The sequence below is a fragment of the Aythya marila genome, assembly GCF_965140915.1.
Source record: "Aythya marila genome assembly, chromosome: 2".
Classification (NCBI taxonomy): Eukaryota; Metazoa; Chordata; class Aves; order Anseriformes; family Anatidae; genus Aythya; species Aythya marila.
In genome coordinates this window covers 117,753,592-117,897,770 of record NC_139043.1, presented here as the reverse complement: position 1 = coordinate 117,897,770, position 144,179 = coordinate 117,753,592, and the positions used below count along the sequence as shown (strand labels likewise).

General features: G+C 41.2%; 1 protein-coding gene across 7 annotated transcripts; it reads right to left on the bottom strand.

Moving 5' to 3' along the window:
* Positions 1 to 24,533: 24,533 nt before the first annotated feature.
* FAM110B (family with sequence similarity 110 member B) lies at positions 24,534 to 139,315 on the bottom strand. 7 transcript variants are annotated; one of them, XR_014316939.1, is made up of 5 exons: positions 139,234 to 139,313; positions 110,526 to 110,654; positions 47,400 to 47,466; positions 25,316 to 25,531; positions 24,534 to 25,069 (listed from the first exon to the last, which is right to left on the bottom strand). XR_014316939.1 is itself a non-coding variant. In XM_082753624.1 (5 exons), exon 5 carries the CDS (start codon positions 33,716 to 33,718, stop codon positions 32,606 to 32,608), a length of 1,113 nt encoding a protein of 370 aa, XP_082609750.1. In that variant the 5' UTR covers positions 33,719 to 34,023; positions 47,400 to 47,466; positions 49,951 to 50,051; positions 110,526 to 110,654; positions 139,234 to 139,313; the 3' UTR covers positions 32,032 to 32,605. The 7 variants fall into 7 exon arrangements, 6 of the variants coding, with proteins under 6 accessions (XP_082609750.1, XP_082609749.1, XP_082609754.1 ...); XM_082753624.1 differs by lacking the exons at positions 24,534 to 25,069; positions 25,316 to 25,531 and adding exons at positions 32,032 to 34,023; positions 49,951 to 50,051; XM_082753623.1 differs by lacking the exons at positions 24,534 to 25,069; positions 25,316 to 25,531 and adding an exon at positions 32,032 to 34,023.
* Between the last annotated feature and the right edge of the window lie 4,864 nt (positions 139,316 to 144,179).

Below are 144,179 nucleotides of genomic sequence, written 5' to 3'. Positions count from 1 at the left end.
GAGGGCAGAAGGCAGCAGGGAAGGATGTTTGTGGAGACTGAGCCAAATATGAATCATATCTAACTCAGATGTTGTAGCAGGGATCCTGTGATGGCAGCGGGGCTGGAGGCTCCTCAGAAGAGCAGGGAGGGCAAACACACAGCCAGACCTCAAAGGTGATGGAAGAAAGATGTTCTCCCAGGGAGAGACACTAAAGTTTCCTGCAATTAGGAAGCCACAAAGAGTTGTTGGCCTGTGAGTAAGACTGAAGAAAGACCTACCCTGAAGAACAGGGGGCTGGGGATGTGGGGAGGAAAAGTTTTGTTTACATGATTTTTTGTTTTAATCTGTTTCAGATGCAGCTGATTCAGGTTTACTTGGCTGCAACCTTACCCTATTCTGTAGCGAAACAGAGGTGCAGAGACTGAAACAGTTTCCTTGTGCTCACCAGAAGGCCAAAGTGTATGCAGATCTACCTCAAAGCGCTGCCTCACATAGGATCGTGTCACATTAATTCAAGTAGAAGTCCTTTTTTTTTTTTCCTCTCATACCTCATTCAAAGCCCCTCTGCTATGCCCTGTTTGAACAAAGCACATGAAATCCAGCCAGGCTGCTACCACAAAAGCAACCCACTGCTCCAGAAACCAACACCAGTCCTCACACTGTTTGTCTGCTTTCTTGGTGGTTTGTGCGTGCATCTAAGTACCGAAATCACCCTCAGCCCCCTGCTGAGGACCCTCAAAAGAGAACAAGTCACTGCTGAATTCAGACTCCCTTTGGCTATGTTATTTATTCTGATGCAAACACAATTTAGGGTTCTCTAGATGGCCAGTCTTTCAGTGGAAAGGAGAACCCTATACTGCTAGGGATATCATCTACAGGGTTGAGTTTACTTCAGTCCCAATCCAAGTTATTCATTGATTGGTAAACTTTATTTTCCTTAGCCCAGGAGTAGTCATCAGCTCACACAGTCCAGCTAATTGCTGGTTTTCCTTCTTTCTCTTCTCATCTGTCAGGGCTTCAGGGCTCTGCACTTGTTTCCTTTCTATAACTCATACAGCTCAAACTTTCCTCTCTTCTTTTCCCCTGCCTGAGAGAAGCGTCGGTGTGGTTAGGAAAATCCATACTGATGCTTCATGATTTTTCAGTAACAAATGCTAGTGCTGCAGATGCAGTTGGTTCCCTTGGATAGTTTAATAATCATTCTGTAGCAGTAGTTACATTTTATTATAGCACCTCTCCCAACTTTTTGCAAATGTCAGTGCTGCTTCACAATTTCAGCTGTCTTTTTTTACCTGTTCTTCCCTTGATCTGATATTTTGATCCATCTGAGTCTAGTCCAGACTGTGCCTAGGGCCACTGTCTTTAGCCAACTGCAGGCTGGTCCTCAGAGGGATGAAATCCACATTTTAGATCACAACCGTTCTTTGTACACCTTCAAACGCAAGGTTATTAGAGCCATTGATCAAAACACATAATAAATAAAGCCTGGCTCTCCCTGGTGCTAGATGCTGTACTAGATATAGTGTTTTTGTTTGCCACCTTCTACTCTGCCCTCAGCCAGGTCCACGCACCTTTTGATCTCTGCTCTGCGAGCCTCCTTCTGTCCAGGTGGCACGTTACATTGACGCGCTAATGAGCCTGCAGCTCCAACAATGCCACATATGCTGCCGGTATAAATGCTAAACACACACGTTCACATGCAAAATATATTCTGAAAGATGGGCTGATTATCATGAAGAGAATCGGGAATGCGCAGATGGCTGCTCCACGCCTGGGCCTGCTCTCCACGGGGTGACCCCTGCTCCGTTGTGCCATGAGAGCCCATTATCCTGGCAAACAATGCAGATACAGCCAAAGTCGTATCATGCATATGTAGCATTGGAGAGTTTTTTTCTCTGACTGTATCAGTATGCTGGGATCCTCAGTTTCAGAGGTCACTGTTGCTCAGATAACGTGATTTATTTTTTTTTTATTTACAGAACGAAATTTGGTGAATGCTCACATAGCACTGTAATCTCGTTGGGTTTTATGTATTTTCTATGTGCTGTTTCAGAGACTGCCAACACACTGGCATTGGAATGTGGCTGATGCGTGTCCATAGGACACAGTACACTTGAGATCACACAGACTTTTCTCATTAATGCCACTATGCATTTCCAAGACAAGCCAGCGTGTAATTCCCTCTCCAGCATAGCTGAAAAGCAAAGGGCTTGAAACCTCTGATGAAACTTACAAGGAAGAAGTGTGGGATTTTTTTGATTTCCCACATTTCTTCCCCATTCTCTGCAGCTATTTCACCTGCAGCATCCTTGCCTTTTGGGCTCACATTCTGCCCTCCTGCCATAGGTGTGTAATAGTACCAAAAAAAGAGTCCTCTCTCTTTCAGCCCTTCTGACTTAAGTACTATGTGACTGACATCCTTACTTAAGTATGGATCTTTCTCCTCAAGCTTTTAATTAAGCTTTCCTTCCCATCTTGTTCCAGTTTTTCCGCATAATTCTCACCTCTTGTGTCTGTGAGGATGCTAAGTCTGCCTTCTCTCGCTTGCTACACATCATCTTACTTGAGACAGTATCTCAGCTTCCTCTGCCAAAATCCATTTTTCTTCTCATTTTGACAAATATACTGTCTCAGGCTCTGAGCTCTCATTTTCTTCTAAGTCCAGTGTCTCCAGCCAGAGCTGGAAGCAAGAGAGCTGTACCTTCTGCCTCTGTTGTTGCTGCCTCTCTCCAGTCAACAGAAGGACCTAGAAAAATTCCTGTGTTGCATACAAATACCATGAACTTCCAGAGCTGCTCTACTCTCCTCTAGCCTTCTGGTGTCTTCTTTTCATCTTGTCAGATTTGTTATTTGCGCTCTTTACACTCCTGCATCATAACTATTTCCTCTCCTTCTATCTTTAGCATCAAGAGAAAATCTGCATTTCCTTTGCCATTAAGCGTGTGAGTGCCTATAAATCTCAGGATATCCCCACTGTGTATTCCCTTTACAAAGTCCAGGATAGAGCTAGCATCTGTGGTGTTGAAGATCCATCTCTCCACTCAAATACATGTCAGATTTACCTCCCTCTGCACTGCCCATGCTAGCGGTCATAGGCAAAGAACCAGGAGAGTGTGTCAGATTCAATCTAAATTGTGTACACATTCAGCACAATAATGAGATTGCAGGCACAGGCATTCTAACCATTATGTTATATGAAAATTATATTTTCATATTTTCCCAGATGAAATATCATTCATATTCCATCTCTTCTTTCTGCCAGAAAGGTCTGGATGAGAATCATTTTTATAATCTACTTTCAATTACTACAATCACACAACCATAAAAGCCCTACTAAGATTAAAAAAAAAAAAAAAAAAAAAAAAGAAAAAAGAAAAGAAAAAAAGAAAAAAAAATATTATAGAACCTCAGAAATGAACTCTTAAATTGCTGTATTACATTCATTACCTAGCTCAGTAGGCTCTCAATGGTTTATTATCATTTTAAACTCAATAAAAAGTGCACCCCTCAAAGAGCAGAAAATCTTCATGCCATCATGTTATTGTTTATCAAGTTAATGTAAAATCATTTCATAAAGAATACATTTTCAGTTTTCAGAATTTTTCTGTTTTTAGGCTCATTTTCTGGGAAAATAACGGATGGCAAACTGATTATTGCAAAGATAATCAGTTGTTTGGATTGCTGAATATTTTATTCACTAAAAAAAAAGAAAAGAAAAGAAAAAAAACACTGTTTAAACCATCCCTCATCAATTGCATATTTTTATTTGAATGGAATATTTCATAATCTGAAAATTTATTTCACTGAGGAATAAAAAAGAGCTTGATTTTGTGTCACTTGCAAGTGACATTTTGGTATCGTTAGAGAAAACTTGTGGAGGCACTGTGGTCACACTTTCATTTTAATGATACAGATGCAATTCAGGGAGCCTAATGTAAACAGCAAGTACATTTTCATGTATTTGGCACATGTAAAAACAAAATACCAAGTATGACCTCAGTGAAGATCCTACTGATTACAATACAGAGCAGTTCAGAGTCTGGTAACGGCACTGCAAAATTTCCTACCACATTTCTGAATCAATTTAATTTGATATGGGCTGAAATCACTATTTCATGAGAGGGATTATTTGGTCTACGGAAGTGGGTCTGTCTGGTTGTTAGCAGAGGACACACATGCATAGGTGTGGAGGGTCCCCATTTTGTGCAGGTTCAGCAGAGGGAGTCCTGGACTGACTACACAGAGAGAGACGTCTCCTCTTCCACTGGTAGCACCTACAGTTTTCCACCAGGACCAATCTGACCTAGGAGGAAGGGTGCAAATGACGGAGAACCTTTCCACCAATAGAAGGGATTCACCGTTAAACAAAATTCAATAGATAATGTTCTAGGAATACATCAAAAAAAAAAAAAAAGTGTGGGTTAATAGCTGAAAATTATCCTTTGTTGAAATAACTTATGCTCCTATGCCCTGTCCTTGGAGGTGTTCAAGATCAGGTTGGATAGGGCTGTGAGCAACCTGGTCTGGTGGGAGGTGTCCCTGCCCACAGTAGGGGATTGGAACCAGGGGATCTTTAAGGTCCCTCCCAACCCAAACCATTCTGTGATTCTGCGATTCTGTAATTAGCAAGGATGAAGGTCCAAGTAATGTACTTGCTCTGCTTTTGTCCACAACCAGTGCTGTAAGACTGGCAATCCCTCTCTATTCAGGGAAATCTCTGCTGTTCAGTCAGAAGTTTTTGATCCTTAAACACTCACCATGGTGCAAATGACTGCCTGATTTTTGCTAGGAAAGCTACTGAAAACCATTATTCCAGATCCTGAGATATTCTGCAAGCCTGTGTGCTTACATATATGTGATTGTGCAGGTATCTACATGGTGCTGGCAGCAGGGAGGAAGGGATGAGTGAGTTCACTGAAGCCTTGCTGCTGCATGCAAGGTTTCTGATGAAGATGGAACTGGCACCTGCAAAATACCTGTGTTCATTTCACTGATATCCTGTGCTGTGTATTATATTTTATCCACTTGTGGTATCTCTAAAATCTGAACCAATCTTGGTACTGTATGTCTAGAGTGACTGCTGAAGTGGATCTGGAGCCTCATTGCAACCCTTTGCTGCTGGTGTAACAAATGACACTGCAATTCCAGGAGACATACCCTGTGCATTTCCAGGTGTACAACACAGAAGTTCAGAAGGAGACTGCAGAGCCTTTCAGAAGATGGTTCTTCATAGGCAAAATACACAATAATAGAAAAAAAACTTTGTTCAGTCAATCAGCACAAATGTGTATCTGCAAAAACTCACAGCACTTGCTACCTGTGAGTAGCTTTGGAAGCCTACAGAACCATCACATACCTTGTCTATACATTAAAAACAAAAGCAAACAACAACAATAAAAAATCCTTCATTCTTGAAAGTTTGCTTTTCTTGTCTGTAAAAAGGTTTTAGCATACAAAAAAAAATTGGATGAAGTGCACCCTATGAAGGGATGTCATCTTGTGACAGTCACATTAGCCATATGGGAGTTTCTTAGCTGGATCTTGTGGCACGAGCAAGCTGACAGTGCTGCTGGAGGTGCATGGAAGTCACTCCCTTAGCTGCAGGAAGCAAGTCTAAAATCTTTTAAAAGGTTTCCAGCTTTGGGAAGAATTACAGCTCTGCAGCCTTGAAGCTGGAGGTGATGTGCTTGGTGTTCTCTCTGGCTTGGGGGATGCTGAAGTGAGGGGCTGAGAGTCTCCCTGGGAGCACCTCTCTTTGCTGCACAGGGAGAGGCTTTTCTTTGTTTCTTTGTAAACAGAAGAGAATGTGATCAGTAGCTGTGGGTGTGTCTTGGTATTATGTGTTTGCAATGTTATCTGCACGTACACACACACACATAAACTGATAAAATAAACTTCTTAAAGGAAGATATATTTATAAGCCCAAATGCCTTCATTCTTCCTGTCTTGCTGCATATATCTTGACCTTAACCCAGCTTTTGGACTTCTCCTTGTAGCACAGTTATCAGAGAGGAAATAAAATTATCAGTAAATGGTAGTAAGGGAAGTCATTCAGATTCAGATACCTGAGGGGGTTCTGCTTTACTTGACCCCTTATTATTCCACCAGACGATTCTTTACCATTTACAGCTTCATTCTCAAGAATGCCGAGAAGCAATACATTTTGTGGACCACTGAAATGATATCCTGAATTGGTAGGGAAGTTGAATTGTTTTAGGATGTTTACATGTCATATAAAGCAAATAGCATGATTTTCTTTCAAACCAAAAATGTCGAATGCAAAAGGTCAGCACAACCTTAGTAAGAGAAACACTACTGTGGCCCGCACATGCACATGGGATGTGTTGCATATATTCCTCAGATCTTGGCAGCTAAACTGAGAACTGAAAAGTAAAGTAAAGAAAGGCAGGTCAGTGGCCTTAGTGTGCCATGATGCTGTTCCAGTGGCCTCTTGGGAGGATGCCCAGTGTTTCAGCTCAACCTGGGGACAGCTATAACCTGTTACACTTCTTTCAGATAGGTATATCTAGTATTTCTGCAATACCATGCAATTTCTTTCTGCAGTGCTACAAGTTTTCAAAGGGGAGTTCATCAATCTTTCTGCAGCAATTGAAGATTTTAAAGCAGAGAGATCAAATGTATTGTGGAGTACAATCAAGCTTCCATGGACCAGCCGCATAGCTGAATAAAGAAGATATTGTAATAATTAGAAGAATCTTGTGACTGTAATCACAAGATGCTAGCAGATAAGAGATGAATCTGTTCTTGGATGTGATGTCAAATGAAGAACATCTGCTTACGGGGTGTGGAAAGTCTTACACTCCTGGATGGAGCCTTAGTTGGCTCACAAATTGGAATTGAAAAGAAGAGGGAAAAAGTGAGAAGATGAGTGGGTGCTGAGAAGCAAGATGGAAAAGAGAGGTATTGTGTACGAGAGACAGGGTCATTTTCATACAAGATTGCCACTGGAAGAAAGAAATATCTGGTGGGTGGCTTGTGTTATGTTTTAATACACATTTACCATGGTGAAAAGCTCAGTGGGCCTTCTGAATATTGAAGCTGGTAAGACAGTAGATCACTGTAAATCACCAAAAAAATTTTGTAGGGCTGTTAAAGGAGGACCAGCATGCCTGGCCTGTATTTACATGCACACATGAATGTGTGTGTGTGTGTGTAGAAGGACTGGGACAGGCTGTTATCCCAAGTCTTGACTCTAGCCACTGGCAATGCCATAGGCTGAGAGTGGTCTGCAAAAGACAGTTGTCTCTGCATACGTGCAGAGAGTATTACAAACTCCTTAATTCATATGGGATTTGGCTCCCTGTTATCTCTTCTGTAGAGGATAGTGAAGTACAATCTCCCATAAATAGCAATCTTTGTGGCATGACTTGCAAGGGGGTAGGGTATTCAGCTACCCAGTGGTACTCATTACGATATAAGAAGGAGCTCCTCTTTTACCTCTGTGCAGGATCTGTGTGCTTATGCAGGCTGTGTGTTCAGAATCAAGATGCAACACAGACTGCAACAGTTTTCCAGTACTTGGTGATAATACCAAAAGCTGATCTTCCTCTCCTCTTGAGGCATCACAGCATCTACTGGCTTCTTGTACATCTTCACCTGTCCTTTTCCCTCACCGCTGAGGCTGCACCTCGGTGTGTCTGGCAGATTAAGCTTAAAGGCTTTTTTGAAGCGTTAATGAGGTGAGCTGCTTTTCCCACTATGAACGCTTGGTGCGTTTCTATATAAGAACCCTGAACAGCTTCAGCACTTTTACTAAGCTGCACAGTATTATTGATTTCTCCTGCTTCTGCTGCAAGGGGTTTGTGGTGAAAAGCAGTGACTCAGCTGGTGTGCTCAGTGGAGCTGTTTTACATGCTCAGACTGTGCTGCTGCTGCTGCTGAGTGGTTAAAAAAAAAAAAAAAAAATCAAAGGCAAGCCTTTAATTTGTTTGAAGTAAAGTGCAGGCAGCAGCAAGGTTTTCTGGCAACTTTGCAGAGATTATTGTAAAAACTCTTTAAACTCCTGATTCTTGAGGATAACCCTATGTGATTGTGCAGCAAGAAAAGGGGAGAGACCGAGATTGGGGTTCCAACTTCTCTCCTAGAAAGATGCACACTGAAGGTAAGAACCATCCCACCATGCCAGGAGGGCAGCAGCTGCAGTGACTGGAAGTGGAGATACCTGGAAATGCTGGCCCATCTGCTCAAGTAGTGAAACCCTTCCTCTGCCACAATAGCAAGGCTTGTACTAGCAGTTGCATTGCTTGTGCTCTCTGCCTGCGTGTCTTTACTGCCTGCCTGGCTTTTGCAGTGGTTTACTGGCCAAAAGCTAGAACAAAGCTCAGGCCTCTCAGATGTTTTCACAGAGAGGAAAGTCAGTAGGAAGGGGAAAAATACAGCTGTCATGTGAAGAGAACCAAGGGTTCTTTATATTTTTCTGGAAGGTAAATAAGCTGTTTATGTCTCTGATCCTGCTTATTTGTAGAGCAGGACTCTTAGAAGCTTTCAGATCACTTCAGAATCACAGAACTGTTGGTTAGAAAACACCTTCGGAGGTCTCTAGTTCAACCTCCCACTAAAAGTAGGATTATCACCAACACTGCATTAAGTTATTCCTCAGTGTTGCCCAGCCTCCTCTTCTTCAGACCAAAGCCCAATCTTTCTTCACAAGATGCTTCCTCTAAGCCTCTCCTGATAGCTTTCCACTGGATTGGCTCCAATTTGTCCACAAACAACCAACCTGGAAAGCCTGAGAGCCCCACCAGTGGAGTGTCCCATGGATATGGAGCTGAAGCACTCAGGGTACCCAGGGTCCCCACTGCAGACCTAAGACACTATGATGTGAAACTACAGCTCTCATCTCCAATGAGAAATTGGAGACGGGGTTTGGGGCCTGTAGCAGACAGGCAGATGTGCTGGCAGACACTCAGGCAGTTGTCCATAGGAGATGATCTGTGTGCATTGAAGCAGAACTTTTTTTTTTTTTAATAAACTTTACTGTTTTGATACCCTGATCCCTGATGCTCATCCGTCCCAGTAAAACTTCTGAAATACTATGGGTTACTTCAGGTAAAGGGTGCTGGCTGGAGACAGGACTACTTTTGAAGTGCTTAACCCATGCATGCACTCTGAATTGCTCAACAGCTCTGCTCTCTAAAGCAGAAACGGAGAAAAATAGAGAACAGGCTGACCTGAATTCAGAAAGCCTGACAACAAGGCCAGCTGTGGAAAGACCACAACACGGAAAGCTCACAGTGGGATCTCTGAAGTGAGGAGACACGGAAACTTGGGAAATGAGCATGGACATGCTGACTCATTGTCCACAGCAATCTCTCAGGTACTGCCAGGTCCTTTCTGTGTCGGTGGGACCTTGAACTGCCAAATCTTATGAAAAACATTTTCAGTTTTATTTAACAGTTTTGTAATGGCAAGAAAACTCTCACCCTTCTGAGTCCTAAGAGAGCTGCTGTGAGGAAACAGCAGAAATGCTCCTTTTCAAGGTCTGTCCTCTCCTTGGATTTATGCATCTGCTGACCTTGGCAGATGTACAGAAGAAATCCTTTACCATAGCAGTGGGTTGTTTTTAATTTCTTTTAAGATTAGGCACAAACATATTTTTCCTCATCAGATACACAGATTTTGAAATTCCACTTTTTTCCTCCCTCTTCAATAAAAGGATTTTCTGGTGCAGAGAAAAACCACATACTCCAGCTGTTTGGTTTCTTCTGCCCTCCTACAACATCCCAAGATAGTAGATAAAAAGCTGCTGTTTTGAATCCTCTTTTCTGAGTCCAGTATTCAAATTACAATGTGAAGTGACTATCTACATTGGCAATTTTAGCTCTCTGGTGATTGAAACTGATTCTTGTTAGCTATGCATGTAAAGATGTGGTATATTTTCCTTCATCTAAGAGTATATAGGGATGGTATTGAGAGCGAGATGATGGGAATTTGGATGATTCCCAACTTAAACAGAGGATTTGCTATGCTGGATCAAACAGGTTTCCTATCCCACCCCTCCACCCTCCAATCAGGGCTGCTGCATTTGGTAATAACTGATTCATGTATCTGAGGGAAATGAGAAAAGCTACTCATCACTGATGCTTCATGCCAGCAGTGCAATACTGTAGGTGGAGAGAAGGCGATTTTCTTCTGACCTTGGAAAAGAACAGCTTAAAAATGAAGTTGCCTTTATGGAGGCTAACAGATGTTGTAGTTGATTTTTAAAATCCACCCCTTCTTATAGGAAAAAAAAAGGAAGTTATTGCACCTAAAGGCGATAGTATTCTCAAGAAACAACAAACAGTTGCTTGATAATCAACTAGACTTTGTTTAATTAAAATCTGGAAATTTATGTCTTGTAGAAGTTTATATTATAAAACCCAGTTCTTTCTGAATGTTGCTTTAACAACATTCTAGGCTGATGCCTCCACACATTTCTGACTCGGATTATTTCTTTGTGTTGGCAAGCTGCCTGCAAGATGTACCCTTTCAAGCATAATGAGCAATCTCCAGGTACAGTGAGTGAATCTCTCCTTAGTGCCCTCCACCATGGAAGGATAAAAATCTTTGCAGAATTAGCCTGCAGTTATCCCAAAAGAAAAAGCACTGCACAGGTTTTCAAAGGAAGTTATGTAGCTTGCTCTTATCACAATACTAGTGAACGCAAGCAGATTACAAAACCTCTCTTAATTTTGCACGTGCTATTATGGTGGATAGCAATGTAAAGGTATGCTAGACAACTGTATTCATTCAATCCCTTCATCCCACCATTTTTCTTTTGAGTAGATGTAAGCATTACATTTACAATATCAATTATGGGAATACCTGATGAATAACTTTGAATTAGAAGTTAGTTGACTACTAAGTTATCCAGTATTTATTCGTTGTCTTGAAAATGATCTAAGTTTTTCTAGTTAATCCTGAAGTCTAATTACTGCAATATACTGTATGAGCAAGTTCATCAGCTGTAAAACAAAATGTTTACATTATCAATTTTAACAACAGCAAATTTTACTCCTCACCTGTATGTATGGCTCTTTATAGACAGTGACATCTGCAGGCACTCTAAGAAGGTTTGTTCACAGAAACATGTGGCTGATGACAAATATTTGCTCACTTCCAAAAGATTTACTTATGTATCTTTTTGTTAAACAGTGCTAATGTGATTTTCATTAGCCCCTCTTGAAGGGCTAATCAGCACAATTTACCTATGCATGCATCACACTGAGGGACTTGTTAGTAGATGATTAACATAAACGAGGTACCAGAGTTACCATTACACCAGCTTTCCCTTGGAAGGTAGTTCACAGACACCTGTGTATTTATGGTTTCCTCTCTTGTCTGGGCCATAAAGTAAAATAAATACCAGATAGACAGACAGATAGAGAAACAGGTACATATTTTGTCTGTCTGACTTTCACTTTACAAGCCATATATTGGGCTAAGGCAGCTGCTATTAAATTTCACCTCAAAATTCAATTGTAGTCCTCTGATAAGAATCAACCTGTTTAAATCTTGTCTTCTGCAGACATTTTTTTTTTTTTCCTAGGGATAAATAGTCTGTAATGCATTTACACCAGCCAGAGATAGACAATGAGAAAATAGGAGGAAGGCTTCCTCCTGAGCAGACTGAATGACCTACTTAAACCTTGAAGTGTGAGACCTGCTCTTTGGAGCTTGCACAGACACACTGTGGTCCACCTCCTTTTAAAACCCCAACTCAAGGTCTACCCAAAGAAATTCTCTTAGACATTGTGTAGGTATGGAAGGGACTGCACTACATCTTCTAAGCACTGATCCAGTGCTCTGAGCATCCCAGCAAATTAGTTATATCCCCGACTCTTATGAGTGAAAACACGGCTCTCCCCAGTTCAGAAGTGAAGCACAGGAACGATAAGTGACTTTCTAAGTATCAAAATATGTCTGTCACACCTAGCATTTGAACCCAAATCAATGGTGTTCCAGGCAAAATCTCTCCCTGGGCCAGTACAGAGGCTGAGTGAAAGAATGCCTGAGAGCCACATCCTGCACCCGGTGCTGGGTGCGTGCCATTATGCACAGCACATCAGCTGGGCTCCTCACAGGCATGGCAAGGGCTGCTGCAGCAAATGAAAATAATATTCTCCTGGAGCTCAGAAGGGCTGGAGTAAAACCTATTATTCTCTGCACTAGAGTTGTTCCAGAGTAAAGGACCCAGAGGCCAAACCCATTAAAAAAATCAAAAAAACTACCCGGACTAGAAGAATGCCATTTGCATTCATATTAAACATCATCAAGGAGTCTCACATTCCTGGGTTTTGTACATACCAAAGAAACTTCACAGATCTTGCTCTCCCCACCCCTTAGTAGAAATGTAATTTAGAAAAAATATAACTGAGAGATTAAAAAGACCTCACCTTGCTTTTTTTTTTTTTTTTTCATACCTATGTTTGGTGTTGACTAACTGAAACTTTTTCTTAACAAGTATCTCCAGTTTCCCGCAGCTGATCAGAGGCTTTCTGTGAACACGTTTGACCAACTGAGAAATGCAATTTCCTAAAAAAATGAAACTTTTCACAGCAGGAGGCTGGGTTCTGTGCTAAGCCTTTCAGGCAGGTTCACAGCTCTGCCACAGCACCTCTGCTTTGAGAGTTTTATCCCAGATAGACCAGCTGTGTCTTATGGCAATCTGGTAGGTCTGATACCTGCTGACCCCTCCAGGCTTAAACAGGGACCCATGCCTTTTTGAGGTAGCTCTTATGGTTATCTGTAGCCTTCTGGGTGCTGTTTGTCTAGCAATATGGCACTATCTTCCGTGTTTGTCTCTCTCAAATCCCCTTTTGGGAAGGAAGGACTCACCTGTCCTGAGCTTCTTTGGAAACACTGGAAGAGACAAAGTGTTAATGCTGCTGCATTTCAGCTGCCCCCTTTTGTGAGCTCCAGCGACCTGAATGTACCCACTCCCTGTACTCAGACAATAGGTTTCCTGGTGTGCTTCTTTTCCCTTTAGCTCTTTTCCTTCCCAGGAGAGCTCAAAAGTTTTGTTAGGGACAGGTTAGGAGTGAGAAGAGGGCAAGGGAACTGGAAGAGGACAGAACCGTGGTGGCATCATCTTGCGGCAGAGCTTGGCAAGGGGAGCAGGACAGGGCCCTGCAGTGTCTCATGGCATCTTCTACCCTGCTCTCTTTGCAGCAGATCTGAGAAACTTCCCTGGAGGAGGTCAGGAAGTTTCTGTAGGAGAAAGAAATGGAAATATTTAGAAATGTTGCTCCAGTCAGATGTACTTCCTTTCTCTCCCTCTCCCTCTCTTTTCCTAATGGAATCTGTTGCTTCAACATTTCTGTACTTTTGTTTCCAGTACTATTCTGCTCTTACTTGAAGGCAGCAATTTTGCTCAAGAGATTTATAGCAATAGAAAGTAGAAGACAAAAGTCTCATTGATGATTTTAGACAACAAAGGAAGAATGGAACAAGAAGGTAATTAAAGTAAAATCCTGAAAGCACTTCATTCTACAAGGTAAAAAAAGTGTCTCTAAATCCCAATTTAATTTTTCTTGTCATGTTGACTATCCGGTGCAAATGAATAGACAAAATGTTCCAGTGTATCTCCCTTTCTGTACATACTTTCTTTCTTTTTCCTGTACTTCCATTACAAAAGGTTGAGAAGCTGGAACCAGTTTTGTGCACAAAAGAAGTGTATTTGCTCTGCAGTCTGATGCCTATTAGGTTTTAAATCTATTTGAAATAATGAGTTGCAATCTATTGTAATTAAATACAAAACATTAATTAACTGAGTATTATTAACAACACAAACAAAGAACAGTTTGCAAAGTTTATATTTCCTTTTACAGCAATTTCCCTGCATATGAGAACACTGTCTCCTAACATTTAGTCAAAAACTCCAGACCAATCATGAAAGGCATTTTTCAGTTTCAGATGTGAGGACAGCATTCCTTTATGCAATGTAATATTATTGCAAGCGTAGTATTATCGTATGAATAGCTGAAGCAAGAATTCTACCAGTTAAAACCATATTTCCTTCACTGCAGATATTTTTCTACACATCAGTGCCAGCAGAAAGATGCATATGAACAGTATCATTGAATTACTGGAACACACCATATATATCACTTGATAATCTGGGCCTGAAAAACCACTCTAGAATCTATCTATCTCAAACACTGGCACTGGGAAGATTCCTTCTTACAGCAAAACTTCCAGCCAGGAGAAAATAGTTGTATTTCTTAAATGTTGCTCAGATTTTATTTCTTGGGAGTTAGTTGTTTCTGTCCCACATGGCACTTTGAAGGGCTGTTGGTAAAATTTCCTTTGGGCCAGAAAGTGCTTGTCTCTGGGAGACCCTAATGCACTTAAAGTCTTCTTCAGATTGGAGAAGCACATCACTGCCTGGGATGTTTACTGTAGTATATGATTAGCATGGCAAAATAATGTCTTTGGGTGCATGCTATCATGCTCCAGCTGTTCTCTTCTCTGACTGTACCCCCCATTGCATGGAACCTGCTTACTAGCATAGCACTGAGCCCCAGGGTTTGCCTGCCAGGAACCAGAACCCAAGAGTACCAACCTGGGTACAATTTCTCATTCCTATTGCATTTGGACTAATTGCAGCCAGTTTCCCAGTGCCTCAAAGCAAGTATACTAATTCCTTAAAAGTGGTGGGCTTTTGAAAGCAAAAATTTGTGAAGGAAAAGTGTTTTCTTCTAGGCTCTGTGGAGAGAGAAAATGAACAATGGCTCCCCTGTACAATGAGAATTTGCTTTGCAGCAGTATCCAAATGCCAGTACTGTGCCAGCAAGGCAAATACTTTCTGTGTCTTTTGTCAAGCCAGAGATTACTTGTTAAAGTAGGTTTTTATATCAGGACACATGAGAGCACACCCAGCAAAAGTATGTGGACACCGTAGCCTCTACCTTGCTCAGAGAACAGCATTGGTGGTAATGTGTAAAGCTGCAGCCAGAATTATGTCATTTACTACAAAGGAGGGTGTAGCCTCCAAACTTCTCAAGAACCACTGTCAGTAACAGAGAGAGAGATTTGGTTTTACATCTTCAGCTCCCTCTCCTCCTAAGTGGAGGAGTGTTTGCACTGGTTTTGTATAGCTATCCTTACTCAAACCACAGTGTTCAACCTGGTTAATCCCTGTAACTTCTCTGCGTGCACATAATCCAAACAGCCATCTTTCCCAATATTTTACTGTCTTCTTTTCTGTTTGCATAACCCCTGTGAGGTTTACAGGCTGCATCTAGTCCCCTCAGGGAGGTGGCAAAATCACAGCAAATCAGGCTCTTTGCTCTATAATTTCCCAAAGATCAAAGTTTAGTTATCATTAGAATGTAAATGTCACAATATTATGAAACTGGCGCATCAGGACAGAATATATCTCCCACTTTGAAAGTGTTTCTATGTGATGTGACATTTTCATAACATTTGAAGGAGGAGTGTGCTTTTATTTTTATTTTTTTTCTATCTTTAATGATCTTTTGCAGTTTTTTTTTTTGTTGTTTTTTGTTTTTTTGGGGGGCCAGTACAAGTTACACTACTCCCACCTGCTAAAATGACATTTGAAATGAAGTATTTCACAATGTCTTTTTCTTTTTCAAACTGGGTCCAGCATCCACCTTGTTATTTTATGTTAACTGTTTCTCGAGACAAGAAAAAAGATGCTTGAGTTGATGAATTTCAAGAAAGCACAGCTCTTCATCTGTTTATTAATATTCTTAAATTATTAATATACCACAGCAAGAGGTGAGCTGCTGGAATATACAGGAACAGAGGATCCACATGAGAAAAGCAAGAGGATAAAATTCAATTAAACTGTTATTCCTTTGAATAATAAAATGATATATTTTAAACTTGCTCCTGTGAATTCATTATAACTATAGAAATTACAGTCCATAATATATCTCAGCTTGTCCAAGAACACAAACAGCTGGTGATCCTGAAACAGCATAATTTCTTGGGCTTTACTTCTGAAATCAGCCCTAAATTGCATCAGAAGTCACTGTTTTCTAAAGCCCCTCTGTAAACAAATTGCATGCTGTATGCAACATATTAGTAAAACCTGTAACGTCAGGGAACGGCAGCTAGCAACCTGAACTATCATCAAACAAATTTTACCAAAGCTATCACCCCCAGCAAGCATTCTTAATGTCAGAATGTTCCTCAGATTTTCCAGCCCATCAGGGCAATGTCATTCAGCTGTGTTGTTCAGGAGACAACATCAGGCAGTTTTCACCTATTTAAGTACCAAGGTAATTCAGTGGGAATTCTTTCCCAGAAGTGGCTAGAGCAGCAATGGAAATGTTTCTGGGTTCCTAAGGGGTCTCCACTAGCCTACTTCCCTTTTATTGTTGTAATCCACCAAGTGTTTCAAAACCACTAATAAGAAAAATTCCCATCTGAAGTACAGAGTGAGGTGTGTGTGTGTGAATGTCACTTGTCCTCAGCCTGATGCACCCTCACTCATGCATCATAGGAACATAATGCTCCAGGCAGAGGAAAAACCACAAATGTGATGGCCGAAAAAAATAAATAAATAAAACGTACACCACCTCCAGTGTGAGACGTAGTACATGTTATCAGCTCGTGTTTGCCTGTTTCTTCTCCAGCAAGTCAATTAAGCTAACAGGAAGGAGGTTTCTAGTGATGCATTACGTAAAGCAGTGACGGTAGGAACCATGCGGTGATTACATCGGGTAACTCCAGTACATTGCACTGTTACTTAACCCTAGCAGCCCAGAAACACTTGTTCATATACCAGTCTGGTCTCATAAATGATTAATGGAGATAGGCAGTGTGAGATGAGGTAAGAATTTACTTGGGGCCCCAGAGTGGTTTGGCAGTGGGTGCTGGGTAGGGGCTGAGCTGCAGACCAGCATTGAACCTGCTGGCTCCTTTGTGGTGTTGTAAACCAGGTTTATAGGGATTTATAGGTTTATAGGGATTGGTAATAGTTTTTCTTAGATCAACATCAGCATTTAACCTCTTGTTGGGTATTATGTCTTAGAATTTTCTTCTCTCCTCTTGTGTCATCTGATTTAGTAATGTTACTTTCACACTATGTCTTAGAGGGAAGATAAATAACATTAACAATGTAATATGTTATAACATTATAAAATTAGACAATAATAAGAGTTTTCACTGCAGCTGTGTTGACCATATTACTCTCAACAGTTACTTTCTAGACCTGCATGAAGATGCTAGTGTGATCCACAAAAGGCAGAGTCTAAAGACATTTGAAAGACAGAACCTAGGGCAGGGACAAAAGTTACAAAACCTGGTATAAAGCTCAACAAGATTATCAGCAAAGAGCAATGTGCTAGCTGTAAAATCATTGAAAACTCAGAGTTGACAGAGAAATCCCAGCTCCACTGAAATCATTAGCAGAACTTCACTGACTTCAAAGGAGCCAGAATGTACCTTGGGATGAGTAGAAGGCACCCAGCTGAACTCAGGCTGGTCAAGCTGTATTTGACAGAGCCTGCATTACATTATATTTGCTGCCACTTGGAAATATTGCTTACGGTGCAAGCTCCCTACAGCAAGAGCAACAGGCAATGACTTAGAGGGTCACTGGGGTACATTTCTAGGAACTGCATATTGGTAAATTCTATCCTGTTTCAATGCTGATGTTTTTACAAGGAGTGTTAGTAGCAATTAAGGAGAAATTTATTACAGAATAGCTCTTGTATGAAAGAAAACAAGTTATCCACATTTTGGCTTGGACATCTTAAGGAATACTTGTAGTCTTAACTAGCTGAGTGTTTTTTGTTTAGTGCAGCCAGAATTATATCCTGTAAAAACTCCGATAAGACTTGGAAAGGAAACAAAGATTCAACTGCAATTTTAAATTGGCTTGCCTTTTTTTTTTTTTTTTTTTTTTGGGGGGGGGGGGTGGGAGGTGGGAGGGAGGAAGATGTGTTTTTTTTACCTTTTTTCAGATCCTGCTTACACTATTGTATAATTGTCACTGTCTGGCAGGTAACTTAGGTAAAGTCTACTTTTCAGCTCCTGTTGTTATAACTCAAATTCTGTTTTGGTATGACTAATTGGTATAGAGAGGTATGAGTATTACCTATTATTGCAATGCTGCAATATGGTTCTTATTGAAAACCTAAGTGACAAACAGCTTAATTAACTGTGATTTATATTGTTATATATGATCATAAAATCACCAGAGTTTGGAACAACTTAATTTGTTTTTAATAAGTGTTGCCCGAATGACTAGCAATTACAGATGTAAACCAATTACTGAATTAAAGCACAGTAAATTTAAAAACAAAAGTAGTCACATGATGTTTCATTATGAAGTCCAATTCCTAATGCAAAAAAAAAGGCCAAAACAAAGGTTAACTTGTTGTTTGTGGTAACACCTATGACAGGTGAAGTTTCACGACTTTTACAACTCTAAACACACAACATGTTCTTGAGGTTTCCAAAAACATTTATGTTTTTGGCTTAATCACTGTTAGCATGATCCCAAAGCTGTCTCGTTGATTTAGGTGGACAGTGTTAATATTATTCCTGTGCTGTGTTGAGTTGAGAAATCCTGAGCAGACCTAAAATTTCATAGGTCATGGTGAGTTTACAGGTAAGCCTGAAAACATCTGGAAAGCAAGAGTTATTTGGCAAAGCCAGTAGTTATTGACAGATATATGTGCTAGACAGGTAAGAGGCAAAAATAATTAAATAAATAAGTAAATAAAATAATTTTTAAAATCATTTTACAGAGCTCTTTATAGGAGACAATTACTTGAGAGGACCTAATCTCTCCTAAATCCTTGTGCTCTGTGAACCATGACATTAGGGCTCCATTTCTGGAGTAACTGAAGAGAAGAAGGAGCTATAAGGAAAAAGTAACTATTCCACTTGGTGAATGGAGACTGATAAACCCCATAGCTTTCTTTGATGGATCTCTGAAGACAACATTGAGACAACACAGAATGTGGCAGTTCCCACAAACGTTCCACTGAGTTCCCCCACAAAAATTTGGCAAGGACTTATAAAATAACTCATTAAAGGAGAAACTTGTAAAGGGATATTAGCAACAGATGGTCAATCTTAAGAATAGTGATTGCTTAAGAACGTCAAATTATCGTTTGTTTGTGTGTTTTTATTTTTTTACTTCTTTTTTTTTTTTTTTAATGGATAAAAGAATTAACAAAATCTGAAGAGTTTAGAGTAAAATGATTTTGGTTCCTCCAGAACAAGCAATAATCATGATGAATGCCAGACTTTAACACAGGGTGTGTGGGCAGATTGATGTTCAGTGATGTTCACTGTCAACAAATCCAAGGCAATGAGTGTTTAAGGGAGGCCTTGAGTAACATGCAGTTGGGTACTAAGTCAGAAGTGAATACTGGGGAAAAATGGTTTCTAGCAAGGACTGTCGAAAGGACTTTTTTCACAAACAGCCTTGTACACGTGAAGTGAATTTTTGGCTGAGCTGGAACACCATGTCCCAACTGCAGCTGACCCAGTGGAACTGCTCATGTAACCACTTTCTACCCCTGTTCTGTCACCGTCATCTAGGTTAGTCCTAACACTCTCCATAATGTGTTGCTTTTTTATTTTTTTATTTTTATTTATTTATTTTTTTTTTTGACCTGGATCATTGTGACTGAAGTGGGTTAGGGAGAGGTAGCACGTGGTGCTGTGCTGACAGACCTGGTGATGCTGTCCCACAGATGGCAGGAAGGGGCAAGAAGCTGTGGACAGGGTGACTTACTTCAGAGATGGCCTGTAAAGCACTGGCCATGCTACTCAGCTTTGCTAGGACTCCCTGGAGCAGATAAAATAAAAAACTCTTCACATGAGATCTGCTTAGTCTGTCCAAGAAAAAGCTAGGGGCAGGCACAATCATAGTCTGCACCTACACAGAAAACAAAGCTTTGATAATGGGCTCTTCAACCCAGAAAACAAATGTAGCAACATCTCGGGAAGAATGTTTGAAGCTAAACAAATTCAGGCTAAAAAGGAGATTATAATTTTTCTAAGCAGGGGTTATTAACCACTGAAACGATTTAGTAAATGGTGTTCTGGGTTCTCCATCACTGCCTTTGTTTAAATCAAAATAGGATCTTTCAGCTGAAATATTATCTGCAATTCAAAGGAAAATTAATTCGTGACTGGTTATAAGTGGTGTTACGAAGAAAGTTAGACAAAACAATTACAGTGATCTCATCTGGCCTAATAATCAATGAGTCTTTTTAAAAGGAAAAACAAAATAAATTAAAAAAAAAATCACAACAGCATAATAAAACTCACTCAGGAGGAATGAATTTCTTTCTGGAGATCACACTTCACAATGGCATATTACTTTCCACTAATGCAAATTCATATCTGGGATGACAGTGATGAATTTATCAAAAACTCTGTTTAAGGAGTTAAATTGCTTTTTAATGAAAGTTATTATTATAATTCCTGGATTTAAAGACTTCATGCCAGAAAAGACAGGAGTCCCACTTCTGCAGTGGTTCTGAACTTCATCTGTTTTTCCCTGCTTTCACAGCCATAAGCGTGGCTCAAACTGCAGTACTTTACAGAAAGATAGAGGGGATTTTCTGCTCTGCAAGTTGTGGTATTTCCTTTGGAAATGAAAAAACCCAGTGTACTCTGGCTGAGTGGTTGGCTTTGATCTGATGATATCTTGAAATCAGGGATTAGATGAACAGAGAATTTTTGCTGATAATTTTCAGCTACAGAGGTTTGGAGTTACAACAGTGTGACATCCTCAGCAATAATGATGTGGTGTTTTTTTTTTTATAGCCTGTCATTGAGAAGGACTCAAAATCAAAGTAAAAATACGGAGTACATGGAACGAATCACTGCCACCAGAAACTTAACTACTGATGTAGTTATGGACAACAAAGGAATAAAATGAGATTTTAATACACTGAGGATAATAGATTAAGCGAAAGAGACAATGGATGAGCTTTCCAAAACAATGAAATGACAACAACCCTCTTTATAGCAAAGTTATATTTTTTTTTCACTGTGCAGTAGTGGTCACAAAAATATTGGGACCTCAGCAACACAAACCCACATTGCTGCACTTTGACACTTCAGTGTGCAAGCTGAATTGTTGGAGACATCTCACTCGGTGTCCAAGTATCCTAAAAAAGCCTCCTGTTCAAACCCTGACCAGGGCTGACTGCCGTGTTGAAATGCAGCATTTAGATGCTCACATTCATGTTTCAAGGTGGCACTTCATTTGAGAAAGCAGTCAATCCAATCCCACCCCTCAGCAGCTGCTGACATGCAACTTCAGAAGTCAGCGGCCCTGCGACCCGAAAACTGATCTGTAAAAAGAAAATTCACTAGTCTCCCTTTATTTAGAGTTTTCAGTGTTTTTCATGAAACAGAAATGCACATATTTTACAAATTTTCGTAGAAGCAGAGGCATATTTTCAGTAATGTGAGCTTTCCTGTGAAGCCAAAGAAGAGGAGGGGGCAAATAGATACTTGTCCTGATTGTTTTCATTTTCTATCCTACATTTTACTATGGAGAACACTTCACTAGTTTTGTAGATTTTCCTTGGGAAGGACGGAAAAAAGGAGGAGTTGTAACTGCTGTAAATTCCCGCTCGACTTTACAGATTAGCCTGAAACAACAGCTGGCAGCTGTGCTGACAAAACCAACCCTGTGTCAGGAAGCAGTTCTCCCCAGAAAGATTGAGATCTCAAAATACAGTTCTTAAAGAATTTTGAAAGCTCCCACGGAGTAGGAAATGCCAGTGTTTGGGGTGGAGGGAAGTCTTAATAGCTGCCACAGAACTGTGGGCCTCAGGGACCCAAAAGGGAGCGGGTCCTTAGCCTCCATGTGCAGCATCGCACAGGTGTGTCATGAGGGGAGCTGAAGCTCCTGAGATGCCCAGCTCTCCATCAGCTGAGCTTACTGACAGCTGATGAGCAGGGTCTGAGAGCACAGTGTTTTCCACGGGACACACTGATTTTGGTGACCATGAATTCTCCAGGCTCCAAACACCCACCCAGTTCAGGCACAAGGTGCCTCTTCCACGGTTGATCAAGGACGACCAGCTGCTTCTTCATCCATCGTCGTCTGAGACACCATACAGTGGAAAAATACCTTCACTCTTTGTGGTGCTTACTCTTACAGACCACATAAGCTATTTGTGGTGGAGCAGGAGTTGCCAAGGCACAGTACCAGGAGAGACAACTCCATAATGGCTGCCGTTGTGAACACTCTCTGAAGGAGGCTCATCTTCGTGAAGCAGGCCAAAGAGGATGGCTGCTGCTTCACCAAGTCCTAAAGGCAAAATACACCCTTATTTTAAAGACAGAGCTCATGCTGCTTCTGAGCAGCAACCTCTGGTGTGGTGGGCCATGATAGCAGGGGGTGGGCTGCAGAAGGCAGCAAGGCCTTAGGAACCACAAATTGCCGTATTTACTGCTATTTCACAACTCTTCTCAGTCAAAGCCTTTGCTAGAAATAAAACAGAAGTGTTTCAACTGAATTATTTCATTTGGGTTTCTTCTAACTTGAAAGTGGCTTTTTTTTTTTTTTTTTTTCTTTTTTTCCCCTGTTCCACAGAAAATTTTCTCAACGTCAGTTCTATTATACGCTTCTGAAAAATAAACAGGGCTCAGAATTAGTTATTTCTTATGGGAAAATGGTCTGTTGGGAACACATTACACATTCCATTTCCTAATCAGAATCTTGTGATAATTTTTACTGTGCATTGCAAATACAAGCAGCCTGCATTACATCTGCAGTGCTCAGATAGACTGGAACTGCTCCAAACTGCTTCTCAAACATTCACTTCTAAAATTTCCCATATATTTACCATTCTTTTATTCTGGTCACTAATGCATATTTATCCAGTGGACTATGTGGATATTGATAGTTTAGTAGAGTTACATGTGCCATATTGTTAACAGATAATAGACCGCCTTTCAAAGTACATAGAAACAGTTGCCTAAAAAAATAAGTGCTTCAGCCTGAGGAAACTTGAAGACTAAAAATTTCAAGGAGGAAAGATAAATGGTCTCAGCTTAAAGGACCAGAAACAAGAAGAAAACTCAAATTTTAGTGATATGTTTTGTTAAAGAGCTTCATGTGGCTGGTCAATAAATAAAGCGGAGACGCAGGCTGTTGTCAGACAGATTTCAAGGACAAGCCAAACTGGGAGGCAGCTGCAGCTCTAATTTCTGCCTTCACCACTCATCAGCAGAATGATGAGGGCCAGGAGAGAGGATCTTCGCCTCCTGCAGAGCAGACATGAAAACATGGGTCCAGGAAAGAGATACCAATGATGAAGCACAGAGCAAATATAAAGTGAAAAGCATGGCTCTGCAGACACGTACCTTCCTGCGGTGTGGTGGGAAGGGACACATGAGGACACGGCTCAGCCACTGAGGTCCTGAATGTGACATTTCCCTCCATACCCACTACATGGATGTAAAAATGCTGCTGCTTTGTGGCAGCAATCACATTTGAGGTACCACGCAGGGCAGTGCTGAAGAAGAGTGACAATTTTTTTCACCAAAAGCCCCTAGGGAGCCTGCAATTAGCTCCTCTTTTAAAGAGGCCAGTAATTCCTTTCCAAAAGGAGGCAGTTTAAAGGTTGCAGCTCCCACCTCCGCTGTTGCACATCAGTGCTTCCCCCAGCGGGGGTGGTTTCTGGAGGGAGCTAACAAGATAACTTCCTGGACTCCTGGACCTTTTGCATCGTTCTCATCCCTGCTGTGTTTCACTGCTGCAAGTACAAAGCCCTTCAGTATTCTTATCTTGGCATCCCCCATTTAGGGCAATGAGGGAATCATCACAAATGAGTCTTTAGGGATGTATCTGGAGAGAGGCAATAAAAACTAAAAAGCCGGCACTGGGGGCCAAGGGCAGTCAGATCTTTTGGGAGCACTGAGCAGTGAAACTGTTCCGCATTGCTGCTCGGGAAAGCCTGTTCGCTTAAACACAGCAACCAGCTCTGCTTCTGGGGAAGACCTCATGGCCGGGCTATCACAGCCATTGCTGTTTTCAGATCCCATTTCTCCTTCCCCTTCTGTTCTTCCATGCTGTCCCCCCACAGCAGGCAGGACTTGAGCAGGACATGCTAACATCTAAGGTTGTTCTGAAAATTCATGGTCTCTCTCCTGCTTCTGTGTTTTGATGGTTTTATAGACAGCAAGCCTAGCACTTATTTCTGGAGCCTAAACACTTTGTTTTAGCTGTTGGAAGAGACACACATGCAATAGTCAGCATCTGTCAGGAAAAGCTTCTGTATGTGTTGTTTCAAATCAGATTTTTTTCAGAAGAGGTTTGATTTTTCCATAGCCCACTGATCTAGTGAATTAAAACACCTGCAATGCCATTTTCTATTCAGCAAAATGTGCATTCAGAAAAAAACATTTCCATAGACCTTCAACACATTCCACACTTTCATGGCATTGCACATGCAAACCCAGCATCTCCCCGAGCATCAGCTCTCTGTGTACTTGCATGGGAATGAGCCCATTAGGAAAATCTCTAATGCCACACCACAAGTGCCTCTGTATATGGACTCATACACATCCCCAAGTCCTGGCAGCACCAGAGTGCCCTGCTGGTGGTGGTGGAGCTGCCAGGATGGTCTCCTGCCCCTCCTCCATGGCAGATCTGGATGGAGCACAGTCACGGATAAGGGAACACCTTTGAACGGTGAGCTCCAAGGAGCAGGGTCCACCCTGAACATTTCAGAAATGAGCCTAAATAGCCTCCAAGAAGATTTCTGATATCACAGCTGACTACTTTCCAGTTTATTAGTTAAATGTGGTTCTCGGTAGGGTCAGTTTGTTTGAAAATAGCATGTGGCTACTGAAACACCTCATTGGTGCTCAGAAATGAGCAAAAGGAACACCCCTGAGGCTTGATATGAATACTGATGATGGCTCATTAGTCCCCAGTTTTTCCATGAGTTGTCCATTAGCAGTCCAGTAAAAATTCAGAGAACAATTTCTTTGCTACCTTTGTGCAAGGAGGGACATTGTGTGCTGGGCAGGTAGGTCCTGACCTGCTCCTGGTACCAGCACTAGCATCTTGCTGAGTTGCACTTTGCCTCTTCTTCACCTCACCTCACAGATCTACATCCTGTAGAAAAAATAACTTCTCATTAAGATAGCTCAGTGCAGAACATGATATATATATATATATATTTTTTTTTTTTTCTGTGAGTAAATACAAATTGCAAAATCAATGATAGTCTGGGTACAACACATGCAGCTACAAAGAGCTTGTTTATTTTATTTTATTTTATTTTATTTTATTTTATTTTATTTTATTTTATTTTATTTTATTTTATTTTGATCAAAAGCTCATGGCTACCACATGACATACCTGCAAGCCAGGAAGATGAATGAGGTCAAAGACAACACTGGATTTTCACTTCCTAGACTGAGTCAGGCCCCACTGTGAGCCAGGCTGCAAACAGCGGGTGCAAAGCAGTGCTCTGTGGGTCTGTCTGAAAGCAGGGGGGGTGTCTGAACACCTGTGCAAGATGTCACCATTCCCATGGCTCCTACTTGTGGTGCCTGGAGGGATGTTTTCATAGTGCTGGTGGAGGAGACAGAAGAACGGGTGAGGAAGCAGGAGAAAAACAACGCATGAGATTCACAACAAGGAAAAAAAATACAAAATAGGGTAAAATATTAAGCTCTGACAGCGGGTGAAGTCCTGCTCGTCCCAATTACAATCAGCAGCAAAATTCCCATTGACTTCAGTGGGACCAGAATTTTGAGATCAGTTTTTTCATGGTTTTCTCAGCACCCGGGCATATTTTAACGTTTCCTCATGTCACCGTAGGGAAAACCTGCAAAATGTTATTAGCTTTGTTGTCTCTTTTTTTACTCCACAGCATTTGTAAAAACAACAACAAACCTGCAATATCATGAGGAAGCAGCAACAGGAAATAAATAAATACATACATAAATAAATGCATAATTTAATGGTTTGACTTCTCTCTACCTCCAGACTTCGGTACTGGAGCACATACCGAATTAAAACTCCTATTTTCACTCAGTCTATAATGCAGGGCTTGAGAGGCCTCATTTGTTGAACGTGTTAGAAACAAAACCATGGGAAGTATAAAGCCTTATGACAGCTCTTTGTTCGGAGTCCTTCAACACAAAAGAAAATTCAGCAGATGGACTCGAATCCTTAAGCTCACAGATCATTTTCAGGGGGCTGAGTTAATTTTGTGCTGGATATGTGTAAGCTGATACCTTCCAAGATATGCAAAGCACAAATAAAGAAATCAAGCTTTTGCCAAACCTATTCATTTTTGTGCATTCAGACACCTTAACTAAACCAGCCCTCCCAAGTGTTATTTGGGGGTCAACATTAATAAATAAGATTATGTTAATTTTTTGTCCTCCCCCCCCCCAAAAAAAAACAACAAACAAACCAACAAACCTATAAAGAACAAAACCAATATCCCCCCAAACTTCTTTATAAGGTTCACGTTCTGCGAAAGCCCACTTTTATCCCACTGCTTAAGCCACTCTAAATCACTGTCAGTGTATTTCTAAATGCTCTGAGCTGAGAGTAGCAAAGCTTTTACAGTTCAGAATGGCAAGACTGACTTCATAAAAGATTAATATCCTTGAAAAGCAGGTCAGTTATTAAAAGATCTTTTAAAAGCTTCATTTCTTAAAAAGCAAAACTATCTACCCACTCCCCCATCTCTTCTGAAAGCATTTGCACACTAGCTATTCCCTAAATTTCAATTTATTTATTTTTAAACTTTTTCCCCCTTCCTCTTCATTTCTAAGCTACGAATAGCAGGCATTTATTGACACACTGGCATGCTCCACCAGGTGCCTTCTGCTTCCAGGCACCGATGTGACCTGTGCCCAGGTGACACACTCATCCTCCTGTTCTGTACACACGGATGGGGCATTGGAGTATCAGCCCCAGGGCTGCATCATGCTACAGCCTGGGGATTTTGGCTTGCAAACCTGCTCTTACCACCGCTGGAAGTCTGTAGCAGCTGGGCAAAGGACAGATTTCTCTCCCTGATCTTCCATGGTCCCTTCACGTTATGACAGCCTTCTTAGGCAGCACTCTTTAGGTGGCAGCCGAGGAACCAAGCAGGCACCGCAAGTGGTCTAGATGCCACAGGTGTAAAACACATCGGTACCGTATTAGCAGATGGCAGAAGATAAAACAGCAACTGTTGCTCAGACAGAGGGCTCTTGTCATTCTTTTCACTGGACGTTGTGTCACCTTTGCACACCCTGATCCTCAAGCCAGCATTTTGTATGGAGCTAAAGAGGTAGCGAGAATTTTCGGTGAGATATAAGGGAGAAATACAGCTGACTTTTGGCCAAGAAGCTGGTATTTCAACAGATGTTTTTCATGAGTGTTTTCAGTGACTGTTTACTCCTGAAGAGCCACATCTTCCTGTTAATCTTGCCTGCAAATATCATGGCACATAGTGGGAAAAATATCCATTAAATACATCACTACCTGCTTAGGATGTGGCAGCTCAATTGCATCTTAGAAACACAGGCTGTCATGGCTTTGGGGCTGTAAAAGACAGGGCAGGTTGTGGGAAGCTTGCTATGGGATTCAGGAGTATTAACCGAGCAATGATGCTGCTTAAAAAAAGAGGCTGAGCGGGGAGGTGACCTTGGTCACAAACTTCAGAAAACAGAAGGAAAAGCCAGACAAGACAACAAAAGGATGAGCAGAAAGGAAGAACAGGAGCTGGGAAAACTCTAAAAAGGCAAGACACCAAGAAGGTGGAGAAGACTTGCAGTGCCAAAGCAGAAACATTAATAGCACAGATACTAGCACTCTTTTACTCTTGTCATAAGACCATCATGAAAATTACTTTAAATTTAGAAGAATGACATTTAAGAGAGTACAGTTTTTGTTATATAAATGATTGTTTTTCGTGGAAAAGAAAAAAAAGAGTCACCACTGATCATTGCTAAGTTTTGACGGGCAGCCACGACCAAATTCTTAAGCAATCAAATATAAACTGTGCTCGAAGGCTGCTCATGCTTACCGGGGCAGGACAGATGGTGTGGCATGTAGGTGTCTCCACTTTGGATTGCTCTGCCCCCCCGATGGACATCGTCTGAGAGTGCAGCAGCCATCTACTGACTGTAACAGACACCAGGACAAAGGTATTGATCACACTTGGGCTCCCAGGGAGAAAAATTAAAGGTGTTCATGGGCTAATACTTCGGACTGAGGTTTGCTTATTTAGAGCTTCACTTAACAGATGCCATCATCAGGAGATGAAAGTCCTTGCTCTGAACAGACAATTTAAGTGGCTTTTCCCATTAAGCTATGGGTGATATATTTCAAAGGGCAGATTATTGGAGCCTTTCTGCTGACAGCAAGGAATGTCAGATGAACTCACAATACCGGTGAACATCTAAGACTCGGTTAAAAAAAAAAAAAAAAAGAGTAAAATTACAATTCAGGGCAAGACACCTTGACCAATTTATTCTCCATACAGCACAAAGGGACCTTACAATATATCTGCATTTATATTCATTGCCAAAATAGGCAACGGACCCTTACTGTTCAGGGGAACAAAGCTCCAGATGCTCTTATATTCTCAGCCTAATGCGCTCAGCTACTGGTGTGGCACCATTAATCACATAAAATATGAGTTTTATAGCCTCGGAAAACTGGCACCTCCCAAATGTATTCATTTGACTGCTCTGCCGAATACAAAAGCTTCTCATGAACAAGCAAGCTGTGAATCCAACACATGAAACATTACCACCCCATAATCAATAGGTATCGGAAGGGTGCGCTGAGGTTTAGCTCCTCTCTGGTTCTCTGGCAGACAGCAATCACTCAGCTCTGTGCTGCAGAGCTCCATTAGGCACTTTGTTTTGCATTGAATGACTTGACTCAAACGTGTACGGCCTCCACGGATGGATAAACTGCTGTAAAAAGAGATAAGTCAGCAACACTGATTGGCCCCATTGCCTGAGCGTGTCTTCTGATTTTGGGGTTTCTGCCAAAAGCATCATCATCATTCGGGGTTTACCCTTCAAGAACTCTTGGTCACTCGGATGCTGCACGCACTTGCAGCTCAGCGTTCTCCCCAGCAGAAACCAAATTCATCAAAAAGGAAATTTCCAAACTCAAATTTATCAAGAGTAAATTTGTAGCACAGATCCCGTGTACCTAATCTTTCCCGTTGTTATGAAACGAAGTAGTTCAAAGACCAATTCAAAGACTGTGCTGCCTACCTTTCGCTCAGAGGAAGGTTTATCTTTGTGTACAACTGCAGAGATTTGAGGGCACACCTTGTTGCAGCATTTTCCTTTTTCTCTCATTGCAAATCAAAGTAACAGAACCACTGTAAGCTTCGGTTTTGTTGTTGTTTTGGGTACGTATGTATGCTTTTCATCATCATTTCTGGGGCCAGGGCTGTCAGTACTGGGCTCAGTCCTGGCTGTCGCAGGATTCCACAGCCCTACATCTCCCTCAAGAGCTGCTCATGCAGCAAAAGCTGCTATTTAACCAGGGATGCTTGCCGTGCATTTTGTACCTGGGTAAATGCCTGCTGAAGGCAACAGGAACAAGACCAGAATGCATCCCAGGCGAGGCGTTCGAGTTGGTTACAGCCATCTGCAAATTCAGTGTTTGGCACTTGGGAATCTCCTAAAACAGTCACAAAACGAGGGATGCTCTAGAAATGATTGGATTACCTGCCTGCAAAGGCAAAGTGGTAACTCCTGTTTGAAAACAAAACCAGCTCAGACACCAAAGATGTGGCTTTTATACAGACACACAGGTAAGACTATAAATAAATAAATCCTGTCTGCACAAACGCTAATAAAGTGATAAATGAAGGCAATTGTTATCTGCTTGTTCAAAGCCTTGTGGACTTTCTGCAATAGATCTTTTCTTGCGATTTCTATTGCTGCAGCGTCATCAGAGTTGCAAGGACGGCTGACTGTGGAAGCCTGACTCCTGTAAAATCTTATTCACGTGCCTATCCTGAAGAAGCAGGGACTGCGGGGTTGGACTCTCATTGACCTGTGTCAGAGGTGCCTCTTAAGAGCCTGGGTGAGGAAATGTTCTCTTACAGGCAGCTTACAAGCCTAAACCCTTGTGGCATTAGAAGGAAATGAATTTGGCTTCTCAGAGACCGGGGCTTCAGAGCAAACCTCGGGAAACAAGTCCAGAGTACCAGCATATGCGCTAATCCATTTTTCTCCTGACAAAGGCTTCTTTATTAATGTCTCTGGCTGACAACAGTTGAGATAAGTGTTTTAAGAATGATGATAAACATGCTAAGAGAGAACAATGTGAGTGCATTTTTATTTCAGTATTCACTTCTTTATTTCACTGCTGTACAGCTGCATTACACTTGGCTTTAATCCCTCCAGCATTATTTTCCTTGGCAAAATAGTCACTGAACTGAGTAGAACCTACTATTGGAAAAATATGCTTGAAAAACCAGCGTGATGTCAATGCCAACTGAAAGCTATGGAGCTTAAAATGTCACAAGTGTGCCCGTAGCTGAAATGCCTATCTCCTCATTTTTATTTTTTTTGACCAAACTGGGAATGTTGTAGTCTTAGGTTGTGAAGCCAACTGTACAAAGCACAGAGTAGCCTACCGAAAATGAATATATGTGTTTTTTTTTCCCCCACCCATGAAAAATCATTTGGAAAGCAATTTTATACAAGGATGTAGGGATAGTTTCATAGGCAACAAATGACTGTTCGCTCTTTTAGTCTTGCCTGTGTTAATCGTGGCTATCAGTAAGAAGCTGAGCTACAGACTTCTTAAAGAAAGGATATAACCCAACTTTGTAAAGCATCTTTAATAGTCAAATAAGCACTACTGAGGAATAACTCAGAAGACCGTGGTGATTCATTATGAGCAGATGCTATAAACAGGAGCAGTAAAACTGCTAGGTAAAGAAGCAGCAAGCTATTTTAGGAGTCCTGAAAAATCTCTTCTAGTTCTTCAGACGGATCATGCTGCTACAGTTGCTTTATTAAAAAAAAAAAAAAAAAAAAAAAAAAACTGTATTCTGAAAAGCACTTTTAGGAAGAAACCTAACTGGGACTATTTTACTGGAACTATTATTTCACCAAGATCTTCTATAGCACTAAAACACACTGCAATTGAGTTCCCGATACAGTTTGAGAATGGGAGGGGTCAAAAAATGAACAAAAAACCCACCATACCTGCACCAGGAGCTATTTATTAGCATAACACTCTTCCTTTTAAAGATTTCATAACAACTGAAGTATATACAAAGTCTTACAGCATTTACACAATAAAAAAAGTTTCCTATTAGCTGATGAAGTATAAGGTAGTGCTGCAATTTACTTTGAAGCATGTATACAATAATAATGAAGCAGACCACTGTACTTTCAACTTCTCCGCTACCACACCACAACTGTCGGTTGAAATGACAGTTAATTAAACCACTGGGAAGACACAGATTGTCAAAAGATTTGTAACAGGTTGACTTGCAGCACTAACCATCATAAGGAGGAGAAAAAAAAAAAAAAAAGAAAGCTACATACTGTCATGTTTCTACACTTTTTCTAGAGCTGTAACAAACTTTCACAGCCTTAGATATAACATATGCAAGACAACATAATCACAAATTTTCAGATATAGTTCAGCTACTGAGTGTATTTACTTCTGAATAGGAGGCGTTATATTGATATGGCTGTGTGTTTCCATTTTTGATCATTAACTGTTCAAATAGGTCTACAAAAAAAAAATTAAAAGACAGCATGGAGTTTGTAGTCATGATGTGTTTGACTAATAAAGGCATTCAATATCAGCTATAGGATCTAATCATTCCTGTCAAAAGTTTAAGACCAGGAATCTTAGAGTTAAAACCAAACCCACAAAATCCCCCACCTTCAACGTTTTTGTTTGTTGACTCTTCAAACTTTTCCAACAGGGTAATACAAAATCGTTACAATGCTTACACCGAACCAAATGTAAGACTCATTTCGTTTATGAAAGGTCAAGCAGATTCATGAGACCGCTTCAGTTGTAAAACTGAGGGTGCTTTATCTAGAAACGGAAACCTTTACTTAACAGTCCCTCACCACAGGTAGGGATACACATTTTAGCAAAGAACAGAGCATCCTTTGCTCTTCAGAGACAGTTTTACTGGTGCCAATAAGCCACTTTCTGCAAGAGATAAGGCTGCTTTGCCTATTGTTGTATGTCTAAACCTCTTATTTTGTCCAAATTTGCCCCACCCCCCGAAGGGATTCTAACTTCAGCTTTGAAGCCAGTAACGTCAGTTGACAATATCCGTATTAAGACAGAAAGTGACATATAAAATCCACAAGGAACCACATAAATACCAAAGAAGTCATATAACCTTTCCATGTAAACACTTTGATTATACTGAAGCCCTAATTAGATTCTTGTCTTAAACTTTTGGCAGATAATGTGTATGCTCAGCCAGGCTTTGCAGTTGGTTATTGTTCAAGTGGAAGCCAGGTCAGTTCACATGTTGACAGGCATGCAACTTGGAAACATTGCACAACAAGCAACACAAAGAGATTTGAGAAGTGTACAAGACTTCAAGTAGACTTCACAACCCTTCACAACTGAATATTCACAGACAAAGATACAGTCCTTGCTTTTTCTACTGTGGATTTTCTCTCACACATGGGACACTTTCTGTGACTCTCTAGCTTGCTTGATGCTATACAACCACTTGATGATTCTGGCATTCCTTTCAATTGCAGAAATACCATATGGCACACGGTCATTGGCACTGTCATCGTTTCTAAGGTCACTGTTGCTGTCCTGAGACTGTTCACAGTCTGAGCTAATCATGCTTGCGCTGCGAAAGTTGAGGGATATAATATCAGAGTTAGCCCTTGCAAAGTTTTCCATCCCGAGGTTTTCAAGCTCTTCAGGATCCAGTCCGCAGTAGTTAAAGAATCGTTCAACGTCTGCGTCGACACGAAAGTATCTGTCGCTTAAGTCTGATTTTGACCGCTGCAGGGAGGGTCTTCTACTAACTCCACATCCAGACTCGACTGCCTCGATCTCTGGGGACTTCAGGGTGGCAATGGCAGCGATTTTGGGTTTTGGCGGCAGAGGTGGGGCTGAACTACTGCAGGGTATTGCTTTTAAGGGCTTTGCGCTAGTTACTTTCCTAATGTCTGAGGAGCTGTGAGAGACGTGCAAGAAAGTCTCTGCCGACTGATCTAGGAGCCTTCTGCTGACGTTGGAGCTGCTCTCCTGCGGGCTGCTGCGGCCCTGCGTGGGGTAAACCTTCAGAGACTCGGCGAACGAGTGTCGGTTCAGTTCCGTCGAATCTGCTCTGTGGGGCGGCCAGTTTCGGGGACCGTGCTTGTGCCCCGAACCTGAGCTGGAGCCTTCGGAGCTGTTGATGATGTTCTTCAAAATCTCCAGCTTCAGGTTCTCTCTCTGGACGCCGCTCTCGGTCTTGGCGTTGTTGCTGAAGACTTTCAAGGTGGGGCTCCCCAGCGCTCGCTTGGCCGCGGGACAGACCGGCGGCTTCGCCAGCACTGCCGGCTTCACGGGCTCCTGCTTGGCGTTGATGACCTCCTGGCTCTTGACATACTTGGCCTTGTCGGCTTCCAGCCTCTCCACCGCGCTCAGTCTTTTGGGGTTGGGCTCCGCCTGCCTGCGAAAGTAATCTGGTCCTTTGTTCAGGATGCGGAGAGGGACGGCGGACGTGAAAGTCACGGCAGGGCTGACCGGCTTCACCATGCTACCTGTCGGTAGTGTTTCTGTAGGCATGTTTGGTGGTCTTTCCCCCGCAGCCGTTTTGGATTCTTCTCTGGGATCTCCTAAATGCACGGTGTAGAAACATGTACATTAAGCACAATGAATAGCCGATGAATCCCGGGATCTGAGCGTTAGCAGCAGCGCCTCCTCATCTCACAGCTCATTAAATAACGCTGCGCTTCTCTTTTAAAGGCAGCCTTTGTACCGCCAGGCCACCAGACGCAAGCCTGCGTTAGTCTGCTCCGCTGCCTCCTTTCTTCTCGCTGAAAGACGTGGGAGTCTCGCCGCTCCCTTTGTGCTCCGCTACAGGCAGCGATCTGAAAGGCAGAAGGACCAACCACACGTTAGCGGGAGTGCCTGACATCAGAGCGATAGCAACAGCCGACCCGGCCCTCCTCTCCTCTCCTGGCCCTCCTCTCCCAGCCGGGCCGCAAGGAGCACGGGGAGGCGGCACTGGGTGGGTGCCCTGGTGCCAGCACCCAAGGGCCCAGCAGGGGGAACGCTCCCTCAGCACCCCCAGCACGGTCCCAGCGTCTGCGTTGCAGAAGGAAGGGGAAGGAAACCCCAGCCCCGTCGCCACCCGCTTCTGCAGGCAGACAGGGGAAGGGGATTCAAAGTGTGGGGTTAGAGGGTTTCACCCATCCGCCACCCGAAGGTGGGTGAAAGAGCACTGCCGAACTGCTGGCCGTGGCTTTGACCGGTTGATTTCTCTACCTATTTTCTCTCAAGCTCCTGATCAGTAATATACTCCATATACCCCACAACTTCAGTTTTTTTTTTGTTTTTTTTTTGTTAAAAGCTCCATAAAATGAGCTGGTCTAAAAAGCAGCAACCCCGTGGACATGCGAGTTTTCAACTGCAAGGTACCTGCTTCATCATTAAGCTACCAAGAAACCAGCAACCATAAAGCAGAAATCATAGAACCATTAAGGTTGGAAGAAACCTGAAAGATCTCGCTAAAGCCCCATATTGCAGCTTGAAGCCTGCTTGAACATTGGTCCCCAAGCATAGGTGCTCCAGCAAGGAAGCAATGATTTCCAGCTTTTGATCATTAACTTACAGGCTAAACAGAGGGAAAAATACAAATAAAATTAAAAAAATAGTAAAATTAAAATTAAAAATAGCTTTGTTCTAAGAAAGATTTTGGAGCACGTAAAACATTCTGACTGGGCTTGAAAGAGAACTTGTGTTGACGCTTGGATACAATTGTTCAAGCTTTCTATGAAGCACGGATTCCAAGCAAATTTTACCTCAATTTAAATCCTTTTAAGTTGCTATCACTGGATTGTCAAAACAATCTGAAATGCAACAGCATGGATGACAGGACAAGTGCTGTAACAATTTTTCCCACATGAGGCACTGAAGGGCACTTATCAAGGAATCTACTTTTCAAGCAGTGATTTAGCTAACGGGCCTCATTTGTTTTATTACTGCCCCATTAATCTATGCTGTCCTTTCTAACATCCCATTTCTGCTACTATCGCGTTCTTCAGGGAGAGAAGGAAAAACTACTGCTGCCTCTCCACTCATCCTGAGGTGCTCGAAGCAGCAGCCTTCCTGGTGATGACCTGCTTTCATGTATACTGCCATGCTCCCTGTGCTCATCCAGCAGCATCCAACTTACTTAATTCGGGTGTGCCATCAGTATCCTGTTTGGACCAACAAGAAACCACCCCCACATCCCACAAAAGAACCCTTTCATTCCAGCTAAAGGTACATTAGGAGTAAAAGAAAGCAGCCTCAAGTACTTATTCCCAGAAATACGTGATATATACATCGAATATTCCCTCTAAATCACTCAAGGTCAAGGCAAGGAAATCAAATATATAAATGCTATAATGAGATTACAGAAAAAAAAGCTGAGCTTTCTCCCGAAGGCTCACTGTCACAAGCATTCTTCAAATACAAACTAACATATTTAGGTGGGTGATAAACCAGACATGTATTCGGTGCAATTGAAAGGGTAGTGAAATGTTAATTAAGCTTCCCTTTCAATGTTGTTTTATAAATCCTAGTGCTAACTCCTCAGCAGTTTGACTTCCTGAATTTTAACTAAGTCTTTCTGAAAAAGAAAAAGCTCTCTTTCCTCATTTGAATCAACACATTTATTGGTACTATTTTGAAATTAAGCATCAAATCTCCAAATGCACTGAAGGCAATTCCAGCACGCATCTGCTCATACACATTTCCATTCCATACACACAAATCAAATCTTTCCACGTCGCCAGCTCAGAGCTTGATGGCTAAGTGCTTGTAAAAATACCCGATCGGTGTGTGCACTTGATGCTCATGTGCAGAAATCTAATATATGAGAGAACATAGGCCTTGTCAGGAAAAAAAAAAAAAAAAAAAAAAAAGACCCAGACCCCCAATTCCACGTACTATAACAGCAATGTTACCCATCTGAGTTAATACAACTTGAGTAAGAGAGACAACTCTGCATTTCTTCCTAGGACATTGCCATCGTCCTCACTCAGGACAGCCCTGGATGATGCCAGCCAGCATTGCTCAGAAGGCTAAGCATCCACCAACACCACACTTAAAAGGAAAATAGAAGAAGAAGAAAAATCCCACTGTGCATGCATGTTCACCTGAGGGAACCAGAGTGCTTTTTCGTAAGCACTTATAGGGCCAAGTGCCCCAAAGTCACTGGAAGTATGTCATGACTGGCAATGAGCTTCAGGCACCCTACAAAGAAAAGCAAAGGGCTCTGGGGGAGCCAGGGCAGAGATGCTCACCAGAGCCGGTAACAGCCAGGTGGTTACGTGGCCATCCACAGAGGTTTTGTACCTGTGGGGCCACTGGTAAAAAATAAGGTAGGTACAGCTACAAAGGAAGGATTAAAGTGTGTTGTATTAAAGTGTGTTGTTTAAGTTTTCCTGAGCTACTGCATTGAAATATCACAGTAAAGTTTATTCAGTATCCGCTAGATATTATTAACCAGACACCATTAGAAAAGCAAGTGGGATGAAAGAGGGGTGGGGATGGATACAAGTGTGAATGAAACAACCTCTCCTGCCTGTGCTGTGATGGCTGCAGCCTAATTCTGCTGCTATTCGGCCATGCTAGTGCAATGCCTATCAGCCCCTCTGCTGTACACTGGCACCTGAAACACAGCAGCGACACTACAAGAGCCTTGTTACTTATAAACTTCATCACTAATGAAAAATGCTGAGCAGCAGCAGCAGTACAGTGTAGTCCTAGGAAGACTAAATTGTGCCACTTAAGTTTCCAGTTGTGAAAACCATCATTGCAGCAACGGGGGTGAAAGTGGCTTTCTGTTGGCTTAAACTCCAGAGAAACTCATCGCTTAGCCATCTGAATTGCCTGTTGTGGACAGAGAAACAGTACCAGCTTTGCACTACAGAAATTCAATGGCAAATTTTCAGTCCCAGAAAACGCGTGAGATATACTTAGGGACCTAAGTAATGTTCCTTTTATTCTATATTGTTTACATCCAGATGTCTATTTTGTCAGTGCAATTCTTCCTGCAGACTGGGTTGTGTTTTTCAGGATTTGCTCCAGATTTCCATTATTGCTCTTCTGTATAAGAATCACTATATTTAAGAGATCATTTAAAAAAAATATGAAAACTTATGCACCCTTTCATGGCTCATTTTAATACTATGCATGCACAGATAAAGGCTTAAAGTTCATACTAACTGAGCTCTTCTAACATCAGCTACTCTTGCACAACTGCTCAGCAGAATACAAAACATACAAAGGGGTTGAGGGTTTTTGTGTTTTTTTTTAAAGCTACATTTTCAGCCAGGCACTTTGATTCAGGATTCCTTTGTGGCAGAGGCAGAGATCCAAAGCACTTACTCATTCTAGGCATCATGCTCTAATCACTCTTAGGTCTGCAATATGTTTGTCAGGTATTCACATTTAAGTAACAGGCTCACTATCTGCATGATTTAGGGGAAAACAATACAGTCAAGAGAAGCAATAGCTACACGACTAACAGTAACTACAAACAAGTTCTCTATAAAATATCCCTCCCTTGATTTAAAGTCAACATAGTAGTAGGAGAAAAACTATATAAAAACTTAGGAATTACAGCTCCATGTATTTTAAATAAACTTTTTTTTTTTTTTTTTAATGTAAAAGAAATTTATGAAGTGGTCACACTGACAAGCATTTATTTCTAGATCTATTAACTTACTAATGTATAATAATCAAGTTTATTTTCTCTCATACCTAAAACTGCATTCTAAACAGAACTCGAATGATGCTACCTGACAGCAAACACTGCACTTCAGTCCCTGCTCCCGTTTTGCCTTGTAGCTCCTATACCTTTCAACCAGCCTTTGCCTAAAAGTCTACTCTGAAAACCACCACATATTGTAGCAATATTCAAGTTGCAGCACAGTACCAAAAAAACAACAGTGAAAGTATGGCCTAAATGACATCAGTGGAATTTTTGCTCTTGACTTCAGTGAGGACAGCTTCATCCGACAATGCCGTGCTGAAGCTGATGCTCTTAATTCATCCCTCTGGGACAGTGGATGAGGGGAGGATTGTATAGGAGGTAGGATGAAGCACAGTGAATAAATATAACAAAGGTTGACAGCCTTTCCTCTGCTTTCCTTGATATTTAAAGGCCTGTGTCAATTTTCTTTTCCAGATGGTAAAATATAACTACCGCAGCCCCAAGATGCACCAAAAACATCACAAATTCAAGCGTAAGCAATCAACAAGTGATCTCAATAGGGCTCAAAGAAATCACAAAACAAAATTTGCAAAGGAACATAGTACACAGATGAAAAATAACAGGCTCTGTTAATGACTAGGTGCACTTTAGAGCTGAAGGTCCCATTACGGAGATGCTGCTTTGTTAATAGTCCCTATAAAGCCTGTAGGACTTCACTGAGAATAACTTGCTACAGTTTTATGCACTAGGATATACTAATATGTATGCCTAAAATGAATTTAAATTATTCTGTGGATGATTGTCGCTATAGACCTCACATATTTAGTTTATGTTACTAAGTTTAAAAATAGAAGCTAAGTCTAAATAAACTAGGCTTACAGTGAAATAAAATAATCCACATGAAGAATGGCAGCAGTTATTACATTTTTAAAATCAATTTTAGATAAACATGTGCATGGGTGTAGACTTGACCTCAGTTAACATTAGCTGTCAAGATAAAGCATGAGGAGATTAAAACATCTTTGAGATCTACCATGACCCAAAATACTAATCAATGTGCCCCTCTTTGGGAACATGAAACAGAGAACAAGTGAAGAGCAGTATCTTTTCAAGGAGATAAAGCCTTGGAAAGGTCACAAATATGGTATACACTGGCCTAAAAGTGGGAGTGGCACAGTTCTATAGAAGTGGGAATCATAGAATTATTAAGGTTGGAAAAGACCTCCAAGATCATCTGGTCCAACCATCACCCTGCCACCAATGTCACCCACTAAGCCATGTCCCCAAGCACCATGTCCAACCTTTCCTTGAACACCCCCAGGGAGGGTGACACCACTACCTCTCTGGGCAACCCGTTCCAGGGCCTGACTGCTCTTTCTGAGAAGAAATGCCTCCTCATTTCCAACCTAAACCTCCCCTGGAGCAACCTGAGGCCATTCCCTGTAGTCCTATCACTAGTTACCTGTGAGAAGAGGCTGACCCCCAGCTCCCCACACCTTCCTTTCAGGCATTTGTAGAGAGCAATAAGGTCTCCCCTGAGCCTCCTCTTCTCCAGACTAAACAACCCCAGTTCCCTCAGCTGTTCCTCATAGTTCCAGAAATTGGTGGAAGTTTCCACCAACTGGAAACGTAAGAACTTTGGCAAAGGCTACCACTTTGCACCAATGATATATTACATACAATCAAAAAAACCTTTTGACAACTGCAACTATCATAAATTTTCTACTACTTTGCACAGGTGGACTGTACAACAGCTTGATATTTACACTAATTCAGCTTTGCTCTTGCATTACATTCAATGACACCCATTAATGCTGCATGCTAAACATCACTGTGAAGTGTTACCAGGTTGTAAGCTTGTATGAGAAAAAATTTCTGTAACATAAAACTCTCCATAGACAATACTACAATCACTTGACACACTTTCTATTATAGCGTGCAGTTAAAACTATGAGGTTTAAAACAGGATGTTGACATAACGAGAAATGCTAACTTTGTTATGGGGAAATCCATAGAGATGTAAATGCCTGTAAAAGCACCTTGGTGGCTTTACTTGCATTCTGCCTCTGTGAAGTATGCTCAGTGCTCACTGGGAGCTGGATAGAGTTTCCTCTTTGAGATAAAAGTCATCAGAAAATATTTTGCTGCTTTTCAGTTCTGAAATATAGTTCTGTTTTTTTTTTTTTTTTTTTTTTTTTTTTTTTTTTTTTTTTTTTTTTTTTAAACCCAGTAGCTACAATTCACTGTCAGTGATACTTACTTCTGGGTAAATTCTGCCCAAACATGAAAACTCTAATTTCTTTAAACAGGTGCAGACAGCTGCATGAATACACAAGAAAATTCAGGAATGAAATTTCCCTTTCTTCCAAACTAGATTGTACAAAAAATGCAGCTTGTCTTATTATTTAGAGAGATACTACATGCTGTGTTTGTAGAAGCAGGAAAGGAAATCAATTCTGTTTTCTCTGGAACCCTGTGCTGCTTAACAACATACCAGACTCTCAAATAATTTCAGCCCCTAATTTAAAAATACTTCAGGAGAGGGCCTAAAAAGTATAAGGAACGTGATGTAACTTATTACATTTGTAGCTCTGGCTTTTTGTGGATACTTCTACTTTAGTGCATATTTTATCACAATATTTCTGTAAAACACCTTGCAAAGCTTTAGGTGACACCAGCCAGTTCACCAGCCAGTCTCAATGGCCCAAGTCCAAAGCACTTTTATCCTCTTAATTCTGCACCTCTCCAGAACTACTGCATTTAAACTTATGCCCTCCTCCCTACAACAACCTCACAGCCCTCTGTTTTGGTCTCCTGGCCCCCATACAATTTGCCCAGGATCATCTCTGTACTTTTAGAAATGAACACAACCACCTTTGTTAAAGGACGCTTGGCTCCAGTGCCTCGTAGCGTTTCAGAGTTCATCAGATGCCAAGACAGGTCCCAGCGGTTTGGTCCTTCTTCTCTGAGAGAAGCAGAGTGAACTCTTATTTTCTCTCCTTCTTCCTCACCTCTTCACACGATTTCCCCCTTTCAACATCCCATTTTTACAAGGTGCAGTAACTCCCAACAGCAGTGCTATCTACTATTCTCCTTTCTTCTCCTCAGTCAGTAGAAACACCCAGCACCTCAGGTCTCCTTGCCCCTGGGCAGCTGACCTTCACAGCCACGCTTGGATTTGGTATCCCGGAAAGCCTTTTATTTTTCTAGCAGTAACATTTCAGATGTGTAACACAAATAATTAATTGGCCAGCTTTGTGTGTCATCGCTGCACACTGGGAGAAAACAGAGGGAGGCCGAACAACAAAACATTTTTAATTAAGAAGCTGAAGAAAAATGTTTTAAACGGAACACTTCATATTAATTCACATCTCAGATCTGTGGTAATTCCTAACAAGTCCATTTTAAGAGTGAGCAGTATTTTAAGCTACCCAAACTTCTGAGGTTTCCGTACATAATAGGTTCAGCATAAATCAGGTGCAAGTGCAAATTCAGTATAAATCAAAGGCAACTGAAGAAGGAAAATCAGCATCTTCTATCTGCAAAAATGTGAAAATACAGCAAAAAAAGCACCCTTGTTCCAGCATTACCACATGGGTACAGTGCCTCGCTAGCAGGGCTGGCAGGCTCCGTTCATCAGTCACCTGTGGAAGCAGTAATCAGGTAGTCGGGAAACAGCTCGGTATCTTCTAAAGAGTGCCTCACCAAAAAAATGATTATCATTAACTCAGGATGGAATATGTATTTTGCTAGCAATATTTCCAACTTGTAGTCTCATTTTTCAACATTTAAGTGGCAGCAGTATCCATAAAATCTTGGCTAGCTGATGCTTAGACTCGAGGCACCTGCTCCTCTGACAGAAATTTTTTGCTTAAGCCAAAAATGAGAATTCACTTCTGAGCTCTTCCGACCCCACCAATATCCTAACACCAAACGGGGACAAAACCTGGACACTGTCCCTATCTCCCACACTGAACTTCCACAGAAAGGGGCTGTGAGAAGGCTGGAAGCAATAAGCACATACAGGCCCAGAGGGATGCTCAGGACACAGGCCCGTGGGCATGCCCTGCTCCCACCAGCCACTCAGCGTGGGTGCAGCCCTATTATTTACATTAACGGGCATGCACACAGCTAACTAAGCCTGATGGATAATTCCCAAGCTGTAGAGGAACCAGGGATTTCCTTGTCCCCTCCTTGACTGTTCATACTACTTCACCCAGCAGGTAACTTCTGAGCATGCTGCAGGCCCCAAAAATGCAGCTGGGGATAAGCAGGATGACACAAAAAAGCTTTCTTCTTCTGCTTCATTTGGAGTGCAGACTGGAAGCCAACCTCCACAGCAAATGAATAAACTAGTATAAAATGCATGTAGAGACAGCACTTCTCCAGCACTTCTGTTCAAAGTTTTCCACTAAAAAAAATATTTGCAAGCTTTAAGTTACAGAAAGAATGACAAAGTACAGGGTACTTGGTGAGGTGACCGGGTTAGTGACCCTACTCTAAGCACAATTTAAGAATTTCTAGGAAGTAGGACAACTCCATCTGAAATAGAAAGAGCCACCCAAGAGTGCCCCAGTAGTCTGCCAAGTGGGTTCTTCCTCAGCAGGTGGAAGAGGACTGGAAGCTGGACTTGCCCCAGTTTGGGGACTGGGGAATTGATCCAGTCTCCCATTTCTCAGAAGTGTACAGTAACCAGTGATCTCATGGGCAGAAATGGCCAGCAGCTGCTACTGCCAAGTCATTTTTGTGGGAAAAAAAAAAAAAAAGTTTACCAGACTTTGTCATAAAAGGCCTCAAACCCTGAAATCTCTAGTTGCCATGTTTAGACTTTACTGAGAAAGTTTTCCTAACAGTTCACAATGAGAAATATACTGAAGGAACATAATATCGTAACTATAAACATGTTTTATTTAAAAACAATAAAGCCACAATGAAAATAGCTGCAGTTAAGCATTCTCTTGCAGTTACTAACCCTGCAAAACTCCAGAAATGTTACAGTACATGAAGATCCAGAGTAAACAAATACAGCCCAGAAGAGAAACAATCCTAACAATTTATGCTGTGAAAAAGGATACCACAAAGAGCTCTTATAAATGGAAAAAATATGTCAGACTTGAAATTTTATTTCCTTTAGTAGTCAGAAATTTAATTAGTAAGAACTTTTAAAAATACTTAAAAACTTTCAAAACAAATTGAATAGTTTCTTTCTGAAGTTTCTTACTGTTTATGAAAACATATTTGAAAGAAACAGTGCATGGGTGTATGGAGAATTTCTTATAATACTTAGAATTTTTTACAAGTAAGAAACCAGAAAGTCACACAGATTATGCATAGTTATATATTTTCTTTCTAAGTTTAACAGCTTGTTGTTACCTTACTATACAGAAAATTCCTTTTAGTAAACTCCATACACAAATACAACCATTTCACCCTTTAAAATATAGAAAATGAGTATCTTCTATTACAAATCTAGGAGACAACCTTTAATAAAGTAGCTGGGGGCCTGGAGTTAGATAAACTTTAAGCTCCTGTCCAAGCAGAGCCATTCTGTGATTCTACATAATACACTAGGCACGGTTAAGAATTGGGCATGCTGAAAAAAATACCATTAGAAAAATGACAATGTTCACCCAGAGGAGTACAACAGAGTGGCCCAGTTCTGACAACTGAGGACTTTCAGTCACTTTGCTGATTAGCTGTGGGGTGTTGTTTGTCAAGCCTTTGTACTAAACATCCTTCCTATAACATGACATATCACTGCAGTAAGGTCAGCATGGCTATTTAAAGATAATTTCTATGCCATAATTGTCCTGGGCTAACCATTTATAAGCATTCAAACTTTAAATACATGAAATATAATAAACGGACTCTAAAAGTTTTGACTAAGTAAAAACAAATCTCTTTTATTTTTATTTTTTTTTAGCATGTGTTGTTGTTTTACTAAGCACCCAATTTACAGCAGTGTTCCAGGGCACTGCAACCTTCAGAGTGACTCAGTGAATGATATCTTTTATTTTTGACTGGTACAGCTATGTTTTTCTCTAGATAAGAGGACATTTTCCCATACCACAGGATAGTTCATTCCTTTTTCCTCCAGCCTCAATTCTAAACATACATGGCACTGGAAGACAAGAAAGAAAATCAAAGGAGTGCATAGCTCTACATCTGCATATTTAAGATTTGTTTACGCACACGGTTAAACATACCAATTTTGGCTCCGGAACAAAATGCAATTTAGGTCTTCAGTGTTATTCAAAGATGTTGCAATCAATATGATATAGCTGTATAACCCTACACAAGTATTGTATTGCACACGAATGGCATGATTGCACATTTGTGTGTGTAACTCCTTAGACTATACCAGATGCATTTACTGTAGCTGCTAGAATACACTGATTGTATTTCCTATTATCGACATGTAATGTAATGAGTCTTCATTAAAATGGTGCACTTAAAAAGCTGCATTTATTAAGTCAGACACGCCCAGGGTCTTCTTACTAAATGGTTTTCAGCATATCGGAGGACCCTGATGAAGTTACAGTTATGACACAAATTCTTCCTGGACACATCTTCTGAGACACCATAAAAATCACACTGCCTTACAGAAAATAAAGTGTGTGTTGAGTCATCATGACCAGGGCACCAGGGCATTTAATAAAGTGGAGAAGGAGGCAGCAGAGGGAGGGTTGAGGCATCCCAGCTCCAATTAAAAAACATAACAAAACAAACACACAAAAAAATTGGAATTGTGAGTGTGGGGAAAGGCACAAGAAGCAGGAAATGGTAAGACAAAAGTCAGAGGAGAAATGCAGTTACTAGGAGAAGAGCAGAGAATAGGTGATGGGCATAGAGATGGGGGCACCAAAAGAGTGAGGTGGGAAGAAAATGTTTGTAAGGACAGCAAGGGATTAAAGGAAAAAAGGAAGAGACTTCAAGTGCTCTTCCTCATCACCCCTGGCTCAACTCCTATGTTCCACATGGGGAACAGAGATGTGTAAGGGTGCAGGGGAGAAGTGCAGACCACGCTGGGGCTACAGCCAGGAGACACATCCCTCTCCTGCAACCTCTGTGCCTGGGACAGGTCGCCGATTGTGCCTGATGGGTTGGCAAGGAGGAACTGGCAGCAGGAAGGTGAGCAGAAGGAGGTGACAGAAGGAGACCAGCCTTTGAGCCCTGTGTATTTGCAAGAGGAAAAACAGCGGAGGAAATCCAATCAACCAGAAACACCTGCCAGACAATAAAAGAGTGCAGAGGTTTGCTGTAGGTTCCCTAGCAATGCCAGTTCTTCCTTTTGGCGTAGCTTCAGCTGTTTTTCATGTGCTGTCGGCTGCTGCAGAGCCAATACAAGCAACAGACTTGCCCTTGGCAAGTCCTGAAGCTAGGATCACTGTTGACCCTCTCTACAGAAGTGCCTTGGACCACAGCTTACACAGACTGACTTGTTATTTTTCTACTCGTATCACCCAGATTAGTTATTTCTCTACTCATATCCCCCCAGATTACTTCACCGTTGCCTACATATCCATCCTTCTCTCGTAGCTGTGATACACAGCCATGTTAATAGTTCCCCTCTCTCCAGTAAGCAAAACAAATTCTCCGAACAGGACTGAATATGATTGCCCAAAGTAACAGAGGAAATTTGATTCCAGCCTAGAAATTGGATACAAGTCTCCTGAGTTCAAAGCTAATGCTTTACCCTGATAAATCGGTATGTCTTTAGAGGTAAATAGCACTGAACTTTTTTTTTTTTTTTTTTTTTTTTGAGTAGGTGGATCTAGAGAAACCAAACTTCAAAATCAGAATGCCAAGCCCTCTAAGACTAAAGAATTACAGGATGCTGCAATCAAGGCTCTGAGCCTCAGGTGAGGAGATGCAGTGTCAGCTGTTTCACCTGCCTGTCTTTGCCACGTAAAGGTAACCATTCCCAGCCAGACCACCATCCCTGTCACTTCCAGGGAGCCAGCAGAGGCAACACCCCTCACTCACTAGCACCAACATCACTAATCTGGGCACCCTGCTCTGGGTGGCCCTGCTTGAACAGGGGGCTGGACCAGATGGCCTCCAGAGGTCCCTTCCAGTCCTAGCCATTCTGTGATTCTGACCTGCAGTGGTCTCCACACATCCACTAAAAGCAAAACAAAATCAGGAGGGCTGGCTGTGTCACTGCATTCAGGACCAAATGCTGTCATTATCATAAATCACGGATTCCATCTTTTACACTTCAGAATGTGTGTTATATCTCCCACACCATTACAGATCTCCAAGAGCATCTGTATGAACACCAAACATTGAGTCCATTCTGTAAGACGGTGGAAATAAATTCCACACAGCATGGCGTCATGAAGGTAAGAACATGAAATGTGATGACGAATTAGTACAGGTTAGCTTCTAACTACAAACAAAACGAAACGGAACAATTACAAAGCTTTGAATGTTCCTCGCATCTGTCCTTGCAGCAGCTACAACAGCTTTGCAGTCTTTAATTTCAGACCACAACAGATCTGGAATTTCACATTCTGAATTTTCTCAGCTGACAGAAATCGTTTTTGGGATGATTTCAACATTCTGGGAACTGAATTTTACCCTTATATTAAGCCATGCGTTTTCTCAGACTTAGCATTTTAATCTAAAATAAAAACAGCAGCGATAATTGTTAATTTAAGACCCCACACGATGCAAATTTCTATTCTGGAGCCATATACGGTGATTGGAAACAGATGAACACAAAATGCCTTCTACTGAGTGGAGTTAAAACTAAGTATTAGTGAAGCGTGTTGCTAATTTGATGCATCAGAAATTGTTTACTGATTTTTTCTTCGCCACAAAGAAATGCTGAAAGTGCTCTACTAGCCTTTAGAGAATTGCATGATCACGGGTACCAAGTGCCACGCTCATATAACTGCTGTCTCCCTGAGTTTTAGCTGTTTTCCTTGTACTAACTGAGCACAGAGCTACTCAATATACAATATGCTTTCCATTATTTCCGATATTGGATATTCCGCCTTTTGTTTAGCAGTTCTTAAGATTAAGTTAAAGATTTTAAGATTTAATACTCATCTCCTCCCCCAACCTCAAAATCAGGCTTAGCGTGTTGTGGACAGACTTAGGGATGTTTAAGCTTTCTTCTGGTTTTGAGCATGTATGTAGTTACCAGATAAATTGCAGAAAGCTCTGGAGCACTAAGGTTACAAGTGATTGCTTATGCTGAAAGTCTCTGTTATGAAACAGGGTCTACTGAACTGGAAAAGCACAGGTTGGGAATAAAGAAGGAAAAAACACTGGGAGCTACTTGATTATTTTGAGAGAGGATTCTGCCATGTTGAAATGTCCTTCGCTCTGTGAGGCTAATAAAAGCAAACCATGATCTTTCTTCAACAGTACTAATGAATCCACCAACTCAATCAATTACTAAAGGTCAAGAATGAGAGATTTATTACCAGAACACACCTTCCAGGACAGCAGAGAAGGAAAGTGCCTCTGGAGCTGCCCTCCTTCTATTAACCCCCGGATAACAATATATATATTAATTCAAAAGGGTACCTGTAGAAGTGCAAGGCCAAGCTCTTGTCCAGGCTCTGAATGGTAGGCTGTAATGCTCCAGGGGGCTCTGGAAAATAAGAAAAAAGAAAACAACTATGAAAAAAGCAGTCTAAAAACAAACAAACAAAAAGAAATATGGCAGCTGCATACAGATCAACTGGAGGATGTGGAAATGAAGCACCAATGGCTGGTCCATGTCACTAGAAGGGAAGGAAAGCAACCTGCCACAAGAGCAACTAAAACTATTCACATGAAATACGTGATGAGATCAACATGGTTGCACACTGGAAAAGCTCAAAGTTGTGTAATTATAACTAATTAAAGAGACATTTGGGAAGCCTCAGATCATAAGGTCACATATGCCACAGTATCTCAGGTGCAAGACTGAGATGTAGCCATACTGTGAATAAATGCATAAATGCGAACAGGGCCAAATTTCAAAACAGAATTTAGTATTCACAGATGAAGAGCAACATAAAATTGCACATTTTAAGTTCTTGTTATAGATTAACAAACACTTTTTTTAAAAAAAAACAAAACAAAAAAACATTGCCCGATGAAAAGGGGAAGAAATAATGGTAACAAACAAACAACAAAGCAATTTCTATGAAATAGCTTTAGCAGGGTGTGGAATCAGTGTCAGCTACTGTGGTGATAGTGGTCTGAGGAAAACTATCAATACTTAAATGTACTTTGCAGAAGCTGATAGTTCATTTTGACATGGAAATAGACTCCACAAATTTGTTTTTAAGTGACCTCCAATATTTACAGTCAAGTTCAAAGAGTTTCACTTCATATTGAGTATCTTCTTTTTCTCTCCAGCATTATTAAGTAGTATTTTGAATTTAGATGAGCTATTACAATGCATGCAAAAAGAAACCATAACCTTTGTATTTTGTGTCATCTGCTAAACATTTGTAAATATCTCCATGATATATTGGGCTGACGTAAAACCAAGTAATTTAATATTTTGAGATTATATTCCTGTAATTAAGTATTTGCATACACAAAAGTCAAGAGAAAAAATAAATCCATGTATTAATTTTGACAGAAGAACAGTTCTGCAAAAGAACACAGCCTTCCTCCCAAGCAGAAGTGTGTTGGTTTGAGTTCAGTTGGGTTCACAGAAATTTGCTAGTCCTGAACGTGCAAAAACACACACATGCTGTAAGGGCAAGCACCAAAGAGTATCCTTATTATCAATATATACACTTTTTTTATTGATAGAAAGCTATATGGCTTACTCTAATACTAGTATTTGAAATGGACTTGAAAACTATTAGAGATAGTAGCTATACACAAAAATAAAGCCCTTCAAAATACTGGCAAGACTAGAACATTTTCTATCATTTCTGCAAAAAATGTAACGCTTATTTTAGACCATTATTTCGAATAGCAACAGGGATCAACACATTTATGATGTGACTGTCCGTGTGAGCTATACAGCTGAGTATGCTCTGATTTAGTGAACAGCAGCGTATACTGTTTCAAAGATATGTGGCCTACTGAACCTCCTAAGTGCTAGAAAAGAGGTCATGATAATAAAAGTGCAAGTATTAATACTGGAGAAGCTCTCATTCAGTGGATTGTCATAATTCTCTGGTTCCACAGTAAACATCCTCCTCCACGTCTCAAGGGTTTCTTGAGAGGATATGCATTAAACTGTGAAATTACTAGGAAGGGACACGCCACATGGGCTTCACTGAACTTGGATCTGGACCCAGGATAGCAATGAAAGAGAAAGATACACAAACAAAACCCACACAGATTAACGTTCTGTGGAGCTTTTAAGCACATTACTGGTTTCAACGTTCATGATATGGAACGAAACACCAACGGCTCCATTTAGCAGCCACAAAAAAGATGTATAGTGACAAAACTGTTAATAGATGGAATAATATGGAGTCATTCAGCTCACGAAATACAGATAAAAGGCACAAAATTCAATTAAGAAGTTTATACAAAGCATGTTTCTAATGGCTTATACACACACATTATCTGCATTATAAACATTCAACCATGTAAACTATTGTACTACATTGCCACAAGGGCTCTTTGTACCATTCCCAGTCAGAAAGCACATTTCCAAATAGAAACCTAAATATTATGCAAGTTCTTCAATCATCACGACAGCGCAGTGCTCCCCAATCTACAAGGGCCACCCACAAATGGGACCAACCATGAAGATCGACCATGCGCAACCATCTAGGGGGGCCTGGGTGCCTCCACCAGCCAGGTGTGGGAGCAGGCAGGAGAGCACATCCTCTGGCAGGTGGCAATGGATTTTGTAGGTGCAGGAATGAACAGTCCAAGGCAGAACTATGTATTAAATTCACTGCTTGAAGTGGATGTATTGTTTTGGTAACAAGTCTCCTCCAGCACTCTATCAGTCCAACACGGTGCCCTTCAGTGACACACTTCACAAAAACTTCTTTATCTACCCAGCATCCTTAACACGACTGAGAGGGACCAGGTACAATATTTTATACGTTTATAAACATTTGAAAATTTGTAGCTGCAGTAAAAATATTGAGAAAACTCAGCACACAACCTAAATCTCAGCAGAAAACATGAACGAGGATTGTTCAGCATATTTGGCAGGACAGAAAGTTCAGAAAGTTCTCCTTTCTCAGTTTATCCTCTTTGTTATTTCTTAAAAAAAAAAAAAAAAAAAAAAAAAAAAAGTAAATTTTATTCAGTTCTATTTACCCAGGTAGATATAATTCTACTGTATTTAGAAAACCTAATCTCTTCTGATCCTTCTCACAAACTTTTGGTTTCCCTACCTATATCTGTAGCCCAGCCACAGCACAGAGCAACACAGGAAGTCCACCAAATAACCAACACTTTTCTTCTCACTGAGGCAGAAGGAAGGCCATGAAGATGTTCCACACCTTCTGGGGAATTAGCAGCACAACATGCAGCCAGCCTTGGCTCAGAAGCACTCACGTACTTGTGACTGAAGCAGTAGCAGTAACTGGCCTCTAAGAAGGCAACAGAGCTTATTACTGCTGACAACCAACATCACTGATTCTTTGGTTGCTTTTAATCCTTGCTTGGATTTCATCCTGGACCCGAAGGTCCAGGATTCCATTTCCTTTGCAGATGTATGATACAGATGAAAATACAGCTAGGCTTGCTGCCATACAGTTTTTACATAGGACACACAATACAATGTGAAAACATTTGCTAGCATGTACAAATGCTAGCAGTGCTTCTTTCTGGCGATGCCCAGATCTGCTCCCTGCAGACAGGGTGCAGCAGGCACCCGCCTCAGCATAAGTGCAACGGTATGCACTGCCAGTTTTGCAAAGTTACTACTCCACTTATTGCTCATTTCTTCTCTTTCTTAGATTTTTTCCCTTTAATCAATCTAACAGGACCAGTGATAGCAGATTTCATATCACCTCAATGAGAAAGACTGGTCTCCAAAATTCTTCCTTTTAGAAACAGCAAGTGGTCTGACAGCACTCCTCTTAAAAATCAGTAATAATTATGCTGATGTAGTGCCAAAGACATGGTAGCTGATATCTGTGCAAAGAAATGATTGATCATGAGCTCCTGCTAGATGGGTGCATGGGATGTAGTTTAACTCTGGCCTCAAGGCAAATCATTAAAGCAAGTATCTTCATCTTTCCAATTCTCTTGTTCTAAAGAGTGAGGAAAAAAAAAAAAAAGATTTTAAGATATATCAGATCTAAAACAGCACAAGGAAAGTCATGTCAGACTTCTAAAAAATCACAGAAATCCATTAAACTAAACGGTGTACACAAGCCAGTTTACCTCCCAAGCTTTAGCTGAAAGATTTAGCATCATTTATAAGGGCAGAAGATATATAAAACCTAGACAGTAGGCAACAAGATAAAAAAAAAAAAAAAACTGGACTGGAATGAGACTAAGAAATGATAATTTCTTCAATATATTTCTCATCAACAATTCATACAGATTTGAACTAGCATCTTCTCTGAACTGGTGTTTATCTATCGCTTTGTTTTCTAAAAAAATCCCACAGCCTCATTCAAATTTCTCTCAAAAAATCATTTTTGAATGCCTATAAAAACACTCCATAATGGCCAGGCAGCTGGCATACTGCAATTGCTTGTTATCCTAATTTTAACAGTCTCTCTCATCTGCTGGAAAATCAAGGTCAAGTGAAAAACATTAACAACCACTATAAGGAGATCTGGGATCTTAAAATTATGTTTGTAGCTAAATACATTCTGAACGTTTCTACTATTTTCTTCCCCCCCCCCCCCCTTTTTTTTTTTTTTTTTTTTTTTTTTTTTTAAGCAAAAGGAAATCAAAAGGATGTATGAACTGTTAAGGAAGGATGTTCCTTTTTGAGCCTGACTGACTTCAAGAAATCCACACCCAAGCTGGATGCTGGCAGGGCTGAGGTTCTCCTTCCACTTGTAGGGCTGGGACAGTCTACTAACGTGCTACATTTAGAAGAGTTATTAAATAATACATATCTTTATAACGAGGTTGAGATCTTTAGGACTAAGAATCATTGAAATACAGAGGTAATAAAATGAAAATAAAGATTTCCTTCTGTTTCTGGCTAGCTTCCCTACTTCTTCCTGTGGGTCAGCATTATCCCCTAAAGGTACCTGATCCTCCTGAGGTCAAAGATGTACTTTCAATTAGTGGAGGCATAAAATTTCACTTTGTGAAGGGACTAAGTGGTCCCTTTAGTCATCTTCTTGTTAGTTTAGCATCCTTACAATGGACACTCTACACTATGTGCAAAAACACCAAGGGGCACAGATTGTTTCAAAATCTGAAAGGAATGGCCAACTCGTCTGTCATGCAAGCAAGATCCCACAGAGGATTTTTAAAGAAGAGAGACTAATATCTGGATTCCTTACTTGAGACACATCTGAAGAAGAGTCATCTGGCCCTGGATACTATGAGCAGAGGGACATAGTTCATAACCAATTCTCACAGACCCTGCCAAGGATGTGTCTTCTTCAGCAGCTCTTAACTAAGGAGCATGGTGAGCCCCATGCCTGCACTAAGCATACAAGGCATCATGGACACGATTCAAGGAATTCCCATTTTTACTTGCTGGAAACCAGAATGCTTGGTTGCTGAGCCAGAACCTGGCTTTTCCTTAGATATTCACAACCTGAGAATTACCAAAACCTATCTTAAAGAAAACAATGAAAAAAAGGGGAGCTTCCTCTCGTTAAAGAAAAATGAAGAAGAAACAGAAGAAAGTTATTGTAAAATAAATTTTGAGTATTTTCTTGGGAAACATTATGTCACTGTTTGTAGCCTCCCTTCTTTATGCAAAACTAAAATATTTACATCAAAGTATGCTTTCCGTAGTTGTTCTACTCTTTGCCTTCTTCAATGTTTAGTGTCTTGACCCTGAACAGCAAAACCACAGAACTGCCACAACAGGAAGAGTGAAAACTGCACGTGCAACTTTATTTGAACAACCTGGATGGCAGAAAATCTGAATCGGGACACTAATGAGTAACACGTGCAGACACAGAGAGAGGGGAATACCATGTACCCAAGTTGACCAAGGTGGAAACGAACAGAGAAGGAACCCAAAGCTGCTGCCCATGCTCCACGGAGGAGCACCCCTTGCTTTGACTACAGCAGGTGGTTGGAAAGTGCTGGCACAAGTTAGGTGACAGGTAACAGCTTACAACATGAGTCTTCCATGATTGAAAACAAAAAGTGGAAATTGTGTGTTAAACACCTCACAACCATCTTGCTATGTCAAAATATTTTTCTCACTAATTTTTTTCTTTTTCGTGCAAAAATATCGTAATTGGGAAAACCAAACAAACCGAGAAAACAACCAACAAAACAAACAAAAAAAGAAAACCCACACAAGGACAGTCACAGAACCACAGAAGTTAAATGGAAATTTTTAGTATTTTTAGCAGAATGAACTTCAAGTCATCAGTGACCTTTGCCTGCATGACTCAAGGGAAAATTTGTCCAGCTTTGGTAACGCCAGCAAAGATGCCCTAAAGTACTTGATGGTTTATGTGAAATACTCGCAATACTCGCAGGTGTGCTGGTGTTTTTCATGATCAAATTCTGCATTCCTCTACTTGCATTGTTAGAAAAATGTCTTGCAAAAATTATGATTAGCAAACAACTGCCGGTAGTTTTTCGTTCTGAGTTAACACCGAACAGATGTTCTAGCACAACTAACAGTACTCAGTTTTGCTTAATCTACTACAAAAGAAAACCAATTTTTGAAATGAATAAATATAGCTCAAACAGGGTGGTTGGCGCACATCTGAAGTACATTCCCTTCCCCAACAGTTACCACATATAATAGATATAAAACATTTCTATAAATATTTTTAACAATATTTTAAAACATTTCTATATATATTTTTGCATAATTTTTGCAAAATGTGAACTCAGGTACTGAAAAGGTGGGCTTGTGTTTTTCACAGAAACGCTTAATTAAGCCTAAATTCAGAGACTTTGTGTGTCCTTTCAAGACGTACTTAACATCCACAGGTTGAAGTGTGATTGCAGAGCAGAAGGAGCTTGGTGTCTCTGAAAAAAATCAAACGTAGCAGTTCAAACTAAGTACAAAGTTAAAGGCTACCACTAGAAAAATGAGACCCCATGTCCCTTTGCTACACGAAGAAAGGCACTGTGCACGATGTAACGAACACATTCCTCCTAATCCCTGGTCCATCATCCTTGGCAGCAGATCATACACATCTGTTACTAACACCTCTTGGTGAAGAGGTGGAGATGAAAATAGGACTCAGCTACATTTGAACTCTAGTACCAAAAGGGGATTCTTGCTTCCTCTCTGAAAAAAAAAAAAAAAAAGACTTTGATTTTAATGCAGTTACCTAATTAAACTTCACTGTGCATTTTTTCTGATGTCTAGCTGTTTTATGTTCAGCCCAAAATCAAAAGAGCACACTTCCTCTTCATTAAAGGCAACCAAACCAAAAATTAAGACAAGGTTTTATCATATGTAAAAATATCCCCTGCTCTACTTCAGTTGTTTCCTCAGTTCAACCAGGGAAAAGAGATCATCCACATAACTCCTAACTAGGTCACAAGTGCCACCTTTCTAATGCTTTATTCATGTGCCTTGTAAAGGAGCGCACGTGATGCCAAGTGCCAAAAGGAGCACCAAGCTCATGCTATGAGCCACAGGAACGGATCAATACTGTGCTGGTATTACTGTGTTTTAGAGAGGGAGAGACACATCCAGTATCTGCAGTCAGCGAGAAATAACAGCATCAAGTCAGGTTGTCAATTCCTTGACATACTCTTTGTTTTAATCTATGGTCAATAGTGCCTTGACGAGTCTTGGGATTATTCCAGAGGAGTTCTCAAGAATACCTATTAGAAGAAAATGTAATTGTCCACGGTCTGAAATTCTTCGTATAGAATTCATACATACGTTAGACAACAACATATAATGGTCAGCACACCAAAAAAAAACCACAAAAAACAACCTACTGCTTCACATGATGCCCACTGAAAACAGTAATACTTTTAGAATTATATGCACAGAATAATTGCATATGAATTTCCAGCTGGAAGACGATGGATATCTTACAAAATCCAATTTGAATTCATCAGGTGCCCTAGCTCTCGGGTCATTACCCTGGATGTTCACCATATGCCTGATCCTCAGGGTTCCTTAGGAACCTTTAGGGACTGATACCTTCCTTCAGATCCGTACTCATCACAGGTGATTCATTAAGATTTAAAAAAAGTCTATCTTGATTTTGTTTTTATTTTTATTTTTCTCTCCCCTGGTTTGAAAGTTTTGGCTATTCCCCCACCCACACCATGCTCAGCACTGCTGAGAAAGAGAAGGGCCTTTGCAGAGGTTAAAAGCAGACTCTGGGCACGGAGCCAGTCTCCGACTGTGCTTTGCCCTGCTAAACTGTGTTTGGATTTGCTGCAAGAGCATACAATATCTGCATAAAAGCTCTTGAAATACCAGGGGCAATCTAATCTGAACAAAATCTGGAAGCAGCAGACACCATTAAAGTGCCATTTTTCCACTTCAGTCATTAAGGGCATAAGATTTACACCCAAACCCTGGACCTGTAGTAGCATCCACCTGTCTTTCTGTTGGATGTTTGCTTTGGCTGATGCAGCGTTTTTAATTTCATACAAGCCAGCATGTGTTAAGTTCTTCAAGAAAAGAAACCAGGGTCAAGGCTTGCTGAATGAGGACAGTTGTAAGAATGGACACTATGAGAGAAAAAAACAGAACTGAGCTCAGAAATAATAGCACGTGGTGCCGGAGCATACTGTGTACAGCGGTCTGACAGGTTTCCAGGTCTTCTCATACTGCTTGCTTTTTTGGAGATGCTATCCAAAAAGGTAGAAAAAGGGAAAAGATTAAGACCAGTTGAGATGAAAAAGGGAGCCAGCCTCTGGAACACATCTCGGGCACTGCAGAGAAAAAGGAGAGCCTGTCCCTTGGGCACGCTGCTTGGAACGATGCCGGCTGCCCGGCGCCAGCGCGATACCGACCCACCGGGGTGAGTTATGGGGTTGGAGCACATGCCATGGGAGGCTGAGAGCACTGTTTGTTCTGCCCTGGAAAGAGAGGGCTGAAGAGGGACCTAATTGTGGTCTGCAAGTGCCTAACGGGATGGGACACAGACCCTTCCCCAAGGTGCATGGGAAATTGCAGCTCTTTACAAGAAAAAAAAAATCTCTTCATTGCGAGGGAGGTCAAACCCTGGAACAGGAACCCACAGAGGCTATGGGATCTTTGGAGATCCTCAAAACTGTCGTAGATATAGCCCTGAGCAACCTGATCCAGCAGGACCTGACTTGGCAGCAGGTACCTTCTGGAAGCACTTTCCAACCTACACAGTTACTCTCATCTCATCTTGCTACCCCTGTTTCCAGTGATAACAAAATCAGTGACTCTTTGCCTCACCCTATCCTCAACAATAAGTGACCCAAAAGGGGGAGAAATGGTAATAAATATCACTCTGTACATGTTAAAATTCATCACCATAGGTAGGCATTGCATAGTCGGGACTTCTTTGCATTCAGCATTTAGGAACGAGTTCAGGAAAGGGCTGAGAAGGACAGGAGGCTGCTGATACTGATGTTAAACTTTCAGTGGAGGCTGAAAGAAGAGCTACTGTGCTGTGCCATTCTGTGCTAGCCTCTGCTGGCACACTGTAATATTCAATGTACTACAAGAACCCCAAATATACTGTACTGGTGATACAGCTATGCAGGGACATGGGAGGATATATAGGATATGCTGGGACAAAACTATGCGTTGGGTATAAAATCCTGCTATTCAAAAACTGTCTAATCAAGAGAGATTTTCTGATGCCACCAAACACGTGCCGGGGGGGAACTCACTGAGCATCCTGTGCGAAGTTCTGCAGTACGTATCACATCTACTGCATTAACTGATCAGATGGCAATGATGCAATCATTGAGTAGATCTTATGAGGGATCATATTTAGGCAGAAACATGCAATGATTTTGTTGGAAGGCAAAATGCAGATATGCAAACAATCTTTAGCTAGGCAGTTTGGCTTTCCCCCAGTGTTTCTGCCCACAGTGCAGTAAGGAACATACAAATATTTGTAGCAATACAACTCTGAAGCAGTATTCCTAGCAGACTTTGAGCAACAGAGATCACCAAACTCTTTTTTTTCTATTTAGTGGAAAGAAATAATAGCATTATTAAAAACTGACAGAGAACAAACAAACAAAAGCAAAAAAAGCAAACCCACACAGAAACTGGCTAATTAAATAAATTCCATTTTTCACAGCACAGATGCCTGGAATTTCAAGACTGCGAAACATGCAACTCTTCCCCCAACCCATTTTCCTTAACTCAGCTCTTTTCCTTCAGCATCCCAACCAAAAGCATACTACCATTTTAAAAACATCCATCTTAAGAGATGAGCACAGCTTAATAATGAAGCTGCTGAAATCAAACTGCAAGCCTTGTTACTTGTTGCTCCTGCTGAACACCGCAGGCTGTCCTTAAAGAAGCAGGTTTTGCTCAGTGGCTGCATATCTCAGAGATGTTCAGTGCCAGACCCCAGAGTCTGGTCTCGGAGTTATCTTCCCTGCTAATTACTGACGTATATGAAGCAAAGTTTGCGATGATAATATTAACGTGCTCATTAACAAGCCTCCAAATAGCTTTATGCTGTGGATGCTGTCCAGACCGTACGTAAGCCATGCTATTTCAAACACTGCTTAAGGTTGCTGAGGTTTTCATGCAGCATCTCTGCGCTACCAAGAGTATCTTCTTCAGTGTATTTTCTCATCAACTTGTCTATTGTGAAACTACCCAACATGATTATTACAACAGTATACTAGGAATCCACCAGAAAGGCGTATTTTTAGGGTGGAACTCTTCTACTTCAGTATTTCCTGGGAAAGAATAATTGCATGCGGCTCACAACACCGCATCTTTGTTGTCAGGTTCCAAGTGGTATCACCAAGCCTCTTGATAAGGAAGTTATTATTTATGTTTGCACAACAAGAGCTGATGCTAAGGATTAATAACATATATGCAACATTTATTCATTTTGTACTGACAACTTATGTGCACTTACAAGCTACACCCCGGTTACAAAGGCAGCATAGCTGTTCTCTGCTAGTAGACAGAATAGATGATCCCTCACCAAATCTCATAGGAAAGATAAAGCAGCCCAAATGCAAAACTCTTCACTTCTGAATCGCTGTTTTAGAAGTTACAGAAACAGTAGAGCACCTGCAATGTATTAATTGCAAGCCGTGACGAGAGCAGCTTTGGGTAGGATCACCCCAGGACAGGGCTGTGTACCACAGCTCTCGGTGCAGCTGAGCACTGGCTTTGCAAACGGGTTCACCCTGTGCTGAAAGCTGGGTCGGCTGCGAGAGCAGAGGGAGGCAGCCAAAGCGAAGGGTGCTGCTCATGCTGCAGGTCAGCTCCTGTTCCTGCTCCTGACGATGGCAGATCTCTTGGTCACGTCACTGTTCCGGGAACAGAGTATCGGCGGGTGAAATTATACCGCTGTTTTAATGCTACCATTATTAGCATTGTCTTCAGACAATGAAGTGTTCCGCTGTAGTCGTCGTGGGATGACAGCAGTGAATACACACTGAGTCACCCCGCATTAATTTAAATAGCACAACTGTGTGAACACATGTTCTTCGGTTAAATCCACACACACAAGTAAAAATAATCAAATCTCCAAGGAAGAACTCACTTTTGACACAATGCAGCTCCAATCCTTGCTTCTGTACTTCTACTCCCTGAACAAACAAGAGGCAGAGGGCTTAGTAAGACTACTACTGTTTTCCAATCTGGTAGTAGACAGGTACACAAAACCACCCCTAGGGAGTTATGTCATTATAAACGTACGTGCCTAAACCTGGCTTTATTTGGTGACCTTCACAGCAGAAGAGGTGCCACCACAACGCTGGTATTGTGAAGCTTTGGGTTTCCCTCCTCCCCCTTCAAATCAGGGCCACATCTTTCAAAAGCGACAACAACAACAACAAAAAAAAGAAAATAAATTACACAGATGTTTTCTCACCCTAGGTAATAACGTACCCGAGCTAGTGCATCGCATTCAGAGCGGGAGATATCCAGAAGGTTTCCAGATGGGGCACAGAGGCATGTCTGCTGCCCAGACATTTGCCCTTATCACAGGACTTGCTGTCCTGCCAACTCACCACATCGTGCTGATACCAATGCACATTAAAAAAAAAAAAAAGCAAAGCCAACAACTGCTCTGTGTCTAGGCTTGTCCATGTTTGTGCCCCATAACTAAACAGCCACCAGGAATAGAAACTGGACAAAGCACATCATAAATGAAAATAAAGAGGAGTTAAAGTGAGCACACTTTTCTTCATATTAATGCCTGTCAAACTACCCTCAAGTCATCCTCACCCCAAAGCTGCAAGGCTGCCTCAAGTGGCATAAAAACTTCCTAAAATAAAACCTCCTACATCTAATGCTCTTAACACACAACTGCATTTACTCAAACTGGGTGCTGTCACTATAAAACGATTTTGTTATCACGCATGCTCCCAATACTGGGCACCCCAACAAATGCCTGCCTGATACAGGATGACTGCAGTACCATAAGGATTCAAAGCACATGAATTGAGGCCAACAGAGCATTCATACTCCCAAACTCAAGATACCTCCACTAGATTTTGCTAGAAGGAGAGGATTTTCTTGCCTAATAGCAAGGCGTGGTTTCTTAAATACCCAAAACATAGTCAACACCTACTGCTATTGCCTATGCAGAACAACATTACACAGACACCCAGTGCACCTTAAGCCCCATGTACAGCAGTGTAGGAGCTGGACCCTGTGACTCAAGTGAGGGTCCACATGGCAAGAGTATCATGGAGAAAAGTTGTAGGTCCTTCTGTCAAAGTCTCTCCTGCCCTTCGGTTTATCATGCCTAAACTCATTTCCTTCCCCAAGGGAGGCCATTCAAGCCCTGGCTGCAAGTCACAGGCAGGCTGGCTGTCAGCTTGGATGTGGCATCCCCGTCCTTTTCAGATTAGACAACTGAGCCAGAAAGTGCTCCTCTAGCACAGAACAAAACCAGTGTAAATTACAAAGGGAAGCAGTACGGGAACAGAGCATGATCATAATCTCGTATTCGGGAGCCAAACTTTTTAATTGGTCCCGTATCACCACCACAAATTGCAGGGTACACAGCTTCTGAGAAGGCTAGTTACAACAGCCCTTCACATTTTTGCATCAAAATCAATTAAATGACACAGCACTGCACAGTGACTAATAGCTAACTTGTAGTATTACTCACAGCTGCTTATGTGTAATATGGATGTGTATTTCTGATCATGATTCCTAACTGTTACCATTTTCATTTTAATGCTCCCAAGCAGATGAATACTTCAAATGACACTATGCAAAAGTGATGTCAAACCTCAACATTTCAGGTCAGTCAATGAAGTTTTTCCTCTCCTACTTCACCGGAGACTTTTTAAACATGGAAAGACTTGCGATGCAGAGAAGCAGCCTTCCAGAAAAGATAACTTTCAATGACTTTTACAGTTTATCCTCTGTAGCTGACGGGAAGGCTTGTGCTCCATCTCTGTGAAAAAGTTATTAGGTACGATATGTTTCATGGTAAACATTTACATCCTTTTCTCCAGTGCCAGTAACTCATGCTGATGTTTTAAATTGGAGTGTGCAGACATGAGTCTTGTATTTCTGGTTTGTGTCATGTGCCACCCCACAGACACCAAAATAAGCTTTAAGATTTATTCAAAAAGAAACAAGAACAATGAAGTTTTGCAGGAAAAAACTTCTAAGAGAAAAAAAAAAAAAAGCCTGAGGCATTAAAACACATTAAAAATATATTTTTCATTTCACAAATTCAAACCTTGAATAATTTTTACTAGCCCCCAGAACATTAAAGCCTTGTAAAGTCAGACTGACTTCAGAAAATGAACCAGGCCCAGCTATAGCCTATGAAGTAGTGTTATAATACAAACTTCAGTTTGTATTTTAGAAGTGCCAAAATCCAGTGAATTATGAATCTCACCACTTCCTCCATTTTTCTTTTAGCTTAAGCTTTCTTTTAGTTATTTACAGCTGTTACTGTGGTATTAGAAGTAAAAAACATTGATTAAATCATTAATTTTGTGAAACTTTCTTAAAAGCTAGAATATCAGTATGGGCAGGTCTAGACTCAAATATGTAGGTAAAAGCAGAAGGGACAAAATGAACAAGGAATGAATAGGTGTATCAAAAAGTCAGGTTTAAGTTTCGTATTTTGAAACACGTGAAAGGCAAAAAAGATAGAATGAGAAATCTGACAATAAAACATTTAGGCAGTAACGATATGAAACTTGCAGATTCTATTTACTTCTTTTATGCAACTGTTTTATTTTCTTTTTTGTATTCCTTCTTTCTAGTTTCTCTTAGATCTCTGTTTTTGCCAGAGGATTTCAGCAAAAACACAGTATTCTGGTTTGAGTAAATCTGTTCATTTTCTTCTCTGTAGATCAAAATGAAAACTAACAAGTACGGATTTCTACCTATTTTCCACAGTGCACGAAGGTCAACAGCTATACATTATTTCAGAAGAAATTCAAGTATGGAAGTGTGCTTTACCCAAAGAAATATGTGCATTTCATATACAGAAGCAAATTAATGGGGGGTTGGCAACTTCTAAATAGATCTGCATGTGCTGTGTTTTCACTTTGAAGGGCCAAATTTGCACCTGCACTGAAGGATAAACACGTAACAGCCTATGAGTGAAAAGTTACTGATTTTTTTCAGTAATATCTTACTAGTTCTTATCAAACAGGTTTTTTTTGCACTTGGATTAATTTATCATTTTCATTCATCATCAGGAACTATAGTAGAAAATTAGTAACAGATGCCAAATGTTGCCATTAACTTCAGTATTGTATGAAAAAAAAAAAAAAAAAACAATTTAAAACTTGGAAGGAGATCATAGGAAACAAACTTATTTATTTTTACATTACTTATATATACACACACACCCTTATAAATGTATTTATGATATTTATGTATTTTACACTGAACACCAGAAAAGTCACTGCTCAGCATACCGGTCCCCAGTATACCTTCTATCTTCTGCAAAAGAGATCCTAAGTAAAACATCATTGCTTATGATGCAGAATACTGTACAGAGAGTAAACACAATTCACCCGATAGCAGGGGAAGATAAGAGTATACGAGAAATGTCTGAAATACTGCCAGAGACGGAGAGCAAACCCAAGTCGTTAAAGAATGCAGTTACTTAGCTTCTCAGTTAAGATACCAAAGAATAAAACTAACAGAGAATTGACACCCCCACCGATTGCTAGGATTTGGAGAGAGCAAAACAAAGAATGCCTAAAATTAGAGGATACTGAATTTAACCATCAAATTTTGTGAAACTTTTATGTGTTTCCTCTGGGATGTCAATCTTCCCCTTCCAACCACCTTGTCTTCTCTTTCAGGGCCATTTCCAGATGGTCTCCAGTGGAAGACAGCAGCACAGTGAGCTATAGCAACAAATCATATTTACTAAATTCCCTGCAAGACTAGATGCCTATGGAAAAGAAATCTATTCCCAAACAGACAGCCGTATGTTTTGCCATCTCTAATACAAAAACGTGTGTCAGCAGAACACAGGATAAATTCTTGTAAGCCCCTGCGAGAATGCTGCTGTTTTCCTCTGAACTGTTCAACCAGCACAACCACCAAGGAACTTCTGATAATCAAGGAAGAATACATAAACAAATACCCACCCCAAATCCTCGCCTTCTGTTGGTTCAACGTACCAGAACGACCAAAACATATATTTTTTTTTTAATTGGTTAGATGGATCTCATAAAAAAAATATTCCCTGGCCACCACCACTGATCCTTGGTTTGTCCCTTATTCAACAGAAAATTAAAACATCCCTTTTGTGGGATACCAGTGACATCACTGGGGCAGAAAAAGAGGAAGTTGGCAGCATTTCATGGCCTGGAAGTAAAGCAAAACAAACAACCCTGCCTATAGGTCAAATCTGCTTTTTATCAGCAAAAGTAAAACAAGGCATGCTTCTACAAGCTGCATCTTACTATGCCTTAAGAAAACCTGCCTGGCTCTTTCTGCTCTGTGTTTTTCTGTTAGCAGGCACCACGATCGGCATGCGTGGGGGCTGTTGCCAAGTGCTCCTAAAACTTGCCCTCCTACACCTTGCACGTGTCTGCCCGTGCTCACCATGCACAAAAAAGCAATGTCAAACTGTGGTAACCGCAGCGTGGAGGAAGCACTTAGCACTGCCGACCCCATGCTGAATCGATTTAACGCAGACTGCCAAGGTGCTCTCCAGCAGCAGTGTGCCACAGCAAAGCACACATGATAAATAAAAAGGAGCTCCTTCTAAAAAAGAAACAAACAAACATAAAAATTAGAAATATTTTGCCCTTAGGCAACTTCTTGTTTTGCCTCCCACCTAGAAAAGCTTTTTTGTTGTTGTTGTTTGTTTGTTTTTGTTTTTGGCAACCCATTGCTATTGTCCATATACACAAATCTGGTGATTTCACGCCTGATCTAGAAGTGAACAAATGGAACTGCTGAAACACACTCCTGTGTATGAACAAAACACAAGCTATTGTGTTCTGTGCAGGCTTCTAGAAGTACAACATTTTCTACATTTCTTTCTCTTGCCTTCTCCATTTCCCTCCATTTTGTTTTATGTTCCTGATTGACAAATTTTAGTTAGATTCAGGTGATGGAGACCTGCTCCTGAATTAAGGCATTTCTCGCTCTGCAGCTGCAGGGCACAGCCAGCAGCCCAGAGATGCTGGGTCAGCCGTGATGAGCACAGTGCTGCAAATTTAGGTCACTCTTGTCAGTGTCATCCCAGTGAATGGTGACTGCACTTATTTTTTTTCTTGAACACTTGGCTGTTTTCCTGCCAACCAGCCTATCAAATGAGACTGTCTAAAGAACAAGATCAACACAGGAGATGTTTACTGAAGGGCTGAGAAGACCATGAAGAATTAGCTTTCCCAAACTTCGCTGCTACTGTTGGAGGCAGAGGGTTGCGTTCACCAGAGGCCGAGCAAACGCAAACTGCAGGAACACACATCCGTCGACTGGGATGCTGCTTATATGACTGGGACATGGAGGGACAGACAGACAGCAGGCAGGAACCATCACTGCATGAGGAAGAGATGAGCAGCTCTGCTGGAGGTCGCTTGAGGCCTCACTTGCACCACAGCCTAGCCCTGACAGACCTGGGGGCGGTCAGCACTGGGGCTGGGCCCAACTAGTGATAAACACAGTGCTCGAACTGGCCACTTACTCCCATCTCTACAGCAGAACCACACACGAAGCAGGGAAATGCAGCCCCTGGCATGGCCCAAGGCCTCCCATTCAAGCACTCAACACCCAGCCTCACCAGGCTGGTGATGCCATCCCAGGCGATACAGCGGCTCCTCCACATCTGCACCTACTTCAACCGCCTTCTAGGTGTTGTCCTAACCTTTGTTTTTCCCCCACTGTGGTTCTTCTTTAAAACAAACATAACTAGCATTATATTCTGAGAAACATAACAGCTAGCATGTTTTTACAGAGTAAGAGTTACTACACACCTGTGGTGTTCAACCACACGGTAATTCAGAGGGGAAAACCTTAATGGAGAGTGTTCCAGGGTATTTTAGTATGCCCCATAATTCTTGCTTGCCCAAGACAAACAGAAGGATCACCAGAGAAGGTGTACCTACTGACAGTTTGCTACAAGCACAGCAGCCCAGCTTGTCAAAGGGCATTGCAAATGACTTACAACAGAGAAAAACAGTGTGGAGAGGTCACACCATGATGAGGAACTTTGTTTTGAGCAGTTCTGGATAAATCCACAGATGAATAAATATTTTGTCCAGAGGATGATTTTTCAGTTTTAGAAAAGAAAGAAAGGAGATGTATTAGAATAGATACAACTTAATGAAATAAATAATAATAATAATAATAAAGTCAAGGAAAATAACTTTATGGAAATAAATATATATTTTTTTTCTTGATGAAAAATTTGCAGAATCAGTGAGACAAGTAGTCTTATTATAACTTTCAGACACATAAAAGGCCAAGCAACTAGGAATTACAGACATCAAGAGCTGATCCCTTCCCCAGTCCATTACCCTGCCAGCTGAAGATGATTTTCTGCCTTCTCTTAGCTAATGACTTGTTGGATCTGCTTACAGGCCCCAAGTTCTAGAACCTTTTCCCAATTTGGGAGATCATTCCCCGAATTTATGCACCTGCAAGATGAGTATTAAAGAATCTGTGTTTATACTTTTCTCTGTTACTGCCTGAATCTTGTTTATATCACCTATGCTGATAATTTCTTTTGCCCTCTGTTTTGCCCTCAATTTTATTTCTTGCACTTGTGTTTCTCTTTCCTGAAATCCTTCCAATATTGTTGATCTCTTCCAAGGGACAAAGCATCTGCAACTAACTGCAAATTGGAGGTATCAACACAAGAATTTGTTGCAAAGCCAACCAACATCAGCAGGGATCCTTCAACACCTTCAGTGTTGTCAACACCAGGCCTTTAGATCCACTCCTCGCAACAATCAACTGTGCATCTTTATACAATGTCTGTAAAACTCCCCCCACATCACATATTTCAGACCCTCGCTAGTATTATTTATTTATTTATTTATTTATTTTTGGCATTACCCTTTCCGAAGTCTCTCTGTTGCATGCAGTAATTTCTTTTGGGGGGGGGGGATTATCTTTTGAAAAGTTAAATTACAGTTAGATGTGCTTTTCATTTTATGTTTTTACCTCTTTATATTCTTCTGAATTTTAAGCATTTATCCAGACTTGTATTTTTGGTTCTTGCTTATTTGAATCTGTGTAGTACAGGAACTGAATCCTCTTCATATCATTAGCTTAGTTTAGAAAAGACAAAACTAAAATCTTTCAGACTGGTAAAGCAGGACTACGCTGAGACGCAAAATGAAATCCTGTTTTTATCACACTACTATCATGCTATCGGATCACTATTGTCAAAGCAATTTTAACTTCAGGTCCTAAAATACCAGTACGAATGAAATATAATCTCTCGTGGGGAAAAAAAAAAAGACTGACTTCTTTACTAACACAATAGGAAACAGCAAACTGCGGAGAAACAAGAGAAAACATCAGTAACAGATCTGTGGATCAGAGCTTATACCAGCTACATTTAAGAAAAATAAACACCAACCTACTGGGAATACTCAATAAGACTGCTGCTTTGAAATATAAGAAGTAGTAGAAAATAATTCTTCAGAAAGAATTGTGGTTAGGTTAACTTCAGCACCTGAAAAATTAGTTTTTTTTTATTTGCTAGTTTTAAGACAAACAGTGCCTCTGCATACAATATGCAGGAACCTGGAGAAGAAAACAAAGAAACAATTTGTGCTGAAGACTTGAGCTTGAAAATAAGGGCTGTTTCTGATGATTTTTTCCACAGTAAACAATCATACAAGACAAAGGTGATGTAGACACCATATGGTATGTTAATTCCAGCTCTGACAACAGCTCTGTTTTCTGTCTATTCCTTTGCCAGACTGTGAGAAAACATGCAACTTGTGTCACTGACATCAACAGCAAAACTCATGGGACTGAAGTCTTCTGCCCGGCCTCATCAAGCATAACGAGTATTATCACGTAGGTGAATAAAAGCATGGGACACCGAGAACAAAATTTCTGAATGAGCATTGCTGCAAGATGTCTCTCCTGATTAGGAGCATCGCTGGTGGATAAGGTACCACAGAACTTACTCACACATGGTGAGGGAAGTAAGGATAAACCAGCCACAGATATACTCAGGCACAAAGAGGATGCACGTTGCCCTTGCAGAACAATGTATGACAACAAAAATATCAAAATAACATGCTTTGAAAAGAAGCCTGGGACATTTTTATAAAAATCCAACCACTCCAGACAGCACTGGTGCTCAAAATAATCAAGCTTTCAGCACCCAACCAGACAACACCCTAAGGCCCTAGGTAAGGGCACTGGCACAACCCCACCACCACAGTGACCACGCTGAGCTGTCCCCACAGAGCACAGCAAGAGCTGGTGCCTCTATCAGATGCCTCGAGTTAGGTTGGACGAGAAAGTTGGAGCTCTCCAACTGAGTTTGGGGATGGGACTGGGTGAGCATGATAAACCACAGAGATATTTGGAGCATTTTTACATTTCTTGGGGTTCTATGCACTCATCTTCTAGGACACACCTAGAAGTTGATGCCATTGCTTCTGTGCAATGGAAACTTTGTGCTCCAGCAACAGGCTTTGATGCAGCTTGACTCTTCCTTCCAAACTGCTTGCGTGGTACCATCATGAAGTGGTCTGGCTGTGTAACAACAACTAGAAGAGTAAAAACCAGCATCAGCTTGCTGGAAAAAAAAAAAAAAAAAAAGGCAGGACTTCTGAGAGGAAGGTAGTGAGGGGGCAGTTTGTTCAGTCAGCTGTGATGCTTCACATATACCACAACACCTTTAATGGGAAAACATACATATGAACAAGTGCAATTGAAGAGCAGAGAACTGAGCACCAAAACTTTTTTGCCAGGTGATGGGATGGGGAGAGGCCAGGGCAAAGCTGCCCCTGCCTGCACTTCACAGCCTGGCCCAGAAATAGCTGGAGGCAGAAGGGCTGCAGGAGGCCGCATCTTGGCTTGGGGTCTGGAAAGAACAAAACCAGCCTCTGCTTTCATGTGCTACATCACAGCACAGGCGGCACTTCTCTCAGAGGCAGGCTTCGGTGTTTTTTTTTTACGCCTTTATATCAGAATACATTTTAAGTTGGTTAAAAAAGACAGTTTCTTAGCTCTAGATAATGACAAAATGCCAGCGCTGCTGTTACTGAGTTGTAAGGACCACAGCATGTGGAAATTTGTTTTTTTTTTTTTTTTCTTGCTAAATAAAGTAATTCATATTTTCAATATTCATTTACTTTTGCAGGGGGGAGGGAGTGGTGGGTGGCAGGAGGGATCAGCTGAAGCATAGCTGGAATAACTCAGCAGCGTGTGTCAGAAACGCAGTCCCCCCACCACAAGATCCTGTGCAACCACAGGCAGGACAAGGAAGGGAAACATCATTGTGACCTGGCTCAATTCTGGGCACATTTTACTTGGTGAAACTTGCTTTTTTTCCTCTAGGTTTGGTTAAAGTGACAAATCCAGTTGTGCACATATACAGTGACATGTAAGACAAAAACAAGTGTCATTTTCTACCCTGAGTGAACAAACATTGCCAAAAAAATTATGTGACATCTGGTGGAAAGGGACATAACTGCCCAACACCCTGCACGTGCCTGGCCAGTCCCATGCAGCCACAGTTCTCACCAGTTTGAGCAAGAATCATAAAATGGCTCAGGTTGGAAGGGACCTTAAAGATCATGTAACTGCGACCCAGACCTGGACACAGCACTCCAGGTGGGGCCTCACAAGGGCAGAGCAGAGGGGCACAGTCCCCTCCCTCACCCTGCTGCTACTCTTCTGGTGATGCAGCCCACGATGCCTTCTGGGCTGCAGGCACACACTGCTGGCTCGTGTCAAGCTTTTCATCCACCAGAACCCCCAAGTCCTTCTCTGTAGGGCTGCTCTCAGTGAGTTCTTCTCCCAGTCTGTGCTCATGCCTGGGATTGCCCCATCCCAAGTGCAGCACCTTGCACTTGGACTTGTTGAACCTCACATAGTTCATATGGGCCCACTTCTCCAGCCTGCCCAGGTCCTTCTGGATGGCATCCCTTCCTTCTTTGGTAGCAACCGCACCACTCATCTTGGTGTCATCTGCAAACTTGCTGAGGGTGCACTCAATCCCATCGTCTACGTCATTGATGATGGCATTGAAAAGCACCGGTGCCAAGACTGACCCCTGAGGGACACCATTTGTCACCAGCCTCCACCTGGACATAGAACCATTGACCACTGCTCTCTGGGTATAGTCAAACTATCCTTATCCACCCTTCAAATCCACATCTTTCCAATTTAGAGATTAGGATGGTGCGTGGGACCATGTCAAACGCCTTACAGAAGTCCCGGTACATGACACTGGTTGGTCTTCCCTTGCTGATAGATGCAGTCGCTCCATCACAGATGGCCACCAGATTGGTCAGGCACAATTTGCCCTTGGTGAAGCCATCCTGACTGTCTTGGATCACCTCCTTGTCTTGTTTGTGCCTTAACATTACCTCTAGTAGGCTCCGTTCCATGACCCTGCCAAGCACAGAGGTGAGGCTCACTCATCTGTAGTTCCTTGGGTCCTCCTTTCTACCCTTTATAAAAATGGGAATCACAGAATCACACACAGAATTTCTAGGTTGGAAGAGACCTCAAGATCATCGAGTCCAACCTCTGACCTAACGCTAGCAGTCCCCACTAAACCATATCCCTAAGCTCTACATCTAAACGTCTTTTGAAGACTTCCAGGGATGGTGACTCCACCACTTCCCTGGGCAGCCCGTTCCAATGCCTCACAACCCTTTCGGTAAAGAAGTTCTTCCAAATATCCAACCTAAAACTCCCCTGGCACAACTTTAGCCCATTCCCCCTCGTCCTGTCACCAGGCAGGTGGGAGAACAGGCCAACCCCCACCTCGCTACAGCCTCCTTTAAGGTACTTGTCCCTTTTTCCAGTCACTGGGGACTTTGCCTGATTGCCATGATTTTTGAAATATGCTGAAGAGTGGAAGGAAGAAACCAAGACTTACCACAGCCTCACAGGGTGTTATGGGAATAGGTTCAAATAGTTTAGCCACTGTATAGGAAATTACCCAATGGCAGGAAGTCTAACAGGTCATTTTTTGTGGTGAGAGAGTGGAAATGATAAATATAGGAAGAAATAGTGACACAGACACCACGCATTTGTCCTCCTACTGTACATTACCATTTCGTCCTCTATACCATTTGCAATTAGCTACATAGTATGTCAATAGGACATTTGAATCACCAGTTGTTGTTTGTTTTTTTAACCAAATACACAGAAATGATAGTAAAACTCAGCCCCAATATAAGCACAGCTGAAATAAATCAGTATCATTGGAAAGAATCTGTGATCAGATGCTAATAAGACCATGCAGAATTTGTTAATATCCAGCACTCAGAAAATGCTATATGGTCATTTGCAACCAAAATACATAACCATTTTCATAGAAGTCCCAGAATGAGTGAAATTGCCCTGGGAGTGCACAGCCTGCGTATCGAGAGTAGGAAGCACATATCTGTAATAACAGCTTCACAATGGAAGCCCAAAGGTCCGCCTCCAAGAAGGAAATAAAACAAATTAATAAGAAAAACACTGCAGCCATTAAGATAAATGAATATAAATTGCTTTCTGGTCACAATTTTTTATTTTTTATAATATTAGCAATATGACTCCTTGGCAAACTAATAAGAAATTGAGGGTAAAAAAAAACCACATGTATCTTACATGGCTCATCCTAAACATTTAGCAGTTACTTTGACAGTAAGTCTTTTCATGTTTTGGTATACTAGTGCAATGTTAGCATTCTCAACACTAGCCTGAAGGGTTTCTAAATTAGTAAGTCTATGTTACCATGGTAACATAATGTACTACCAAAATGGACCACTTTTTACATCCACTATAATCAAGTTAGTGACCAAGGAAGTTACAAAAATTCTTGCCTTTTCCGTTTTTGGGGTTTGTTCTTTTTAATTATTATTATTCTTAAAATACACAGAATGTTTTGTTTCTTACACAGAAAGAGGTCCAGGAAAAAAAAAATCACCACCACCAGCAACAAAAAGTAGTTCTTCAGACTCACTCTTAGGTCTTTTTAGCTCCAGTTCCCAGACATAGGAAGTTTTAACACCCCGTGTCTGGTTTTACTTTTGCAGACTGTGATGAGCAGATGATGACCTTTCTTTAACACAATAATGTTTAAAACACAGTGACACCTCACTCAGAAATTTTTACGTTCCAGGATCCTGCCTACCGTGCTGTCTCGGATACCCTGGGGCATGTTAAATGGCACTAGATACCCTAAAAGTCAACCTGCCATCCTTGATCAGACAATCTTCAAACTGAGAATATGCAAGTTAAAAACATTCTCATATAAAGTTCAATGTTCAAAAGACATCATCTTCACGGTCATCGCATCCACACAGACCAGAGGATCTGTCCTACATTCATACAGATGAAATAAAATATGACTTCCTTTATATCTCAAAAAAATAATCACCCTGGCAGGAAACACACTCGCTACATCCAACCCTCACCAACCAGCCACACCACACAGCACAAGGACTACCACAGGATCCCAGGAGGCCAAGGAACTTTGTCCATACAAGCAAGTTTTCACACAATGGGCCTTACTCAAATGACATCAGGTATTTGCAGTCAAAATCTTGGAGACTTATATTAGGATATTTTCTTTTAAGAGATATCATCTCATTGCATATAAATATTTTTTTGTCATAAACCTGTTGTAACAACCTCCTCAGGGTATTCCTGTGGTCTCACTGTTCATGGAAGTCTTTTAAAGTAATTGAGGCTATAAACATGAACTTTTTCTGACTTCTCCCTTTGAATTTCATTGCAGCAAAAAAGTCACCAGTTTATGGTTGTGTCAGTAAGAGCTAGACCTATTGGTTTATCATAACACTTGCCAATAGCACTAACATTCTAAGTCTGCTACCGAGTTCAATGATTTGTGAAATCAGAGATATTTTAACGGAAATTAAAAAGAATTTTATTCACTTTTATTAGTGGAAGAATATGTCAAATATTCCACTTCTCAAATTTTGACCCAGCTGGCTGGTTTTTATTCTTTTAGATGATGCTATCATTTACAGTTGGGAGTTAATGCCAGAGCATTTTAGATTAATTTGCTGAAATAATTTGCTATAATTTATATTTCCTTCAGAAAACTACGGGGGGGAAGAAGAAACAGTGTCCAAAGACACTACGAAAATCACTCTCAAAAGACTCACATGAACACAGTATTGATCCTTGCTTTCCTTCACTACACAGCATTGCAGTGAAGCAGAACCAGGGACTATTGCTTCTCTCTACCCCCAGCTCTCCAAAAGTAACATCCAGAAAATATAAAGAAGAAGTTGGTCTCCTGTTCAAAGGATCTTCCTCCTGGGAAAGCATATCAGTTAAATTACACTATACATACACAAGTTATGCAACTGTAGTTTAACTTGTGTGATTTCCAATCTGGACACACTTGTTTGAATGACTTTTTGCTGCACTCTTTTTGTCAATCTGCTGGAAATGCAATGCCTATCTGTGTGAATAATTGGGGGTGAGTAGAGTTCATCGTCATCATCAAAACAACCACATGCATGAATGGGACGCCAAAGTAAAATTACATGTAAAGATCAAGTCTAGCAATAACCATCTACAGACTGGTTGACTTCCTGACTTTAAATGGCTGTTTTAGCAATATTTTTTGTCTGTGTTGCTTTCTCTCCTTATTGCTATTTCTCAACTTCAATTAAAAAAAAAAAAAAAAAAAGGTAAAAAAGGTGGCTAAGGGATTTTCAGCTGAACATCTGGCTGAGCAAAAAAGTTAAAAATCTCATAAACTTATATGTCCAATTACAAGTTTACAAGTAAAAAGTAGTCCTGCATCTGTGAGCGCTCAAAATGTCACAGGAAAACTAAGTTCAACAGTATTATGCATTATCAAATATACATTCCCCAAGTATATGAAAAAGATGCATTATGGAAAAATCCTTTATAACAGTCTTCTCTGAATTGTTAATTTAATGCAACCTACATGAGAAGAGAAAGACCAGATCATTTTACATGTATTGTCAGAAAAAAAAAAATAATCACATTCTGGGTACTTCTATCTATAGTTTGAGGTATCACAACCAGATCTTTACCTGGCTGGTTTCAATCCTTACTTCAGGACTATTTCAGTTATACCATTAGGTAAACTAATTGCCACCTTCCAAAACTCCTACTAGCTACAGCTTAATTGTAAGGAAGAACTGGTAAGGAAGACAAGCAACAGTTGTTGATGCAAACTAATCTCTGGATCGTAAAGCCCCATGTAGCTGCATTCCTGTCATGCAATACCTGAGTTGTAAAACTAAGGTGCTTGAAAATAAATCAAACACCAAAAAGAAATTCCTGCAAGCAAGGACATTGCATTTCAATGATAAAAATGCATGTGACACCAGCCAATTTCAAGCTGCAATAAACTGAACATAATCCTCATATGTAAATCATAATTTATGGGAAATGATTTGAAATACTGATGGCAGAATTTATATCTTAATAGCTGGCATGCTGACTGCTAAAACAGTTCACACATCTGGCAGTTTTTATACTATGCAGACTGCCGGGGTGGTACAGAAATAAAGTTATTTCCATGTGATGTGCACCCCAGGAGTGTCTCTCCTCTAACAAGGGCTGGGAAGTGGTCAGCAGTAGGAAAGTTCTCATTTCAAGAGCCTTTGCTGCATATTGGATTGCCTGTCCTAAGATACGGAAGTTTTACTGTAGTATTTCACAATCTGTCAGAGGAATGCTTAAAATACAGTGTCCTCTCTTGTCAAGGATAATATTTATGGGCATTAAAACAACAGAATTGCTGTGACACTGTAAAAGAGTTATGAATTTACAGTGGTAGCTCACAGCAAGAAAGTTGGGACTCCTCTCCATCACCTTGGAAGTGACACTTGGAAAGATAGCTGCTGCCAGGCTGAAACTCCACACAGTCCTGACCCCCCATCACCTCCCCCTGCCCCAAGGACAGTCCCAGGGTAAGAAAGAAAATGTTATTTTGGAGTGTTTTGCAGTTCCTTGGCAACTGCTAGGAGAACCCCAAAGATTTCCATCGACATACTGGCACGAACCGAGAGGTGTCACTTCTCTGTTGGACACACAGTCATGGAAGCATAGAGTGGTTTGGGTTGGAAGGGACCTTAAATATCATCTAATTCCACTCCCTGGCCATGGGTGGTTGGATGGGGCTATGAACAACCTGGACTAGTGGGAGGTGTCCCTACCCATGGCAGGGAGTTGAAATTAGATGGTCCTCAAATTCGTTTCCAAACCCTATCCACCAATGCTGTAACCTCATTGTAGAGGGCCATGGGATTTGTCAGGCATGACCTGCCTTTAGTGAAGCCACGTTGGCTGTCCTCAATTACCTCCTTATTTTCTGTGTGCCTTAGCAGAGTTTCTAGGAGGATCTGCTCCATGACCTTGCCAAGCACAGAGGTGAGATTCACTGGCCTCTAGTTCCCGGGATCTTCCTTTTTCCCCTTTTTCAAAAGGGGTTATTCTTCCCCTCTTCCAGTCTATGGGAGCCTCACCAGTTTGCCACGACTTCTCAAATACGATGGACAGTGGCTTACCACCTCAGCCTGACTCTCCACCTCCCCAACCCCAACATTGGCACGCATCTCCTTGTTCATCTACTTCGAAACTCCCAGAGCCACAGGGAGACAAAGCCAAGTGCGCTGCTAACAAGATTATTCTTAATTGCGAAGAGGCCAGCTCCACCCTTCCCTTGGTCACCATACCCCTAATAAAGCACCACTGTTTTAAAAAGCAATCCAGATTCAGAAGTTGCCCCCGGAGTAGCCCTTCTGTGGTAGATACTGGGTTTCTAAAGACATGCAAAGCCACTTATCCTTCCAAGCCATGCAACATACAGCAGAGACCAGCACATGTAATTTTCACCCTGTTATCAGTTTCAGTGGCAAGCGATGGCAAAATTGCACAATTCTTTTGGACTCCATGATCACATGGCATCTTCCTAGCTGGAGTTTCCAGATTTTCAAAACCATGTATCCATGTGTACACATATATGCAGATTTTGGAAGATTTTGGAAGAGCTGTAGAAGAATCTCTGTTCCTCATCATAAACCACCTCTATGTTCACAATTTATATGAATTTCAAGAGATGATAGAAGGAAGCTGTTCAAAAATAAATCTTTTCTCCTTTACAAGCTTCACCCCACAAAAGGAGGGGGAAAAAAACACTCTGTAATGCTTTAAATTATACATCCACACTACAGGAGAGAGACATGGCCAGAACTAGAAATTGGCTCATCCCCTGATTTTGTGCATTTATTGTGTCTGTTCCAGCACTCATGCATTTCTCTCACATGCTACATTTACAGTAATATAAGAACAACAAAAAAAAACTGTACCCTTTGCAAACCCAGAAGAAATATGCCACTTTTTTTTTTTTTTAAGAAACGTATCAAAGTTGTATCTGATATGTTATGTTTATGTTTTAAAGTGCATCTCATTTCCTGTGCTTACTTCAATCCTTAAAATGGGAATTCCCTTAGTTTCAGTCTTCCCCTCTCCCCATAAATTACTACCCGGTACCTTTCAGAACAAGTTTCCTGCTCCAGGTCATCACTACTGAGCTGTACTTATAGCAGTGCTCACACCTCTGTGACAATGTCTCAGAAACATCTCACTCAGGACCTCCATGGGGTCTTGGGGTCTATTAAATTCTTAATTTACCAAAAAGAAATAAAAATTCTAAGAGTAAGAAAGGCACTGTTTGCTGAGAAGTCTTCTGATTAGCACCGCCCAATTATTTTAACAGCCATATCCTCCGAAGTGTTTTTATGGGAACACTGAAGATATAGTTAAAGATTCGGGTATCTTAATAAATAAGATGATTATTGTATTTATTTCTCATAACTGCAGTGACCAAACTGTAGCATTGCCAACTACCTTCTCTGGGAACTGGTGAATGTAGCACTGTTTTAAATAATCTGGCAGACAAGACTGGACTTAAGACTTTCAGGCATCCATTAAAAATAAAACAAAGGCACCAAGGACAACAACAAAAAAACCCTTGGCTTTCCAGAATGGTATTGAACAGTTACTTAATGCTTGGAACCGCACTGTGGGTTGGACCAGTGTCATTCCCATTTTGGACATGGAGAAAAGCACTTGGTCAGTGGAACAGAAGTGCAATTATTATTCCAGTATTTGGCTCCTGAAGCAAGGCAGCTTCCCCTCTTATTAGGCCACAAAGCAATGCTTCAAGTCTGCCAAAACAGCATGGCTACCTTTGTTCCCACAGTACCTGCACAAACTGCTTTGTGACCGACAGAAAATGCATACCCAGTTTGTTTTGGATCTTCAATACCAAGCAGAACCATAAAAAAGTTGTACTTTATTCAATCATTCTTGAATCTGTACCTTGTCTGCTATGAACTTTATCTTCCTTCACAGGACAATTTACTTTTCTAACTGATGATAGTTCTCATGGCATGCAAATCTACTCATCTCGAAACGCCACTGGACCAGACTTGTTCTCTCTAATCAGCGAAGACACTTGAGCAAGTTTCTGTTGTGTTACAAGCTTTTGCATAACATCTGCACAGAGAAGTCTTCCCGGCAGATACCATTCTCCAGATGTGCTGCTACAAGTACAAATCCAGGGCTTCCTGAAAAGACTTCTTTTCTAGGTCTTAATCGAAGAGTTAGTCATACTCATTTTGCGAGACTGCTTCGTGAAACAAGGTAAATTAAATACCACCATGACACAGTGAAGCATACTGAATCGATTTAACACTGTTAGCTCTTTCCAAGTGGAAAGGATGTAAAACAAAGCAGCACCACAACTGTTCAAAAGCATAAGGGCAAAGTGACATTAAGGAGACAAAAAAACAACATTTTGATAAAAAGTGAGAGATGATAGATAATGCTAGGGTATCATATCGGAATTTCAGTATTGGCTATGACAGAGAAGGAACTAACAAGAAGATGTAAAGAGGGATGATACGATCAAAGCCACAGGCTTGGGAAATGCACTTTCATGCAATATTCAGAATTGATTTAAATGGGACAAGACTGCTTTCATCCAGGCTAGAAAAGTGATGGCGAGGTGCTTTAGGAGTAAGATGAGACATGCGGATGGAAGATTTCACAGCGTGGGCAGACAGGGAAGGCTACACCTTGGACACGCAACACCAGGAGAACAAAATACAGGCTGCACTGGGTTACAAATACCTTGATGGAATTAAAGCAAGGGTAGGAAACACTGAGCAGCTTTTACTCCACTAACGGTGTATTCGTATAATATGGTATACTAGTACTGTACACTGTATAACTGCTTTTTTGTGCATTCATTTTTCATTACTATTTTAAAAGATTAATAGGTTTAAGGGAAGAATAGAAATATTTTCTGATTCAAGTGGATTGCAGAATTTTTACCTTGGGGAGAAATTTAGGAAGCTGGTAATAAGAGCTACTTTGTCTGCAAAGTTCATCATAAAGGCTTCTTAAGACATGAGGCTCTCAGTAGGTTAACTTAATAGCCACTGCACCAGCTACGTAAGAAAGTGACCTTTATTGGTAAGAAATATTAGGACACTTCAGGGGTTTAAAAGACCCCAAAAAGAAATTCAAGATATCAGCTGAGCAGAGGACACCTTGGAACAGACTCTTAAATTTTAACTCTGTTTTTATCTACTTACAGCTTTTACAGGCAAAAATCACATATATTCAGAAACAAAGATTGTAAATTACCCATATCGGAGGCAACTCAACCATTCAAAACTTATGCAAACTATTTAAGGATTTAGTTTCAAGGGAGAGCACATTTAAAGGAATACAAACCACCTCAGGTGACAGCTCATGTGAAATAGGGATGCTAAGGAAATCTCTCTGGACTCTAAAATTATGCTAAAATCATGCTAGATACAATGTGGACTGAAACAGAATTACACCTAGCACGGTTTTGCTCTTTGTGAGGGAAAAATTCAATTATTTGTTTTGAGGCTGCATCAGTTCTGCATTTGTAACTGAGCCAGATGATTTCTTCCACAAGTACAAGAAGTTAAAATGAACCAATAGCAAAAATAAACCTCATCAGCCTGTTTTCTCAGTATCAGACATTATTTTCTTAACACAATAAACACAGCTCTGTTTTGAAGACGAAATGCAAGTGAGGCTGCCGTAAGGATCATGGTCCCTGGATGTCTGTCCTCAGATAAACAGCCTGAACTGCCAAACCTTTCCAAAAAAAAAAAAAAAAAAAAAAAAAAAAGCCCCAATACCATGGTGCAAGGTGATGAGCTGTGCTTTGGCCAGTATTTCTGGCTGAAAACAACCAAGCACTGCAAGGATCTCAAGCTGCTGTCATGACTTCATGAAGTCACACCTCTGTCCAAACACCCCTTCCAAGAGCATCTGGTGTGGATCTGCCTTTGTACAGCATCCGATGATTGCTCTAAACAACCCCGTGCCTCTAACTGGCAGATTTCAGCAAGAAAACATCCTAACAAAAGGAGCTGATACAGCACCCTTGTGCTTAATGAAAACTCGCTTCCAGCTGTGAGGAAAAGAAGACAGCCTGCACCCTGGTGCACTTTACTACCAGAAGCAGCAAATTGCTAAAAACCATTGTGAAGAGCTGGGAATCGAGTCCCCAGAACTAATAAATCCTTCCTTGCTATTTACATGGCACTCCCTAAGTAGCCAAAGGGAAAACCCTTCTGCCACTTCACTCACCTCTTCCCTGCAGAGTTTGGAAGGGCAGAACCAAGCGTGAAGGCGACAGTCACAGTGGTGACTGCCTAGTGCTCACTGCTGGCAGCACCGAGCCATCTCTAGCTCTCAGGGCAGCTTGATTTAAGGGCAGGTCCCACTTCCAATGAAGAATTTCACATCAAACATTTCCAACATATCTAGCTGGATCACATTAAGGAACTGAGAAGCAAGTCTTACACTTGTAAACATGGAACTGGATTTCTTCTTCTTGCTCCAGACGCTAAACAGTCCCTGCAGCTGAAATTCAGAGCACACGTGAACACTACAGATTTGGGAAGAGAGGGAGCTGGAATACAAGCCAGCGACGGGATGGTTTTAAAACACATTTGCAGGAAGGGAAAAGGAGAGCAGGGAAGAGAGACTTAGCCCACCAGTACAAACCCATCTCCTTTTCAAGTGTTTGTGATGTCCGACAAGAAAAGACTTCACTATTACAGATTACCTCGAAAGGATTTTTGAAAGACAGTTATATGGACCAAAGAAAATAATCTAATCAAGTGTAAAAGGCCTAACTGCTAAACTAAAATGAAACAAGCAGGGAAAAAAAATGCCCCATTCATAAGGATTAAAGGATTTATCTGATTAATTTTTCAAAATTCAATAAAAAAAAGAATTTCAAAACTTCTTACTGGCTGTGATTGAAGCTGAAGCAAGGAACTAAGCAAGCTCTCAAACAGAAATTGGTTTCTTTCATCTTCAAAACAGATTTTTTTTCCAAATGCCTTCACTGCAAGAAATGTCTATGTACCATTTCTAAGATGTTATGTCAGAACCTGTAAACAAGCAGGAAAAAATAAATCCCTCACCATATTTGAACACAGAGGATCAGAACAGAAAATATGGCATTGTCATGTATTTAAACAGTAAAATCCAAATGCTTGCCAGAACAAAGATGTTTCTGCTATTTCAAATATAAAACCTCAGGCCTGCACTCTTTGCCACTTGTCTTGGCCAAGATGTAAACAAAGACGACCTCTTCAGCTCCAAACAATGTAATATTAATGATGGTGATCATTTAAACAAGGAGAAAATTACTTTAATTGGGGCTGAAAAGGAGAAAGAAATCTTGTTAATATTATAAGGCAGGAGTCACGGCTTTGAAGGGATGGGATGAAGAGCTTTGCCCTTCTCCCACAGAGTTACTCAAAGCATACTAGAAAGGATGCCCATGGACAGCTTCCTCCAACACTACCCTGAGGGTCATCTGGTGCTCCGTTTGTACGTACCCAAAGACCAAATTTAGTTTTTGTAGTCAGCCTTGTCCATCTTTCCAGTTTTCAGCAATGATGTCAGACCAACACAAAGGCTGCAGAAACAGGGCTAAAACAAGCAGAACGGTAATTACGTGTGTTTAGGGCTCCAAAAAGTATTTGCATAAATACAAAGTGTCTGTACAGTGTTCTCAGCTCTCCGTGTTTGCTATTGGATTTGGAGCTACGTTTTGTTGGGAGGGGAGTCCTGCTGGGGGTGCACCTCCCTCTTCAGGCCCAGAACCTTTTATCCTCCTCTTTCTCTCATGCAGATTTCCTTCTGTGCACTTTCTGCCCACTTAAGCTTAACGCAGTCCCTCACAAAGATGTAATTCTGTGTAAGTGGTGCCCAACTGAAACCATCTAAGAAGAATAAAGCTTTCTGCAAAGCAATTTTATATAGCGCTTTTGACTATACAGACTTAACATATTATTGCGGGAGGGAAAATATGTAAGAAAGATTTACAATGGCTGCATAAAGCATACAAAATAAGTGTGGCCTGTATGAAATGGAAGTTTTATATGTAAGAAAATATATAGAATAATCTCCTTAAGCAACCCTTTCTCATCTCACTTTCTCCAGTTTGTCCCAGACTCCAGTTATGTTTATACAGCAGCTAGAAATGGGTAGATGTATGCTTATCATATGCACACGTGCACACTCACACATCAGGATAGGTATAAGTGAAGTAATTTCAGATAGCAGGACTAATACAGAAAAAAACTTGCCTAGAGGTGAGAAGCCTTACTTGGTCAGCTGTTTGGAGATCTCTGATCACAGAACTGCAGAACAGCTGAGCCTGGAAGGCACCTCTCTCTCTAGGTCATCTGGTCCACCCTGTTGCTGAAAGCAGGGCCACCTACAGCCTGTTGGCCAGGATCACGTCCAGATGGCTTTTGGGGATCTCCAAGGAGGGAGACTCCATCATCTCTCTGGGTAACCTGTGCCAGCCTTTGTCCATTCTCACAGTGTAAAAAAATTAAAAAAATAAAATATTATGGTTATATGGAATGTCCTGCATCTCAGTTTGTGCCCATTGCCTCTTGTCCTGTCATGAAATACCTCTGAGAAGAGCCTGCCCCCATCTTCTTTACTCCTCCCCAAGAGTTATTTATATACGTTGATAATTCCATACTTGATTTTGGCAAGAAGCAGGAAAAAAAAGCTCTGTGTAGGATCCTACTGCCTCCACTAGTATGTTCCACAAAGTCAGAAGAGCTGCTATAAATGGCAGATGTACGTATTTCTTGGAGATGAGGGAAGCATCAATCCTGTTTCAGCATGCTTGCAAAAAAAAAAAAAAATCAATAGTAATTCAACACCAGATGGATTCAGTATTTGTAGATGTCTTCTAAGAATGGATTTAAGACTTAGTTGCAAACACGCTTTTGATGCAAGTTTAGGCTTCAGAGTCATGCTGAAGTAAAATAAGAAAGTGTAAGTTGCTTTGTAGCATAAGGAAAGAGAAAATACTTGCAGAAACTCTGGCTCTTTAGAGAGCTAAAAACCACAGTCAACAGTAAAGAAGCATCACATTTTTTCAACATGTACCATAGGAAAAAATCCCTTATCTAGCCACACTACAGACAACGAACCCAAACCCTATATACTTCAGCCAAAATATTTGCTTGGCTGTTGCTCTGCAAGGACTTGATGTAAGCACAAACAGAACCTCCTCCCAGAGCAGAATCAGAGCTGTTGGCCTCCAGCGGGACCCTTTAGGCAGCAAATTCGCCAAGTAGCCAGCAAAGAAGAGCAAAATCGACATGACACTAAGCCAGAATGCACCCACGCAGTTTGTAGCCCTGTAGGCAGCAGTGAAGCTGTGAAGATTCAGGTCAGTGCTGTGCCGCTGCTGCCTGAGACACCTACAAGAGGAGTAGGAGCAGCTCCTCAGGTCACCACCTTATAGAGGCCCCAAGGATGTGGGGTACCTGCATGGAGCCGTGATCGAAGGACACGGGCCCTGTTTTCAGAAAACACTCATTAATCACTTTAGAAAGCCCTCATGCAGAGATGACGGGGATGACAGGAAGATGAAAAGGGACACTTGCTTTCAAGCAAAGAGGTAAGAGAAGAAAAGCTGAGATGCCAGACTTGGAAAGGTCAGGGGTAAGATTTGTGCTTCTCAAAATAAGCTTTCCATGCAGGATTCAAGGACATCTTCCATCAGTAAGCACATAATATCAAAACAAGAAAAAAAAAACAAAAAAAAAAAAACAGGCCTTTTTTGGTAAGAGAACTTGAATTCTTCACCTGCATGCCCTTCTTGGCCACCTCCACCTACGAGGTATTTTTGGATATTCCCCACTGAATAGGGAGTGGTGATTGTGAAGATGTCAAAGAGCAAAGGGCTGAGTGGCAGATAGAAGCTGAAAGGCAGAGAGAGCTTGATTGGAGAGAGTGAATAGAAAAGAGAAGATGGATTTGAATGGGAAAATGGGGCAGACAAATTTAGAAAGGAGACAGGGAAGAAAAAGAACTGTGAACGTTTAAGGACAATGAGGCCATCTACTACTTCAAGGTCCTGTTCTGTTGCACCCACCACAATACCTGCCTTCCACATTAAATTACCAGCAAGCACACTGCCTCCACTGAGCTTCACTGAGTCCCTGGGGACTTGGAGGCCAAAGCAGCAACCTGCATTCCACAATATGCCAAAGGAAAATGGGGGGGCAGAGGGAAGGCACATGGATTTCAATAGTGTTGATGTAACAGTAATGAAAGAGAAAGGGATGCAGTTTATCGAGTCCCTTATACATCTTCTGATTAGACTGCTGTTGTAAGATCACAGTAGAAATACAAAGCTGCACACTCATTTCTGGATGACTGCAATGCCCAAAATACCCAGTGCCAATTATGACACTGAGACAGAAGGATATCATCCTTATCCTGGCAAGTTTGTACTGTCAGTGCTTACACAGGCACGAGTGGTTATACTGATCTTTTTTCACCCTTTTAAAAGACATTTGCAGTGATGGTTTATGACCCTAAAGCACAGACTGTTCAGCCTACCTTGCAAGCCCACAGCCTGTGGTCACATAAAAGATGCTTCGATCTTCGTATCTGTTTTTTCTCTTCCTCTCTTGCCTTTTTCTGCCTAGATAATGCAGGCAGAGAATGCTTTGGGACAGAGGCTGTATCATATTGTGTGTCTGCATTATCAGCCATCTCATCATATTAATCTCTCTCCTTTATTATCGTTACTTTATTATCACTACCTACTAGAATAGTACCCAGATTTTAAAAGAGCTGATTATAACCATAGACTGCAAACAGATACAGGAGCCAAATGTTCCCAAACTTCTGAAAATATACGTACCCATGCAAACCTGCATGTCCAAATTTCTCTCCATTTAAGTGGCACCCATATAAGTTATACCACACATTGCATGACTTGGATACTGAAAGCATTCATACTGACTTTCTAACTAGGAAACAGAATAGCCTGATCGTTGGGCTAGTCTACCAAGTCCCCAAATGCTAAGGTCCTCTAAAGGAAAGGCAATAATTTAACATCCTTCCTTTTTGTCATTGAGATTTTGTCATATGCACGTTTTCATTAGGAATGGATGCAGTAAAAACCATTCCACAAAGCCCAAGAGATATACAGCCAATAAAATAGACGGTCATATAATCATCAGCAGTATAAATAACATACTGCTTCAATTAATAAACCAACATACCACAGACGTATCAGGCACAACAAGCAATGTCAGTTACAGAAGGGAATAGATGATTCACGTTTAAAAATGACATGTTTACAAATTGAGGGTCTGGGTTGAAAACTTCAGCTGCTCTGTGGAAACACTGCAGCGAGCAGCGGTGCCTACAGGTGGCTGAGAGACATCCACGAAAGACAATGAGAAATGAGACAGGAATCTTGTTGCCAGGCTTACCCAGACAACAGCAACCAGGATTACGGTTTGCCAGTTGCATTCTACATTAAATCTATCAAGCCATGTTCAATACCTCAGGTAATACATTTCCGAACAATTAAATTGTTACAGGAGATTAAACGTAGGAAAAAAATAAAGATATAGATCTGTTTTGTTTTCAATCCCCCCCCCCCAAGATGTATACAACTGAGGGAAAACACTGCAGTTGCGAGAACCACAGTGAGAAAATATTGCTGCTTGCATTCCCCTGATCAATAAAACACAATCTTCCTTTATATATTGAGAACTTTTGACACAGGTGCCTAGAGGTATGCATGTTTCACCCTCTATGTCTCCAGCTCCACACAGTTAGCCCGTGGAATGAATTGCAGCAGGCAAACGAGAGGCCCACAGGAGAGGAAGCGCGGCCCCACTGGAGCTACTTCCCCATTAACTGCCCGCACTACCAGCAAGGAGGGGGAGCTTTTTTCCTGCTGCCCCTCTTTGCCCAGCCATCTCCACATGGGGACATGGTCACATTTCGGATCCCGTTCATTAGTGCTGCTGGAGAGGTGCTGGAGGAGTGTGGGGGTAGCAAGGCTTCCCCTACTTACCACACACCTCACAGAGGACATCCCTCACCTCCTCATCCAGGCCCCTCCTGCTCACTCCTACCCCAAAGTTATGAGATTTACAAGAAGAAAGAGACCTTCACCCAACAAAACACAGGGAACAAACAGGCTATTGATCTCGCACAGACTTTCAGTGTGCTATAAGCAGCGCTTACAGATATCCTATTGAATGTGTCAACCACTTAAGCAGACCGACATTTCATCAGCAGAGTAATAATTGGAGTCTGTTCCAAAAACAGAGGAAAAGGATAAAGGTGCTTTAGGGCACTGTTCTCATTTTAACGTAAACCTTTACACAGATCACTTACTGCTACTCAACTTTAAAAACAACACAGCATATAAGTGCAAATCTGGCAAAATAAACACGTTGGTAATATCTTAAATCCGTATCGTGACCATTCTTCTGGAGTCTCTCATTGCTAACAAACTGCAAAAAAATGTGTTAACCTTAAGCATCACCCTTCTCTTTTAGGTTTGGTGTAGTTTTAACTGATGCAAAATTCACTTATACATGTAATGCTAAAAAGACATAATGTCTTAATAAACCAGAGATGCTGTATAGCTGTTTATTACTGGTACTCAGCTTACTGCATACATGTATATCCATCTTCAGCTAGCAGCTGAAACCAACACTTCTGAAAACACCCCTCTTCAAGGAATATGATGATTTCCATTGGGTTATAATGAGATTACCAGTATGACACTGAAAGTGTTAACAGCATACTCGTTTCTACACAAACACATCTCAGTGACAGATGACTGAAGTGACTCTATGCCAGTTATATACATACACATATGATGAAACATTCCAGCAGCTGAGACATTCATTTCTGTTACATACTTCTCTGCTCTTACCATACACACGCACACTACACGCCGCATTTTGGGTTGGAAAGAAGAGTTTCCCTTTCACATAACAAATGACTTATAGATTTAATTACAGAGCAACACATCAGAAATAAGGGCGGTTTGCAGAGCCATGCAGCTAACATGTACTGCACACAGCTCCCCACAAAGAGCAGTTAAAAACTTAAACTTGCTGGCAAAACGGTAATATAAAATCTCAAAGAATAATCTGAAGTGTGCTAGATTTCCTGTAGCAATAAGCTGGTTATTGTTAAAATACGTTTATAGCAAAAAAGATGGCAACTTTCTTGTTGTTGTTTATAGAGAGCAATCCATATGAACTGTTGCTTCAATTTCTTTGTTTACCAAGAAGAAAAAAAGAGGTTATTATTAAAAAAAAAAACAATAACAGCAATAAGCGTAGCTTATTCCTTGCTGTTAAAGCACTGCAAGTTTCAATTATAGTGTCACCAGCTCTAGTTTCATGACTGTCATTTTTTCTGGTGACGCTTGTACAGATCATCACAGCTCCTTTTGGAAGTAAAGAGGTCCACACCTTAATAGCTACTGGTGCAGTATTCGAGTTCCATCAGGTGGTGGTGGTAGCTGTATCCACCACCACAAATACGCTAACTTTTATAGCATTTTGTCCAGCTGTGCCTTATGTTACTTACAAATTGTGATAGCTCAACACATGAAGCAGAAAATAAAATGCAAGCTACATCAGCCTCTCTTAAAAATAAGCTGTCTGGATATGGTAAATAGGTAATTCAGCTGGGAATTTTGCTTTCTATATTTATTTAACTAACCATTACTTATTCCTTCATGGGATGCTGTAACAAAGGTCATGAAGATATATACTTCATAAAAGCCTCTTAAAAAGGTAGAAGGCATAAATTAGCTTTAAACCTCTTAAAGAAGCTTCTGGTTACTAATTTGGAAGCAATGATGGAATACATGACACCCCGAGAACAACATGTCTTCACAACCTGGGACCTCCCTGCCTGAGCATAACAGCTATTTTCCAAGTCTGCATAAAAGAAGCAACACTGGAAATAAAACCCATGTGAATACATACAATAAGGTAACTATTCTAGTCAGTAGCAAAAATTCAAAGAAACTGTTAGGTGCCAGCTGTGATTTAAACATCCCAAACATTTTCTTTTTGAACACACTGTCACAAATACAAAACATGCGTAACTGCTGTACCCACAGCCATATAAAGTTAAGAAGTGAACATTTATCTATTTGCTAAGGGCATCTATTCAGGAGGCACAGTAGTTTCACACCACATGGTTTAGGAGCAAACGACTTGATTTTGCTTTGGTCTATGCAGGAGGGAGAAGAACATCCTCACTGAGAGGTGCGGAGGGAAGAGTGAAGGCTAATACCAAAATAGCTCCCGTTCCTGACACCTTTCTGACACTGGCTGAGACAAGCGACTCGTACCTCAGACGCATGGTGGCAGCCAGCCAGCCGGATGACTGGTGACTTAATACACAAGTTTATGTGGGCTCTGGAGTCTGACACAGACAAGGGCATCAACTTCCAAGTCTCAACAGTCAGCCTCAGTATTCAAACACCATCAAATGAAGCACGGCTATATTAAGACTTGATATATATATAAACTCCATGCGTGCTTCCCTCTGTTCTGAGCAGCTTTCACTGTAAAAAGTGCTCATTAAATATACATGCTTTTTTATTGGAAAAGTTGTGATCAATTGATGTGTAGGTCAAGAATGAGAAGAACTTAAATGAGTATATGACGCTGGTAAATACTGTATTAGTCTCAGAATCACAGAAGAAAAGACTGGCATATGCATCTTGTTTCATTCTACTGCTGAAGGCAGTTCTGACAATAAACAAGGCTTTGGGCCAGAATTCAGCCTTTGAGAACAATACAGGCATTTACATCTATAAGTGTGCGTGTACAAGCAAAGGATATACTCAATCTACCAGGCAGGGTGGCTTTAGTTTCATTTCGAAAGCCACTGAATATAAAATCCTGTGGATGAAACAAAGAATCCACCCAGACATGAAGGCTACAGCATCTTTGTTGAAAGAACAATAGAATATTACTCCTCATCCCTCTATCTTTCTGCTAGAGCAGCATCAAGATAGTTATTGCTCTGATCGAATTAAAGAACGCTTCACAGAATTAGTCTTTAAACTAATCACTGTTTAGAGATTTCTCTTCATGTACCAATAGTCATAAATGCTCTAATTCAATTGCTTTGCAGAACACATCTAAATAAAAGAAATATTTCTATTAGCATTACAAAAGGCAACCAGTAAAATTACTCAAATGCACATGCTCAAAATTTCACATGAAAGCAATATTCCCGCACAAATACGCTCTATTTTTGTACTAAATCCACTCTAATGACATTTTGTAATCTGACGGCTCTCCCACTGGAGTACACACAATATTAATGAAGGCGAGATCAAATTAAACAGATGACATGATTAACAGTATTCATTTCATGCATGACTGTGTTTTACCGGAGAGATAAAGACCTGAAAGTAATTACCACGAAGTAAAACTCCTCCACCGACCTCTCCGCTCGCGGCTAGCAGTCCTTAAGCACTGATGTTTTATAACAAAGACCAATGCCTTTCATCTGCGGGCTTGCTTTTACGCTACGAGCCGAGCACCTCTACCGTTGCGTGCACACAGTACCTCTGTATCTATGTCTGTAATGCAGCACGAAGATGACTGGGGAAACCTATCAAACCGGCAGGCAGCAGCCTCGCCCGCCAATAAGAGCCAGGCACATGCAGGATCCAGCACATGCTCGCTGCAGCTTCCACCCAGCCAGCCCAGCGCTGCTTAGCAGGCTGCTCAGCTAATTATAGCTGCCTGCCCTAGCGCCGAGCTGCTCAGCCACCCCGCGCCGGGACCTGCGGCGTGGGCAAGTTGCACCTGCCAGCCAAAAGCACTGGGATTTGGGGCTGCTATTCAGCCAGGTGCAGGAAAATAGTAGCAACAACAATTTCTGTGTTTTGCTGTTTTGGCTTTTCGCCCCTACCCCAAAAATGATTTGCCTCTGAGGGGGTTGTACCAGTCTCTGAAAAAGGGATATATTTAGGAGTGTGCTTTCGGAGCTGACCACTCGTGGTTTGGTGTATCTATCAGAGTGAGACAACAGGACATAAGCAGTTGACTGTCAGTAGGGATTCTCGTTTTGAATGCACACATTACCAGCGTGATACCCACAGTAGGTCTCAGACTGATTTATTTACTATAGTTCACAATCTACAAGGCAGACCTTTTACCAGCAAGGTACTAAATGCACACTTTCAGTGCACAGTAGCCCTACAGAAGTCAACAGGACCACCTCTGTCCTTACCATTTACACATGGGCAGATATTCAGATGACCTGAGGGCTTCTGTGTGCACTGGCACAGGAAGTCCTAACTAAGCTTTCATGAGGCTTTGGTGGAAACGCCAGGGAAATTTTTGCCATTATGCAAAACAACTGAACTCATTTGGAAAATACTTTCAGTGAGCCAACACTCCTTAGAAGTATGGGGAACTTATTCAAGTAAACCTTACGTGCATCTTATAAATATGCAAGTCCACAAAAGTAAGGAAAGTTTTGATCTAAGAGAGCATCGCATATTAGAAAGATGCCAACAGTTCCTACAGTTATTCAGGATACAGAGTATTGGGTAAATAATAACGAAAAGAAGATACGAGCAGTGCAATTTAGTATTCCTGAGCAGTATATTACGATAAATCTTCTTTCTGATCAGCACAACAGAATTCTGAAGTCTCTTGTTCCTCTATGGTTCATATATTCACTTGTTCTATAGTGGCCAAATGGTTTCTAAATTTCACTGTCAGGATGGAAATACACAGTTGGTTTTTCTGAAGCGCCAGGTAGCTAAGCTGCCTCGCATGAGACACAGTAGATTTTTCAGGACTGATATTGCCATAGTATCATCATAGTACAGAATTAGGTGTATATAATTTTAACACACATTGTTAAGAGATGTTCCACTACATTACACATAAAACATATCCATAAACGTTACACTTACAAGACCCAATTCAATAATGAGTTTCTATGTGCCCACGTTGGCATTTTTTCCAATTCTTTATCAGCACCATACAGTATCAGGTACAGTCCAAGTACACGATAAAGGTTGTTCATAAACATTTATCACATTTTTACTTCAGTACAAAAATTATGTTTGCTACTGCATAAAATGTTACCGATGGAACAAGACTTCCATGTGGTAACAGTGCAAGGCCGTATTTATTGATAATATGCAAATAGCTGTGTCACAGCTTTCTTAATCTGCCACAGAAAATTGCTCATAAAAAGAGTCATTCTGTGCTAGGAGCAGACTTCATTTCTATAAGAAAAATATTCTCAAAGCTATATATTGCGAGAAATAAAAATGAAATGCAAGAAGAGTGACATTTTGCCCCTTGAGTCAACTTTCAGTCAACATTAAGTTTTGTGTTGCAATAAACTAAGGAGTTTATTTTATTAAGTCTTCCTTTTCGGATTACATCATCTAAGGAGCTCATCAATTTTTATAAACCGTGCTTTTTAAAACTCTGTGGAATATTCCAAGTTTCTCAGCAGCATGGCTTGAATCCAGAAAACTATATATTTCATGAATAACAGCAGGGGGCTGTTACACACAGGTTAAAAACTTAATTTAAAGAGAGTTCAGGAGATGTGAATCCCAGTGAAGAAGATTGACAGTTCTTTGCCGATCGGATCTACAATGACTTTTCTAACAACATTTTACCAAAGGTAGCAACAGGGGAACGAGCCTGAGAGTCTTGACCCTAGTCCTCTGATCCAGCTGCTGGGGCTACTCCTGTATGGTAAGCAAAGACAGACACACACAGGAGGCTCTAAAGGCATTCCTTTAATTTAATCCACATCCACAGACCACCAGGCCACCTTATGACAGGTGACAAAAAGACCCAGAGTCCTTTAAAGATTAATTAATTAAGTTTCAGCTGCATGTCCCCTGCTGGCCCAGCAGCTCCCCAGGCCCTCACAGACCCCTCCTGCACAAGCCCAGCCTCCTGCCTCCTTCCCATGAGCTGCTGGTTCTGAAAGAAAATACAGAGAGTATTCTTTTTTAAGCTGTAGTTGGAGGTCAGCCCTACCACATCCAACGTGACATGGCGGCTCAGGTCCTCCAATACAAAGCTTCCTGGTTGACAATTGCAAATCTGGTATTTCAAGAGACATTTTCTGCAGCACAATGAGCACTCACGAAACCTCTGTGGTTAGCTTAACAGGCCAGCTATAACAGCCTGAATTTCTGTATCTATTCTGTCAGTCACTTCTACCTCCTCAGACAATCTGCTGGGAAAGGGAGGTGCAGGGAACAGCACCTCGGGTCTGATGTTTGGAGCCTGCAGTTCATGAGGGCAAAGGCGGTCAGCGAAAACCCCTGCTGAGCACAAGGCAGAGCTCTGCCAGCATCCTTGCTGCCCGTGGTGACCGCACACAAGTGCCTGGATCACACATAGGACCTGTGACAGGATACAGCCACGAGTATGCATGCCAGCTAGGGAGGCTGGGAGAGGTTTCCTGAGGACACAGTAACAAGAGGCTTCACAGCCCCATAAATCTCTGTTGGAAGTGAGCAAGTTGTGAAAGGTAGGCGAGTTGGCCAATATTCGGCAGGCTTTCATAGAAAGCAAAAGCCTGTCCCTGGCACAAAAGATCCATCTGGGCTAAACTTCGAGTTTCCTGCTCCTCCGCATGGAAGCAGAAGGGCTCTACAATACTTTTAGAAATGAAAAGCAAGGTGGGCTTTTTCCAGCCCTGTTCTTGACAGAACAGTTTCAATCAACATTTTCCAAAACCATATGGTCCAATGCAGATGCCCATCAGGGAGGGGAGAAGAGAGGAAAACCTATGGATATGATGAATTGATATGACACCAAAACTGGATCTTAAAACTGAAAATTGCCTAGCTTGCATATTAATAAATTTTACACGTCATTTAGGCACTTTTAAGTGAGTTAACAGATGCATGTCTATTTTCGTAACAAAACTTTTTCTGTGCTATGAGAGCTTTTTTAAGTACTTAAACATACAATGGTTTCAATTCAGAAATATTTTAAAATTATACGAAAAAAATCTGATGTGCCTTATGACTGAACAGGTTTCACTCCGGATAACAGTTAACTTTTGACTTAAAAAATACCAAATATTGCTTGGAAACTGCTATGGCATTTACTTAAATGGCTTTTGCAAAAATATAGTAAGCATATGGAATGAAAATGAGTTGAGTAAAAACGTTGTTGAATCAACATACTGCATTTCTAAAGGCAACAGTGTGTGTATTTCCAAGCTGTAGCCTTGAGAGGATGAACTGAACCAATTACTCTAATGAATATTTTACTTGGCTTGGTGCATTCATTAGACTTTTAGAAGAAATCAAGCTAAACCATCCCATGGTTATGTATAAATAACAAACAACAACAACAAAATGTTAAGATTAATGTATATTGTTTTTTGTTTTTTTTTTTTTTTTTTTTTTTTTGCATTTAGATTACATGATGTAGGGTTATTTTTTTCTTTCACAAGTTTTTCTGTATTTCAGTTTTGATTGTCACAAAGATTTATCTAGCATTATTTTCTTTCTCTTGTGGAAACTACCTTTCATTTCACAGTAGTTACTTGGTGTGTTCTCTCCCTTCTCAACAAGTACTTTAAGTTTAGGCAGATTGGTGGTAAATGCACCACGAACCCCATCATCATTCATGGAGGGAAATAAAACACAAGCCTAGTGTTTGCCAAGTAAACTTTTCTCAGGAAGTCAAAAATATTAGGCTTCAAGTTTGTCACTTGGTGTAGAAAAGCCTATCTTCATTTTAAGGAGCACGGGGACATTTTGTGAATTGATCCTAATCTAAATCTGCTAAGAAAGCAGTTATCTGTACAGGTATGCATACACATACATAGAAATAGTACTGATCAAGTTTCAGAATTAGTAAGTTAACATCCACATTTTGAGCTCTCTTTTCAAATATGCTAATTATATCCGTAAGTGTCCTAGACTGCTGCTTTAGGTGCTTAAGAACAGGTAGCGAAGTCCCAATAATCAAACCCACGATTCCCTGCAGGACACCACTAAGACTGATTTAAAACCAACTTTTTTTTTTTATTATTATTATTTATAGCATTCATTTTTCCCCACAGCATCTCAAAAAAGAAAAATTGAACCCTCCTCCCCCACCCCCAGACACACTCTGAAGACCACCACCATCCCTTACCTCTGCAGACATACACATTGGCAGTATCTTCACTGAAAACCCGGCTGACCAAAATGAAGACATCAATCTGCCACTACCACCTCTGAGAACCACGGGAGGAACAGTCAAGCTGTCAGTAAGGTGTGTTTCATCCTGCCCCTGATGGATGCCTCCAGTACACACAATAAAGAAGGATCTGAAGTGAAGCCTGTTGGAAGTTTACTACTCTCAGCACTTAGACTTTGCCCATACATCCAGACATGGGAGAATGCAGTATTGTTCTGGTCGCACCCTAAGAACACAGAAATCCCAAATTCAAATGATAAACCACTTAAAGGCTCTATGTCATCATCCTGAAATAAATTTCCTGTCACACACCACTCCAACATCTCCATGTCAGTATTAAGCTTCCATTTCTCCCCAAGATCCTTCTTCACTGTAATGTTTTCTTCCACCTCTATACCATATTTCTGCAATCACATCAAACTACACAAACATCCTTCATGTCCTTTTCTCTTTCTACTCCACTTACTTTTCTCTACTTTTCCTCACAGCTGGGTCCATTAATTCCCCTTTCTCTGATCTGAGATGCAGTATGAGCTGTTAATTTTGAAGTACTACACATTTGTGAGCACAACCAAGACTTTTAGAAGACTAACCTGTGCCTCTTAGCACTTCACAACTTCTGTCTATGGCTAGATGGCCATGAAGCTGGTGAACCAGAGAAACGGACCACACTGCTCATCGATAATACAATAAGCATAAAAATAGTCCTAAATAGTGGATCCATATAGCATACACTTGACTTCCATAAAAACAACGATCATGACCTCAGTGAGCCAAAAGCTGTAAAATACATTACAGAAATAGCCTCTGCCTTCAACAGTCAAGTGAAAGAGATGCATTAGCAGAAAATATCAAACAGGTTAAAAATAAACAAATTGTGACTTATGTAAGATTCTGAAGTCATAACATGAAGTATAATGGTAGCAAAAGTCAATTGCTTAAAAAGACATGGGAGGTTAAAACTACATTGGAACAGGCCACAAGGGGGCTTCATAAGTGGGGATACATTTTTGTACTCACAGTGGAAAACAGGGATCCCAAGAATATCATTTAAGCCAGAAAGCTGACAGACAAGTACAGACCTGTTCCTGGATTTTCCTCAGTGGTAGCACAGGAGGAGAACAAACAAACATGCATTGTAGTAAGTGCACTCCAGTAACTCCACAGTATTAATCTTCATCACCACTGCAGGCACTTTCTTCTCCTTTTCTATTTAGTATCTTCTTCACTATGACCGGCTTACTGCAATCCGTGACACAATCCGATCTAACCAAGACATCTATAGATTGGCCCAGGAAAACTTTAAATGCAAGTCTTCCATCAGAGGACAGGTGTAATTTTTCAGAAATGCTATGTTACAAACAGCAAAAATAGCTGAAGAACGAGGTGCAGCATTCCCTCCTTTGAAGGAAAAATTGTCAGACTTGCTCACTTCTGTAATTAAGGATGTTATTTCCAATTCTGGGTAGAAAGTGCAACTCTGTGGCTTTCTTTGATCTTCTGTGATGACAATGAAGACCTATCAAGCTCTCTAGAGCCCATTGTTTTGTTTTTTGTTTTTTTTTTTTTATTCTTCAAAGACTGTTTTCCGCTCTCTTACATCTCCCTACCCAAGAAGATGTTTATGTTGAGCTGCAAGACACAACTAGAAAGCAAGTCAAGGTGCGACTGTCAGAACATGAAGTGGTTCTTCGCCGACGCTAGCGCATGCAGGCACCCACTCGAAAACCATCCCACTGCCAGCGAGCTCGCTGGGAGCTCAGAGACGGCAAACCTTAGAGACTTCAAGTCTCAGGTCCACACCCATAATCCAGAGTTTCAGAGCAACTCTCAGATCCCAGAACTGTACGCAAGAGCTGAATATATTCAGCACAATGAATCCCAGATGAAAACTAGCTTTGTATGGCACTGGTTATCATTTCAAGGCTAACGAGTCTGAAGACAGCCTACTAAACTTCAAGCCTTTTTAGTACAGTGTAAAATAAATTTAGATCTCAATGTTAGAAAGACTGTAAATTTAATGACTAGAAATTGTATCCATATAAAACCAACAAGTGTGACACTCTGTACAGAACCCAGTCTCACAGTCTTCATACAAGAAACCAGAAGCATTTTGCCGGCACAGATGAAAAAGCCTCTCCAGGAAGAGAGGCTTAATTATTTAATGGAGCGAGGCAAAAAGCCCTTGTACGAATAACTCTTCAGGACTTATTCCATACAACGTTCCTGAACATGAGTGCACTTATACCTTGGGCAGCCTATAGACCCAGCAGCTGCAAGTTTGTGGGGCAGATAAGATCCCAGACCCTGCTTCCAAGTCTGCTTGTGGCTTTTAGCCAGTGCTCTAATGTAAAACGTGCAAAGAATTCACATAACTAGGGTTATGAAAAATTAGTATAAATGAAGACAGATGAATGCCCGACCCTAAAGCCTGGAGACTCACACCCCTTGTTTTCTCCCCCTCCCTGACCATTTGAACAGATGCTCCCTTTCCAGCACAGTTCTCCACCTAAAATGAGGGGACAGTGCTGATCCTGTCACAACCAGCACAGGAGCTGCCAGCAGGGAGTGCTCTTAAAAAGATGGCAAATGCACATCAGGGGAACTCAGCAACATCCTGGGGACAAATCACTTACCGGTCTGCCTTCTCAAACCCTTCCTGGCCAGAACAGCAACCATTTTCTTCACCTTCCCCTCCTAGGCCTGCAGGCAAAAAATGCTGCTCCATGTCCTTGAAGCACATGTCAGCATGGCATAGGAACCTCATTCAAGTCACCAGCTGTAACACCATTGCCATCAATGCTATTCAGGTGGCCATCCAGAGGCTCATCCTCGGCTGGGGAGTCCCAGACCAGATGGTGCCTTTTAGCCCTTCATCCCAGCTGCAAATCCCCAGTGCTTCCAGGATAAGTTTCTAAAAACACGGGCATCGTGATCTTCAGTCTTACATTTAAAAAAACGAAAAACAAAAACCAAACAAAAAACACTACCACCACCACCACCACAAAGCCCTTTGACATCCTGGCACTGTAATTTATCATTGCTGACTACACATCACTTTAGTGGGCATTTATTTTTTTTTGGCATGAATTTATGTCAACATAAGATTAGGCATAATGCAGGCTGATGGTTACAGGTCTGAACCTAGTCTTCATGCAGCAGGTATGCAGCGTCTTTTCTAATACTGTACACTGTAAAGGACAGCAAATTTTTTTTAGATCATTTGTTTCCTGCTTCCTCAAGCGGATGATGTCTCAGTGGTGAGTCTGAAAATCCCAAACATGCCAGAGGTGGAAAGGGAAGTCAATAACACTGTAATAACATAACATTATTATTATTATTATTTTTTTTTGTCTCTGTAGAAATTAGGTACAAAACCATGGGAAAATAAAACCAAAAGGCAAGTGGTCAAAATTAAACGAAGTCAGAACTGGAGCTTTCAGTCACTCTCAAACATGCATTTTCTGCATGCTCTGTAATAATGTAGTATTTAGCCAAACAAGAAAATCCCTCCATTCTCCCCAAATGTCCCCTTTAACCAGGGTCTAAAAAAGAAATTGTTTCAAAGCTAATCGGCAAATAAAACAGGCATTGATATTTTCAAAGCAAATTCCAGCTGGCTGTAGTCAAAACATAAGCAGCATAACCACAGTAAAAGGACTGCTGGAGAAGGGAAACATGAGGAAATTTCTAAGTTGCATAAGTGTTTAACATTTACTTCACCGTACGTAGCATTCATATTTATAACAAATTTATGTATGACAAAAAAACATTATTTCTGTACTCAGCTGCACCACCACATACAATCCCACCAGATCCCACCCGCTAACATAAATATCCTTTCTTGGAAGGACCAAAGGGAAGCAATATAAATAACCCTATACACAGGACAGTTTTCATACTGACCCATCCAGCACATAAGTTATAGTGTACGCATGCCTAACCTGCAAAATCTAATCATTTGTCTCATTTAAAGTATTCAAGTTACTCTGAATACTTACAACCACACCATTTATATAATTCTGTATCTGTTTCATTAAAAACAAATTGAAATAGCTCTGAAATACTGATGCTCAGAAGACTTTAGAAAGCTCATTTTCTCTTTAGGCACTTACAATATAATCATTTCTTGTGAAAAATTAATACAGTACTTCAGGAAACAGTAGCTTCTACTATTGCTTTGTGTCTCAGCAATAAAATGAGACAATCATATTAAACCTATGAACACTTTTTTTTTTTTAATCCAACTTTATAAGTTAGTGTAAAAATTGACTAGATTCAGAAGTCCCTACTCATTCAGCATGTCGGATTTAAATTAATGTTCACAGATCTGAGCATGCATGAAGATGTCCAAAAATTATCTTTCACCTTTTGCAGTAATTACAATTTTTTTTGGCCTCTGTATACATACTTCAACAGAAGAGAGCAGCTGGATTAAGTTCAGAGACTCCAAGTCTTCCGTTGTGTACTACAGTATCTCACATCAAGTAAATAAAAATACAAGAGGAAGAAGTATCAAACCGTGCTAACTGGGAATACATAAAATGGACCGGTGATTTAAACAAAAAATATCTATCTGTAGAAGCTGCTGGTGGTGGAAGAGATGCATAGATACACTTGAGAAGTTTGTTATGTCTAAAAAGCCCAGAACAACAAAAGCAAGAGGAAAATGAAAAAAGCACATGTCCAAAAGACAGGAGGGCAACTAAATCCACACCTAAGAAATATCAGGAGGCAGAGAACTCCAGAAAACAAAGCATGCCTGCCAGCTGGCAGTACCTCTTCACTCACCTCATCAACTTGCAAAGCCTGCTGGAGGCAAATCTACAAAACTTGTGACGAAAACCAAAAAAAAGTTACTGTTGCATATATTACTTGTATCTTGCTACTACAACTCTCAGGGGAACGTGCCTGTAACTACTTACAAACAAAATTATCCATACTAGATCCTTCCCAGCAACAAACACAAGCAGCAGTTCAGATTTGCTAGCTGTACTTCTAGCAGTGTGGATGTACATTTTTTTTTTCCCCCCTTTCTTCTCTTTACACAGATAAACAGTCTTAATTCTCATAGTCTTCAAGGCAGCCAGATGGAAAAACAGTATTGATTTCTTGCCTGAACCTCTGGAAGTCAGCACTTGGATCTTGTGAGCTAAAAAGGCAGACATCCCGACCCATGGTTAAGTACTGCCGTCTGTAGCACATTGCATTTCCTCAATGGAGGAGGAAAGTAGTTAAGGCTGGGGTCTGGAAATCTCTGATCTATCTTTTACAAACTAAAACTATGTACTTAAATTAATTGGTTCCCATTTTCTCTAGGAGTTTCACTTGCATCACTTCATTGTGCATTTCTTCGAGTGAAGACAGCCTGAATCAAACCCCTCTGGGACCATCATCTTGGCAATGACGAACCAGCAGAATGAAGGTACCACTGGAGCTGGCCCATATCAGGGACACCACAACCAGGGCAGAGCCCACAGCAAGTAGCAGAAGGAAGGCACCTCTTTTTAATAAAAATATCACCTCCAACTTAAAAGAGTTACCTGCTGGCAGGTATGGTTAAGTATCTTGTGTTTAAAGGTACTGTGAAAGAAGCTAGAGGACCTGTTCTCCACATCCCCTGACCATCAGCGGAAAGAGCCTTTGAAGAGCCTCTCTCATGAGAATACTTGGGAACGCTTCCCAGGTTGTTTGGGGTTTTTGATTTTCTAAACATTGGCGAAACTGACTGTAGCTTCCAACTGAGAAAATTAAGATAGAAACAAGGATAAGAAGCTAGAACAAAGCTAAATATAGGTATAGTTACCTGATGCTTTAGATAACTGGTGAGTCATTCGAGTACTTGCACTAGAATTAAAGCATTTGAAAATTAAAGGGTGCTGGTGCTCAATCTATAGAAGAATGGAAAGCTATATTACATGCATATCCAGGCTTCACCTTACAGACCTTAGTGCTTCTCAAGATTACCCACATTTTATGCTACAAGACAAATCCATTTTGTTCTTTACACAAAGTTCTTTAACAGAAGGAGTACCATTAATTTGAAGAGACTCAAAATATTAAGCTAAGGAGATATGAAGTAATCATCATCCAGGACTCTATATAAACACTTTCTTCTGCTTCCCTTAACATTGAAATTTAAAACCTTGCCTGTGACTAAAGTGGGTGAGTAAGAGCACTAACTTGGCAAAGATCATAAGCAATCATTCAAGAAAAATGTGATCTAATACTTGTAATTTGAAATTATCTTGCAATCTGACTTACAAAATAAAGAAAACAAAAATATCATTCGGATGAGTCAACATTTTCATTACAGGCTGCCTATTATAGTGAAAACTCAAGTGAACAAGCATTGCAAAAGAACGTGTTCTTATAGAAATGGGTTATCAAGATGTAACTTGAAACAGTCACAAATTAAGCATGGGGTATATAGGTTTATCCATTCCTTTGAACCTACCTGTTCTTATTAGTAGAACACCAAGGTGAAATACAACGTAAATATTAGAAAGCCCAACGGAGGACAAAACCCCTGCAGGAATAATCCACAGGTAACAGAAAACTTCATCTAGAATTGATGTGAATATATCAAGCTTGGATATGAGAATAATTAAGTTTTAATGCCAAGCAATTCTAGGCAGAGATAACTTAAATCACACTGAAGTGACTGAATAGCTTTTGGCTGAGGTCACTTATCTAAGGCTTGCTCTCTGCTTGAATAGTTCACCACAGAGCGCTTCTTATCACATACTGTTTGTGTGACACATGAGAAAATACTTTCACTCCTCTGGAGGCTTACAGCACCTAATCTAATATAAGTTACAAATTGTGGCTGCAGCAGGCAGAAGCACTAAGAGAGAGTGAGTCTTTTTTTTTTTTTTTTAATTTTTTTAAACACTATTAAACAGATCTATGCATAAACACGTCTCTTCCTTGAAAACACCTTATAGATCAGAAAATTATTTTGAAGATGTTGGCATGTCCAAACCAGGGAAGGTTGATATAGGTGGCAGATTATGCATTTATCTAGCATAAGCATTTATGCTTATTAAGTCCATTAAGAACCCTGTTATTAAGGAGTTTATTAACTGCTAGGATAACAAGCTCTTCTAATGCAACTGCAGGAGGACTCAGGAACAATGTTGAAAAATGAAGTCAACTACCAATGAGCTCAACGAAAAAATGATTTTCTATTCTTTGCATGCTTACAGAATTCATACAAATCAGAGAGCCTGGTACTAGGTTCTTGGGAAAAAAATAAACAGGGTTTATTTTCATTCACCACACCATCTAAGAAACTCCAAAAAAATCAAAACAATTAAAAATAAACTGAGATGAAGCAAACTATTTCAACAGGCCTGAGTAGAAACATTTTGTCTTATCACACAGCAGGTAATTCTGGATGACTTACCATGATAAGCACCATGACATCAGCATCCCTACGGAGGAATAAGGCCTATCTTGAAAAGCTACATTCAGTGGTGGAACAATGCTACTTCTGGCAAGTTGGGCAACAGCCCCAGAAATGGCAACCATGGTTGTAAAATTGCAGGAAGCCCATTTAAGACTCCCTGTTTAACATGTATGGAGAGCTTTCCTCCTCCATGAGGAGCTCCTTCCAGAGCAGAGAATGAGGAACCCCAGCTTTCTGAGCAGCTCAATGCCCCATACTGATACAGGTCAGCACTAACCAAGGCTAAGTAAAAAATCCACGGCAGGCCGGCAGGCATTTAATGCTTGAGATTAACAGACAATTGCTCAACGTGACCTACTGGCCCCATTTTTGTTTGTTTGTGTTTTTTTGGTTTTTACATCAAGTCCATTACGCGACTAAGTCTGGCAGATGCAATAGTAGGGTTATGCCATCTAATGCCTTAAATCCATAAACTTTCCCACTCTGGCATAGCCCCCAAAAGTTTTTGGTTTTAAAAAAGTATTTGATTCGCCACAGAGATTAAATTCCTTTACAACGGAGCTAACATTCATTGTGTTCAAAAAAAGAAAGGGAGGAGAAGTTAATTAGTTCTCCTTTTAAAATTCTCACTAACTCCAAAACTTTATTTTGTTTATTGCTCTTCCAGCGAAGTAATAAAATCATATACCTAGTATTTTAATAGTGTGCTTCTGCAATCATTGTAACTGACAACTTTCATCATCTCTGAAAATGTACCCACTAAGGAAACAACATGAACTTCTGGTTAGCTTGTTCATTTACTAGGGGAGTGCCATGGGTGGAAGATTTGTGCATCTCTTATGACAATAAATACTACAGTAGTCAAGTTGAAGAGAAAAGCTTCAGAAAAATAGAGCTTATAACTCATCCTGAGTCATTTATGCATATCAACAGTGACTAGTAGTCGTGTGCTTATCAAACCGCTGAATTTTTTAAAAAGTTCAGTTTAGGAAAAACAATCATACAAAAGAAGCAATCCACACCCCTCTCCCCCCAAAGTAATTTCCTCTAGAAAAAAAAAACTAACTGCAGGAATTCAGGTCTCTATGAGAAGGTGCACAAGCTACAGGTCTGCTTTACATGGGACGTGCTCCAGCAGCAAGAACCCTGAGCCACCTGGGGGACGAGGCAAAGCTCCAGACAGGGACCCCCACACGAGTGCTCCAAGTCCTACCCGTCACTATTTTCTTCACTACCTTGATTTGGAGAAAACTAAAGAAGTGTAGGATATGCCTTTTTTTTTTTTTTTTTTTTTTGGGGGGGGGGGGGGGGGGGCAGGCTTTTTCCTCCTATGTACCTCCTTAATTAGGTCAGAGCTCCAACACAACCAGGTGGAAAAGGCGAAGACCACAAGGTGATCCTCCTAGCACTGTGGGGCATCTTAAGATTTGAAGGCCATGCACAATGCAGGAGAAACCCAGCTGGGAAGTAGAGTTTGTTTTTTCTTTCTGCATTTGATGACCTTCACATGACAACTCCGAGAAAATAAGAAGTACTGAACCCAGGAACTCCAGCAAGGGCCTAACTAAAGCCCATAAATATCTCAAAGAAGTGGATTGATGTTGACAAAAGCTTATGCAATCCAAATAGCAGACAGACTTTGACTGTGCAGAGCTCCTTGGATATGACTTCACAGCAAAGAGGCTTTCTTGTAGTTTTAGGACTCTGATTATATAACAGATATATAGAGATATGTTTTCATACTATTCATTGACCTTTCTCCGTATCACAGTGAGCTTTACACTCTTCTTTTTCCATCACCAACCTCAGGCCACATTATAGTTGACCCACAGCACAATAATATGGCTGGGTCTGAAATCCTTCAAGGGTAAATAGGCAGACACCAAACAAAAAAGCTGAAGGAAATCATTCTAGCAGGGAAAGAAAGATACATCTTATTAGATCTTGTCCCTTCCTTCTCTCTGCTTCTTGCAACTTTCCCTGTCTTTGTATGCTGGCCCACCTGCTGCCAAAAAGGACAGCCCATTTGGGCTCATTCTTCACCTGTCAGAAATGCCCTGCTGGGCTCTCTTATAAACCCTCCACAGCCCTATACCCATCCTCTTTTCTGGTGTTTCTGCAACACTAACCATGCTGCAATGACAGCAATTCAGTGAACCCCATCTCTTTCAACTGTTCTACCTCCACAGGCTGTCCAAGCCCAGCTCACTCTCTAGCTCCATTTCTCCACCAACCTCGCCGCAATGCTCTGTCCTGATAACTCTCGTGTGTCCCTCCTTCCTTGCTGTCATCCACTCACTCCCTTCTTACCCAAAGCCTGGTTTTCCTCCTCTAAGGCCTTCCCCACACTCTGAGGCACCAACCAACCTGCGTTCCCCAGTCTACCCCTCACTAACTTGCCTTTACCAAGCAATCTCAGCCTCACTGTCAGCTACTTTCTACCATCACCTCCCCTCTTTCATGCAAGATGTTTTTCTTCTACTGCTCCTGTCAACATCACCTCCCTCAATGCACAACTGCTTTGCTCCTGAGGGCCACCATATAGGTATTTTTGATACTAATGCATGCCCCCCTTATCCCCACCTCATGTATAACGTTTTAGAACAATTTTGACAGCAAAAATAACTAAGGGTACATGAAAAACTGGAAAGATAAACTGCAACATATACTTGTAAAACATATATTGGGCTTTACCAGACCAGAACCCTTCCTTAGCACCGATTTTTCTAGATAACGTCAGTGCAGTATGTTTCTCTATACTAATAGAACATTTCACATGATGCCACATAGGAAATTATCAGTTCAGGTGAAGACGATTAATACAACAGTGGGAGAAGAGCTGAAGCAATTTATAAGTGTGACCAAAATAGTTACTACAAAGAAAAGACAAGAAATTATTTTGAACAGAAAAAGTTCCTACATCAACAAAATGATGCTGGTCCCAGTCTTTTTTCCTATTTTCTTAAAATGCCTTGCTGTAAGTTAAAAGTGTGTACTGATGAGACTTTCTGACGACACAAAGCTGCGAGGAATCATCAAGACGGAGGAAGACTGAAGTACCTACTGCACTAGAAAAAACACGTAATCTCATGAGTTAGAGTAGCAAAAATGGAAGGAATCGCAGTAGCATAAAGTGCAAGGTCAGGCACTTTCACAAAACTCTGCTAAAAACCAGCATTCATCTGCTGGAAATATGAAAGGAATGAAGATCATGTGCATGTCAGTCTCAGATGAGTGTAAGCTGCTGTTATGATGCAGTCTGTGATGGAGGTCTTGGGTAAAGGTTATCCCAGGAAGAGAACAGCACAATACGTGCTCAACTTTCAGTAAGCTGGAGATAGGCAATCTTTTTCTCAGAGAAACAGAGTTAAAATAACAGCAAGACATTTAAACCAGGAACAGTTGAAAAACAGAAAACCAACAAAATTTTAAAGCCACTTCACCAACTACTCTGCTACAATCGGTGGAAATACTTCAGCAGACAACCAAGAGGAGAGCTTGCACCCTTCAGAGGTGCACAGCAAATGAAAACCACGTTGCCAAGAAAACATGATTCAACATTTCTCCTTTCAATCAGCAGGGATACAACTGTTTGAAATGCAGACTGGAGGGAACAGACATCCATTTTGAGGAACAAGACTTTTACTGCTCACAGAAAACAGAGCCTGGTCACACATGTAATGCATAATATAACGTGTTGCCTGCAGTATAATCAATAAAATGAGTAAAACACAGTGAACTGATGCCTCAATATTCTCTCTCATAGGAGCACAGTCATATTTTTGTATCATGTAGCATAGCTGCAACAGAGTGCAAGAAAAGCTCAAGCCAGCAGAGGGAGGCAGCTGCTCTCCAGGACACGCATCCTTCACATTCCCCGATGCACAGTAGGAAGCCAACGAGTTTGTTTTTGTGGAAGTGAACTCACCCCTCAGCCATTGTGTAAATGTGGCTTTAAATCAAGCTGTAATTAGATTTTGCTGTATTTAACAAAACCCCTCTTGTTGCTCCTCTTTTCCAACTCTAGACAGGAAATAAATGCATTCGTGAAAGAAAAAAAGGAAAAAAAAAAGTTTATGCCTCTTCCCTGAGCATGTTCTGGCACGCATGCAAAAGTAAGTACAAAACATAAAACAATAAACTCAACAGGACACTCGGTTTTCGCATTACACAGGAACACAAAGACCTCTTGCGTTGGTCCACTCTTAAACTTCAGCTTCTTTTTATCAGTGTTCTCCTTCACCACATTAACCTTGTTAAAAGATACTAACAGTCAAACGGTTGGAGTCAAGCTTTTCTTCATAAATTTAATTAACTTGGCAGAAAGCACAAGTGGAAATCTTCTGCTAAAAGCTCAGGCAAAGTAAGACTGCCACGTATTCATTTTAGGATGGATCTTTTCTTTCCCTCTTATTTTAACTATTTTGGTCACAGCACTCCTGTTTTTAACCAAACAGCTTTATTTCCATCACAATCGTTGTACAGGCTGATACCCCTAAAATTTAACAATGTTAAATCAAATCCACATTACTACAATACACATTGCACAAGCTGGTTTTGTTTTGTTGGTTGGAGTTCTTTATGGTCTAAACTGTGTATTTCCACTGCAGTTTACATTGCCATAGAATAAGTGCATAGCAAATGAAGTTGAGATTACTCAGAATAATGAACAGTTTCGATGTTTTTTTTGTTTTGTTTTGACTCCAAAGCTCTCAAACTAGTTTATGGTGGCATTGCAGCAGTGGATACAATGGCAAACTGGTGCAAGCAAGTCAAGAGGACATGCCGAAGGCCATGTGGCAAGTTAGCTGTTAATCAAAGAACAAAAAGTTTCTGCTCTTAATCTAGACCCAAGAAAGCTTCTTCCCCGTGAGTCAAAACCTACTGATAACTATCTGGTCTTTGAAAAGTTTTAGATTCCTTAGAAGAAAGAAAAGAAGACCAAATGCTAATTACTCACATGCATACAAATGTTGCTTAGGATTTATTTACAGAAGTTACTCATTTTTAGGACAGCTGGAAAAGCATGCCTCTTCAAAACAAACTGATTTCAAGAACGTGCTGTAATGCCCTAACTCTCTACAAATCTTCTATTATGCTGCAAGTTTGAAGAAAGCTAAAGCAGGTTTAGAGACCTCAAACAATAACTTCATTCTGAAACCAGAAATTCTCTTCATGCATCTAATTTTGAAAAACACCAGGGGTAGGGAGTTTGTTAAGTGTCAAAATAATTTTCCTTTCTAAACAAAATGAGGCTTGGAGAGAGCAAGGCATTCAGAAATTCATATTATATGCACAGAAATTCTGCTTCTGAAACTGTAAACGAGCTGAGGAAAAGATCACAAGAATTTAGGATTCTAACCTTTACTGTATCTCTACTTATATAAAACATGTTAAAATGGAACATCCCACATCACAGAAATGTAAGTTTGCCATTGCCAAACAGACTAGGTGGACACGTATTTTCACCTTCTTTGACCCACAAAAAGCAACAGTATTTTTTTTTCCCTCCTGGAAGTCTGTAAATTGGCACAGAAGGGCAATAATCCACAACTGCATGAAACACTATTAATATTAATGTCTTCCAAGCCAACATTTCCAAAAAAAAATCTGGGGAGAAATCCAATAAGGCACATCGCCAATGGTATGGGGCCATAACAAGGAAAGGGAAGTTTCTATACTAGCTCCTACAGTGGAAGCATACAATAGGATTAGCCTTATCTTATTTAAGTTTCTTAACAACAGGTCTGCATCCTCTAGACAGTTTTCTGTTTGCAGGAGGACTCAGGTTCTGAGTAGGAGTCACTCTTACAATGAAGCAGCAATAGCTGTGCTTGGCAGAGCTGGAAGCACGAGGACAACATCAACAGCAAGAACAGTGATTCACGTTTGACTTCAGAGAAAAAAACAAAATTTCAGGCTGGATAAAAATTCTTTCTTCCATACTCAAAGCAGCTTAAAGACTACCATTTTTATAGGTCATGCCCTGTACTTTTTGCCTGCTTTTCGATTCATATGTAGGATGGTAAGATTATAAAGTGGCTTCCACTATGGCATTTCAATTCAGATTATTCTCCACATAATAATTACTGCCTTTCTTCTCATCACTTACATACTGTTTTGCTAGTCTGAGAATGTTTTGTATTTATTAATTTCTGAAAAGGTTTTTTAATCCCTTCAAAGTACCAGAGTCCTAAGCGGAGCTAATCTCATGCTCCATGAACTTTAGTGCAAATGCTATAAGCATTTTTTATTTTTTTTTCCCCTTAACAACTTCATTTTATATGGGAATACAGCGCTACTACTGTAACCAAGCAAAGCAAATATGCTGCAGTAAATGTAAACTTTATTCAAAGCGTAGCTTTAAAAGTGTTATGGCATATTTCAGCCTGGACTGCCAGCGTTAGTACAGGGGAAAAGGCAAAACGAGAACGAAATGACAGACCTTTCATGTCAACAAGAGTTTTAGAACAGTTAAACCGGAAACCTATGGACTAAACATACTGCCAAAATGTGTCAACCTCCTTGTTGAAGCCAACTGCATTTCAGTTGCAAATGGATAGTTTAAGTAGAATTCGTTGAAAATACTGGGAAAAAAGAAAAGGATTGTTTGCAAAGGTGGGGGGAACTATGCCTCCTTCTCAAGATTCACGTGTTGCTCCTTATAACACTATTTTAAAGGGTTTTGGTGGGCAATATCCCTGGTAATTTGATATTCTGTAACACAAGACAAAATTTGCAGAAAAGCAGCCAGGGAGAAATTTATGACTGAACAAACACTGAAGACCCAGCTTTGTCACAGTGATTAAGTAAGGCCAATACTGAGGCATTTTGTCGGTCTTCAGGAAGCTTTTCAGAAAATAATTTAGGCTGTTCAAAAGTTCTTGGTAATATCTGATATCCAGAAGTCTCTTTATTATGTCTAAGCAAGCAGATACTGGATATAAGCTGTCCTGATGTTTATACAAAACATAACAATCACACTGTCTCTGTACGCTCCTCCATACTACTTTCAAAAAACTATTTCATAGCAAAAGATGCATTCAATACATCTTGAAAATTCAGTATTTATACTAGAACTGTGTTGTTTTTCAAAAATTTACATGACTGTTTAAAACTGTACTGAAATTCAGGCCCGTATATCTGAAGTTTTCACTGTTTCCTCTAAATAAGCATAATCCAATTGATAAATTTTAAGGATTTATGTACTTCTAAGTCTCACGTGGTAGTCTTTTCAAAGAAAAAAACAACTATCAGCAACACTGCTGTCCATCTTAATTGCATTCATTATCACATTCTCCATCCTCTCAAGAAAAATATAAATAAATTCCAAGAAACTCAGCCCAAGGCTCTTGTACAATTCCAATCCCCATCTTCCTCTTCACTACCATGCACCCTGAGCCAGACGGCAAGCCTACCTGTCATCTTTAGCTGCTCTAGGGAAGGTCTACATAAATCACCTGGTTCAATTCCTCTACAGCATCGCCTCTTGCTATTTACTCACCATGAGACTGGTAAGTATATGGGAGAGAAAAATGATGAGAGAATTGAAGCCTGCTTCAATTACTAGCCAGTTGCTAGAGAAATGGAATTAGCAACAAGCAAACGAACAAAAAGTACGTAGGAAACAAGTATCTAGTCATGATTCTCCTTCTGGTAGTTATCACGACCACAGGGACCACCAGTAAGGGCCTTCCATATGTAATGCACACACCACTAGGGGAAAAAAGCACTGTCAGGGATCCTCTCCTAAAGGCTATTTTAGAAGAGAATTTCTGCCTGAAGTAAAATGCTTAAACAAGACTGAAACCCCACTGGGGAAGAAAATGAGGGAAAACATCAACTACCTCTTATAGGACAGAGTTTATTTAAAGTCCAAGCAGAATCAGTGAGGGCAGAGGGGAACAGAAAAGAAAATAAAGGCATAAAAGTTGTTTACTATGAAAATCTGCACTGCTTGTTTCACTTCTTCGGGGAAAAAAAAAGTCTATTGTAAGAACATTTTTGGACTGAGCCAAAACAACAGTGTTGCATTTTGCCTCCTCTGGCAGAAAAAAAAAAATGCATTTAATGATCAGAGCTTCTTCTGTACTAAGTGGAAAATTATGCTACCCCTTAACACTTCATTTGAATGAAGGTCTGCTTTTTGGTTTTGCCTTTTTTGTGTGGAAAAAGGCCCCACAGACAGGCACACATTGGCACACATTGCATATATACAGAGCTGTACTTTGATTCAGGAAATGCAAAAAATAACCAAACAACTCAAAAAAAAATCATAAGCAGACTGAATTTGCTATTTTGAAATTCCAATCTAGCGTTAATGGCAGTAAATCAGAGAAAAAGCTACGAATAAAATCCAACGCCGTAATATCTCAGAGATACAGCGATGCCTGAATAAATCAAAATCATCAGTTTTGGTTTGCGGTACAGAAGTTTACATTCAAATGCAGCTGGATTGCAGTCAACTAGCCAGCTCCCATAACAGCACCTTCAAGCTGTATTGATTTCTACAGAAGGAAAGGCACCATAAATCTGCTGGAACAGCATTGCGTCATCCTCTTGGTTGGCTTTAAGAAGTAAATTAAATGTTTTCCATTAGTATGGTAAAGAAGCTATACAATTTTGTTTTTATTTCGGATACGGTCTCAAGTTACGGAACACTTGAGCTAGCTCTGCGGCAAGGACTACATGTTTCACGTTTGTAAAGCCAGCAATTCATGCTTATGTGAAACCAGATGTGTATGCTGCACGGTTCCCAGGGCCGTGGATTATTTTAAAATATGTTGTTGTCGATTAAAAAGGAGAATCCGCTTCCCAGTAAATCATGGAGCACGCTGAAAGAAAAACAACATGTTCTTGCAGAGAAGAGAGGAGAGGGGGGAGAACAAAGGGGTGGGAGCAGAGGAAAACTTGGAGGAAAAAACAGCAGTGCTGTAGTGTAACAAAGGGTAACACAGTTCTGAAAAGAAATAAGCATAATATTACTTGAGGTAACAAGAACTCCTTGATCAATTATTCATATAATTTACACCAACAGCTGCATCAATGAAAAAAAACAGGGGAAAAAGAAAATCTTCCCAGCTAGAAAGTGCCCTTGATTTTCACCAGAACATTTGGCTATCTCCTATCATGTGTTTCTGGTTAGCAACACACCCCTCCAACAAAAGGAAACAAGAGAGACAGAAAGAACAAACTGATTCGCTGGAGGTAGTAACAGCCTTCAAGGCTGCATTTCAATCCATAAGCTGTGCATCACCAGGAGCTTACGGCACTTTACACTTCTGTGCATGAATCATCACCACCACCACCCCGCTTAAGTACACTCATGCACCCATACCATTATGCAAGTACCTTCCGTGAGTCCTTACGCTCTCCAATGTGCAAAAATGCACTTTTTACATAACATTCAGAAGAAACACTGCCTTTCTCTTTTAGTTTATGGTTATCTCTGCTTTTATTGTTTCATGTAGTCCTACAGTAAATGTAACAAAGGGAAACATTAAGGAGATAAATATTTCAGGTTTGATTTCAAATGGGAGGGCAAAAAAAACAACAATGTATAGTTATCATTGTTTTTTCTCTTTTCTGTCAAGGTTTCAATACAATATCCTCAGTTGTAGAAAATGACCTTGCTGGTAGACTGAAGAAACTCAGTGAAATTGAACTCAACACCGTGAGAAGCAGTGAGAAATGGAATGGCTTAAGGAAGGGCTCAGCTGGCCTCACCAAGCTTGGTGGTCTTACTGCCAGGCATGTACAACGTATCTCATGAGGGAAGGTTATGGGGTGAAATGCTGGTTGTACCAATGGGAAAACTCACGCTGAGTTTGGTTTTATTCCATTAATGTTAGGATGATGAACTTTGGTCTAGTTCAGAGCCCTAACTCAGAAAAAGATCAATAAAGGATTAACAAGAGAAATCTGCAATTCTTCTCAAATGAATCAAGGAATACTCATTTATGGAACCTTCCAACTATGAAGTTAACACCTTGCATAACCTATTTTAAAACTGCAGAAGTTGGAAGACCTTTAGAAAGACCTACGTTTAATTTTGAGGAATTCTGTGATAATGTTCCTACTGCCTTTTTTTTTTTTTTCCCCAAACAATCTTCTACATAGAGTTCAATTCATCTCATCAGTATAAAGAAAAGACTATGCATGTATCTCCCCCACATTCAAGATCCTGGCTATTTAACAGAACCATAACTTAGTAAAATGCCCTAAAGTGCCTGTATCTCTACTACTGTCTGTAGGTTCAACCAAGTTCTTGGGGTCACATTTTGTCTTTGCCCATAAGCATTTTGCCCTTTACAAGCAAGAATGCGTTCTAGATGACCAAATGAAGAAATAAGTATAGTGCTTTTAAACAGAAATTCATCACATGCAAACCTCGTTCTTCTGCTGTTGCTGGAGACATCTGAAAGTGCTTCCATATTTTTGTGGCCACTCAAAGTTAAGTTCCAAATGGAGCAATTAAAGAGGGATACATTTCTAAAAACTGAGCACACTGTAGAGCTCTGGAAGTCTGTTCCTTTGTCAACATCAAACCACAGATACATCTTTCTACTAATATTACAAGGAATTATTTCTGTTTCTAACCTACAGCGTACTATATTGTTGTTTCCACCACCCCACAGCATTTGCTATGACAACATATGTACCAAGTAGCAAGCAGCAATCCACACAGGAAGGAAAATGCTCAGAGATGCATTGGTGTGCTTATTTAGTAAGGACGGGGGGGGGGGGGGAAATACCATTTCTTGCAAATATCAGCCATTTCAGTTTGCTTGAAAAATGAATCTCTTTACCTTGATGCGAAATTTCTGAGCTCCTGCTAAATCTGCCTGGTCTGCTTGGAGGTCTTCACCTTTAGCAGGTCTCCCAGGGGAGGCAGGTTTCTTCACCCTGGAGCTCCCGGCGGCTCCTTGCAGCAGTGCCTGGCGACACAGCAACAGGGAAGGAAGGCTTTTAGCATCATCATCATCATCATGTCACCAAAACCAGTTTTAGGGCAGCCAATGAGCCTCCTATTAGGTTCAATCTACTGGCTTAAACAACAAAGGCATAAACTCTGGAAATTAGAAGTAAACAATTTGTTTTTTGTTTTTTGTTTTTTTTTTTTTTTTTTTTCTTTCCTTTTTTTGGGGAGCCTGGGGGTAGGGAGAAGGCTGCAAAGAGGTGGCTAGGGATACTGGATGGGCATGCAGCCAGCTGCAGATGTTCTCTCTCATTTCTAAGTCCCAGCAGCAGAATCTCCAAGCCCTGCAATTGTAACAGACAACCTACGGGCAGGTATAAATTCTCAGCGTCTCATGCCATGATTTTCCCACACTGGAACTGCTCAGAGACATGCTTCAGGAGTGGTTCAGAGCAATGAGCACAAGTGGTGAGACATCTTCTCGGGGGAATCGCTGAGTGCTGTGCAGCTGCAGGCAAGAAATCCAGCCTGCCCACCACCTTACCTCCTTGCCCACGACTTCCACCCAGCTGAGGGAGCAGCCCTTGTTAAATACATACTCCCACACATTTTATTTCACTCAGAAAAAAAACCAAAAAAAACCACACAAAGTCCTCCATCTCCATCATCACACAAGAATAACAGACTGCCTTCCTCAAATGAATGTTTATTAAAAGCTGTTTCTTATATGCAAAACAGACATACAAAATTTAAAAGGTACAGGATATGACCTAAATCTCTGTTTAGGTTTATGTTCTTTTTCCTCAACATGCCACTTGAGGTAAGACCAGCTCAAACTGTAACACACTTTAAAAAGAAGCACTGAAGCACCTGAGTTTTCTGGAGTTTGGCTTTATTTCACAGTTATGTGCTCAAGCACCTTTACTGGCACAGCAGATGGCACAGCAGCTTCTTTTAATCAAGTATCTCAGAGCTTCTCCAAATGACGTTAATTTTCCAAGCACTGGTATTCACAGCAACAGGCCTGCAATCAGGCTGCAGTTACGATGAAGCAACGAATTCCTTTCCTAAAAATGTCAGAAATATTTGTAGAAACTATTTAAGCACAAATCCAAAGAAACAGTTGTCTCACAGTCAACACTCAAAAGAAGCAGCAGTATTTGCTAGTCAATTACTTCATGTTTCCCAACCCCCGTATTTGGGAAATCTGCCTGAGTTTGGGTCTTGATATTCATACACCAAAGAAAAGGGGTTCATTTGCTTGCAAGCATCTCTGTTGGGCAGGTGGATGGGACCTAGCACAATTTGCCTTGAAGATTTGCTGCCATCGAAACAGCACTACAATAGAACTGAGCGAAAACAAAGGGAATTCAGGGACAGATGGGTACCTTCTGGAAGTGCTCATAAATTAGAAGAAATAACAAGACAAACATGAAGGCATGAGCATCATTATGGATACTCAGTTATTGTGGGGCTGCTGTAGGATTGTTATTCTAGTATTTGGTAAAAGAAGAAAAAATAAATGCATTTTAAGATCTTAAAAGAGATGGTGTGTGTGTGGGGGGAGTTTCCCAACCTTGTCTAGTCCAACAAATCCAAAATAAATATTATTAAAAACACACTCCTATTTTATTATTACAAATTATTCTGATAGTTCAAGCTACCGTATTTCAAGCAATAGTTCTGAACTGACACTGTACAGTCCCCAAACTGAAGCAACTTCGCAGGGAAAAGGACAGAGCAACTCATAGTCAATTATCCATATAAGTTCATACTTGACTTATGGTGAAGAAAGAGGGGAAGAAAAAAAGGGAGCACAGCCTTACTTTCACAGGTAGTGAATCTGTTCCAGCCGTGTGTCCTGACTTCTTGACCAACGACTCCAGCAAGTTCATGTACACTTGCTCTTACCTCCAAGTCAAGTGACAGCTATTACACCTACCAAGTGGTCTTGGCAGGACAGAAGACACCTCCAAAATCCCTAGGAGACACTGCTTAAAAGAAAACCCTGACAAAATTTTACAGAAAAAAAATGTTTGTATTGTTGTGTAGAGAAATAGCTTCACAGATCAATTCCCCCATTTCTGCCCTGCTGAAGGCAGAGCTCCTTGCTTTCTGCTTCTCTGGCAAGTGATGGTCTCTGTGTTAGAGTCTGCAACGAATATGGGTTGCAGCTCCCAGTTTACATCTGTTGCTGGTAATGTTAGCCTCCTGCAGGAAATACACATCTTGGAGTTTAATATATATATATATATTTTTTTTTTTTTTTTTTAAGAATGAGGTATGCTATGAGTGCATGCACTGATAAATTTGCAAAGTATCTCCACAGTTATCAGTCAACAGCTTCTGAGATCCTCAGAACTGCACTATGGAATATTTTTATGAAATTTGTTTTGTATTTATAGACTACATCTCAAGTTTCAGCCTTCAGCCAACAAGCTGGAGCCTTTCATGACACATGCTGTTTCCTGCTTCACTGTCCAATATCAACAAGTTTTTGGACTTCCTTTCTAAAAAGAATTTTCAACCTCATTTGCTATGTTCCTCTCTTCTTTCATTCTCTCGCTAAGTATGAAATCAAAGTTTTAGTACTTACAAAAATACACGTCTCAAGAAGAGAAGCCAAACCTAATTCAGAAGGATCTGTGAATGAATGAATGGACTTCTTATTCGAACAATCCCAAAGGCACCTACTTAAACCTTCAAACCTCACTCGAGTCTACCCTGAGGTTTCCATAATCCAAACTAAAGGCTTTAAAAAATGTAGGATTTCTTAACAAAAGAATAAGTTGATACAGGAACTCAGCAGCAGGCGATTAAGCATTTGATAACTTGATGCTTTGATGAGGCGTTACCTTAATCACTGTCACTGGGGAGAAAGTGAAGTCGGGAAACTGAAACGAGGCAGCTAGAAGTATCCAGCTACTCAGATGAATCAGATACACTTCCTATGCCAAAAGAGGTATCAATGCTTTCTGCACCCAAACAGAACACAGATCCTTAGGAGAATATCATTATTTAACAATGCAGATGAAGTAAAGGAGACCTCAGCCATACCTATAACTAGAAACAAGGAAACATTTGCCAGCGGGTTTTATGCCAGAAAGATTCAGTCTGTTTAACATATATTCTAAGTTTTCACAGGCAGGAGTGCTGAGTCACTACTCTCTACATCTCTAAAGGTTTTGGATAAAAAGCTCAGATCAAACATAAATCAGAAGGTGTAGTCAATTTACTGAACATAATTTTCAGAAACCTTAATTAGCAGAGCTTAGTTAGGAAGGGGCCACATCCACTAATTCTGGCAATTTCTGTTCCTGGAGACAGGCACATTTTCATGAAAAAAAATAACATCACAAAACTGTGATATGCTCACCTATATATAGCATTAAACCACCAAAAAGATGGAGGAATCAAACTGAAGAAATCCAGAGGAATGAGAAGTCAGGCTTTCCGTAAGTGATGCTAACTTGTTTGTACTTCCCACAGTAACATGGTATTGCTCTAGACTACCTATGCTGGCAAATACACGCAGAAACATCTTGGACGCAGGAGGTTTCACATCTGAGCTGGGAAACTTGCCTTTCGTATTTTCTGTCTTTATACACAGCTGGAAAAATTCACCTCATTGATGGTAAGGATGGTAAATTTCATCCCAAAGTAAGACACACACAATCCAAAAGCTTTACTCTCCTCTCCATAGAAAATCTGACCCAAAATACTGCTGATTTTCTGGAGCAAGAGTTGCATCAACTGGAAGGTAGAAACTTCTTCACAGGTCTAACAGTTTCACGACCACTATGCTTGTAGCTGCAAGCATCTCACTAGAAGGCTAGATCAGCACAGCCACTATGTACTGTCAGGGGAAGTTAGAGTGCACTCACAGAAACAGGAGGTCCATTAATCTCCTAAATGTTAATTATACTGTCAGGAAGCTTCAGTGAGAAGCAGATTACCAAGTCCAGCACACTAATTTTTCATTTGCTGGTGTGTATGTATGCACATTTGAAAAATAGATATAAGCAAAGGCCAGACAAAAAGCAGAATTTAGTTTAACTTACGTTCGTTTCCTACCCACATTCTCAGATACTCCCTTTTCTAGTCTTACAACAGGGTTTCATTCAGGATTTACAGTTACGGATTAAGCATCCCATGTGTGTGGAAATGCATGCGTCGGGTATAGACAAGCTGTCATTTTACAATCAGCATGTCCAGTTGCACCATTTATCAGTAAAACAAAACAGAACAGAGGCCTTAATGCAGTCATATGTTTGCTAACAAAACTCAGCGCTTCTGACCTTCCAGCCTTCCTCCCTGGACTTCTTTTAAAGTTAATTTCTTATGAAGTTAAAGGATAAAATACACATTTATTCTAAGAACTTTTTAATGAGAAGTCTAGCATTTTCCTGGAATGACTCATGAACAGTCATGAAAATTTAATAGAAGAAAAAAAGCACACAGAAAAACAGGTTTTCTGGCCAGGGTGTTACCTGGTCCTGCAGGGTGTTTTCTCCTCCTAGAATTAAAAAATGAATGAAAATAAGTATAGCCTTTATAATAGAAGTAATCAAGGTTCTTAGGCATTAGTGGGCTGCCCAGCAAAACCCAACTCCAAATGAGTAAGAAGAGATGTAGTGTCTCTTGAGGAAGAAATTGCCTTGGATAGCAATGGAAAAACGTGGCAGAGCACATTACTTGCAGGGAGGTTACAACACTGGAGCAAAGCATCCATGCAGGGCTGGATGGAACTGGAGGGTTTCCATCCTGTGACTCAAACTGAGCAAATCAACAAGAAAAAAATACGAGCAGGCTTGGGTCTGGTAAAACAAGCAGCTAGGGCAGGCAAGTACCAAAGAGGGTGGACACAACTGTCCTGGTGAATCATTCCTCCAAGAAACTTCACTGATAAGCAGCAGCTGGTTGAAAATACTCCTCCCAAGCCAAACACACAAACAATTCAAGAGGCACGAAATAAAAACACACAACTGTGAATATATGAACTGAGCTTATATGCCAATGTACAGTCTCCTACTGTTTCCAGCCTCTGAATATTCACCTCTAGCCAAGAGTCTCAAGAAGAAAGCCTGCATGCTTATGAATGGTCTTGGTTTGGTGACTATGGGCAAGCAAAGAATTCAAAGGAAGGAGGTGAAATACAATACAAATCTGAAGTTGAAATTAAGGCAAAAGAAGAGATCCTTCCCAAGAGTTTCTGTTGACTTCTACAGTAATTAAAAAAAAAAAACACTCCTAAATTGCACTCCTACAAAGGATAATACAGCTGCAACATTAAAGTAATTAGAGTTACTCTTTCAGAGATACTAATATGTATGCCAATGAGATTCATGACTTCAGGGGTCTTGAAAATGGTTTGAGACTTGGACACAGCCCCGGCAATTTCTGCCTATAAAAAACAGCACACCCTCTTGAGTCTTTATCGATCATTCTGGGACCATACACTACCTTAAGGAGTTATGGCCAAAACATAAAGGTTTCTTAATAATAGTCTGGGTCTAAAACCTGAAATAAACCAAATTCTGAACTATCTTCAATTTTACGTAAATAGAAGAATGGGAGGGGTGATCTATATTTCACTGACTGTGCTGGATGTCCAACAGCACATGGCATACACTGCTTTAGGAAACACTTTTTTTTTTTTTTTTTTCCAAGTTTTCAATTTAGCTTTATTCATTTTTCATAGTCCCTATGAAAGCAAAACTACTTTTTAGCTCATAAGATGCAAGCTAAGTAATTTGCTTGACTTTAGGACAGACTTTGCAGGCAACCATATGCCATCACCATCTTTGCCTGTTATTTGAGTGATATCTTAAGACAAGACAGTCATGAAAAAATACATGGGGAATAATTATAGGCAGCTGAAGTGGGAATCAGATACACTACACTACCCTGTTTGCATTCTCACACGCACACAAAAAAAAAGCTTTTCAAAAATTAGTAGCACTTACTGGGTAAAGTTAGAACTCTAATAAGCATAAGAAAAAGCATGAAACTAAAAGCATAAACTAAGAACAAGAAAGGTTTTTAGACCTGATAATTGTAACATCTCTCTCTGATTTTCAACAGTGACACCATTATAATTTTAAGACAGACACTCTGGAAGGCATGGACACTTTCAGAAGTCTTTACAACATCAAAGTTAGGCAAACATCATTCAGTGCCTTCAACAGATTTGGACTCACGATAATTCTTGTTGCAAATCCAGCCGTGTTTGGGGAAGTAGGGTTTTTATGCAAACTTAAAACAAATTGGCTGTGGCCTCTCATATTCCCCATCTTGCTATATCCACATAAGACAAGCTGTGCAGGTGACATCGAAGCCCCAGGCCTTGTATCCCGGTACTGAACCAGTCAAGATGCATTAGTTCTCCCTTGTGTATCACCAAGGGATAATGACCCATATTCAGAACAGTAACAGTGACACCCAACACCATTAAATGATCAGATCAATACAGCTCTCAGGTTTTGAGGTCAGAGTTAGATGCTGTAGTAAAACTTGCCCTAACAATTTTGCCAGGGAACGATGCCAGCAAGCTGCCAGGGTGGCTTTCCAGTATACCTGAACGACCAGAAGCAGCACAGCACTTCTGTCAAAACTACGGGAAGGCAGTAAGTATCCAAGTGTAGGAAAGTTACTAAACAGTGAGCCATGCACACATTGTGCAGCAGTTTCACACCTTTGCTTGCACAAAAATTGGATTCACTATAGTTCTCAAGTTTGCATTGTAAGTACAAATAATTAATGAGACATTTACAAACACAGAGGTCCAAAAAAAAGGAAAAAACAAAAAACAATTACGCACTTCAGAAGAAAAATGAAACAATTGGCAAAGGGAATCACCTGAGGGAAGCAGTCATCAATTCATCTGTTCATTAAGCACAAATGAAATATAGACGAACTTTATAGCCTGGAAAGGCAAATTTTCCTCTGGCCTGACAGTCTCTCAAGCCCACACATCTAACACACACATTTCCAGTTAAGAAATTTTCATCAGTAAGTTATTAAAACTCAAAAATGGCAAGAACTTAGTTTGATTTATATGCCCTTGAGGACAGCCACTTGCTTACCATGCATTACACCGAAACCATGCATCTCCCTTGCAGTGCATCACAACCAGTACAACCTGAATAAGCTGGTTCCTGGTTATTCAACTGTAATTGTTTCTCTTTGGATGTTTTACAGCTGGAGGAGGAAAGGATACAGATGGGTTAACTCGGTTTTGGACTTCACGTCAGTCAACAGATTAAGTGTTAGTACTAGACATCATGAAACAGATATACTGACCATGACAAGAAAATACTAATGCTAGGCTTCAAAAAGGGCACAGTCCATCCTGCTAGAAATAAGAACATATGCAACATTTCAACTTTGGGTCAGGCCACAGGGTTAAACATGCAAATGCTTGGCTACAAAGGCAGTGTAATGCCTCTCTTCATAACCATTTCAATACTTCACCACCATCACCAACAGGAACAATAAAACGGTATCACAACTTGAAGGAAAAAAGGGTACTGGATATAGGTTTCTGGTGATCCTATTTTAACTGGGTAGCAGAAGGAATCCTTGCACCACCCCCAGCAACCCATGGACACAGGATATTTTAACCAAAAGCCTTTCTTCCTGCACCTCAGCAGTGCAGCCCACCCTTAGGCAGTGGGGTCCATCCTTGGGACAACCTTGTTGATGTTCACGTAGGCAGGAATTACATACAAGTTGTCAGCTCTGCAGAGTCAAACTTCGTTAGAGGCATTTAATGATAATCTTTTTATGCTGCATGCCACAGTTTTGAAAAGCAGAGAAGGAACCGACTTCTAATGTGGATTGAATTCTAGCTTAGAAACAGACCACTGGAAGCACTGCTGTTTACACAAGTAAAAACATTTAAGATACCACGATTGTTTTCCTTTGTTTAAAACCAGCCATCAAACTCCAGTTATTGGTTATAAGGTTTAGATGACAATACAAGTTACTGCACTGAAATTTTGGGTAGCAGTGCTACAGCACTTCCATATCGAAGAGCGAACAGATCCAGGCAACTGCTGCGCTTGAAGTAACGGGAAGCTGGCAAATGCAGGCAAGGGGCAAGCAGCCAAACCTGCTAACGCTCGGAGAGGTATAAATCAGTATTCGGAATCAGGTTCCTTTCTGAGGACTTCAGCCCTCACTGCTTCTTTTTTAAAACATTTATCAGCCATCTATCAGGTCGCTACAGAAAGGCATAGAAGAGGCAATAGTGGCACAATGCCTCCATCATCAGCAGCTTGACCTTGCTTTAGACCACTTTTTTTTTTGTTGAGTGTCAAATCAGGAGTGAAGCTTAAAAGGCTTGTATTCTCACTCAGTTTGGTAACTCATTAGTTTAAGCTTCAGACGATACGATATTTTTATTTGGACAGAGCATATAACGTTTATAAAAAGCTTTTAGAATAGAACAAAGTTCATAAAGTAGACAGACTTCATCACTAATAAGTAGAACAAAGTAGATGCAGTAGTTCACAAGACCTCTACTCCGATATTTCACAACAGAAGACAGAGGGGAACAAGACAGACATGAGGGAAGATGCCGTGCCATGGCCCATAAGGCAAGGTCTCTCTTTCACCCCAAAGCCAGAGGGTAACTGAGAGCTCATCCTGCACTGTCACTCATTCTTCAATTACCTAGCAACTCCTTTTTAAATAGTAAAGATGGATCAAGAAGGCCCCCTCCACTGACAGCTGTACTGGTTTATCTCATTTCAGATGATCTCGCGGCTGAGAAAATAATGCTGATCATCTGAGATATAAACATCTTCAAAAATACACACATTTTCGTACATCAAAATATGTATTTTTCACTGGAGGCAATTACATCTCCTAACAATGGGAGCAGTTGGAGGTTGATTATTTTAAGCTGACAACACCTATTTTGATGATTCCACCAGACTAAAAAAATGTCATTATGGCCTCATCCCCGTAAAACTCAGTAACATTTATTACACCAGATACACTGATGTTCCTGCAGAAAATTCTGTATAAATTGAACTACAAAGACAGGCACCCAAACAAGTATTAAACCCTAAACATTGAATTTGAACATTCACAAGCTTCTTATATAAGAAGCTTCTAAGGAGTTTGCATACAATACAAAATTGTCAAAAGCACTGAAGACAAAAGGAACAATCTTTTTTTGAAAAATTACATCATCTAAGGTGAGTTCTACCTTGATCTTTATGGCAGCGTTACCATTTCTACTGCTACATTTTCACACTGTACAAATGATGCATTTCAGTTTCAATTTACGTTTGCGTGCTAGTTAAAAAAAGGATGAGTTAGGAGGATATAGGCCTGCTTAGATCCTACTACAGGGTTTCACATGATGTAATCAAGACAGATCTTCCCATGAAATAAGGGATGATTATTTTATTAAATTTCTTTAAATAAAAAGTAGTAAGCTAAAAGTCACCATTTGGTCACTAACTATAGACGTCACTGTAAAATATATGACATATGAACAGAATTTGATATATACTTAAAATACATTTGACATTTTTCTCTCCCATGCTCCCAGTTTTAATAATCTCAAAGTTTGCTCACTCTACATGCAAATGTAACTATGCAAATTCACTTTTAACCCGGGAAGTTTCAAGTGATATTCAACATAAGAGGGACTGTTGGGAACAAGCTTTCTTTGTATTGACGCTACTTTAGCACTTACACTGCACAGCAATTTATTCGGGATGTTATAATTTAATCCTGTGTGGGTGTCAACTGACTCGCTTCAAAGTTTGCCTCACATCTACAGCAGTTATTCAAGAAGATGCAATTATATTAGTCATACAGGCTGACTATTACGTGTAAGGCTTCTGCACTTCTCATTTTGGGAAAGTTTGGACCTGCAACTCCACACGTTTGAAGATCTGAAAATCCCCTGAAAGTGGTAAATATTACATCTTGGCTTTTGTCAGCGCAAAACCAAGTTTTTGGGGTAGATACATATTGTTGACAGTTTCTGCAGTAGCAGATGCGCAGGCACAGTGCCCTCCTCCCACATCCACACTATCTTGGGCAAGAAAAGTAGAAAAGGACAATGCAATAGGAGTCTTGAACACAAACTTGTTAACTTAGTGACCTTTCCTCTCTCAGAATTGTACTCCTTTATACCATGCTGCATATGGAAATACAGACTAGCTCTCCAAACCTTGACATCTGAAGTCTGACTCCAGAAACAACTTCAAGAGGCCAACACAGATGGCATCTAACTTAATTCTTTTGTCAAGCACAGCAGCCACAGCTTATAAACAGTGCATTTTAGAGAAGCCTCTTATCTTGATTTACAGAACTTGCAAATTGGCAGAAAATTCATTACATCCCCTTCGTAAGCTGTCCCATGATTAATTACCCTAATTTAACTACCTTTCCTTTTGGTTCTAAGGCGAACCAGAAGCTTTAAGGAAAATGGAGGGCTTCAGAACAACTGTTTTCCCTGAGATCTTTTTTACATCCCTAATACAGAAGACTGCCTGGAGGCAGGACAGCATGGTGAGGGGCTTTTGGAGGAGCCCCAAGGCTGATGACAACTCATGACAACCCAGAAAAGTGACACCAGGCACAGGCACCACAGAGCACAAGGAGCAGGACTATGGGACAAGCCCCAGCTGAACTAACAGGTCACCAACTGGCAAGCCAGAGGGGCTGGAAAGCCAGACACGGCCACAGAGGAGATTTAGTGTTTTACAACTCCCAGTTTAATTCATGGCAAGATATTAAGTTGGCAAGCTTTCTCATTTACTTATTTTGCTGACGTGAATGTTTTCACCGAAAAAAAATACTCAGGCCCATGGCCAGAGTTTATTTTAGCAACATAACGAGATTTGTTTTGGGGGGGAATTTGCTTAATTTGATTACCTGCACATTTTGGCCAGCACGGCCATGGACAAAAGGCAATTTTACATCTGCTTCCAGACTGAAAAGTTTTATTAAAAATATTATAATTATAATAAAGGGCAGACCCCAGAGTTTGCTGAGGTAAGACCAGACCGCTGCCGCCATGTCAGGTGGCCAGAGGTGAAGCTGCTGATGGCTGCCTGTGGGGCACTGGTCTTCTCCAGTGGCTAGGAGGTGGTCAGGAGGTGGCCATAGGGCAGGGCCTACAGGAGGAGAGGATGGTTCCTCATATGGTGGTGGTGGGGAAACACCAAGGGTCCCCAGCTCCCTGATGCACACCACAATGGAAGGGTTTACCTGCGTTTCTCAGCCCAACATCAGCGCTAGAGCAGAAGGGAAAAGCATGCCCCCGTGAGCTTTCAGGGTTGTTATCAGAAAATGTATGAAAGGAAGATCAATGTTTTAAAACTGATAGAAATTAAAAGCTCCTGTTGATGTTTTGGTGCAGCAGTTCCTCCCCCACCACTGCTTCTCAAATCAGGAAGCTTCCTAGCCATGGAGGAAGATTTTTGTTGAATAAAGCCTTGACTTATTAATAAGAATGAAATCTCTTGACCTAGATTTTCTACTAGCTTAAAAAAAAAATCTGTATACACAAACACACAACTGTCCTCCTCTACAAACACTAACATTATACCCGTATTATAGCAAAAGCACTTCAAAACAGATACTTCACAATGAAAACATAAAAGGCTTTTCTCACCCCTCCCTTACCCAGCTTTGCGTAAAAGCATGAATACAGAAGATACTCGATTAAAATAGAAACTTGAACCCCAGGTTGAATGTATTTACTTTTCAAAAGCATTTTACAATTTGATTTTCTTCTTTCCTGCTGTGATAATTGATGAAAACTACACAGGGATTAAAATGAGCACAGGTGCGTGTCTCCATGGTTCAAAGAGATTTGATCCGAAATGAAAATAATAAAAACAAAAAAGCTCCAGTATTTTTAATAATGGATTTAGCATAGCCTAACCAAATAAGCCTAGATTAAAAGTAAGATTTTACAGTCCAGACTTTGTATTACCAACATTTAAAACTCATTTAATAGTGTATCAGAAACTTTTGTGAGCAATACATGATTTAAGCAGGTATTAACAGCCCTCAATAATGTAAGTGTCAGATTGGATCCAGAGGAAAAACAAACAAACAAACACTAAAAGCAGTAAAGAGCACTAAAATACAAACAGGTAGGTACAACAACAGACACTTGGCAGTAAATCAACATTATTTTTAAATTTGAGAACGAGGTAAAAGGAAAGCCCATGAGCTGAGAATATTTGACTGACAATATACAAATCTGCACAAAACCCGTGCTTATTTTTCTTTGCCAAATTTATACTGCTACAGCTGGATCACAACTTCCTTGTACCCATGAGGTCAGGAGCTGTTTGAAAACGGTTGTATCTTTGTGCCAGCTAATCATACCTAATGCAAAAAACGTGAATTTCCCCATTTCTCTGACCCAGCCTCCTTCAGCAAAGCTAACTAGCATGTCGCTAATCCCAAATTTGTCGCACTACTTTGTTAAACAGATTTAAAAGACAAATACACACAAATCACACAAGATAAAGAACGTATTCTGTGCTCAAGGCTTATTGCTGAGCTTCTATGAGAATTGAAGAAAAACGGTATTCACTTGTGTAGAAAACAAATTATTTTGTCTCAAAGGCATGCCAAGGATATACTCTCTACTTCCATAGGTATTTTTATACAGCAGCTATTTTCTTGCATAAACTACCTCAAACGCTGCTCCTACAGTAACATACATTCAATCTTTTTGAAGCAGAATCCAGTATATTTTTAGGCCTCTAAATAGCAACAGTAGGAGATTACACATAGATGGAAGATATCCCTTCCCTCCCCTGAGCAAGGGGCATCTCATGGCTCCCTCAATGTGGGACACAGAGCTAATTAGCACCACTTCCAAACAAGCTTAATTTTCACTCAAGCACCTCTTTAAATAGTGAGAATGAGGTAACATTGGTCATCGCTTTGCAGAAGCACGAGTGAAGTTGTCAACATCTGAAATTTTCCAATTTTTCCATGTAAGTATATTTAACTCCGTATGTTTTCATGTATAAATTACAATGGTTTTATATTTCTACAGTGTCCTTACTGTTTATATTTATTATAGGTATCATCCTGTTCATAAAGGAACCATATTTACTGGAGAATTAAAAAGTAGACTGATAAAGCATTCATTAAAAAAAAATTAAAAAAGATTTCACATACTGAAAAATTGTTACAAATAACCTAAATCTGAAATTGTTCTCATTTAGTTTTAATTAACAGGGAACCACTTCCTTCTACTGCATGAATTTGCATAGCACATGCCTAACAATTACTTTGTGAGGGAAGGCACACAGCTTAATATAGTTTATCAATAAAATAAATATGAAAATACCATTTAAAACTTAACATAATCCCATTCAAATGTAGCGGGTTTTTTGTTTGTTTTTAAATTAGAGAGGATGGTACAAATAAAACCATGTTCTTTAACAAACAAGCAACTGAACAGGAATAAGACTCTGAACCGAATCTGCACAGGAAGCCCAGGATTAGGGCTGAAACTCTACTCTAATCCTTCTGTCCACAGAGGGAGTCAGCAGCAGCCAGCACGCAGTCCGGGCTCTGCACCTGCAATATACAGGCAGGATTGAAAATGCTTACAGAAAGATCAAGCCTTGTCTGACAAAAGTTTCTTTTTGGCTTAGGAAATGGAGTATCTGCCTTCCTCAAAAATAAACAGTAACCACATGCAGCAGCCCGTCAGTGATTTTGCCAGGATACCTGCACTGGATAGATGTACGTACACTGAACACAGCACTCCTGGGAATAGACTTGATGGTGAGAAAAAGGTGCAAGAGAACAGAAAAACTGTTGTGCTCCTACTGAACAACTCAAGTTGATCACATCACTCCATCATTACCTTTTCTACAACGTCCTAAAGTAACTGAAGTCTAAGCACTTGGTAAAAGCCTCCACAAACCAGGGAGGAGAGATCCTTTCAAAACAACAAAATTCCCATAATAATAATTTTATGTTAAAATACAGTAGCATTTATCTGGCATTGCAAAACGCCTAGCAAAAGGCAGGGGGAGAAGGTTTATCTTTAAATACCATCTCCTTTTGCCTCACAAAACCTTTTCTGATACTTTTACACTATGATGTGAAGCAAAGGTGCTACAGCAGGAAAGGTCCAGCCAGGCTTGGGACATCAGGAATTACTGATGTCCCCAAACTGGGGCTCTTCTGCCACACTTGGGCAGCAAAACATCAGCTATTCAGCTGATAGATCACTGGTCCATAAATCATTTGTTTTATGGAAGTATGGGGTCACTTAAAAAGTATACGGGGAGGGGGATCTAAGTCCTGTGATTATAGCTTTAATGCAGAATAGAATAAAAAAAAAAAAAAAAAAGAGAGAGAGCCACAGAGAACAATATACTTTCCAGCACAGCAGCTTTGAGAAACTTCCATTTTGTACTGAGACAAACTGCTGCTTTCAACCCTATGCCATCTTGTCATGAAAGTTTAAATAACAAAACAGCCAGAGGTCTCCTGCTTAATTTTGGTGTTGCTTCTCTTAGTGCGGAATAGGACTTCACTTTGCAAGACTACTCCATAAACTGGGTTCAACTCCTCGTCCATCCACAGCAATAAAACCACAATTTCGCACCTGGAAGTAAAAAAATTTGCCAGCTGTTTCTTCACCCTTCTTCCTCAAACACGCATCACAAGCTGACTGCCATTGGGACTGTTTTAATACCACTGCGTGTTTTACCAGTACGTGTGTTTCTTGCCTGAAGAGTCAGCTGCAGTTCACCAGCAGGTACCACAGAGCGAGGGAGTTCTTCCTTATCTGTCCCTGTACCCCATATTTATGTTTGTTACAGAACTACATCAGGATCTGTAAACTGCCTTCAGGTTACTGTGTATATAAAGAATTTCATGGTGTTTGTTATTATTTTAAAGCAGTCAGATATCATCTGATGTATCTGAGCAATGAACGAACTGTCACAGGCAAATTAACAAGCCCCTGAAAGATACCTGGAGAAATAAAATAGCACTTCAGCTTCCGAACTGGAGACTTTTACATAATTAAGATATTTTTACATAATTAATACATGCAAATGAGAGGAAAAAGAAAAACAAAACCTCTTTAAGGAATATCTGAGAGTCCTTAACTGTGCAGGTCCTGCCTGCATCTGCAACCATTTTTCTACTTACAAAGCCACACCCTTGATTTTCAGCTCAGTAGGAAGAAAGGCTCAGAGAGATATTTGTACCTGCTAATTCTTCAATATTATACTGTGTTGTTGCCAGCAATCAGGTATTAATACACTAACGCTTACTTGAAAGTTCATAATTACATAACTTATCCTTTGTAAATAGTTTACTGTATTAAATACTAAACACTTTTATCCTGGGTAAAAATCGAGCCAAAAACGCAGCTGAGCATCTTCAATGCTCAGTTTTTCCTTTGAAAAGCAAAGAAACTCATTATGTTCTGTAAAGAGAATGAAGTCTCTAAAGAAAGACTAAATTCTTTCTTTCTCAAAAGCTAACTGTGAACCAATTGCATTAAAAAGATTTTATTCCTGGCCCAAATACGAACATTTGGGAGTTACTGCTTTTGAGCAAGGACTCACCCACTTAAAGGCTGAAGCATTTATTTTGAAAAAAAAAATGGTGTGAAATTTTGGGAGGCGGGGAACCACACTATTTTGCACTTCCCCACTTTTGGTAATTCTCCAGATACGACAAAAAAAAAATAAATCAAAATAACCTCTTCCCTATGTAATTGTTTTCTCATAGATGCTGCCAAGTCATCTTACACCACCAGTGAGAGTTTCTAGAGGATGTAACTACTTCCAGACAAAGCAACTCTTGAGAACAGACATTAAGTGAAAGCTGGAAGCATTTGAGGTGTTTTAGAAGATACCTGAGAGGGGGTGCTGTGGAATTCATCTCACTGGACGCCCATCACACGCTGCTCAATGCCATCAGAAGCCATCAGGGGAGGAATGCCGTAGCAGAGGGCTCAGGTGCCATCTCCTTGATACCGAGGGCAGAGGAGTTTGAGCCCAGCCCCACCGTGCAGGACTAGATTCCTACCTCAGCTAGTGGTCCTCAGGGGAGCAACACTTCTCCTTTGGATGCAGACCATGTACTATAACTGCTTTCCCAGATTCAGCCCAAACCAGCTGCAGAAGGGGAAAGCTCATCTAGAAATTAGATCAGGTCCCCACAGAAACATTCAGGGCTTCTGAACAAAGAATATTATTTGCGTGTGTACACACATGTGGACACCATTGCGTTATGGCAAAAATACCAAGGGATGGGGAGGAGGATTCAGTCCGCTGTCTCCACGATGACTCAAGACTACCTGGAGACATCCACATCATGTTTCTTGGATGCTGAGGTATGCTGCTGGTCCCACGGCCAGTGGTGCCCATCAACCAGAGCTCCCTGGTCAACTCCCTCTCCCTGCCTCATGTGCACACATCCCCCCAGGAATGTTGTTCTGGATATTCTCCCTGTATTTTATGCAAAGGGATTGCTACTTTCTCTCATCTGTGATGCAAAAGCTTGACTGTGACCTGCAAGTGCTCTGCAAGCTGCATTTACAGCAGCAATGGAAAAACAGGCCTGGGATGCTGAATATTTTGACAACTGCATTCATTTCACAAACGTCAGTCTCCATCTAAAACTACTGCACTGGGCAACAACTCATCTTTTTTTCCTTTTTATTTAAATACCTGCACCCTGCAATGTACATGAAGACATTTTTACTATATAGGTCAAGTCCTGATCTGTACATCTACATACATTAGCATAAAGGTAAGAGCACTACAGACATCAAAAATGACACATTAATGACTAGTTTAAATACTCATCCTGCAGATTGCTAGAAGTAAAAAATAAGACAACAGACAAGTAATGACTGAAACAGAAAGACAGTGCTTAATTTGAATCTTCTCCCAAGAAGACTTTTCCTTGTGAGTAGTTAGTAGTATTTTACAAGCAGACAAAGTAATAAACCAGGCATCTTCATTTTGCGTCACTTTGCATTTCAGATGTATTTAGGCTGAGGACTAACTACATAATTCACGATAATTCAGATCAGTTTTGAAACATGCTTTTAATTATCTGAAAAAAGCTGTACACAGGTTTCCATACAGAACATATCCCTTTTCATGAAGAACACATCCTTTTTCTTCCCAAGTCAGAAAAGAATCGGTTAAAACAAAAGTTATCATGTAATTGAGAACAATTAAACATGTACATTCTGGAATTTCACAACAGGGGAAAAGAAGTTCTCCTTCACTTCAAGCTGCCAAAGGCTGTGAAGCTGTGATCAAAGACATGATAATATCAAAAAGAACAAGACGACAGACGCTGGACAGCAACCCAACGGCACACTCCCTACTTTCTCAGGAGCCTTCAGACATACAAAGCCCAGCAGCCACAAAGAACTCAGCCGTTCTCCAACACTGTAATTGCCTCCCCCATGTCCTCACCACCCCAACCCAGGAGAACACTCACTAGAAGTCCCAGTGAAGTTGGTAAGGTGGCGACCACAGAGTCTCTTACATTCTCGTTTATGCTTCTATTAATTGTCATGCCAAAGTAGCTGATCATGGATAATAATTGTAAGAGCTGTTTGACCTGGTAAACAAGATAAGAAGTGCTAAAGTGAGGTCTATCTCGCTGTCAGAGACCACAACATTCGCTAGTATGAAAAACTGAGTTCTGACATGGACTATAAAAAAAATCCCAGCCTAGCAAGAAGCATGCAACTCAATACAACTGCATAAAACAATTTCGAATAAAGCAAAAAGACATTACATACATGCGACTGCTCTATCAAAGAGCAAGAGAGTATTTTCTATACTCCAATGTATCAGTTATTACAGTAACGCTTAAAATGGATTTTAGAAGTGCTCTATATATTGCCTAACAAGAGAAAGGCATTAAGGAAACAGTGCTAAACCGACTGTTCTAACTCCAGAAATGTCACGTAAAAAGAACTATTAACAACAAAGGGCAGAACTATTTTATTACTTCTTCCAGTTCAGGATATTATAGTACCAAATTACATTTCAATGAAGGAAGGCTTCACTGAGATGGTAGCACTGTTCAGGCTGTTTCAATGCTGAAAAGAGCAAGCTTTATCTTCAAATATTAGGCAGCATTCGCAATTCGCACCAAGCCAAACGAAGCACTCTGTGAAACCAAGTCACACTGATTAAGGAACAGGTTTTGTTTCTCATTAGAAATTCCACTTTAAATTAGTGGAAGTTTGAGGCATGGGAAAGAGGCAGCAGAAAGACGGGAACCTCACAGCAGCTCGCTTTGCATCTAGAGAGTATCTGTATCACAACAGCCGTAACACCAGCGCTCCTCCAGATAAGCACGGCAAGCTTATTCTGCAGTTACTGTGTTTGCTAAATACCTCTGAAATTAATATAATGGTGTATTTATAAACCTCAGTCACGTGAAGGGCAGTAGTAAACACCAGACAACTGATACAAAACAGAGTTCATGTCAACAAGCAAACCACCTCCTTGCCTTCCTGTCCCACTTGGACCACAGCAGTGGGCGCTGCGATTCCACTGCAGGATTACCAGCTGCAAATGCCCCCGGGCATTTTGGATATCAGTCTTGGACCGTTCCGTCTCCAACACCTACGCAAAGGAAAAGGTTGAGGAAAATGCTCCTGCAACAAAATGGGAACACACGGCATCAGGAGAGGGAGTGTGGGTCCATGGGGTGGACAGGTCCTCCACCGATTCCCTCTGACCAAAACACGTAATACTATTGTGATATTCAACTAAGATATAAACTAAGCCTACTGCAGTTAGCAGCATTTGGTTAGTACGATACATGATGCAGTGAAGTGCACGCAGGAGGTGGAGCATGAGGATCTGATTTCAAGAAGGGGCTGTGTGCCTTATAAAAAAAATCTTTTCAGTAACAGCGATGCAGAAATAATATGGAAAACAAATTAGTCCAGTCCACCAATCTGAACAGCACCATTTGATACCTTCACTGCAGTTCTCAGGTAATGAAAGCTTAGAGGGAGAAATTTTATCTCTTATTGAACTCAGTGTCGCTGGGGGACAGGGCCTCTCCTCATGCATTTTGCCTCTTGTATTTTGGGCCATGTAATGAAAACATCACTGCTGCTTAGCCAGCAAAGCATGAGTAGATTCAGCTTCCATGCCCCCAAAGCCTCTAATTCTCCGGTCTAGCCTTCATGAAGAGCACTTAGAAACGAGTGAAATATAAGATGAATGGCCATATAGCTATCTCCACATACACCACAAGCAGTACGGATGCTACTTCAGAAGGCACTGTGGCCTCACAGTTCCCTTTCTGGACACCAGAAAGATAAGCAAGTGTACCTGAGGGGTCAGGATGTAAAAACAAGCCTGGGAAGTAATGTGTCTTCAACATCCTGCTACGGACAAGCCTATTGCAATGACACAGCTGTTTCAGGAGCGTGCAGAATCAAAGTTACAGGAGTACACGGTTTGTGAATACGTTTAATCCTAGTACACGCTGTAAGCATCCACTTAATTTGGGGTCACAGCACAGACAGAGGCAATGCAGGGTGCATACTGAGGAAGTTTCAAGCAAAGCCCAAGAACTGCCTGAGATGTGAGGAGATGCTAGGTAAGGTACACCCTGTTCTCCATACAACACTTACAAAAGTGTCCTTTAGGTCAGCCCTATGCCATGGTTTTAGCGCAATGTCTGACTTCTTCCTACTCAACAGGACATAAGCCATTACCTCCAGGCCTTAAGTGAGACCTCCTTATTTTTTCACATTCTACTTGGACAATTTTCCTTCATCCTTGATCCCTCCAGCCCCTATAACAACACAGGTGATTGAGGATAGTAGGCCACTGACGCAATTTTGCATTTTTATCACATTTAGGGGAAAATACGCTGCAATAATCTTGTTCTCTCTGAGCATTCCTGCTCTTTAGTGTATGTTCTGAATAAAGCCTATCCAGGCAAGTTACCAGGGCAATATTTCATATACTTCTTGGTGCCCATGGTTCATTCTCTTACCTGCTAATGGTTCCTGTCAGTTGCCAGGTTCCTAGATCAGTAAAGGGTAATTCACACACCTGGCTACTGTTAACAGCTGTCTTGTGAAAATTAGGATGGCTGGCTTCACAAGCCCAGCCACAGCACCAGAACAGCCCAAAAATGTTGAACCATGAGGTTTTTAGGTGGTAGCAGGTTCCAAATAAATAAATCAGAAAGGCCAAAAGAGAGCATTTGATTTTCCATTTTGCGGAGTTCTTTGAAATGCCACTTCTAAAGTCCCCTCCCCACCAGTGAGGGGCCTAAGAAGCTCCAAGAAAGGTACACAGCAAATTTTTGCCCCGAGTGCTCCTGATTTTACACTTGCTGAGTGAAATCCATATGTCTCTTTGTGTGCATTTCTGCAATTGCACTTTTTAATTCATTAAGATGAGAAATCACTTCCTCTATGCAATCTGCTACTATTCAGATAGCAAAACATTGTGATGTCTGGTAGCAGGCTTGCTGTTTTTGGCTTTAGGAGGTTTTTTCCCCCCCCCTCTTCCTGTGAGAGGAAAGATTTTCCCAAAGGATTTAAGTGATTTCATAAAACAAATGTAAAAACAAAGACACTTTTGTTTAAGGACTGCAAGTTTTGTTTTGTTTTAAGGGGGATGGAGAGGGAAGGAAGAGAGAAGTGACACTGATCATCTTTCAATTAAACAGAAAAAAACACAGATCACATTCCTAAAATAGAAACTTTTTGATAGCACAAGCTTGCTGTAATAAGGAGCTCATCAGAAAAAGAAAAAATCAAGTTAACATTGGTTTCTAAAAATACACATTTTGTTTATGACAATCACAAGCGAATACCTGAAACCATTATAGCAAAGATCAGAGGAAAACATTTTCTCGCCAAATCTGCGTGCTTACATTGTGCATTCCTATACGCTCTGCTTCATTAGAGCCAGTTTCTTCTTTCCCTCACAGTCTACCAAACAGGAAGAAAGGGAGAGAAAAAAAAAAAAAAAAAAAGGCTGAAATGTGTGACTTTAAACACACAAAGATTTTGGAGACTCAGTTCAGCTACAACTACGAAAGCTTAACCTAATATATGTAATTTCATTTATGCAATTACGACCCAATACTATAATGGGAGTAATCCCCTGTACTTGCACAGCAAACATTGTACAAAAGGGGACAACAGTAACAGTAAAGGAAGAATTAATGAAAGCATCAGAAAGCCTTCAGCAAAGCTTGTGTTGTGTTCTTGCAAGAAACCTTCCTATCTGCAAGTGCTCCCCAAGCACCTACACAAACACGCTGCAGAAATGCCTGGTGTTACCAAAATGGGGCTCTAGTTTCTCACTAGTAGACATTAGTTAATGGAATGAATTAGATTTATCATCAAGTCACTAAACATTGTATAAAGTCCTATTACGTAGAAAACTCCCACAGCCGCAAATGATCTTCAGTGCAAAAATGACATCTGTACAACTGGAGCGAAAGCAAGCCATAAATTCCCATTCACTCTGCCTACCATTTCAACTCACTCAGGAATGTCACTCACTGCAATTATCATTCAGCATCTAGAAGTAACTCACTGGGAAAACTCAGCAGCAATATACTTCGGCAATATTACGAGCTCAGAAAGGCAAAACAACTCAGATAATAAGAATCTTGCAATTAAACACAACACACAAGTGAAATCTATCATGATTTAACTACTCATACAAACACGACTGATTTATCTAAACAAAGCCTCATAGAAGTATGTGCCTGCATGGGAAGTGACAAGATGTTCTTAATTAAGAAAGAAGCAGGTCAAAAAACACTGGGGGTGGACAGGAGAAATAACAGTCTGCCAAACAAACCACAGAAACATTACTATACGTATACACACGCACATTTAAAATGCATGTTATCATCTCAGAGTGCTCACCCAACCATTCCCTAAATTATTTTCCCACAACCTCATTGAAGCTGCACATACATGCATATATCCCAGCATGCACAAACACACGAGGAACAGTTTCATTTCCAGTGGCCCACTGACCTCCCAAAGGGTAACGTGCCCTGATTAAGTTGTCAAACAGAAAAAGACAACAACATACAAAGGTCATCACAACTCCAAAGGTCTGGGTTCTCTGGGTAGTTATAGCGTGTAGAGGTACTGGACAAAGACAACACTGCTACCAATCATCCTTTCAAAAGGAAAGGACACTTTTTCAGCCCTTGTTTGCATGCACACACACACCATGTGGAAATGGGGAAGCAAGAGGCCAGTGAGTGCTGGGAGGCTGCAGAAAAACTTCTTTCCCCTTTCTTCTTCCCACAATTCTTCTCTTTTCCTTTGCTTTGTTTCTGAACTATGCAAAGCGCCACGTAATCTGCAGATGCTCACGCCTAAAAAGACCTCTTACAGTTTGCTGTAAGGTTCTGCTTTGTTCTCTCCCCTGCAGTACCGTCTTCATTCAGATACGTTCTCCTGAATAGTGCAACCCCAACCAGCTAATGGATATCCCAGTTACATCACAGCGATGAATAAAACATGAGCTTTCCAATTTAATTCGAACACGAGTCACTGTGCATACAGAGTTCACGTGTGAGAAAAGCATTTGTCCACCATTTCCCTATTCACCCAGTTTGTTCATTCAGTCTTTCCATAATTCTCATTTTGTCAATCACATTCTCTCCAGTGTTCTCCAGCTTGTGCACCTTCACCATCTCTTTAAACCACTTCCTCCTTGCTCCAGTCCATTTCACTGCTTCCCAGCCTGACCATGCTTGCCATGACCACTCAGTTCCTTGACCCATTAACAACATCAATAAGGGTATTTCTTTCCACTTGCTTGAGCTGCAGACAATACTGGATGCGGCCATTATCTTCCCTGTCCAATAAAGTCATCAAACATTTCCTCCCGTTTCTTAATGCAGACTTTTCCAAGACCTCAAATTGTTACAGGAAGTTATTGGAGTGATTTTGTTGTTTCAGGAGCCCAACAAAGCATCAGGAGATGCGTGCTCTGCTCTCTGAACTTCTAGAGACTGTTCAAGTTACACTCTCCTTTATAAATCAGAAATCATAATATATCCACCTCATCCATTAGCATCTGGAACACGAAGACTGTCGATGAAAGACACTACACAAATGCAAAGCGTAGCCCTAGTCTCATCTTTTTTAATGATACACCCAACACTCGCATAAAAGAGCAACAAGAGCAGATGAAAAAAAAAGATCACAATAAACGAATAGCCTAATAATACATGCTAAAAGCTACCGAGACAATAAATTCAACTTTCCCTGGGATTGTTAAATTATTCTTTTGATGGCTCAACACAATCTTTTCACGTTTATTTCCTATGGGGGACGCCAACACATTGAACTCATTACACAACTCCTCTTGAGGAGAGGGGAAAAAAAAAAAAAAAGGAAAAAACATGTGCATCTAAAACAAACATTAAAAACCTGAACTATGAAATTTTAGGTAGACTAGGCTAGGAAGGAGCTTGCAGATGGATATTTCTAAAGGAAGTTAGACACCTACTTTATAAATTCAAAACAAACAGACACAAAGCAGTATCAAGACACTGATCTTGCTTTGATGTAGAAACACTCTCAAAGCATCTTACTTTTTTTTAAATGATTCTTCTAAAGGCACATCCGCACAAATGACATTCGTCTTCCTTTTTGAAGAGTCCTCTTGAAGCTTCCAGAAGTTTGACTGTGCATACAAAGCCCAGCCATAGGAGAGCTTATAAATGGGCAGACCCTAATGCTCTGGTAGAGATCAAAGCCAACACAGTGGGGCCTTCAAATCACACACTCATTAAGCTCATTAAGCTTTCTGTGAGGTACAGAGCTTTTCAGTTTGTACCAGACAAGCCCTCAGCTGAGTTTAGACTACAGAAAGCATGCATGAGGTATCTGAGCTGGCACATCTCATACCTCAACATGCTCCTGGTGGTTAGGTCACGCTGGTCTTTGCATAGCTCAGCACCAGGCCTGGGTCAGGTACTACCCCATGAAGTAAAGCCATAGATGAGCACACGTCCTCCTGGCTGGGAGCCACATCACCCACTGCACCAGGATCTGCCCGAGCCCCCTCCCAGGCAATGTCTCCATCCCCGTGCTCACTGGAGCATAGAATGGCTTGGGTTGGAAGGGACCTTAAAGCCCACCTAATTCCAACCCCTTCCACTAGACCAGGTTGCTAAACCACGAGTTTTACCTGCTAGCGATTCCATTCACCATCAAGTGAATGGACTATACCTACTCCCCAAAAATAAGCATTTCTGCTCATCGTGCCTCCTTCATGGAAGTGTCTTCTATTTGTGTTGATTAGCGGTGAGGACTGAAGCACCAAAGTTATGGCAACTTCAGTTACCTGAGCTGCGTAGCTCTTCAGCAACCACATGCAAAGTTGAACACAAACTAGGACTTAACAGAAGGGAAGCTGGGCAGGCATCCCAAATCCAATAGTTGGGAAACTCATTCTGGTTTTCAGTGAACGTGTACTCTAACATTCATTCAACAAGTCATCCTCTTGTAGGACCAGCTTTTAATCCAAAACTACAGATGAACTTCAGTTTATGACCTTTCCAGTTCTCTAAGAATTTGCCCCAGGGAATTTATAAGCAGATGCTATCTTCCCTCTCTGCCCTTACTAAGCTACACAAGCCAGCACAGCTGAAGTTCTAGCCTCCTGTCTAACTCCAAACTATTCATGCCACATCATCCTTTTAGCCTGGACGCCCCTGTAAACATTCCACCAGGATTTTATCTTTTCTGAACAGAAGTGATCAGAACAGCATACAATATTTGACATGAAATCTCTCCAGCGCCTTGCATAACTTCCCTATCTTCATTGAAGAGATCTCAGTGAGGATCGCATTTTCTTTCACTTCGTGTCCAGCATCAGAGTCCATCCCTGCTTGACTACAGCATTTGGGCCTTTTCCTCCAGGCCTCCTTTCAGGGATGACTGCCAACTGACAGCAGATATGTTGTTAATAATCACTCAGCAGATAATTTGTCTTTTAGAGCTATTTAACATCCTGTCATTCATATTGCTTCAGTCATCACAGACATCCAATTCCTCCTGTGCAACAATCCAACTTTTCTCAGTGCTGACTGGGCTTCCTAACTTCACCTCATCAGCAATCACCCCTAGCACAGTTCTCTTACCCCAGATGAAGGAAAAGGAGCAGCTCTCCAGCAACACCTCCCCAGAGCAGTAACTCCTCTAACCATGCAGCCAAAGTCACAATTTTTCTCCTTTGGGCTGCTTACCATTCTTTAGCCATTCCCACATTTCCAATTCAGTCATTTTCACTGTAGCACCATAGTGCTCATGTTGAACCGAAATCTTCTACTCCTTTTGTCTAAGACATCCAGTATTTATCCAGCAATAATACAACTTTAGTCTTCCATGACCTAATTGTGGCAAATCCATGATGCATTTTATCCTGTTTTCCACTTATCTTTGTATATTTAATTGCTTTTTTCTATTCCAAATTTGTTCTAAATCCTTGAATATCATTAAGACTAGAGCAAAGAGTGTGAATGGATTTCATTCTCTTCTCCTTTTAAAGCAAATACAAGTATAATTGTTTTGCTATATTGCTATCACCACCACTACACCCAACTTGATAGACAAACAACTTTTTTTTTTTAGCCTGGCTCTGAAGGAGTTGGAACAGAGTGCCAGAGTCCTAAAGCAGAGAGACTCTTTGCTTCCTTAGCTTGAAAATATTAAATCTGGAAGCTAGTACAAAATCTACTTTTGTTACTTCTGTATGTCACCCTGTTTTTCTCCTATGTTCAAATACTCTTCCCTATAGAAAACTGGTCAAAACTGGGTAATTTTGAAGATGTCAAAGCCACTTCAGCTACAGCCTGGTCCTCACAATATCACAACCAACTTCTTGTTTCCTCTTTTTGTCTTCTCCCCTGTTCATCTTAAATTTCTTTGTGCTCTTGTTTTTGGCAATTCATAGTCTATCCCTGTAGTTTCTGCTCTCTGATGGTCAATCCTCCACTTCATTTTATACAGGCTTTCTGGTAACTTGTGGTATCCTTCCCAATGTACTTAGTATTGCAGCAAGGTCTGCAGCCCCTCTTGGCAAACTTTTCATCCTGCTCAAAATGCAGCTTCTAAGTAGATGTACCTTTCATTTAAGACAGTCCAAGCACCTTTTTTTTTTTTTTAATAATAAAAAAAGAAACCTGAAACTCCTGTAGTCCAGTGGACTTCACAAACCAGTTCCTCTAACTTCTCCGAACTTGCCCTTCTGAAATAGAACCTCCTTGAAATAAAGCCAGTTTACAGCTGACATATATTTATCCTTCAGTTTAATTTAAAATGATTAACTTGTGGCTAGTTAACACATACGCCTTAGGTCCTGCAGAACAGAGCCGTAATCTAGCACTGGGAAGCAAGATCCAGTGTCAGCCACGGAGACATTCCAGAACCAGAGTTCAAAGATACAGTGTCCAGCTCTGGGCAGGCTGCAAATATGAGCCTTAGTTTACTGTGCATTCCACTACAATTAATGGTCAAAATCCACCTGATGATACTTCAATCTACCAATATCCACTGCATGTCACCGCTTGGAAACCTACTTGCAAAAGCACTCTGCACAGAAATCTTCCTTTTGTACACTGCCCACCATATCTCAAATAGGTCCTGTGCCTCTGAGCAACCAAAACACACTTGCCAGGCCACGTTTTATTCATTAAATGAATGTCACCCATTCAGATTTTGGAGCATAACATGAACTTTTAGTTGAAAACAACCTCATACAAGACTGCGCCTGACCGAGCACCTCCAGCTACAACCCGAGGTCACTCAGCTCAGATGCACCACCAGTCCACCAGGAGCTGGGAAAGAGGGCGCTGCTGGCCACGTGCTACAGCAGGACATGGAAAGAAAACTGCTCTGGTAAAGTGACAGCAAATAGTCTTTGGTGGAAAAACACCACTTCTCTCTTGGCTTTAACTTGTGATACAGTTTTCTCATAATCAACAGGGATGCCCTGGCATGAGGGCAGCTCAGACTTTTCCTCTGATGTATCAAGCTTGCTGGCATGGACCATCAGTTCTATCAAGGCAATAAAACATGCTAAAAAGCACATTCCTGATATACCTGGTACAGATGGGAAATTCAGTATTGTGGCATGACCTATTAACCATCAAGACTGATTGCTGACCCATATAAAATGGGTCTGTGTGAGGGCACACAGCTCTGCCAGCTCTCCCAGCCCCAAACCAGGCCATGGCAAGGACAACCTGCTGGCCCCAAAGGTCCACTGGTGGTCTCTACACCCACCACCACCCAAAGCCACATCTCCTCAGAGAGCAGATTCACATTGATGCTGCTCTCACCACCATCCCACCAGCTCAAGGCAAGGCTTTGCAGAAGCAGGGTACTTGCCCACCCATGGGACAGAGGAGCACGGCTCCCGAAAAGCAGCTCTCTGTGTTAGTCCCCCACCAGCGAATAATGCAACGCTTTCTACTCCAGAAGTGCTTAGAAGTGTTTTGTTTCGTTAATTCTAGGTCAGTTGCGTGCATGGGTGGCATGGATTACACTGACCCTTTTAGAGCTCTAAACATTTTTAAGTAAGTAGGACACTTCACACTAGACACAAGGCACGCTGTACACCCACCACACACCAAGAACAACCAGCAGGCTTTATGGGCAGGACCAAGAACGAGCTGCTTTATAAAGCATGGTCCTTATGGCACATAAATATGGATGCAAAATGAGCTGTAAGAGCCAATTCGGACCCAGCACCACATTAAATCAATACGGGCATTTTGGAGGAGAGCGAGGCTGAACTGAAGTGACCCCTGCAAAGCCACCCACCGAACCAGCGGCAGATTTAAAAGACAGCACAGGCATTTACAGGCGAGCGATAGAAGGCCCGTGGCAGAGATAAAAGCCGTCTTCCTGCTTAAAAGCACAATAGCCGTGTCATTTCAAGCACAAAGGACACGCTTCATCCTCAAATATCTGGGCGCTGGAGCTGCAGATTTCACATACAGGCAAGGAGCAGCACGCACACTACAGCAACTCGGGGTTAAGTAAACCAACGACAACACTGCCCGGGAGGCGTTGAGTTGCCAATGCTGGGTTTTGGGAAGTTTTCACCTTCCCTGCCCTGAAGGTGCCGTACACACAGGACCCCGGGACCCCGATAGCTCCAGCGCCTTCCCTCGCTGTGAGAGGCGCAGCGCTGTGTCCGGGAGGGAGGAGGAGGAGGAATGGCCACTACACCTTTCGGAGCAGCCTCCTCTCTCCCCTCCGAAGCCTCCTCTGGGTCAGGGCAGCCCTTTTCCCCCAGCCCGTCCCTCCCGGGCCATGCCACGAGCGAGGCATTTCGGCAGAGCCCGGCCCCGAGGTGGGGGCACGGAGCCGGCTCCGCTCCGCCGCCGGGCACGGCGAGCCCCCCGCCCGCTCCCCGCCGCCCGCGGGGGGTCCAGAGCGGGGAAGAAAGAAGGGGGGAGGCGCCGGGTCCAGCCCCGAGCCCCGGGCCCCGCCGATAGCACGGCAGAGCCCGGTACAGCACAGCACAGCACGGCACGGCTCGGCACGGCACAGCCCTTACCGTCCTCGCGGAGCCTCCCGGCGAGGAGCGAGGCGAAGCCGCGGGGAAGAGCGGGGAGCCGGGGCCGAGGAAGCCGCCGCCGCCGCCAGCAGCAGAAGGAGGAGGAGGAGGAGGAGGAGGATCGGCAGCGGAGGGGAGGAGACGGGGGGCGGGGGAGCCGGGTGGCTGGCACCCGCCCGCCCGCCGCTTCCTCCCAGCGCGGGGCCGGGCCGGGCTGTGCCGGGCCGCCCTCACGGCACCGAGCGGCCCCGCCACCGCCTTTGTTCGGCTGAAAGAGGCAGGGAGACGGGAGGAACGCCCCGACAGACCCCGCTCACCTGGGCCGAGGGGTGCTCGGCACCCTGCCTGCCCTGAAGGCAGCCCGCACGCAGCCTGGTTGTGCCCGAGCAGCAGGCTGGGGGCTCCCTTCCTAAATTGTGGTTCCCCCCCTCCCCTCTTTTTGTGAAGGCAAGATTCTTGGTATTGTTCCCTCGGCAGCCACCAACAGCTATAAGATGATTTCGGGTGTCACCTTTATCCCGTTGTCTGTGTGCACAGGTTTTCTTCCAAACACTTATTTGCCTATTGATGTACGATCCAGTTGCCTGCTGAGCATTGAGGTACCTTGTGAAAATACATCTTAAATACATCTTTTCACGGTGCTCCATCACTTGTTCCTTAAACTCACTACAGGCTCTCCCACCCCTGATTTAAGCTTTTCAGATACTCAAGTACTCCAGCTACACGCTGTCCCATCACACCAGTTAAAGTGGTAAAAAGGGGAGGACCTTCCCTTCTTCACTTCCCCCTTAAAAGAGACAAACTCTTGCATGAGGCCTTCTCCAAAGGGCACTTAGAGGCTTCCATCGTCTGGACAGAAGCAGTTCAACCTACGGGACCATCTACAAAGTAAACTTTTAAGAGACTGATGATGAAACAAAACTAGACTATCCCAGGTTTTTAAGACCAGGAGGATTCTTGGCAGCCTTCCTTTTAAAGCTCTTTCCCCTGATGCTCATTAGGAGCCCCATTAGCACAAGATGGCACCTGGGAGTCCTCAGTGCTTGCCTGGAGAACAGTAGCCTCTGCTCCTGGTGGTGCAAGGGTCAGGATAGGACAAGGCTTTTGGTGCCAAGCCAGTTCACGTTGTTCAGCACCAACTGAAGTCACTTGGACACTCCATGGACTCTTCAGACAACAGGCTATGATCAGCTCTCACCCCAAAATTATCTGTGAGGTGTCTGTTGCAAGGCATAGGTGTGTGGGGAAGGAAAGGAATGTGATGCACATATATATATATATACACACACATATATATGTGTGTATATAAATATAAAGAAGCAGGACTGATATCCTCCTGAACATTGAGGGGAAAAAAAAAAAAAAGAAAAAGCGTGAAAATACAATACAATTTAATAAACGTGGAAAAGCCTGCCCAAGCAATCAGGCAATCTTAAACAAAGCCAATGTGCTGGAGGCATAAGCTACATCATATATCCCTGGTGCTGCCAAGACCTGCTTGCTGTGTTACTTGCTGGGGATAGGAGCCAACCACCGGCCCCGCAGGCTGTGCTGAAGGGAGTCCCTGCCATGCAACGGGACACGCATCTGTCACATGCTCAGCATGCAGGCACCCCTCCTCGTGTGAGCAGCTTTCACAGGATGTGCATCTCGTCCTTCACTCTTCAGACGGGGTGGCTGCACTGGCGGAGGAATAGGTAAATGCAGCTCGCCCCGTTCTACATGAAAAATCAGGTGACGTATTCCAGTCAGAAGATTCTTGGTCAAAACAGAGGCCTACCACAGTACATACACAGGCCAATACACAAACATTCGTTAAAGATTACTTCTGTTGTGTGCGCCCTCCCTGATGAAACAAAAGCAATGGTGTTGTTTTCTTACACTACCGAGTGGTAACTTTTTCACACCCATGCATCACATGATGGATAGCTTTATTAAATTATGCCACACTGTGCAGCTGCTGCCTCTGGGAAGAAGCATGGAATAATACAATTAATGTCTCACCCTTTAATTTTAATAAAGCTATTAAAATATTCATTCTCACCATCAAGATCGGTGACAGCCAAGCCTCTGTCCCTGTAGACAGATGACTAACCCACTAAAGCAGTCAGTGGCTGGAGATCCCCCAGCTGCAAGGCAAGCCGTAGACCTGAGCCATAGACATGAACACCCATGGACTTCACCGCATTGCAAATCCTTTTAATGAAACCAGCACTCTGGCCCCAGGATGATGTTTGAGGGCACCTTAAATTATTATCCTTGCACTCAGAGCTTTGTGTTTTGAGATGCTCTAGCCCCTGATTTACAAGTAGTATCTGAGGCAAGAAACTAATTCTATGAACATGCACGTACCTGATTAAGCTCATCTGATTTAGTAAGACTGCTTAAAAGGAGAAAAATAAAACATGCATAAGAAAAATTGTTTTCTAGAACTAAGCTGGGAACCTTTGGAGATGAGCGTAAAACTGCCCGGTTCCAGTCTTATTTCTTCTTTACACTTACCTCTGAACAGATAATTATGAAATGAATTAATCTTGTCGGTCCATTAAAGTACTTCACAACCTTCAAAAGGTTTTCAGATACAGAATTTTAAAAATCCAGCTGCTGATCATAACTGCCTTCCTAAGCCCATACTCTTTTACAAGACCAAGAATAAAGACTTTGTCACTCTGATCAGTAGGTTTACTCAGAAACAGCTGACCCTGCTTAAAATAAACTTGTGTTAATTAACACAGGTTCTCAAGGTCGTGCTGTAGTGCAGCACAGCTCACCGGTGCAGACGAGCTCTGTCCACCGTAAACGATGCGTTGCTTTTGTTCACACTCCCTGAACCCACCATCAGCAGCAAGTCTGCGTGTCACTGCTGCTTCTGAACCCGAGGCCTGCTTGTGTTCAAAGGGAATTTCAGCTGTATTTTGGCATTGTATGTGCCGTTCACAAAGCAGCAAGCAGAGGGAGGAAGCAGTCACCCGCGGCTGTGTGTAAGGACAACCGAGGATAAAGAAGCTCCATTCTCTCTTGTTAGCTCTCTGGGCCTGGCTGCAGGATGTTTGGGTTTGGGATCTGTTCTGCTTGTGTAAATGCATGCATAATGATCAAAATGCATTTCAAAATTCAGACTGCTGCCTGGATTACTGTGGCACTCATGTTGAATTAGCCCCAGCTGCTCAAGTACTGCTTAACAAAGCTCTCCTCCCTGCCCCTCTGCCCCCTACGCCTGTAGGATGCATTGGCTCTGAGTCCCACCAGTCCACAGACCAGGAGGCGTGAACTGAAACCAGCAGCAGCCTAAAACAGCTGCACCAACAGCATGTATGTTAGTATATTCTGGGTTAAATCCATGAGTAAGATGTGTACGCGGTCTCTGATCCTTGTCCTGGTCTGCCTGCTCAGCCCATCCATCTGCCGCAGCCACACCTGGAGAGCTGGGGGCGAGGCGGCTGGAGAAAATCACAGCTTGAACCATCACAGCTGAATCAGCCAGCCCAAGCTTGAGCATCCCTGAGCTGTAAGTTTAGCACATCCCACTGACTGGTACTTCAGAAAAAAGACAGCTCTCTATCCCTAACCCACAATACATCGAACTGCTGGTGCTAACAAGGTGGTGCAAGACCCTGAAGTCCTATATTTGAGCACTGGGAAGTAGTTTTTGAACTAGTACTACTAGTTACTCATAAAACTAGTAATAGTAGAAGATATGTATACTCCACGAGCAACATGTCAGTGGGGCTACAAATGCTGTAAGTATTTAGGTGTGCTGGGAAAAATGCTCTCTTGGTATTGTTTGAAATGGGACATAATGGCAAAAGAGAGGCATGAGTCACGCTCAACCATTTTTTGGTGCTCAAATGCCATCATGGTCAAATGAGAAGTGAGCCAGAAAGCCCTTAGCTCCCTGAAACTCTCAGGACTACACAGGAGGACCTACTGTTTTCTTTTCTCTCACTGCATTCTCCCTGTCACTTTGAACGTGACTGTATTTAAGATCCACACAAGGATCAGTTTTGTTCCTAATTTTCTCCACTCTCACCTTGGGCATCACATCCAAGGCTGTTACACTTGTGTTTAATATCTGGTATCAGGAGGTGCGTGGAAGTAACCCCAGCCAAAATGGAGGAACTGAAAGGTGTGAGGACATGACTACGTCACTCAACGTATTGTCTCAGCCCATGCAAGCAGGGAAATAAAGGCGCAGCTGCTCCTTTTCCCTGCATGCGCATGCTTTGGAAACGCAGATCCATTAAAGCTGAGCCAGACAGCTATCAGTTCTTTAATTAGGCTTGTCCTTTTAAGTGCCCCGGGAAAATTATTATAAGAAATACCATACGATTGCCCAAGAACAAATGAGATAGGGTTTTAAACACCCTTTATTACTAACATTGCATAAGCATTCTAACAATCAAATCTAACAGTTCGTTATCATAGATGCAATCCCTTTGGCTTAGCAGTAGCAAGATGAATAGCATGTCATATCTGTTCTCAGCAAATAGCTGCCTGCCTTTGTAAACAAAACTGTCAGGACCGATTCTCCATACACATTTGCAAATTATATCCATTGGTTATGTGTCTTGTGGCGTATTTAAAATGCTGGCAGAGGAATGTTACCCACATAACCCTTTCATATCTTACCAGCACCTCAGTGTTGTCAAGGAACAGGCACCTTGGGAACTGTGGCTTGAATTCACCAATGTGAATACAGGCCTCTGCCTGTATTCACACGAGAAACCTGCTCATTATCTAGTTTACAAACATTCAAACCTAGCATGTAAATGCACTCCGAGAGTGTTTGCTTTGATTACTCCATTAAACAAGAATCACATGGCCTTATACAACATGTTTATGTCCTTAACCTGTTACAGGAAGTAAGAAACTTTTAGCTACACCTCTGAACATCAGTTTGCTTTCTGTGTGTGTACCTGCCATTGCAAAACATTTTTGCACTAGCG

Bases quoted from the DNA above. Each gene is read 5' to 3' on its own strand.
- FAM110B (XM_082753628.1), bottom strand. From the start codon at position 33,718: ATGCCTACAGAAACACTACCGACAGGTAGCATGGTGAAGCCGGTCAGC.